This window comes from Urocampus carinirostris, chromosome 13, assembly GCF_059441175.1.
Source record: "Urocampus carinirostris isolate Australia breed hairy pipefish chromosome 13, RoL_Ucar_1.0, whole genome shotgun sequence".
Classification (NCBI taxonomy): Eukaryota; Metazoa; Chordata; class Actinopteri; order Syngnathiformes; family Syngnathidae; genus Urocampus; species Urocampus carinirostris.
Genome location: NC_142361.1, coordinates 32,539,152 through 32,661,827, shown reverse-complemented (window position 1 = coordinate 32,661,827; position 122,676 = coordinate 32,539,152). Strand labels below are relative to the sequence as shown.

Sequence of the window (122,676 nt, the reverse complement as noted above, 5' to 3'; positions counted from 1 at the left end):
GTTTGGAAAAAAATATTTCGAAATTCTGTTTTTAGAAAAGCTAAAAAAAAAAAGGAAAAAAACGACAACCGTATTCTGAACTGTTAAAGCCCGAAAGTGTAATAATTGACTGTTAGATGGCACTGGAATGTGTGGAGAGGTGTTGTGAAAGGATAGTGGGATGTTTGGACGTGTTCTAAGGGATGGGCAGGACACCCGTATGATGCAGCAGGGGTAAACCAGTGAAAGCTGTCGGGCCCTACTGTTGAACAGAAGAGTGTGGTGTGTCACCCTGACCCGAGTGACATGGCCGCTTTCTGGTGTCCCGTTTCATCTGGAGGGACGAAAGTATGACCGACTTGGGTACCGAGGTGCTTATCTTGTTTGGGTGTTTAAGCATTTGGGTTGGCCATGGTCCCCAAAATGTGTGTTTTTTTGCTACTTTTTCCCTTTTTTAATTTTCTTTATTTTTGTGTTTGTCTTGCTGTCGGTCACCCCTCTCGAGTGATATGACCAGGGTATATAGATAGATGGCACTGTGTTTTGGTTCGCCTTTTTACCATTTTTATTTGACGCGCAGGTTCTTGTGAAAATATGCTGCCATTAAAACAGCTTCCAGTTGCTTCACCTTTTCACAGCAATTGTTTCACAGCATTCGTTTCACAGCATTCGTTTTGTGATCAGCATATCTTGTCATTGCATAGCTCCACCCATCCTACCGCTCACCCAATCAAACTGCTCTACTCGCTCTTCTGGTGTTTTGGTGCATTTAAAATTTGTTACCTGGATTTTCACCATAAGGTGCCTCAACAGTGAACATGGATTATTTAATGAGCTTCCATATAAAGGATTCCTTTATTAGTGTGACACCTTGATATGTGCTGCTGTGCCGTTAAAACAGCTTCCAGTTGCTTCACCTTTTCACAGCATTCGTTTTGTGATCAGCATGTATGGTTCTTTAATAAACCATTGTGGGGAACATACATTTACAATAGTTATGTTTGTGCTGTAAAAAAAAAAACTAGGAACAAACGGTCAATATCGTGTGGAAAACATTTACCTCAAATTCCTGTGTCTAGGAAGATTACTAACAATTGATTTATTTATTAATTTTAAAGAGTTTTTGGGTCTTTTTTGTACTGGTACATTCAAAATTGACAGATTTAGAAAATGATTACTTGATGATTTTGAATAAACCATTGAGGAATGATTTAGATTAAACAAATTTGGTGGTTACAGTTTTTTCACATGTGTACATCATTATTTCCCCAATGTAAAAGTAAATTATTTCTTTCAGTTCATATTAGCGCACTTTTAGAATGAAGTATTTTGGAATTAAAAAGTTATATTTGTTTCAGTAAGCCTTTATATAAAAAAGTAATACAGTGGACCCCTGTTTACAGGGGGATTCATTCTCCAAAAATAACCTAATACTTGAAATCCTTAAAGTGGAAACCTTTTAGGTATTTTTTTTTCGAACATGTTTATTTATGTAGTTTAACATGTTGTATTGTACATGTGTTTCCTTATATCATCTCATCTCATCAGCTGCACCGCTTATCCTCAGTAGGGTCGCGGGGGTGCTGGAGCCCATTCCAGCAATCATCGGGCAGTGGGCAGGGGACACCCTGAACTGGTTGCCAGCCAGTCACAGTGCACACAGGGACGGACAAATCACTCGCTCATTCACACCTAGAGACAATTTGGACCAGCCAATTGACCTGACATGCATGTTTTTGGAATGTGGGAGGAAACCGGAGTGCCCGAGGGAAACCCACGCAAGCACAGGGAGAACATACAAACTCCGCACAGTAGGTCCGGTAGCTGGATTTGAACCCACACAGGAGGTTCCCAAGACCAACGTTAAATACAGTACATTCATATATTTAGTTTCTTTGGGAATTAAAGATTTAACTAAAATTTAGAAGTAGTGTGGAATAACTCTTGATATCGCTCTACAGCAAATAACAATGGCGACCAGATGATGAAGGTGGTGTATCAGAGTCAGATTCGGAGAATTCGCCTGATACTGGTAACCATAGAAACCAGAACTGTTTTATGTGGGGTAACCTGGCCTGTAGAGCCCTGCCAGGCTGTAATTGCCCAGAACACACCACTGTAAGTGGGTCCCCAATGACCCACGTGGTTAAGGGACCAATGAACTGTGAACCTACTCTCTTAAAAATTGTTTAGCCAATCAGAATGCAGGTCACAATGCATGATAAAAAAAAAAAAGGTGAACCGCCTTAATTCAATGGAATACTGTACTCCCATGTTTATTTGGTGTAAACATGTTTTTTCAAGGCAGCACGGCAGCGCAGTGGTTAGCGAGATCGAACCTCCTGTGTGGAGTTTGCATTTTCTCCCTGTGCTTGCGTGGGTTTACTCCGGGCACTCCTGTTTCCTCCCACATTCCAAAAACATGCATGTCAGGTTAATTGGCCGGTCTAAATTGTCCCTAGGTGTGAATGAGCGAGCCCCGCGACTAGCTGGCAGGTGAGTCAAAGTCATTTGAACTCGGGGGCCACACAATAGAACAAACATTCTGTCGGGGGCCGGACTAGTAGATTAAAGTAAAAGAAAAAGAGAGATTAAGAAATGAGAGAAAGTGGGAGGGAAAAAGAGAGAGGGAGGGACAAAGAAAGAAAAAGAGAGAGAGGGAGAGAGCGTGAGAAACAAAAGAGATAAAAAGTCACGAGAGAGGGGGAAAAGAAAGGGAGAGGAAGAAAGAAATCCAAAGAGAAATAGAAAGACAGAAGGAGAGAAAAGAGAAAGGAAAGTGCGAAGGGTAGGAAGAGAGAAAGAGAAAAGGAAAAAAGGAAGTTAGAGCAAAAAAAGTTAAAAAGACACAGAGAGAGAAAGAGACAAAGAGCAACAGAGGAAGAGAAAAAGAGAGACACAGAGAGTGAAAGAGACAGAGACAGAGAGTGGGAGAAAAGGGGTGGAAAAGAAAGAGAGAGAAATAAATACAAGTACAGTGTCTTTGTGAGAGGCACCTTTCTTTGGCAACATCAAGTAGACATATTTCAACCTGCAGCTTGTTTTTCTCTTGCGCTTCTCTGAGTGTTGTCTCGCGGGCCGGATTCAATCCCTTAGCGGGCCTGATCTGGCCCGCGGGCTGCCTGTTTGACACCTGTGGTTTAGGGTGTCCCCTACCCACTGCCCGAAGACAGCTGAAATGGGCTCCAGCCCCCCGTGACCCTACTGAGGATAAGCCGAGCAGATAATGGATGGATGTTCTTTCAATGTGATTTAGTTGGTTTTTGGTAACTGTAATAACCATGCCTTCAATACCATACAGCCTCTGCTACTGAGTAGGAAACTGACAGAGATGGGAGTTAGCTCACACCTTGTAGAATGGATTACGGACTACCTGACAGGCAGACCCCAGTATGTGAAACAGGGGGGCTGTACATCGGACACTGTGGTTAGCAGCACAGGATCTCCGCAGGGGACCGTTCTCTCTCCGTTCCTATTCACTCTGTATACATCGGACTTTAAGTACAACTCTGAGTCCTGCCACGTGCAAAAGTTTGCCGACGACACTGCGATCGTGGGATGTATCAGAAAGGGGCAGGAGGAGGAGTACAGGAAACTGATTCAGGACTTTGTCCGATGGAGCGACGCAAACCACCTGCACCTGAACACCACCAAGACCAGGGAGATGGTGGTGGACTTCAGGAGAACCAGAACTCACCCGGTTCCTGTAACCATCAAAGGAGAATGTGTAGAATTTGTCCGGACCTACAAATACCTGGGTGTGCAGCTGGACAACAAACTGGACTGGACTGCCAACACAGAAGCTCTATGTAGGAAAGGGCAAAGCCGACTTTACTTCCTCAGAAGGCTGGCCTCCTTCAACATCTGCAAAAAGCTCCTGAAAATATTCTATGAGACAGTTGTGGCAAGCGCCCTCTTCTATGCGGCAGCGTGTTGGGGAGACAGCGTCATGAAGAAGGATGCCTCTCGTCTCAATAAACTGGCGAGGAAAGCGAGCTCTGTTGTGGGCAAAGAGCTGGACAGACTAACAACAGTAGCTGAGAGACGGGCACTGGAAAAGCTGCGGTCAATCATGGACAATCCATCGCATCCACTACGCAGCATTATATCCAGACAGAAGAGCCGCTTCAGCGACAGACTGCTGTCACTGTCTTGTACCACGGACAGACTGAAGAGATCTTTTCTTCCTCATGCCATGAGGCTCTTGAACTCCACCCGGCGGAGTAAAGGCCCACATTAAACCACACCCCCTACATTGCATATTACCATACTTTTATTGCAGAGTGTATTTTATGTAGCACTATTGAAATACTCTATAGAACACGCTACAGTGGGTATTAGCACGTCACATTGGGTATTTGTATATTGTACTCCTTTTGCTTTATTATTGTATTGTTCTCAGCCAAAAGATGCTGCTGGAAATGTGAATTTCCCTGCGGGGATGAATAAAGTATCTATCTATCTATCTATCTATGCCAGATCAGGCCCGCTGAGGGATTGGATCCGGCCCGCGAGACAACACTCAGAGAAGCGCAAGAGAAAAACAAGCTGCAGGTTGAAATATGTCAACTTGATGTTGCCAAAGCCAGGTGCCTCGAACAAAGACACTGTACTTGTATCTCTCTCTCTCTCTCTCTCTTTCTTTTCCACCCCTTTTCTCCCACTCTGTCTCTTTCACTCTCTGTCTCTTTTTTTCTCTTCCTTTGTTGCTCTTTGTCTCTTTCTCTCTCTGTGTCTTTTAACCGCTTTTGCTCTAACTTCCTTTTTTCCTTTTCTCTCTTTTCTTTTTCTCTCTTCCTACCCTTCACGCTTTCTTTTCTCTTTTCTCTCCTTCTGTCTTTCTATTTCCCTTCGGATTTCTTTCTTCCTCTCCCTTTCTTTTTCCCCTCTCACACGACTTTTTATCTCTTTTGTTTCTCACGCGCTCTCTTTCACTCTCTGTGTCTCTCTTTTTCTCTTCCTTTGCTGCTCTTTGTCTCTTTCTCTCTCTGTGTCTTTTAACCGCTTTTGCTCTAACTTCCTTTTTTCCTTTTCTCTCTTTTCTTTTTCTCTCTTTCTACCCTTCACGCTTTCTTTTTCTCTTTTCTCTCCTTCTGTCTTTCTATTTCCCTTTGGATTTCTTTCTTCCTCTCCCTTTCCTTTCCCCCTCTCACAACTTTTTATCTTCTGTTTCTCACGCTCCCTCCCTTTCTCTCTTTTTCTTTCTTTGTCCCGCCCTCTCTCCTTTTTCTTCCCTCTTTCTTATTTCTTTATCTCTCTCTTTTTCTTTCTCTTGAATCTACTAATCTGGCCCCCGACAGAATGTTTGTTCTATCGTGTGACACCCCTGATCTATGTAGTAACTCACTTAGCAGGACAACTCATGCAACATTAGAAATCCAGTCGTATTTTCTTCTTCCAGGCAACGTGGAAACCCGTGTCAAAACCAAACCTCTTGAGACCTCTCCTATAAAGCAAGACATCTGCAATTCCAAAAGCTGACAAGACAAGGTGAAAGCAATCATCAAGAAATGCAACATCAAAGCGTCTCTGATGTGTTGCCCGGGGCGCTCATTGAGAATTCATGCCGTACTAAAAGTTGAGCTTCAAGGGAAGCTAATCAATATTCTCAAGACGTCGGCGCGCTTCTTCTCGGCTCCAATGACCGTTAACCTTCAGCGCAAAATCAAACGCCGTTGCGGTTGCACCGTGCTTGAAATAAACCACAAAAAAAAACAAAAAGAATAAGAAAAGCCGTTTTAATTGGGAAATACTGCAATGACGTTCGCCCGGCTTTGGGCCTTAATCACCGTAGCGCGTTATGGCCGACATTCTATAGATCACAGGTGTCAAACAGGCGGCCCGCGGGCCAAATCAGGCCCGCTAAGGGATTGAATCCGGCCCGCGAGACAACACTCAGAGAAGCGCAAGAGAAAAACAAGCTGCAGGTTGAAATATGTCAATTTGATGTTGCCAAAGCAGGGTCCTCTCACAAAGACACTGTAATTGTATGTATTTATTTCTCTCTCTCTCTCTCTCTCTCTCTTCCACCCCTTTTCTCCCACTCTGTCTGCGTCTCTCTCTCTCTCTCTCTCTCTCTCTTCCACCCCTTTTCTCCCACTCTGTCTGCGTCTCTCTCTCTCTCTCTTCCACCCCTTTTCTCCCACTCTGTCTGCGTCTCTCTCTCTCTCTCTCTTCCACCCCTTTTCTCCCACTCTGTCTGCGTCTCTCTCTCTCTCTCTCTCTTCCACCACTTTTCTCCCACTCTGTCTGCGTCTCTCTCTCTCTCTCTCTCTTCCACCCCTTTTCTCCCACTCTGTCTGCATCTCTCTCTCTCTCTCTCTTCCACCCCTTTTCTCCCACTCTGTCTGCGTCTCTCTCTCTCTCTCTCTCTCTTCCACCCCTTTTCTCCCACTCTGTCTGCATCTCTCTCTCTCTCTCTCTCTTCCACCCCTTTTCTCCCACTCTGTCTGCGTCTCTCTCTCTCTCTCTCTCTCTTCCACCCCTTTTCTCCCACTCTGTCTGCGTCTCTCTCTCTCTCTCTCTCTTCCACCCCTTTTCTCCCACTCTGTCTGCGTCTCTCTCTCTCTCTCTCTCTCTCTTCCACCCCTTTTCTCCCACTCTGTCTGCGTCTCTCTCTCTCTCTCTGTCTCTCTTCCACCCCTTTTCTCCCACTCTGTCTGCGTCTCTCTTTCTTTCTCTCTCTCTCTCTCTCTTTGTCCCGCCCTCTCTCCTTTTCCCTCCCTCTTTCTTTTAATTCTTTATCTCTCTTTTTCTTTCTCTTTAATCTACTAGTCCGGCCCCCGACAGAATGTTTGTTCTATCTTGTGGCCCCCCAGTTGAAATGAGTTTGACACCCCTGCTATAGATCATTTATGGTGTGTGGGCTGTCGGGAAAACAACGCTTTGCATTCTCCACCTTAAGTCGCGTCGTCTGCACGGAACTCGCCTGGAATACTAAAGTGTTAAAAAGGCTTTTGACATTTAACTGGGACTAGAGGTGACACCTTGCACGCGAGCATGGGCCTGCGCACACACCGTTCCCTGCATGTTAATAGACAGGCGTGGGGAAACAGAAATTGGTCATTATATGGGATCTTTACCATCCTTCACTTGTAACATGCAGGGCTTTATCGGAAACGTTTGAATATTGTTTACAGGTTAAAATGAAATGAAATGATCTGCATTTCTATAGCGCTTTTCAAGTCAATGACTTCCCAAAGCGCTTTACAATGTGCTCCACATTTCCCAATAGCGGCCTTGCAGCCATGTAAGGCGCTAACCTGCTTATTGGGGGTATTAGGGGTTCAGTGTCTTACCCAAGGACACTTCGACATGTAACACGGACGAGTCGGGATTCGAACTGGGATACCTTGATCCCTAGACGAGCGCTCTACCTCCTGAGCTACTGCCGCCCCGGTTATATTTTCTGTAATGAAATTAAAAGACAGAAATTTCTGATAACCTGGATTCATGACAAATGAACTGAAATATTTGAAGTCTAGAATTATGTCAATGTTGCAAATTATGGATGACAGCAGCGGTTGGCAACACAAAATGTTGAGCTATATTGGAGCCACAATGAACTGAAAGCTTTATATAAGCCTTATAAGTCAGACAGGATATAAAGGTTTCTTCATTTTCCTCATGTTGAGGTTTTTGAGTTTTTCCTTGCCCTTATATAGGTTTTAGATCAGGGGATGGTGTCCAGGGTTGGGTAGGGTTACTTTAACTTGATTACTTTTGATTACTCCAATACCAAATTGGCTAATTAAAGACAAAAGAAACTAAATATGGATAAAATGATGACTCACAACACGTGGTAAGCTTTCTCTCCTGGCTTTGATCTCTTTGATCTCCGGCAAAACTAACATAAAATGCGACCAGGGTTGGGTAGGGTTACTTTAACTGGATTACTTCCAATTACTTTTGGATGACTCCAATACCAAATATGCTAATAAAAGACAAAGTCATTTTATTCATATTTAGTTTCTTTTGTCTTTTATTAGCATATTTGGTATTGGAGTCATCCAAAAGTCATTGAAAGTAATCCAGTTAAAGTAACCCTACCCAACCCTGATGGTGTCATAATAGTCCGTAGTTTGTGGTCTGTGCAGCCCTCTGAGACTCCTTGTGATAAGGGCTATACAAATAAACATAACTTGACTTGACTTTCCTTATTCTAAAGTTTTTGAGTTTTTCCTTGCCCTCATGTAGGTTTTAGATCAGGGGAAGGTGTCATAATAGTCTGTGGAGCCCTTTGAGACTCCTTGTGATTAAGGGCGTCACAAAATAGACATGACTGTGTATATATCTGTATACTTCTATATTCAATGGAAAATGTTTAAAATGCATCGGTCATGTTTGTCCACCATTTAATTTTCCATTATCAAGCGTTTTCGAAAAAGTGTAAGGGAGCCACTCGGTAGTGCTAAAAAGCCGCATAGGGCTTCAGAGCCACCGGCCTAGAAGGTATACCCTTTCATAATATTTGAATACCGGTACTATGATATGGGATATTTGCGTTTTTGTTATAAAAAAATGTACACTTTTCTCCCATTTAAAATATCAAGGCAGAGTACAATAACTGTAGAAATTGTAATTCTATTTGGTTTCAGCTGAATATATTTTTAACCTTTACATTTTCAAATCTGGTTGTAAATTAGCATAATTTCATGTTATTGTTTTCCGTTTGTTTTTGTTAATACGAAAAAAATACTTGAACCAAATTCTTGTCCACTATAAACATTTTTGGGAATTAAGACACTTAAAATGAACCTACCTGCACATAATATCTAGCTCTATCTATATATAATAGGTTATCCATATCTACATATATATATATACATATTATATATATTATATATATATATTGGTTACCCATAACGCCTGAATATATATATTTTGACCATTTCATTTTATATTTAACAGTGCAAATGATTTTAGGCAGGCTAAAATGGCAATGCTAATCTACCGAAACCTCAAAAAGAAAATTTGTTCTGCCGTACCCTTCTCTCAGCAATAGTCAATCAGGATAATGGATCATGGCCACAGCCAGACATTTCATTTTAGGCAAGCCAGAATGGTACGCCTCCAGACAGAATTTCTTTCTGCAGGTCCTTGCCTGCAGCCATATGGGATTGGGAAGAATAGATTTCAGTTTTGTGGAAATTTAGAAACTGCAAAAGAAAAAGTTGCCAGGTCCAACAGAAGTAAACAGGGCTACCCCCCACTCGCGATCGTGTATAATAAGGGTTGGGTAGGGTTACTTTAACTGGATTACTTTCAATTACTTTTGGATGACTCCAATACCAAATATGCTAATAAAAGACAAAAGAAACTAAATATGAATAAAATGATGACTCACAACACGTGGTAAGCTTTCTCTCCTGGCTTTGATCTCCGGCAAAACTCACATAAAATGCAGGGTTGGGTAGTGTTACTTTAACTGGATGACTCCAATACCAAATATGCTAATAAAAGACAAAAGAAACTAAATATGAAGAAAATGATGACTCACAACACGTGGTAAGCTTTCTCTCCTGGCTTTGATCTCTTTGATCTCCGGCAAAACGAACATAAAATGCAGGGTTGGGTAGTGTTACTTTAACTGGATTACTTTCAATGGCTTTTGGATTACTCCAATACCAAATATGCTAATAAAAGACAAAAGAAACTAAATATGAATAAAATGATGACTCACAACACGTGGTAAGCTTTCACTCCTGGCTTTGATCTCTTTGATCTCCGGCAAAACTAACATAAAATGCGACCAGGGTTGGGTAGGGTTACTTTAACTTGACTACCTTCAGTTACTTTTGGATTACTCCAATACCAGATATGCTAATAAAAGACAAAAGAAACTAAATATGAATAAAATGATGACTCACAACACGTGGTAAGCTTTCTCTCCTGGCTTTGATCTCCGGCAAAACTCACATAAAATGCAGGGTTGGGTAGTGTTACTTTAACTGGATGACTCCAATACCAAATATGCTAATAAAAGACAAAAGAAACTAAATATGAAGAAAATGATGACTCACAACACGTGGTAAGCTTTCTCTCCTGGCTTTGATCTCTTTGATCTCCGGCAAAACGAACATAAAATGCAGGGTTGGGTAGTGTTACTTTAACTGGATTACTTTCAATGGCTTTTGGATGACTCCAATACCAAATATGCTAATAAAAGACAAAAGAAACTAAATATGAATAAAATGACTAAATTTTGTGCAGGCTCGGGGAGTAACGGAATACATGAAACGGCAAAAATGATGTTGGCAAGCTGTTTGGATTTATTTTCCTTTTGTTTCTGTCGCGTTTTATATTCGTTTTGCCAGAGTTCAAAGAGATCAAAGCCAGGAGAGAAAGCTTACCACGTGTTGTAAGTCATCATTTGATTCATATTTAGTTTCTTTTGTCTTTTATTAGCATATTTGGCATTGGAGTAATCCAAAAGTAATTAAAAGTAATCCAGTTAAAGTAACCCTACCCAACCCTGTGCATAATGGATCGCGGCTGCATGGGTGCAGTTCACTTTTTGAAGGAGATACCGGCGAAAAAGATCCTCCAGGACCAACAAAATCATGTTGGCCCCAGGTCAAAGCAATGGTCAATCGCGGAAGAATTTTCGACCTGCTATGCACTAAAAATGAAGTAGGAAGCGAGGATTACAGTAATGTCATCGGTAATGGGGAAGCAGAGGGGCAGTGGCTCTAGATCACGGGTGTCAAACAGGCGGCCCGCGGGCCAGATCAGGCCCGCTAAGGGATTGAATCTGGCCCGCAAGACAACACTCAGAGAAGCGCAAGAGATAAACAAGCTGCAGGTTGAAATATGTCAACGAGATGTTGCCAAAGCCAGGTGCCTCTCACAAAGACACTGTACTTGTAGTTATTTCTCTCTTTCTCTTTCTTTTCCACCCCTTATCTCCCACTCTCTGTCTGTCTTTTTTACTCTCTGTGTCTCTCTTTTTCTCTTCCTTTGCTGCTCTTTGTCTCTTTTTCTCTCAGTGTTTTTTAACTTCTTTTGCTCTAACTTCCTTTTTTTCCTTTTCTCTTTCTCTCTTCCTACCCTTCACGCTTTCTTTTCTCTCCTTCTGTCTTTTTTTTTGTCTCTTTGGATTTCTTTTTTTCCTCTCCCTTTCTTTCCCCCTCTCTCACGACTTCTCTTTTTATCTTTTGTTTCTCACGCTCTCTTTGTCCCACCCTCTCTCCTTTTCCCTCCCTCTTATTTCTTTATCTCTCTTTTTCTTTCTCTTTAATCTACTAGTCCGGCCCCCGAGAGAATGTTTGTTCTATCGTGTGGCCCCCAAGTTAAAATGAGTATGACACCCCTGCTCTAGCGTCACCACTGCTAGATATATTCACCTTTTTATTTTCACATGACTAGATAAAATAAATTGAATGTACGTCTATACTTCATTTAAAGGTCACCAACAGTGAATGAGTGTGCAGTAAATTAAGTTCATTCTTAGCTTTTCCTAATGCTAAGTCCCAGAATATTAATTTTATCATTATTTAGTTCGATTAATATAAATAAAGATCTGGATTTTGATTTTTCTAGTTATATTTCAGATGTATACGACTTCTTTTGATTCACATTTTTGTAACAGTTGGCAGTTCCCAATAATGTATTTTGCTTTCTTTGGAAGAGCCCAAAAAAAATTAGAATATTGGTGCGCATTGAGAAAAAAGGGATGACAATATATTCATAAATCGTTGCACAATGTGAACAAATATTTCTCACAAAATTCTTTACTTACCAGTGGTGCCATTCGACTCTGTCAACGACATCAGATTTATTGCGTCATCAATATAAGAATAAATAAAACATAAAACATAAATAATAGAAGCTGGCAAATGACAATATCAACACTAAAAGGTAGTGGAGCCGCAGGTAGGTTACCTGTTTTTTTTTAAGTCGCAGGGGAAAGAAATTCTCACCTTTACAACTACCGTAAATTCCGGACTATAAGCCGCTACTTTTTCCCCAAACTTTCAACCCTGCGGCTTATTCAGTGATGCGGCCAATTTATGTCATTTTTCTAAGTACGAAAGGTAAGATTTAGACCGGTGGAATATATGCGCCGAGGAAGACTGCAACTTTTTGGCTTGTGCATTAATTAAATTAGCGTAAACATACCCTCATCATGCAAATTTAAAAAAGAAAGGCACATCAAAAAATCCACCATCACCGGGTTCCAAAAAGCCAGTCTGCTGCGTGGTGGAGAGGAGGGCACAGAATCAGGAGTGGATGAGAGTTCCAGCGACGGTGACAGCGCGAGTGAGGCTGCGGGAGCGTGGGACGACGTCTATATGACAAAGTTTCTTTCCGACACTGAGGAAGACGACTTTGAGGGCTTCAGTTCTAAGGAGGAAGATGAGGACGGTTTACCGTGATTTTTACAAGTACGGTATGTATTTTTAACAGACCCGTTTACTGTGTTGCGAGCGTGTTGCTACCATTAACTGCCCTGTCACAGGCACCATTTGGGATGAAAGTTATATTATTATTATTATTAAAGCTTTGAAAACTCTCTCGGTGTACCGTTTTTCTTTGTAAATATGTGTAACCATGTGTAATATGTATTTGCAACTGTATATTTTTGTAATGTATTTATTTTTGGACACTTATTCTGATATGTTTTGCGCGGGCGAATTAAAAAGAATGGGCGTAACAAACGCGGGGAGACAGGACGTGGGGACCGGTAAAGGTGAGTGTTTGTGGACACGGCGGACAATAGTGGATATGTATTTTTCCCACCCGTACCTTTGGAAATATACACTTTTTTCCTTGGATTACTTTCAACGGGACCCGGACTCTCTAGGTCTGCATCAAACCTTAAGTACCAGTATCATTTTCCGTTCATTTTGCCGACTGGGATTTTTGGACTGTGTACTTTAATGAAGGACATTCAGTTTCAATCGCGGGACTTAAAGTCGGTTTGGGTTAATTTTGTGTTTGTGTTACATTTTTCAATTCGGGTGCATGCGGCTTATATACAGGTGCTTGTGTAAGTAAAAAATTAGTTTTCCTCTTAAAATGTGGTGGGTGCGGCTTATAATCAGGTGCGCTCTATAGTCCGGAATTTACGGTACTGATGTTTTTCTGTTCTCTCCCGAAATCAAGCAATCGTTTATCTTCAGCAGGGCGACAAAATGCTTCAAATGTACCACGGACGAGACAAAACCATTGGCACAATCAACAAATACTTTCAAGCATCATTTAATGTCCTAGCAAAAGGATTAAGCGGCTGTTCTAGGAAGTGATTAAAATAGAAAGTGCATCTTTTTGTTCACTGGAGTTCCAACTTAAAAAAAAAAAGAAAAAGTTCCAAGCAGTTGATTATATGTCAGACGGCGCGTATTCATCGAGTAGAAACAGCAAAAGAAAGTCAGTAAAGGTACACTGTGAACTGGAGTTTTTGGTGGTATAGTGTCTCACTCAAAGGCACATCACAGCTTTTGTATCTCACAGGGGAGGGGGATTGTTGCACACGCACAAAAGACACACATACATGCACAAGCCTTCAAATGACACGCCGGACCAGACTCGTCCGGAAGAGGGAAAACGGAACATTTTAGGACGACGGCTTTTGTAGAAGCGGATATGATCCCAGAGATATTAAACCGAGCGGAGTTTGTTTTCGTCCACCTCCCATCTCCCCTTCCTCTGTAGTGTTTTCCTCATTTCTCGAGATCATCTTAAATATTGTCCGATAAAAGCGACTACGATAGCGTCAGCCGTCACTCTAACAGTCCGAAAGATGTGAGGAATAAAGAGAAATTAAAATTTAGTAAACATTCATCTCTAAAGGTAGTTTCCCTTATATAATTTTCCTCTTCCATTATGTATTCATAAACATGTTTTAATAACATACCAATCAGTGGTTATTTCACAACTGGGGGGGGGGGAGGAAAAAAGAAAGCACAAAAAATGTTTACACGCTTTTTCAAGGTAAATGAAAGTCTTTGCTGACTGTTTTCATGATGAGCATAGAATAGTTCAGAGTTCGTCTCATGGCCTTGTGGTTCCTCGCATCCCCACGCGTTCCGCTATTATACTATTAGATCTTTACATACAAATATGGACAAACGGGAGGCTTGTGCGCCGAAGCCTGGAGTTTATTTTCGGGGTAAGCTTCCGCCAGTGAGAAAGACTCATAGGTGGCCCTCGCCGCCGGCCTCGTCCTGACTGCCGCCGGGTTTCTCCGAATCCTGAGCGGGAATCTCTCGGAGGATAAGGGCGGCGCTCTTCTCCGAGAACTCTTCGCTGTCTGCGTCGAGGTCATCGGGGCAGTGCAACTTCAGTAGTTCCTCACGGAGCTGGGCTGTGTGGCGCTGGATTAGCAAATACAGTTTTTTTTAAATTTTAAACGGAACATAGTCATTTTGCTTCAGAAGCGCTCGACATTGGCTGCATAAGGATTTCCCTCACACACCTGACACTGTTTTCAGCTATAAGTTGTTTAGATAGATAGATAGATAGATAGATAGATACTTTGTTCATCCCCGAAGGGAAATTCACATTTCCAGCAGCATCCCTGAGCTGAGAACAATCGAGAACAATCGAAAATAACACGGGAGCTGCTGGAGTGGCTGCCATTCGTGACGGCGCCGGAAGAAAAGATTCAATTTGAATCATGTACAAACAAACAAACAATTGAATCATGTACAAACAAACAAACAAAATATTCATGTTTCAATAAGTGGAGTGTTAATAAAATGGGGGGAAAATAATTTCTGATACTGATATAACCAGGTAAAACTAATTTTAAGTTACCTGTCCAAATGAATGTTGTGCCATCTCACCTTTCCCACTCTCTCATCTCACCTTTCCCACTCTCTCTCCTCTCACCTTTCCCACTCTCTCTCCTGCTGCTCGCTCCTGAAACTAATACTTACCTCTTTGTGTATTGTGCAGTCCCTTCTCAAGTTTCTAGACAGGTCACATGTTTCCAGATAAGGTGACCACAGAGTCGGATAGCATTTATAAAGACGAGCAAATATTTACAACTGCATTGAAAAAAAAGACTAATGAGGGCCGTGTTGCATAAAATGTGCGGTAAGCACTAGATTTCTTGAGAACCGCATCATAGCACTTTTGACATCCCCCATATAAAACCATATTGCATTGCTGACATGTAAAGTCGTCTTTTTTTATTGATGTCCTTTGTGGTTGCCACAGTACCAGACCTGATCGCATTCGCTTGTCACTATTCCTTGAGGATTAAAGGGAATGCCAGTGACTGGACACAGGGTTTGTACACCTTTTTAAATGGCCAAATTCAAGTAATTTTCAGAGACTTTCAAAGCCAATTTTTCTCAGTTTATCCAGAACCATTAAATAAAGAAATCCAGAGTGACTCATGTAGTTTGCAGAACCACAATTATTTGTGATTTACAAATGCTTTTTTTGAAATCTCGTGCGTACATTTAATAAGACATGATTTTTAGATCGTGGTAAATCAAGAATATATTTGTTTTTGAGAAAAATCTCGCTCTATATCGGTGTATGGTAAAATTACAGTAATACGTATCTTACATTTTTAGCAGCAGGAAGACAATCCCAATACAATTTACTAGAGGTTTAGCGATTATCGGTTGGGCTGATTATTGGCCCCAATATTTGAAGAATAAGGGTATTGGCGTTTTTTTTTTTTTTTTTTTAATTACACTAGCTGCTTATTTAAAGCAGCTGAGCTCTCCGTAGCTCCTACTCCTCCCTTCACCTTTACTCCTACTCGCTATCCACCCCGCGCTTTCTGATTATATAGGCAACCGGGTCGGAACCACTAAAGCAAAAGCTTTTCCGAATTCCCAACATGTCAGAGTGTAAATCAAGCCACTGATAATATTGAGATTTTTAAAAGTCTGTGATAGAGAAAAGTGTGATTGAGAGATAGCGTAAACCGGAAGCATGTTAAGGTGGAGACTGATATTGGGTCTTACATTTGATTGTCAATCTGGCTCTTAAAAAACATTTTTAAAATTTATTTATTTTATTAAAACAATCAGGGGGCTATTTCAGTTTTAAGGCACCTTAATACGGCTTGCTGCAACGTTAGTTTTTGGTTTAAATGAAAGATTAATCATGTTGAAATTCTTATTAATTTACTGAAAAAGCTTTGAGAGCTATTAACGTTTTATTTGAATTCATTAAAAGTCTTCTTTCTTTTTTTTTGCATTATTAAACCTTTCTTTCGCCAATTTTTAAGCTTTTACAGCAAATGAATATCGGCTCCAGATATCGTTATTGGCCTTCCCTTAATACTAATGGTCGGTATCGACAATGAAAAACCCATGAATGTCAATTAATACAAAATCCTAGCACCAATACACATTTCATAGTGCCCTGTTTAGGTGTAGTGCTACCTGTCCTATTGGACATGACCCATAGGAGGCAATGGCGCTTCGTAGAGCAATGCCAGACAAAATAATGCACTCTTCAGGTAATTCTAAGGAATTAAAAATGCAATGGCAAAGTTAATCCACCATAGAGCAGTGTCAGCGTCATTTTTAAGCAGACTTGTTGTGAAACATGGCAAAAATTTCAAGCCTTCACAAGAACTTCACCTAAAATTCAAGCATTTTCAAAACACAAACATCTAAATTATAGCGTTTAACTTTCCATGCTGTTCAATTTGAGTGTATAAATTGGGAACTTTGCTTGATTTTTGTGGGAAACAATTAAAATATCTTAATATAATATGAATATGTGGCTAACTGTCCAAGAATTTCCAGGGTCTTTCAGAATTTTTTTTAACAATGGTTGTAAATTCCTTGTCAGTACCTTAAGCGCTGCAGCATGATGGGACATGGTACGTCCAACCCTCTTGTCACTGCTGTACTGCTGAATGTCAGCGATCCATTCCTCGCACTGAGACATGATCTCTGCTCGCTTCAGGTAAAAATGTTTGTGGATCACCTGCAAACACAATGCGAAAATTAAAAAAAACAGTTTATGCCGAGTGACTGGGGTGAGAGCAAATAATTTAGAGTAATGTAATCCCTTGTTAATTGTGAGTAGTGAGAACCAGAACGCCTCATGATATGGAAAATCAACGAAATATATATATATATATATATATATATATATATATGAAGAATACAGTTCATTTTGGATGGCCCTAATGGCACGCTTCAGTGGCCCCAACAAAAAAAAAATAGAAAACAAGTGCTCTGCTGGCCCCTGCTATCAGCAATAGTCGACCCGGGATAATGGATCATGGCCACAACTATGCATTTCCTTTTAAACAGGCCAGAATGGCACGCCTCCTGACAAGCGCCTTCTGTTGGTCCCTGCTCGCAAGAATATTAGATTGAGGAGACCGGATTGCTGCTGCGTGGCGCACAGTGGATGAGTGTTTAGCTTGCAGCCCTACGGTGCAGATGTCCAGGGTTCAATCCCAGCTACCGGCCCTCCCCGCCCGGATTTTACATGTTCCACTTGAGTAGTTTTTGCTTTACTTTAAATGTTATATAGCATTTTAAATTTTGAGTTGTACTAGATATATATTATGTAACATTAAAAACACCAAAACTTTCAAAAATGGTAAAACTTATTGCATCCTTATTACAATCATGTATTTTGTTTTATTCACAAATAATTAAATGGTATTTGGTTTGTACAGCTGCTGGTTGGTTAGCGTAAAGCCCGGGGTTGGGAAGTTCAGCGTTTAATTGCAGCACTCCGGTGACCTTCCACATTACAATATCTAATGAATGTTTGTTTTTATGACAAAGAACTATCTTTCTAATCACTATCAGAGAAAAATCAGAGTTGTAGAAACAACTGGAAACTCAAGAGAGCCATGACATTATGTTCTTCTCAAGTGTATGTAAACTTTTGACCACAACTGTATGCCAGGTTAATTGGCGGGTCCAGATTGTTTCTAGGTGTGACTGAGCGAGTGAATAGTCTGCCTCTGTGTGCCCTACAACTGAGTGGCAACCAGATCTGGGTGTCACCTGCCCACTACCTGAAGACAGGCTGCAGCACCCCGTAACCCCCGTGAGGATAAATGGTGCAAAAAATGGATGAATTGCTGCCTTCTATGAGTTAATTATATGTCAGGCAAGAATAAACATTTGGACCGGCCAATTATACTGACAATCATGTATTGTGTCAGTCCCGCTAACAGCAATATGTGATTGGGGATAATAGATCACGGCCGCTTACATGCAGTTGGCTTATTGGTGGACAGAACTGGAAAAAAAAAAAAAAAATAAAATTAAAAAAAAAGCCGGCAGGATCAACAAAAATGCACTTTGCCGGCCTCCATATACAGCAATATACACTTTTTTTTTTACCATTTCAAGCGTGCTACATTGAAAAAGAGTAATGTGCCTCTGATGAGTTTAACTTTCAACCCCAGAAACACGATAACTAAAACATCATTCCGACTCCACTTCATAATGCCACAGCATTCTCTAGCCAATCCAGGTCATCTGTCTCCTTAACTTACTGCGTCCTTTCAGTAAAAGAAATAGTCAGTTGTAATAAAGCGGTTTATGAACATTTCTTTTTTTCATACCTCCCCCCTGACCCTTGATGGTGGCGAGGTTTTATTGGAAGTAGTAACATAGCAACAGCTGTGATACGACTTGGAGGCAACGGAGGCTGAAACAAGTCAAATAAGCAGCGGGGACGTAAACAAGAGTGAAGGATTAAACTACAAAGGCTGAGTGTGGCAACAAAACATGCGCCGTTGCAGATACGAGCACAAAACAAACTCACTCTCAAACGGCGACAGGCGGTTTATCAGTAATATTTGCGACGTCTTATGTTCGGCATTCTCTCCCGTGAATATCAATCACGTCGGTTTCATTGTGTCTTCGGTTCTAACACCCAGCCCCCTCCCTATCCTATCTTTCAGTGGCGAGCAGAAAATGGATGTGGAAACCTTCATCTGCTGCAGACCTGCTTAGATTAGTTCTGGTCACTGCTGATTTGCAGCAAAGAAGCCCAAGAGAGGGCTTGTAGACCACTTGAAACCCTTATCTTGGTTCAGCATCCCTTTTCTGCTCTATCCATCACGGTCACAACTTCCCCATCTCATCCTGGTGCCCCCAACTCCCCACTCCCGCTTGCCTTTGCTGCCGATGTTACATCCGCCGAGGTGAGTGATGGAACAAATGCTCCAAGGTCACTGAAGTGAGAGATAAATGGCGAATTTGAGCGCCTGCCGAACCTCTCTCGGGGCCAGGACGGGATTTGTGACAAAAATCGCAAAGACAAGCAAATGGCCGACATTTATGAGCAGACATATAGAGGTTAAAAAGGGATGTTTTCCCCGAGGCTGCGTGTAGCTACGGCAAGCAGCCTCTTGACTTTCGGTATTTGGACATGGTCATCAATCAGAGTATGAAAAGACACAATTTATGCAAACTGGCACACACACACACATGAAGTAAATGTGTGCAGTCACAGTTGAGGTCCGCTGGCAGAGGAAGATCTCTGGCTACCAGATAAAGTCAGTGACCTTTGAAGTAATGCCGTCCACTCATTATTCCACGGGGCAACAAGAGTAAGCAGACAATTCAAAGGATGGATATGCGAAATCTGTGTCAGACGGCAGGTCAAAGACAGGACTAAATCAAATTGCCATTAGAACGTTATTATTCATTGTTTACATATTCTAATTGGTGACAAATCAAAGCTGGCGCTAGTCATGCAAGCCAGTCAGTGTTTTACTAGACGAGACATCTAAGATGTTGAGATCAACAGTCACATATCAATGGTGTTCACCAACCTTTTCAAACCTGACAGCTACTTAATTGTTACTGATTAGCGCAAAGCGCTACCAATTTGATATGCATTTCTAAAATAACTTATTTTATGAGTATATTTCACGTTCATGGATCTCCTAACAGCCAGGGTCATTGGGAGGGACAAAGACCCTTTGAGTCTGTGGTATGTCATAGCAACAAAGTTTTTTTGAAGCCACAAAATGATGCAATGCATATTGTAAAATGTGATGGTCAAAATTAATTTTCTTTAGTGATTTATGATCTAGTATCAGTATTGTAACTGCCGCTGCCAGTCTATGCCAATGTGCGGGTAATCTCTCAAGAGCGGGGATGATGCCTTATGTAAACCGATTTTTAAATTAAGAAAAAATGGGATTCATACATTAAATTTAGTTGTTTCATATTTATTTTAATATTTTCAAAGCACTGGGATATGTTGTAAACATCTTTCTCATGTTTTCCCAACTACGGAAACCATAAAAAAAAAAAAAATCTGATTCCCATCCCCCCATCTTTTTCCATTTTTAAATTCTCAAACATTTATGAATTAGCTCCAGTGAGCCATTAGAGCAGTGCTAAAGAGCCACATGCGGCTTTTAAACCACATATTGCTGACCCCTGACATATCCAAATACACTGTATTTCATTTTCTATTTGTTTATGAATATATTAATTTCATAAAGTTGAAACACTCAGAGTCAAAGCAAAATAATATATAACATCCTTGTTTTTAAGCAGTAAATTTGATAATATGCATTGCAACGCTCAAAATGCAAACACACAAGGGTCTTTTTGCATGAAATTTGGAAAATGCAAGAAGAGAAATTGTTGGCCTTGACTGCAGTAGACATTAATGCTTCGTAAAAAATACATATTAAAAAAAAAAGTGACACTGGAAATACGAGTGGCACCAAAACAACAATATTTCATTAATAATATTGTATATTTTCCATTTTCACTTGGCGGGGCCTGCATGCAGTAATTTGCCAATCTGCACCAAACTATCTCATCTGCCATTTAAAAGGGCACTGATTGATTTATTAAATAAATTATAGGCTAAATTTAAGAGGATTTGATCATGTGTGTGAAGACACTGATGATTTCTCATGCCAGTGAGAACCTTCCGAGAAATTCCCAATTATGTATCACTTGTAAGCTACTTTCAGAACAAGTCCGCTGGCTGCTCAAGTGTTTTCAGGGGGTTACACGTTACAGAAGACGTTTATAAGCATTACCAAGAAAAAGTCAAAAAATACTTCCCATTCAATTACATTCCACAAATTTAAATCTAATCCCTGAGATGCTGTTTATTATATTGAACTATTAGTCGCGTCCGCACACTCCCAGTTTACAAACACATTTAACACACTGTGGTCCAAGTGTATACTTATTCTTTTGCTCTCTCACATGCATATTTTAACACACAACCGATTGTCCCTAATTCCACCTGACAACCTGCTGTTGTGCAATTCACGCTTGCGCACCATCCGTCCAGATCTCCCATTATAGCGCTCGTTAGGCACCCCGTTCCTCTCACACAGTTACTAAAAATAAACTGCCATTTACAAATCCCATTTTGTGTTCAATATACACTTTGCGATAATTAAAATGTAAGTTAAAAAGATTTAAAAAACTGTTTATTTTTCACAATGAAAGGAACCCATTTGTTAACTTAGTCCAATCTTTATTTAATTTGAGTCCGTAGATATATAACTAGGCAACACGGCGGCGGAGCAGTAAGCGCGTGTGCGGCGCAGTTCTGAGGTCATGAGATCGAACCTCCTGTGTGGAGTTTGCATGTTCTCCCCGTGCTTGCGTGTTTCCTCCGGGCACTCCGGTTTCCTCACACATTCCAAAAACATGCATGTTAGGTTAATTGGCCAGTCCAAATTGTCCCTAGGTGTGAATGAGCGAGCGAATTGTCTGTCCCTGTGTGCCCTGCGACTGGCTGGCAACCAGTTCAGGGTGTCCCCAGCCCATTGCTTACTAGGAAGGGCTCCATCAACCCCGTGACCCTACTCAGGATAAGCGGTCCAGATAATGGATGGATATATAACTAATCGTGCTGATACCAACCTTTCGTAAGGTATCAGTACTCACGGCAATGCTCATTGAACAAGAACTACAAATAGGAGGAATAATGCATTGACATTTATTAAATTCAATATCAAGGAACAAATTGTTGGGATTTAAAGGTATATGATAGGTTTGTAGTTTAGTAGACACTCAAAACAAGGAGAGAAGACAGAATGGATTTTGAACAGGAGAGCCAACCCTTAGATAAGAAATTACAACATATTCTAAAAGCCCTCCCCTGAGCTTTAAAAAAAAATTAAATCCCCTAAGTTACAAAAAGCAAATCTGCCCAAACGGGTGTATAAGTCAAGGAACAGCATCCTTATTGGCCGTTAGCGACAATTATGTAAGCAGTGCATATCAGTCAAAATAACGAACAACAGTGAGATACAATAGTCAAAACAACAAACCAGCATTCTACGCTATCTCCTTAGCAGCTGTCCAATATTAAAACAGAATAAGCTTATCAGTATATACTTAAAGTTGTTAGCCATGTTTGGAGAGCAGAGGGCATTTTTTAAAAACGAGTGTTATATGGTTTCAGTATCAGTGACTTTTCAAAAGTATCAGTCTGAAAATATCTCCAGTGTTTATCTGTGCATTCACCAGTGCTGAATAGTTACATCAGCTGGTGCTGGCAATTAAAAATGTAAAGCTACAATGAGTGTTGATGAATGCAGGTATGCTTCATCTCAAACAATGTGAACTTGGCAACTTAAGAAGTGTGATGGGTTTAGAATAGAGTTGTTTGGCATTCATGAAGAAAATTGAGTACAAGCACATTGATTGTCTAAATTTAAGGACAAATCCTTGTGCTTCTAAATGTACGGAAAGAAGCAAGGAACATTTTCAAAGCAAAAACATTGTATAAATGCACATATTTTTGAAATTGTTGGTTCTTTGTCATCCTACCTCCTTAAAGCATGGCGATGGGTTGCGCATCTGTTCCAGCATGGCCCACTTCACGGTGGCCTGACGAATGTTGCCGTCATATTCCCGTGAGCTCTGGGTGCCGCTGGGAGTTCCGCGGGAGCGCTCGTACCCTGGTTCATTGAAGTAGGGCTCAGATACCAGGATGAGGGACTGCACTGATACTAGCACCTACAACATAAATGCAGATTCCATCAGTTGAGGGATTGTTTAGATTCACAGATTCGCCTCAGTCAAAAACACATTACAATCGCTCACCGACTTACGAAAAACGGTAGATACGAACATTTTTTTCGGGACGACGAAAAATATATGTTTATTTTTTAGTACAAAACAATACAGGTTACTTATACAAGCCTTAAACACTTATATAAACCTCAACATACAAAATTTAGCTCTGAAGCAACTTACGAACAAATTCAACTTACGAACAATCGTTCGTAAGTAGGGCAGTGTCTGTACTGAATTCTACAGAGATTGAAAAGATGTAGAGTACAGCCCATCAATTAAGATAGGAAAGTTAACAAAAAATGTCAAAAACCTTTTCTGTACCATGGATCAGATTAATGTTCGACAATGTTCTCTCAACCCAGCCCACTAATGACAGCAGTTGTAATAACAATAGCTAAAATAATTAAACAACGTTGTAATGAAGCATTCCGGGAATTAATTAAGCCAAAACAACGTTGTACTACGATTGACCAATCCGCACGCCTTCAAGATTAAAAAGAAAAAAGAAAGACAACGTGGTACCATGAGTAAAAATAGAGTGATGTGAAAAAAACTAATTCCTTTTCCTATGTCATCAACAGTGCTCTAATTACCGTGATCTGGGCTTGATTTTCGTTGCAGCCAATGTTGAGCCAATGTAATGGGCTGTATGTGTTGACTGACTAACCATTGCCCAAATACTATAATTTACCACCCTAAAACCTCAGAAACTATGACGTTATTATTGGTAAGAAATAAGTTGCATGTATACTGAATAAATATGGTACAAGTAAGAAGCAAGGGTAACCTTCTTTCTGTGGTTGCTGACCAGTGACACACAGTACAAATATAAAAATGCTGTCATACTAACAAAAGACTCATGAAATTCATTCTCTTTCTTTCATGCTTGGTTCATATACTTATTTTTAAAGTTAAACATAATTGTTTATCTTTCACAATGAAATGAATCCATTTGTTAACTTAGTCTAATCTTTATTTAATTTTAGTCCATGCATTAACTGAGGTATTGTAAATCAATAGTAATAGCAATGAAAAAAGGAAACAGTTTTCTATCTATCTATCTATCTATCCCTGGTCATATCCCTCGAGAGGGGTGACCGACAGCAAGACAAACACATACACAAAAACAAATACAACTTGAAAATGTGTGTGATATTTGACCACCAAATGTCTATTCAACCTTTTTGAAGCTGAGAGCAACTTATCATTATTGTTTGGCGCAAGGGGCTACCATTTTGATATACAGCTCTGAAATAACAATTTAGATTATTACCAGGTTGTAATTATTCGTCAACCACTAAAACATCCTGCCGATTGGGAATCAAATTTACTAGAAAATCGCAATGACTCAACACTGGTGAGTTATATTCAGAACCTTTCTGCCAGCTACTTAGGTGATCTTAAGGGGCTGCAAGGTGTCTGCAGGCACCACATTGGAAACTTCTGCACTATATAATACACAATGTCAGGTCAAGTCAAGTTCATTTGTGACGCCCTTAATCACACAGAGTCTCAAAGGGCTGCACAGACCACAGATTATTGCAAAACACAGACTATCGTTACACCATCCCCTAATCTAAAACCTACATAAGGGCAAGGGAGAAACTCAAAAACCTCAACATGAGGACAGTCAAGTCATATTTATTTGTTTGGCCCTTAATCACAATGAGTCTCAAAGGGCTGCACAGACAACAGATTATTGCAAACTAAACTATTATGACACCATCCCCTGATCTAAACCTACATGAGGGCAAGGAAAAACTCCAAAACCTCAACATGAGGAAAATGAAGAAACCTGCCCCCTTAATGGAATTGGGGGAAAAAACAATCCAATAGATTTGTTGACAAATGAAAGCTTTATATATACCACAGCCATATCTCCCTAGTGGGAGGTGGCTAGAGTCATTTCTGACTCTTTTTGGGAGATTGATTCAGAGGAGGGGATTACCAGCCCCCTCGCTCAACCCAACTGAGGTGTTGAGAGTCGTTAGGTGACCAAACCCCCCAATTCCAACCCCTAATGCTGAACGCCAAACAGGGAGGCAACGGGCACCAATATTTAAGTCTTAGGCCGAGGCTTGAACCACAACTTCCCAGTCTCGGGGCGTGCGCCATACCCCCAAGGCCACCGAGCTGGTTTGAATGAAAGCTTACTCAAAATTAACAAAGTAGGAGGTGAAGGTTTATACCTTGAAATTGATACAAAAATAACACATCATCCAGCCTATATATTGTTACTATGTTGACCAGCGCTTAAGTTTTTGTGAAGCGTGTCATTGACAGCCCGCAGGAATTGAATGGTTAATCCTCATTTCAAAAAGGTTTCTCATCAGCCCAACATTTTTGCCTAATTGCGAGGGTCCAAAAAAACCCATAAACACCGCCTCCCTGATTATTCGGTTTGCTTAAAGCCACAATGTTAGCACGGATTATGTGACATAGGCTTGGACCCCTGCCCACTGGAGCAATCTCTAACTGCAAATTGATCTATGCTTAGAAAGCACCCAACAAGGGAAAAATAATGAGCTTGAACTAAAATTTAGGAGCCCGTATGGGCAGCCTTTTGTACCTCATTCATCTTAAATGTCTTTTTTACCCGTTATTGATTTTGGAGCTAACTAATTGGAATCATAAGCGATGGAGATATTTTCATGTGCCTTCAAACACTGCAAAAAGGTGCCTTTGACAGATGCCCAGTCACCTTATACAGAGCGCGTCCACATTTTTGGCCAGAGTGTAATGACACGGTGCCTTGTAAAGATGCACGGACTGAGAAGGACGCCCGGTCCTCGCCCCGTTCGGCAGACATAAACATGCATCAGTAGGGGCTCAGTCTGCGCATTTTTATGGGGCATCACATAAATATGAGAGGGCTAAATTTTATTAGTTACCCAATTATATTGAAAACTAGTAGGAAGCATTGAAGGTCACTATGTTTTGGACCATTTTAACCACCTGGAATGCACTGCACGACTAAAATGTGCACTTGGATTATTACTCGCTTGAGTTCCATAGTAATCTTGTTGTTTTCAACACCTTACTGTCCTTGGGTAATTTGACAGCTTCTCTTTTAATACAATGAATTATCGTTACGGAAGAAAAACAGATCGCTCAAGAGAAAAAACATCAAGTAAGGTGCATGGAGAAGCTGTTAAATTTCACCTTAGTAACCGATATGACATTTTCAGGGCCCATAACAATACTGATTATTAGTATTAGGAGGAGGCCGATAAACCGATATTTGGGGACCATAATAATTTGCTGTAAAAGCCTAAAAATTGGCGTACATTTCTTTTATGACGCAAAACCGCACAAAAAATATTTGATATAGATTCAAACAAAAAAATTTAATAGCGCTCTGAAATCTTTTAAATAAACTAGTATTTCAACATAACTAACATGACTAATACGTGTGGTATTCCTCTGTAGTGTCCCAAATCCACACAAAACGATATGTTTGAAATATGTCTTACTTTGTCAACAGTAGATAGTCAGATTCGAAAATAAATTCCAACATTTGTTTACACGGGGGAATCCAATAAAACCAAGGTCTCATTCACAATGGTTCTCTGGTTACAGCGATCAGTGAACAACTACGTAAAAAAAAAAAAACATGCTTTACAATAAGGCTACGAGAGCACACTTTTTACATGCATTATAGTAAGGCTACTATAGCACGCTATATAAAGCTTACTTGTGTACAACTAGTAGTGGTCATGAAAATTATAGTGTTCAGCTACATTGGATGTTGGCAGTATCTGACACTCATGACAAAAAGTTAGCGGACACCCAGCCATAAAGTTGCCTGCCCCCTTTTTCACAACTTGAAACACAATAAGATGACTAATCACAAAAAAAAAAACATTGTTGCAAAGTATTAAGGATTGATAATCAGAATATATAACAGAACACTTTAAAATCGCTGTTTTCCATCAGGAATCAGTATGCACCTGTATTTACTCATCTTCATTCATGCAATGTTTGCGTTGCGTTGTATCCTACAAGCCACATGAACGCCTCTTTCCACGATGCTTTTAATGTACCTTTACGTTTTGTAGCGTCATCAATTTTGTTAGCTTCTTTTGAATATTTCTTTTGGGGCTGAGGTTCTGGCTCAATTCCTAACCACTTATCCACTATTCTTGTGTTCTCTGTGCGTCTACTTTGGAAAATGCACGACCTTATAACTCTCGAGAAAGTCCGGAAGCAGGAAGTTATTCAATCCAGGCTTCTGACTGGCTGCTGAGTATGCAAATTGCCAAACGAATCGAAATTGCAAAATTTCCTAACCGAACTAAGATTTTGAAATCGTAATGAAGCAAATGTTTGATTTGATATGAAAAAAAAATAAAAATCATAGATGGAGACGTTTTGTAAGTTGCACGCCCGACGTGAAAGATTCACGCCCCGGGCGTACGGGCAGATGTTATTTCAGACACTGATGTTGGTAACGTTCGCAGGAATATGTCTTAATAAACTCATTATATAGACAAAGATCACTTTTTTTGTTTCAATCACGTTAATCAATATTTCTTAATGAACACGTTATACAGACTAATATTGAGTTTCAAGTGTAGGCGAAAGAGACACTGGTTTTGTCTGCTTCTGTGTGTGCGTGTTGCTGCATGCCGGTGACAGTTCAGTCGAGGGAAGTCGCAAAGTGGGTTGGAGGGGGAAAAAAAAGACAGGAAAAGCAAATCTGAAAAATATTCGCGAATATAAAAAATAGTAGCGACAGCCCGAACTCTCGCACCAGTCTGCAGTTTGTGACTGCCGACGGTGCGGAGTGGGCTTCCTGCTTCAGTGGCTCCACCCTGGTCAGTTATCCAATCAGAAGGCACAGGGTGGGTAGCATCGGAAAGAGAAGAAGAAAATAAAAGTTGCGCTTATTAAAGGGTGTTGCTCTTATTAATCAGCTTTATCGGCTTAATACATGCCGACACTGATATCCGTCAAATTCCCCAATATCGTTGCAAATAATCAGTCGACCCCTAGTATAGATGGCAACATTAATTTAAAAGCTAGTTCATCAATCTTTTCAAAGACTACAGGAGATTGTTTTTTAACAGGAAAAATCCATCCTTGTAAAAAACAAATCTCTTTAAGGTCAACCGTCACGACACGAAGCTCTTCAATATATAGCTCCTGGAAGTGTAATTACAGACTAGTGACAGACTCCAGTGACGAAACGACTGGGACAGCAGCACTGATGATAAATGGACAAAGGGGAGTGTCACGATTGATGTTCAACTCACCTGTAAAAAGCTTGAAGTGTGCGGGTTCCATTTCTCCTCTGGTCTACCGTGCCACGTGTTGAGGATACTTAAACAAACCTGATAAAAACACACGTTAAAAAAATACATCACACATCGACTTTGGGAAAAAAATGACATTTTCATTTTATTAGTGTGTTGATACGAATAAATTTCACTGATACCTTTAAATGATCAATTTAACAATCAATCCCTCATCCCCCATAAAAAACATGATAGGTGGTGAGCAATAGAAGGAACACCCATTTAGGCTGTGAATGAAATAGTAACTTTCAAAGGCAGAGGCCAGATTTAAACCCTTGACTTTTGTACTCTGGGTTTATCGCTTTGATGATGGCTTAAAAAAGCATGCATACTGCACTTTAATTTTTACGCTTTATCTTGTACTACAGTAGACAATTTCTTAAAGCAGGTCTGCCAAACACACGGCACTTGGAACGGATCCTGCCTGTTGGATGATTTAATCGAGTCTGTCATAAATTTTAAAAAAATTCTCCAGCTCATTTCTATCAAGAATTATGTTTTTTTTTCCCTTCTAATACATACAAAGCAAATACTCTTTCCTGCTGCTAGAGGGCAGTAAAGTTGGAAAAAAGTTGATTTCCAATCTGGTTTCATGTTAAAGACAATATTGTGCAGTATTTTCTCATTTTCAGTAGGCCCAGCCTCTTAGTTTGATCTGATGTTGTCGATACACTGTTAAAACTCTTATTTTGGATTTCCTTTTTTAAAGTTTATGACAATTGAGGCGAGCATATTTTTATTTGTACCTGTTTATTTTTGTGGTGAGTTGGTTCAAATGTAAAGCTGCATTTACTCAACTGTTAAAATAAACAAATTGTTAACATGCCAAACATAAAAATCTTTTTCCTCATTGTTTGAAAGTAAAGGTGCTGTGCTTAGAAAGGATCCCTTGTTGGCTCGCTACAGTTTAACTGTACGGGTCAGTTGTATCGACATTTTGTTCTGTGTGCATTGTTACAAAGAATGTCAATAAAAGTAAATTCTATTCTATTCTATTATACGTGACTATAATTTTTGGGGGTAGGCTACAAATGATGGTTGAATGATATTAGATGTTGGCATTTTTTCCCCTTGTCCAGCCCTCCTAAGAACATAACGTCTAGATTGGGCCCCTGAGCCAAACTAAAATGGAATGATTTGGTATAGAAAATGTTTTCACTCACTTTGCCGTCATTGTAAAGATTTGGGTTAAAGCGCACACTGTGTCCACCGGTTGTCTCCAGGTTGACCAAGGGTGGTGAATTGGGATAATCTTGGGGAAAATAGACATCAAATTCAAAGCACCCGTTGGCATATGGGGTGTCTGCCGGGCCTGTGATGAGAACCTGCAAATCAAATTGAAAGCGGGGGAAAAAGTTAGTACAATTTTTTAAAATGAAAATACACTGCAAATTTCAGGTACTATTTATTGTTAATATTTTGTTATCAACTTCAGGAAAGTCTGTCCTATAATATGGCATTTATTTGTAAAAGCATGATTATTACTATCATAACAATAATAAATGGATAAGTAACTTACAAACCAAGACCTCAATGAAATGTTTCTTTTTTCCATGGTAACTACATTTTTTTTTCCAGAATCTAAATGCAAAAGATGTAAGCTCCCTGGTGAGAATGCACACGGGGCTAGGTCCAAAAAGAAGCCTATTACTGAATGATATTTCAAATTTGCCATCTAAGCTGTCATTTTCTGCTTTTTCCCCCCCACTTGGTTAAACGCAACGTGATATTTTGTTGGCTTCTGAAATAATTAATATCAGAGGTGCAACAGAAGCAGAATACCGCCAACTGTTACCACCCGGCAATCTGTCAGCACCCATTTTGTTTAAAGTAATCGTAGATGTCATCATGTGTCTAGTTATATGAAAGCGGTATTCCGTCTATGATGTGTGCAAGAGCAAATGGAATATGCTTCCTTTTTGGAAAAAGCATTTAAAAAAAAAAAATGGAACCTTTCACTGTTACACTTAAAGATAAGGAGTTAAATGCCAAACAACCATTTTATATCCGTTTGCATATCCAATAATAAGGATGTTTATGCTTTCGATTCCCTTCCAAAAGGGAATTTAATTTTTTTAAAAGAAGGGACATTTGGAATGGAACCCTGGTCATGCATTGCGTTCGGTGTATTCTGTCTGACATCAAATATACATATAGGCTCGATACAAGATTTCATTTGAAAAATCTAGAGCAGAGGTCTCTGAAGAGAAAAAAAGAATCAACAAGGACAGGAACAGATGCAATAGCTTGAGGGTGAAAAGCAGGAAAAAAAATGACCTGTCAAAGGTCACCTAACTTTTTGCTGATGTTGCTTTGTATGCCACTCAGAAGGCCCCAGGAGGAAAATTGTAGGAAAAGCAATTCTGGTGATTTAGTTTCTTATCTTTAAACTTTTGTCATTTAATCAGCTATGACTTTATATCGGGATTTTTTGGGGGGAGCAAAATAAACTTTCAAGATTTAGAAATTAATATAATAGCATGTCAAATTACGACCTAACAAATCCTCACTACATTTTAGCTGGCCTGGGTAAGGTAATATGTGGAAAACACATAAATCGCTAAGAATGTATACACCAAAGAGACAGAATAATGATATAATAATTCTATCTACCCTGGTCATATCCCTCAAGAGGGGTGACCGACTGCAAGACAAACACTTACAAAAACAAAGAAAATTAAAAAAAAGGGAAAAAATAGATAAAACACACACAAAATCTTTTCAACCATGGCCAACCCAAATGCCCAAACACCCAAACAAGTTAAGCACCTCGGCACCCAAGTTGGTCATACTGTCGTCCATCCAGATGAAACGGGACACAAGCCATGTCACTCCGGTCAGGGTGACACAACACACTCTTCTGTTCAACAGCAGGGCCCTACAGCATTCGCTGGTTTACCCCTGCTGCATCATACAGGTGCCCTGCCCATCTCTTAGAACGCGCCCAAACATCCCAACACCTCTCCACTCATTCCCATCACCAACAAGAGCTATAGCTTCCACTATATTTAGACCTCTTTCCTGCAGTGCACTCATAACACCATGCATCCACGTCAATTGCGGCCTTCCTCTTGGTCATCTTCTATTTACTTCTGCTTTGTAGATCCTCTTCAACATTCGCTCCTCATCCATCCTCTCCATGTGTCCAAACCAACCGAATACTCTCTTATCCACCACACGCTTGCTCAGTCCCAAGACTACTCTAGTTCTGTCTCTCACAATTTCATTTCTCAATCTATCCAATCTTGTCACTCCTAAGATACTCCTCAAACACTTCATCTCAAAAACATTTAATTTCCTTCTCAAATCAGGCTCCAAGTCTCTGCACCATACAACACAGTCGGCACAACCACACTCTCATACAGTCCCCTTTTAACATCCATACTCATACTCTTTTTGCTCATCACTCTCCCCAGACCACCCAAAACCTTGCTTCCTTGATAATAATAATTACACAATACTATATTGGCAAGACTTAACATACCTTCATAATGTCCAGTCTCTCCTCATCACAACGGACAAAAACACTCGATGAAGATGACAAAGGCAGAGAAGTGGAAAGGGTGACGGCCTCCTGGGCAAGACGGCGAGATCGGGCTGCGCTGTTTGTATCACTGGCATTCTTCACCTGAGACATGTAATGGTAGTTGACCTTGAACATCAACTTCCCATCTTCGTCCTCTGATACCATTTCAAAAGTGTCTGAAAAGAGAGGAAATCAAAGTGTTCAATGTTCACGCGCTAAAAAGAAATTGCATGCTCTTTAAAAGGAATCAAAATACTTGTGATTAAAAACAAAATATGGGAATTTAAATGAAAAAAATAATGCACACCATTCTTTAAATAAACTATGATTTCTTTTTTATTTAGAATGTTTGCACTGCTCATACCATACATGCTTTTCTACTTCACACATGCAGCAAAACATGAGCGACATGCGAAATCTACAAACTCATGCATAGATTTATATTTGCATATGTAGGATTGTTTGGTCAACCTGCAGGCTGAAATTGTCAACCTATAAGTTCCATTATTTTCATACCACTGGCTTTAACTTGTGTTTTGCCTAAAATGCTCATGTTTATTCTTGTCGTTTTGAGTGATCAATTAAAAATGAAGCTCCATGTGGATTAATACCTTCCCTAAACAATAATACAAAGGGTATACAAAAATTTTAGAAGTCACAATTAATTATAAATAAAAATTGATTGAGGTGCATGTTTAGAAAGACAATGTGTATTAAATGGTGAAAGGTAGCGGTGAAATTGCAAAAATATTGAAGCTCGCAGGCAGCTTCAGACCGAATCCCAATTTGCTTACCGGTGAAAGCTACCTATCTATCCTCTGAGTGAGCGAGCACAGAACCTGGAATTTACTAAAGTGGCTAACAACAAAGCTGAGCAATATTTAACTGGAAGTTGAAAGGAGTGGCGAGCAAAAACTAGCCAGAGCAGCTAACAATAGAAAAAGCAAGCAAGAACAAAGTATCAACATGTTAGGAGGTTGAATTGAAAAAAAAAAATGTTTTCAAGACTTTGCGAAGGGTTCTAGCTATAGGAAGTCATCAGTAGAAACATTGGGTGCAACAATAGCTGCAAGCACTGCCAGAGGCAAACTACGATCGTTCAGGGTTTTCTCCTTTAGGTATCAAAATCAGGAAGACTGCAGCAACAAAACATCTCAGATTCTTGTGAGAAATGGTGCCATCTATATAATGTAGTTAACAACAGTGATTACTAGACTACTATTTTATAAAACAAAGTGCATGCTGATGTGTTTTTTAGCATTATATTTAAATTAATGACAGACTTTTTCTTTCATTTTACGATGTCTGTTACCAAAAGAATGAATAATATCTCACCAAACTGCAGCTTCTTCATGGCAGCAACATATTTTTCTTCAAGTGATCGCAGGACAGAAAGGGGTTTGGGTCTGCTTGATGCCCTTTTTGAAGACTCAACCAATTTCTTCTCTGTTAAACAAAAAATATAAGGTGAGGATGGATGTGGGGACAAAAAGAATGAGCAAGGATGATCCATTGGCGTATACAATTGCATAGACAATTGTGCAATTGAAAAGAAAATTAATTTGAAATATGGCTATTTTATTGGACAGAATCCAATTTTAATGTAGAGCTCTTGTCAGGGGATCAAGAGGTCGCAGGTTCGATTTCCGGCTCCTCCGTGTTATATGTCGAAGTGTCCTTGGGCAAGACACTGAATCCCTTAATGCCCCCAAAAGCAGGTAGGCGCCTTGCATGGCCGACTCCCTATTGGTGTGTGATTGTGTGTGTGAATGGGTAAGTGTAAAGCACATTGTAAAGCGCTTTGGGAGGTCTTCATTGACTTGAAATAAATGCAGACCATTTACCATTTAATATCCATACGGGCAAATATAAAGCAAGCTTTTTGAGTCTGACAACATTAGACCAAAGCATGGTGAAATTACTTTCATCAGTGACTGGAATATCAAATAGCTCTGGTAATGCATATATATTTATTCATCCCCCAAAATTCACTTTTTAATGAAATACTGTTATTACCTTGAGGGCATTTAGGGTGGATATTTCCAGATTGTGTTTTTTCATGATACATTTCTAAATATGCTTCACTAATGAATTAACGGTTTCTAAAAAGCTTAAAAAAAAATCTGTGAAAAAAATATATTGTTTGATTTGTAAGGCCATTATCGGATGGAATTCGTTATTGGAATGGCGTAGATCTCAACCCTCACACCCCACGTACTTTGACTGTGTTTAATAGTCAGTTCTACACCCCAGTGATCAGTTAAATGGCTATTTATATGGACAGAGGAGAAAAATTATGTACGGCTAAACTAAATGGGCGGAAGGACGATAATTAGGAATACTGTCTGGCAACAAGGAAATGGGGATCGTATAATGTTTCAGGGGAGATTTTATTCATGTTTGAGGTGAATAATTTTGTCAAAGGAGTTTTTTGAGTTCTATATCTGGATTTTCCACTCTGCTCGGGGTCATTTTCATAAACTCGCCGCCATTACTCTTGGATTTAATCAGTCTACTGTCTGTTTGAAAGCTAAAAAAGGTATAAAGGCTTTTTACTACTCTCTTCTGTAATGTTATTACAGTTTCAACTCCATATCTCACCGACTGTTAAACAGGATAAATTGGGAAAATTTGCCAGAATGTACAAATGCACTTGCTAAGCATGTTTTATATCAAGGTTAGCATTTAAAAGTGGGAACTCATTTTTAGTGGAACCGTTTTATTGGATGATTAATTCATGTAACTTATTTTTAATTTATTTTTAAAGGAACCAATTCCTTTTTTTGTATCCATCTAGTTATTTCAGGGTTCCAACAGCTTAAGGCAAGTTAAATGCAAGACTTTATGAGACTTTTTAATTCCTTTTGGAATTAAATTTAAGGCCAGGTCGACAAAAAAAACAAACAAAAAAAAAAAAACACACAATTGAGGGGAAAAAAAAAACCAAAACAATTTCTAGCACACATTTCATTGTGCCTCATACACGTTACCTGGCACAGCTTTTAGCCATGGCGAAATAAGTCGGACAGCCACTTCTCATTTAAATGACAAATTTCCTTGGTCCTAAGTAAATGTCTCGGTCCGAAGTTTCTATGTGTATTGTGGATAGAACTAAGACATGCGTCTGCTATAGAAGGCCTGACCGAAACCACAACCCCGTTTGATAGTTACGTTATTTTGGTCAAGTAATCTTGCCACGAAAGTAAATGAATTATCAAACAATACGATGGATAAAATGTTACTAAATCTTTGTAGTTCAAATATGCATCCTAATAATGTGTTGACATTTTTAGGACTTTTGAAAATTGGATTTAAGACATTTTAAATGCACATATAAATGTACTTTATTTATAAATTCTTTGACAACAATCCTTTCAGTGTGCCTAAGGGCTTTACAGTGATAACAGAGAAACAATAAGTAAAAACCAAACAAAAACAAAAATAAAAACAATACAACCGTATCAAATAAGATGAAACAAAAAACTACTGAATATTAAAATCCATCCTGAAAAGGTGCATTTTTAGCCTGGATTTAAAGGGGCCAAGGTCAGAAATAAGACGCAACGGGCTTTTATAAACTGATATGAATTCTGCAATTTGCTTTAACAATGAACGCGCAGCTTCAATATGTCACACTTGTTTACAAACACGGAAAAGGCTCTATAGTTGTTGGGTAGTAATGAGGTTCAATATGGAAGACAAAAAAGAAAACCAATACTGTATGTATAAAAGGCAGAAAAATGAGCCAAATTTGGACTCATTTTAATGATATTGATTGCTCGAAGCAGAGTGCATTCAATCTTTCAATCTTAGAGACTGCTGATCTTTTGCTTTTTGTTTTACTTATTTTAATTCATATTTTTGCATGTTTTTCAAATGATCGGGGTCTAAATTGGGTAAAATAGAATTATAATGAGTTGTTTTTTTGACATATCATTTATAGCACTGAAGAGTTGATATTTGTAATTTATATTTTATTGGTTTCAGGGATACGGGTTTCCGTGTTATTTGACGTTAAATCTGTTAATTGTGTAAAATCTAGTATTGTTTTGTATTTGACAATTTTTTTGTAGATCTGTGATTAATTTGATCAATATTTCATGTGTTTTACAAAGATCCCCTGCAAAACATATGAAATGAAGAATTACTAAATAATTTAAAGCATGTTTTATCATTATTGATAGTAAATCACAGAAAAAACAAAGAAATCTGAGGAGCCGAGCCGAAAAAGCCGATTCTCAAAAAAGAGCCGGAAGTCCCAAGCACAGTCTGGTCAACCTGTCGTCTTAGATGCGACAGTCGGGGTCAGTAAACCTCACATGAAAACTGGGTAATGGTGACTGGAGCCATCATCGGCATCATTTTTACACACTTTTTAATTTTTCTTCATCTAAAAGCGCGGTCTATCGAGTCAGTCTGCCAGGAAACACGGCATCGGAAATAATTTAGAGCACTTCTACTCCAATTCAAAAAAACATCATCCCGACCTTGAAAGCACATTCAAATTCAGGCAGTCTCAAAGATTTCAAGCACCCGTATGAACACTGAAAAATATAAGTGACACAAAGTCCTTTACCAGACAAAAAGCCCTTGAGTCTTTAATGTGTCAAAAAAAGGAAAGGACGTAATGTCATGCAATGAACAAAAAAGTTTCTACTGAGTGATTTAGGATCTAGTATCCGTATTGTCACAGGCTGCTACCCATCAATGTAGAGGTCCTGCACATCCTCTAAGAACAGGATGACGCATTACACTGAAAAACAACAGCGACCTGATGATGAGGGTGCTGTATCCGAGTCAGACCAGCAGGCTTCTCCTGCTAACGTTAAACAAAACTATCGGTTTTATGTTTGGGACCTAACCCCCTACCCCGAAAAAACAGCCAGGTGAGGGATGGGAGCCACCAGGCTGTACTTGCCCACCACAGGAAGTGGTGCCCCTAGCACCCTAGCAGTTAAGGGATTCCCTAACAAACCTGAATTGATTGGTTAAATCAAATAGCAATTTCTGCCTCCTTACAGAAAGGAATACAAAGACAAACTAAAAAAAAGATAGACTACTGTTGGAATCTAGATTAAGAGAAGGCAAATATGTCAAACTGAAGGTTGTTAATGGGAATTATGTTGCTACAGGAATCTGTATGATACCTTGGTTGGCTTGCCGGAGGCTCGTCGTGGCAGCATAGACTATCTCGGCTGTTCTCTGGATATCTGGCACAAGAAGCGTCAGGCCCTCGGGTTCTGGATCCGAGCTATCGGCCTTCACAACGCCTTTACCTTTGTCTTTTTTCGACCTGGAATACAACATTTGAATCAAAGTGTCACACTGGGTGTAATCAAATGATGTATTGAGGTTTTTCCCACTAGGATAAGAGAGGATAATGTCCCCCCAAAAATTGTTCTATTTATTTGAGTGACGTCTCAAAAAGTTGAGAAGCTTAAGATTGAGCATGTTCAAACACATTTTGTGACTTATTTTCTATAATTCTTCTTCAAAATGTAGATCATTTTCTCTTTTATTTAAATAAATTACATTTTTCAGATTTAGGGACCATTGTAACTTTCTTTCACATTAAAAATAATTAAGGGTTTAATGAATAAAATAATAAGTCTCACCTGAGGCGGTTTGTGTACGTGTCCACACAGGTCTTCATTTTGGCCAGTAGCATCCCAACAGAAGTCTGTCCCTCTGAGTGTTCCTCATCATCCTCTTCCTCATCCTCTTCTCGGTCACCAGACAGCGGCAGCAGCAAAGGGACGAGGGATGTGCAGGTTGAAATGGCCCGGAGAAGCTCCAGTAATGCCCGATAAAGGGGCACATGACGTGCCATATCCAGAACTGTGGGGAAAAATATATTTTTGTAAAGTCAACTTCATAAGGGTCAAGTATTTTCTACTGAATCAGGCAAATACAACAAAAAAGTGCGAGTGTGCCCATTTCCTTGATATTTCTTCGAGCGTATTATACACAAGTTATGAAATAATGGCGAATGATCATGCATGAGGACTTTTAAGACAATTGTTGGTAGATTTTAAAGATGTCTTAGTTTTGCATCAGTAAAACGAAATATAGGACGGATAATGACCACTTAATTCCCAAGCTGAGAACTGTGACCATGCACTTGGCTGCTGAAGGTAAAAACATTCGTATTCTTACCGCTTGCATTGCCTTTTTTTTTTTTTTTACAAAAGAACTCTGCTCGCACCTCATTTTAAAACCATTATTCATGTTAAGGATGAACTTTGAAGATCTTAGCTGTGGGGAGACAAATTTTAAGTGGAATATTACTATTATTTCACACATTTTATGGGATCATCAAACTTCACACATTGAAATTTAGTAGCTGAAAAATTAGCTTTTGTTTGAGTACGTTTGGCAATTTTGTTGAATTTGCTTCAGGGCTCTTTTGAGTCCAAAATGTTCCCTACCCCTGATCTGGGTAAACACCAAACATTCAGTATGGTCCATAAATCTTTGGAATAATCTATCTGGGCCTTGTCCTTCTTTGGCTTTTGTTGAGTAATCTATGGAAGTGCTACATGGAATAACCTACAAGCCACTTGCTTTTCGACTTTGAACTTTAGTAGCCACACAGTAGTTAAAAAGCAGTTGATATAGTCCCCAAGTTTAAGCAGGATTCTCTTCTGCAGTCAGGCTATTACACGTTGGTGTCTAAAATCAAGATTCCTCTCATCTGTCCCAGTACCCTTTTAAACTTTGAACCAAATTTCCTGTGATCATGATTAAAAAATTGACCTATGTTAAAGAAGAAAAGTGTAGAAAAATATTAAGTGTGCAAGACATTTAAAGAATAAGATATACCCCTAATACAATGATACTCTGATTGACATGAGTTGCCGATATTTACCAAGTCTTAGATACTCACTAAAAACTTATTATAACCTAAAATGAATAAAAAGGCCACACTGAAGAATTTAATCATTGTTGTATCACCCTTCATAGTGTAATTGAGTCTCACATATGAAAATGAATAAATAATGAAGTCAAATCTTTAATCAACACAAATTTTGAGGCTTTTACTTTCTAATGCATGCATAATAAACTGAGACATTTCCAGCGTGTTAAGTATCTGGAGTAACTCAGGCAACTTGTCAGATGAGCTCTGCTGACACAGGCCCGATGGTGAATTTTAGTGAAATGAAGATACTTCCAATAAGATGCAGTTTAGCCGTTCAAAATTATGTTATCTTGACTGCGCCTACAAAAACAGGGGCGCCTACAAATACACCCAGAGGTGTGTTGCTAGCTCAAATGTTTTGAATGGAACACTCAAATGGTTTTTAACGACATTATAATCATACTGATTTCCTTTATTGCTAATGAGATATGAGTTTACGGCATTTACCTCTAATTTATAATTATGAAAAATGTATCGTTTTTACACTGCTTTCGCATTTAATATAATAAATATATTCGGTAATCATAATTAAAAAAAACAAAAACGGGAAAACTGAAAACTTTGTGTCCTTGGTATACCCCAACATCTAGTCTAAAGGTGTCATACACAAATTAGCCAAAGAGGAGTAACATTTAAATCTTATTTGTGAACACTTATCTGTGCCAAGTCCAATGTCTCACTGAAAAATCAAATGAATGCGGTTTGATGATAAGTAATTACACTGCGTGATGATTGTCGATTTAGCAGACATAATAGGGAGATAAAATGGATTATTACATAGTAATTAAAATATGTTTTACGGCAACCCAAGACCATAGGCATCTCGGAGAGCACGGTGAGTGTCAGAAAATGTATCCTCCTTAAAGATAAATGATGTGGGCACAGACCCCTTTTCCCTTTTTCATTGCCACTTGCTTTGTTCTCCGCACAGCTTCAACCATTATTTCACCGCAGCTTCATAGTGCCTCACCAGTTCCTTTCTGCATGGCTCATTTCAACAAACAGCATCCAAGAATGAGCTTCACTGATGCAAACAACAGTGTTGATTCCAACTTATTTTAGATTTTCCTCCCCTGTGTTGTTTTGGTGTAAGCTTTGCTTCTGTGCGCACAACCAGCCCCCACAGCGGGAAGAGGGGAGGAGAAAACGGTAAGCGTGAGAAATGTTGATTTCCCCCACCCTCCTCTTTCTCCCATCTCATTCTTATGCTCCTTCATAGCCACAGCCATCAGGATCCATCCTCCCTCTTTTTCCATCCTTCTGCTTGGTTATGCAATGCACAACCCTGCCATGGTGTCTAACTGGTGTTGAGGACCCGCCGTAACACAGCTGTCACTAGCGGTATGTGAGGCTCCCTAACGTTATAGTCATCGTCTGGCTCTGCGGCTGCGATCTAATCAGCGGAATGTTTGGGCTTTTTATCCTCCTCTGGAATAGCAACAACCAGACCTGGCTTCATCAGGGACCTGCGCATTCTTAGCAAGAAGACTGGAGGCTTGGTGGCAGAGAGACTACAGCTGACACGCCTACACAACTACCAGACAATGATACATCGTTCTGGTTTGGATGCATCCGGTTTGAGAAACAGACGTTATTGAAAATAATTAATTGTGCGGCTTCCCAGCGGAATTGGATGCAAGATAGATGGAAGCAACAGAACAAGTGGAGTGGGGCAATTAACCAACACTATGAGGAGCGAGTGTGGGCAATTGTGTAGAGGAGTTTACACAAAACAGGGAACTGCAAGAGAATGTAATGAAAGAAAGGCGGGGAAAGAAAAGTGGGCTCATTTTCATCACCCCACTGAAGATGGTATTATTCTAGCGAAAGAATAATTGTTGAAGACGAGGAAAGGTCGGGGGGAATTCAAATTCCAAGGAACTTTGGACTTGACATTGCTATTAACTGGATGGGACGCAATCTTGGTTTCCCTGGAATTATAGTCGAGGGTCCACCAATTTATCTGCAGATTAGCATGAAAACATGTCCCTTTGAGCGAGGAATTTTCGAAAACACAAAAAGCATGGTGAAAGACAATGTTTCTCACCTAAACCACACTAAGGTAAGACACTATTAATTCCTCTTTAAATCTTTGTACTCTAAATGTTATTACAGGTGGAATATTTGTTTAAAAATATTGCTGAAGCTCTGAGGATACAAATGTCCATCTATTGCGTTAACGCACATCTTAGTAAATGGCAACCCGAAGCTTTTGAATCTTTGCATCTTTTACCACAAGACTTGAATAGTGCTCAATAATTACAGAGTGCATCTGGGGCATTTAATCATTTACAGCACATGAAAAATCAGTAGAAGGACTAGAAAGGCTTTAATGGCAACGTTCAATCACGGTTGTTTTGACTAAAGGACTGATATTAAACATCACCTCTGCAGATTTGACAATTCCATCCTAGATTACCCAAGGTTGACGTTTAATTATCAAATGTCAAATCAGATCAAATATGCATCTGCACTAGTTGTGATGAAAGAAGTTAGCCGTTGGTGTGAAAAAAAAGAAACCAAACTTAACAAATGTATATATACTCTGTTTTGTATGTGAAACTGACAAATATATTTTTTTCCAGCAACCATTCACCTTAAGGGACTAGTGGAGTGGCAAGATCATGGGAACTACAGTTGTCACCCTAGATGATGTGCGTGCACTGGAGCTCAAAGAGGAACAAGAGGAATCCATCTTGGCCATGTTAGGCATCATTGGCACATTCCTCAACCTATTTGTAATTGTGTTTGTGTATATCTATACCACGTTATAGTCAGATTTTTAACTTTCTATTTTCATAAACTGCTACAGGAAGCTAAAAGAACAAAAATAAGTTGAGACAACTTGTTGAAGAAGTTTGACATGATACAAATACCAAGAAAGAGAAGGGATGTGTTGGATGGTTGTTTTGAAGAGACGGAAACAATGTCAAGCCATGAAAGGGAAAGATGATAAAGGGCTGGGAGGGACACAAGATGGACTCAAGCAAAAGCCCAACCAGGACTGAGATGTCTACAGTTCAGGCAAACCACCAACTGGGCTTCAATGTTGTTTTTTATTACTTCTGATAAATTGAAACATTCATGTCATATGTTCACACTTAAATATATATTATTTAAAAACACAGCCATTGAGAAAGTTTGTGAAAGATGCTTTGACATACACAAAGCAGTTGTCTTTAAAAAGTCTCGTCATGTTTTGTTGTATAGCCCTCAAAAGCAAAAAGTCTCAAAGGGATGCAAAGACCACCGTTGCAAAAGACAATACAAGCCGATACATCTCGTAAATGTCCAAAACAAAATTCAGATGAACCTTTTTTAAATGAGTATTGACTGAAAAGCCAATTTACCTTGATCACCTAATACAATTCTACCATTAAACATTTCTGAAGAGGTGACAGTGAGTCACATCAGCCCAAGTGGCCAGTGGCTGCGATCCAACCTGTCGGCGGAGATTTTCACAAGGGGGATAATGAGTCATAGCAGTGTCTTTTGGGAGTGGTTTATTCAGCCTCCGCAGGGCAAACTTGGGAGCTGTGAAGCAGTTGTGCTCTACAAATTATTTGGGTACTGTATGAGAGACCAATGCTTGGCAGAAGGCCAAGACAATGATTCCAGACAAAGCCTTAATCCAAGGTCAGTCAATCTATGTTTTGCAAATAAATGACGGACAATCAAAAATATGTGTTACGTTTAGTCCAATCTCTAAAGGAGAAAATACATCAATTGATTTTTAGCTTGTAGGGAATTTCATTATCTTTCTAAAGGTCCTTTTCCAAGCCCTTTATTTTTATTTAATCTCTTTATGGACAAAAGCAACTCTACAAAGAACAGCATCACGATTGGGCAAAAGTGAAAATGATGTTAATAGTTCATGACAGTCAAAACTACATGAAATGAAATGATCTGCATTTATATAGCGCTTTTCAAGTCAATGACTTCCCAAAGCGCTTTACATTGTGCTTCACATTTCCCAATAGCGGCCGTGATCTGTGCAGCCATGTAAGGCGCTAACCTGCTTATTGTGGGTATTGGGGGTTCAGTGTCTTACCCAAGGACACTTCGGCATGTAACACGGACAAGCCGGGATTCGAACTGGGATCCCTTAATCCTAAAACGATCGCTCTACCTCCTGAGCCACTGCCGCTACAAACAACAGAGAGCAATCAATAATCGTCAAAATAACAGAATTGTATCCTGCGCAATCCCCTTAGCAGGCGTCCAATATGAAAAACAGTATACACTTATCACATTGTTAGAAAATGTTTCCCCAGAGTCAAACCTAGGGAAGCTAAGTGAGGGTTGTCAATAAACAAATGTTTTTTTCCGTAGCAATAGTTTTTTCTCACTCTCAAATTCACACTGTGAATGGCAAAAAACAGGCTCAAAGATATTTGAATTTGAATCAATACAATTCTGATATTCATTTTTTCGCTGCATATTTTCACTCATTCAATGCCAGGTTTATCTCAAATGGGAAGAGCCGGTGCCAGCCAGTTTTTGCCATTTTGACTCATTGTTGAAGGCCTACATAAAATTCAGTTATGTATCATCAGTAAGGCATGGAACATATCAAAAGAAAGCTTCTACCCTCATATTTTATTAAAAAAATTATACATATACGTACGTATGCATATATATGTGTGTGTGTGTGTGTGTGCGTATAAACGTTTCTAGCTTTTACTAATGTTACGTAAAACACTGTTAAAAATTGCTTGAAAAAAGTTTCTTGAAAATACTTTTTTCAGGATAACTCTGAAAAATTGTTTTTTTTAAAAGGATGCATTAGAAGCAAAACTTTCACATTGGGGCTTATTTTTGCATTTGTGATACCTACAATATCTAAATAATGCTTTCCATAAACACAAGGGCACTTTGCTTGCCAAATAATATTTTATTTCAAGAACACTGAATTTATGCATGAACGATGCATTAACTTTGCAGGGAAGTTTTCAGCGCCTGATGTTTCAGGTGACACGCACACAATTTTGGTCACCATAGCGATCTCATACATGCACAATACGTCATCTCTCTCTACCCCAAAAATGTTTAAGGGGCTTATTCATCTTATCTAGAACGAAAGCGGCTTTTGGAGTGTTGTCTGTTCACTTTTCTCACCACATTGCTTGATTTTGCTAAGTGTCCAAATGGGCCGCCTACACACTCATTTGCTGGTTACAGGAAGCAACACAAGGAAGTGGGGGGCTTCCTTCATAAGATTTGATCAAAGCCACTCCTGCGATCTCACAGTGTCTTCTCACAGTGAAAATCATACCAGAGGCTTGATCCTTACTGATGACCTGTGCCAAAGTCTTATCAATATATTTTAAAAAAAGGCACTGAATGAGTGAACAAAAAAAAAAAACTGTCATTCAAACTTTAGACACGCAAGCTTGTAACGAATGTCTGCTACATTATTGCAATTTAAGTCATGTTTGTTTGTATAGCCCTTAATAACAAGAAGTCTCAAAGGGCTGCACAGACGATACACAGACATCATCAACATGAAATATAGGTAACAAAGGAATGTACGGTGAAATTAATAAGGGAGAACAAAAGAATCCACTTCTTTTCAAAAAAGCAAGATTATAAAATATGCATTGCCAGAAAAAAAGAGGGAAGGGAAGCATCAAAGCAACTTATTTTTCGTGTAGTAAAGTATCAATGCGTTGAAAAGCCGATACCTGTATGCTTTTGGAATATATCTATTCTGTTTTAGAATGTAAAAATCAAATGGTTTTTTTTTTCTTTTGCAGACAAATGTGTTCTCTCTTCCTTCTTTTCTTATTATCTTTCATACCGCACCATTTGCACTCATTTAATTGCAGGCATATGCTAATTTACAAATAGTAATTAGGAGGAGAATGCTCTTTCTTACTTCTGTTAAATTGGCAAATGAAAGCTTATTTTGTTCTTTTTCCTGGCTTAAACTGAAGTAAAGGTGGTACCATCCAAACAAGATGAGAGTGTAGACAGGAATTGGCATCGATACTGGCTACATTCTCACTACTGTATCCACCGTTTCTACTTATGTGGTTGTTTCCTTTCTTTGGTACACTGCTTTTAAAATAGTGCCCACATTTTTGAGCGACTGCAGTTAAAATACGGAGCTGCCGTTCATAAACAACGGAGAGCTTGGATCCAAAAGCAATGTAAATTAGTCCAGATTGATAGATATGGCACCAACAAATTTTAAAGCAGGAAAAACACTGCATACCACAGACTTATCACAAACACTGTTACCTTGCAACACTTACTTGACAGTACATCTAATTATTTGAATGTAGTTTTTAATAAAGAAAATAGAAAATCTAGAGTTTTGAACGCAGTCAAACACAATTGATACAGGAAATTCAAACTTCTGATTATTCTAATAAATTAAAAAAAAAAAAATCAAGGTAAAAATCACATGTTAAACATTAATTGGCTTCACTATATATTATGAGAAACTGTAATCACGTAATGTAGTTCAGAAGCCTTTGCCAAGACGAACGATCAATCTGAGGGTGACATGGATAAAGATCGTGTGTGCAAAGGAGGAATATTTAGTTTAGGTAATTATTACTTTTCCAAACAGTAGAGCATAGAACCACCAGGAGTTCACTTTAGCAAAAATGCATAGTTGGTGGTGGTGTATCCCTGGACACAAAGAAAAGATTTCCATCTGCCCCAGGGATGTCGAACTTTTGGACTAGCGTGTGACGTCATCCACTCCGCTACAAGCACCCCTAGGGCATCATGTTAATCTGTTAATAAACAACAGGGTAGACTGCTGGAAGTGTGAATTTCCCTACGGGGATGAATAAAGTATCTATCCATCTATCTAGTTGCATGACTTTGGGGAACAAGTTTTCTCATTTAGCTTAAGAAAGCACATTATCATACATCTGCAATATAAAAAACCATAAGTACATAATAGACGAGAAAATAAATATTTGTAGCTTAACACAGTAACAAGTTGAAGGCACACACACACAATCACACCAAATTTCAAGACCTAAAACAAATTCCAACATATTTCATTATTATTTTATATGCTTTCCACCCAAAAACCATTAATCGAATGCATTTGAACAAGTTCAGAAACCATCTTAATAATGGAGGACCATCTTCAGTCAAACAGAGCCCAGCTTTGACAACAACTATTATCTCTGCTCCACACTTTATTTGGTTTTCATTGTAATTATTGCTTCAGTTTTTTTCTCCACTAAGAGATTCAAGACGTCACTACTCGCTTCTAGTCAATAACAACTCTCCGCTCATTAATCATCCAATTCAAAAATATGGCTAAAACATCCCAAATCATACCCAATTCATTCAGCTGTCCAATACAATCAATGCGCCCATATTCTAGATGATTTTCCCACCTCTTTTAGCAACGTAAAGCTTTACTTCAATACTCATTTATACAACCAAATTATATGAAAATATGGATATTGAAAGCTTAGATACATGTTGTATGTTGATGAAGTCATAGTTGATTTATTCAATATAGGACAAACAAGAATGTAATTCAATCATTTTCCTGTGTAGACAACTATTGAAAATGTCAAGCTTCTGTTATCCTACCACGCAAGTATTAGTAAAACAAAAAGTTCGCAGAGGACTTTTAATATTTGGAAGCCAGCCTAGGACAACTGAAAACTCTTTGAGACAAGATATAAAACCTCGTCTTGGGATGCAGACAAGCTATCAATGTGGCGAGCTCTGCCAGTCAGGTCCAATTCTCAAGTCTAAAAATAGATGTCATAAATTGCGATGCAGTAATTCACAGTGAATAAAAAACATCGACTGTCACTCCTTTGTCCGTGCCAACTTAAAAGCGGAGTTGTAGACTTAAAGACACAATTTACTTTCCAGACATAGGTATCCATTCCTTCAAAAACAGCAGTACCATTACTGCTAAGACCTCATCACAGAAGATGGACAGCTCTCACTTCATTACAGACAGATCTCTTTGACATTTATTGAAGGACCAAAGCTGTGGGGCAATTGGCTCTTTTACAGAAAGTTGTTCAGAAAGCCGATAGCTTTTCCTTAAAATCCTCGTGTTATTAATTTGATACATGCAGTGGCATTTCCCATTTAAAAGAGTCATTACTCAGGCAATGCTTCAAGTGAAGCGGTAATATGTCTAAAAAAGCTACAAACATTTTAATAACCATCTATGACTAATGGCATATAATGAATTGTGAACGAAAGCAAAATACTCATTAAAGGGTGAAGTAAAAGGCAATGCTAAATCAAATAGGAAAACTGGCTTACCTGAGTCGTTTCGTAGGTAGGAGGACATTGCCGGAATGAGACAGGACTGACTGAGCAGCTCCTGCAAAACTCCTGGCAGTGCAGAGCTGTTGTGGTTTCTGCCCTCTGTTGAAGATGTATCCGAACTGTGGTAGCTGCTAGAACCGGCAGCATTGATGTAGCTTGCCAGCACCTAATGCAAGGAACATTATCAGAAGAAAAAACTCAGTCACTTTCAAGGGACATTTTGAATGGTAAACCATGACCACTGAACAAATTGAGAAAATCAGAGAACCTATAGTATAAAGTTGACATTACTTTAATGTAATTACCGTATTTTTCTGACCATAAGGCACACCTAAACCCCCAATTGGCTCGAATTTTGAAAGTGCGCCTTGTAACTCAGGGCAACTTGTATACTGCAGAATACAGTAGTTGTGATTGGAAATAAATACAGTATTTATTAGGTGTGCATTTCTTCACAAGACTTTATAGTGTGCTTCAGTATTTCAGCAATGATTGATCAATCGATAATCATCACTAACCCAAATTGTAATACATTGTATGATGCATTGGGATTCAAACTTGAGTCGTAGCGGTGAGGTGCCACCACTAGACCTCCAGTGGTACAGATGACATACAAAAAGGTTTCAGACCTTATCTTATAGTCGCACTATTTTTACTCGAGGTGACAGAAAAACTGATTTGCATAGTACATTCAGATAGGTTAAACAGTCTTTCAACTTCTTTGATAACGTTGCGAAGCATAGAAACAGAAGACAGAAAATCTTTTAACAAAATACTATACAAGCTTTTTTGCGTACGTATGCATATTGAACCGACAGGTCACTGATGCACAAGTGAAGAAGGGATTGTATAACCTATCAAATTGCACGTGAGTAAAAATAATGTCACGATTAGAAAAGCTCTAATGCCTTTTGGTATGTCATCTGTACCACTGGTGGTCCAATGATAAAGTGCCAGCGCCCTCACCGTCGTGATCTGGGTTTGAATCCCGTTGCAACAATGTTTTGCAAATTTAATCTGCGATACTTACCAACTGATTAATCTTTGCATTATTATTTATATGCGCACGTGTATACGAAGCTGTTATACACGCATAAACACAGTAGCTCTTGCTGTGGTCTTAATTTTTTTGCGCATTATGTATAAAAAATACATGGCAACGACTATTTTTGTGTGGTGCACCTTTTAATCCAGTGCGGAAAATACACTACATAAAAATGATCTATCTTTATCTACAGTATTGAGATACACACATATCCTTATTCCTAATGGAAAGTGTTGTTTTAAAAATATACCAACAGTGTTACTACTTCATATTGACAACAAAAAACTCATAATGTGAAGTTTTGAACCAAATAAGGTGTATTTGCCGCTAAATGCCGAATATCATGCCGGATGTAACTTGAGCAATGTACAAAGTGATTGTATAAACCTACCTGTAGAAGACAAGTAACATGCTCCTCCTCAAGACGCTGTTTTGTGAGAGCCTGCTCGACATCCCACCCTGATGCTGTAGATCCAGTGCCAAAACCAGTTCCTTTGGCCCAGTACAACTGCTGCTCCTCACTGGTCCCGCCACCATGACAACTTGACATCTGTGGCTGTTAAAAAAATGTAAATTTGGAGTGATGTGAAAAGGACAGTTAATACTTTGTGATGCTCAAGAAAGTCAGCTTATTTCAACCTACCTACAGAATGTTAACTGTTCATTAAAATAAGGTTATTTTTATTTATCATAGTTCTTTAGATGTTGTAGAGAAAAAAACTCACCAAATGTGTTTTACCCAGGTTTTATTTTTGGGAAAAAAAATAATATTGTGTATATTATTTTACTCTGGCGCATGTCTTTATGAGAAACAGAAAAACTACAAGACTATGATTTAGTCCCACTCAGACACTGCTTCATCAGATCCATGGTGTCCATCCATTATCTGCACCGCTTATCCTCAGTAGGGTCGCGGGGGTGCTAGAACCCATCCCAGCTATCTTCGGGCAGGGGGCAGGGGACACCCTGAACTGGTTACCAGCTAGAGACAGACAACTCGCTCAGTCACCCCAAGGGACAATTTGGACTGGCCAATAAACCTGACATGCATGTTTTTGGAATGTGGGAGGAAACTGGAGTGCCTGGAGGAAGCCCACGCAAGCACGGGGAGAACATGCAAACTCCAGACAGGAAGGTTTGATCTCATGACCTCAGAACTGTGCTGCACACGCGCTAACCACTGCGCCGCTGTGCTGCCAGATCCATGGTGTATCAATGCAAATTCATATAACTAATTTACTTCGGGACTCCAGTCAAATCCAACAAAGCTAAAACTACCTTGCTGATTTACGCAGATAAGAATTTTGATTTTATATTAAGCAGGTCCTCATACGGCTCTGTTCTTGTCCCAACTGAAGGTCTGCCAAATAAATATGTTTAGCTTTTATTCAAGTCATATATCTGCCTTCTGGGCTGTCCTCATTTACCGGAAACCCAAAAAAGAAAATAAATACGAGGGTTTTTGCAGAAAAGTCACAAGCAGGACTGTGAAATATTTATTTGTGTATAACACTCAGTCGTGTAGAACATGCTCCCTCAATTATTGATTAAAAATCTATGCAATTTTGTTTTAATTTTTTCAGCTCAAACAAAGCATTTTAAGTAAGAAATGTTGAATATGTGCATGCGGCTATGATATTTTTTTTTTTATTAAAGGCGTAAACTATGAACACTAAAATCAAAAAATTTTTTACAATGTAATAATTAAAAATCCTTTAAAGTCCGATTCATCATCAGATACACCAGAGTTGTTTCTCTTTTTGTGATACTTGCCGTTTATTAATATCTTTCAGGACGACTTTGATTTCTCCACTCTCTAACATTTGTCATTGGTACCTTGAATAAAATTGTGTAATAATAAGATAAAATTGAATGCCTTTCATGTATATCATCCTTGCTGGTGGCGTACAGTGGTTAGGATTCAGGGTTCTCACAGCCCGAGTTTGATTCCCGTTGCACTCAATGTTTTGCTACTGTGGTCATTGAAATTTTTCGAGTGATCAATCATTGCATAACTATGCTAATATACTACCGCGGAATCTCGTGTAAAACATGTATAGATACGGCATATGTCTATGGAAATATTTCTGGTTAAGACTTCCACTATTAGACTGTGGTCTACAAAGCGTGGGCAATAGGCCTATGACAAAGATATCTTATTTACAAAGCAGGTAAATGTCCACCATACCTCAGAGACATTGTTGCTGCCATTGGTGTTTCGGGGAGCATGGTGGCTGAGAGCGGATAAGCAGGCCAAGATTAAGTGAATGGCACCGATCTCCAAAGCCATGCGCCTTAGTAGCACACCATCATCAGTGGTAAGTGGCGTGCTTCTGAACAATGCTCGCAGGACATGAAAGGGCAGTGTGGGCAAGACGTTTGCTGATGGAGACTGCAGGATATGACCTGAGGGGAAGTATTCATCATTTAACAGCAGTTCTATAATAAGTGTCCATTTCCAGTTGTATATAGGACATCTCCATTACAAAATGTGGGAAACTTAGAAGAAAAAATTATTTTGACTTACTGCCCTCGCCGTCATCTGTGACGCCAAGCACCAGGCGCAGCAGGCACTGGGCATGTTTTCGCTCCTTAAGCAGAACTTCTGCATAGCCTGGCAAGCGCAGGAACAGGCCAAACGCAGCCAAGGAGTGGGCAGGAATGGGCGACATTGTTTGCACCGAGGTTGAAGATGAAGACGTCGACTGGGACTGCTGCTTGTTGATGGGCGGTGGCTCATTAGCAATGGACTCTTGGGCCTCGTAGACCAATTCACCCGATTGCTCAATAGTGACCCATTCAAACTGATCGGTGTCTTTAGGTTTCTCCTGGGTTGCAGAAGGCACAACGGGGGCACTGACCTGTTTCCAAACATCAGAGGACAAAATTTCGCTTTACCCAATTACAGACCACTATTTGGCTACAATGTTTTATTCTGCCTTTTGTTATTAGCGTTTCAAATGCAAATCTTACCTGCTGGATGACATCTGGATAGAGCATGGGTAGTCTCTCTGCAATGAGAGCCAGCCCTCCCATTCCAGCAAAGACTTGTAATGGCGACTGGATTGGGTGCGTTTCCAGTAAAGACTCGTCAGTTGCGGTGTCAAGACAGTCGTCACCAGGTGTCATTGATTCCTCTTCGGGGCAGCTGTTCAGCATTTCAGTGTGATCTACTACATGAGGAGGAAAAATAAACACATATTAGGAATTTCACTTTCCGAAATAATAAACCCCGTTTTGTTTTTTATGTGTCTGATGACCCCATATTGTATTAAATTTACTTGACTGGGACATGGATTCCTAACACAACATAAAAAATGTGATGAAATTAATTAACCAGGGAGACAGAAGCCTCTAAGCAGAAAACCATTTTAAAGATTGGATACCTTGTGTACTACATATGTTATTTTACTCATAGTTTACTTATTTTAAACATAGAAAGAAGGTAAGGAAAATTATACTTGGAGCGGGAAAACAAATTACTTGGTGTTTCCAGTTCTGTACCTTTCTCGGTGCGCAACCGTTTGAAGGAGTCTGTCTTAGATAGGCCGGGATCAGCGATGATCTTAGAGCCCAGTCTAACAGTAAGGTTAATGGACTGGTAACCCTGTGGCAACTTGCGGTCATACAATAGGGTGAGTAGCTGGGCCAGAGTCATCTCAGGTGGGAGGGGTTGACCTGGGGAAAGGAATAGAACAAAGCATAACAGAAATATATGTTTGCATATGAGCATTGCTTATAATTATGATTTACCTGGAAGCAGCTTATGGTAGAGATGGAAGACAGGAACGCTGATGGTTTTGGCGGAAGGGTCTGCGCCTGATGAGGTCGTCAACTTGTCACTCAACACCCGACCCCTTCTTGATGGAGGTCGAGGAGGAGTTGATAAAGCTCGCTTGGACTGGGACTTCAAACCTTAGAAAACAAATACAAAAATAATGGTTTAGAATACAAAGCAATGAGTCAGATGCTGATCATAAATGCCTGCAGTACCGGAAGCCACAACCACACTGTAGTTGTCCTGGAAGCCATTGTCAGCTTTCATCTTCTCCTTTTCCTCGTGATTCTTCTTTTCTTTGTCCTCCTTCTGCTCACCAATCAGCTTAGCTGTAATGCTGGGTGTGTCTAAATACGAGAAAGAGTAAGATACATAGATTTTCCTAAAGTACTGCAGAATCCAACTTAACTAGATGAAACTTGAAACCCAAAACATTCCGATAAATGTTTGAGTTGGGCCATGTATGAACATGTTCGTTTAGTTTGGCTAGTAAAACATTTAAATTGTAATATTAACCATTTGAAATTCTCTGACTAGTAGCTAAAAAGAAAAGTGGATAACTGCAAAGCATCACGATTCCAAAAAGGACCTCTACGCATATTTATACGAATGCAGCTTCCATGTTTGCCAATAATAATAAAGGAATTATTATAAGGTTTACTCAGAACTGTACTTTTAGAGCTTTGACAAATTTAAATTCCAATTCGCTTGCAAAGGAATAGTTTTCGCAATGACACATACCAGACACCCGGTCCAAGAGTTCAGCCAGAGTGGTGGAGATTGGTAAATGGAGAGTGCGGTACTTGTGGCCTGCACCATACATGGGATGTTGGATCATGTGGCTGGTAGCATTGATGCGTCCTTTGTATAACTAAAAGATAAACGCAGACACGGGTTAGGTATGATTTTTATAATTACATTTAATTCTTACAAGATCATACGATTTTACTTTGGATCAAGTTAAGAGCGCATAGTTTAATGTTTATCAATGCATGTAAAATGGACGATAAGTGTATTTCGAATGTCAATAAAAACGTGAAAATATTAAGTTATACAGTAAGATAAAAAAAACATGTAGTTTATCTCAAAGTAACAATTGAAATAATACTACTATCAAATTAAAATGGTATATTGACAAGCAGCACCCACTGTGGTCATCATTGCTTATTGAACATTTAAAAGTGAGGAATTCAAAATTAAACCCTTGACATACATGATGTAACATGAAACAGGATCCAGGAACTCACCGGGCAGGGAGACTGTAAGAATATTGTGACTTTCTCATCCTCCAACATGAGTTGCAAGAACAGCCTCCGTATGAAGCCAGAGATGCTTCCAGAGATTGGTATGTTGCCTCGCTGGGGTGCTGATTGGAAAAGCTCACAAAGGACCTTTCGCAAAAAGAGACAGAGCAATTATAAGAACAGGTCCAATGTGCTATGTATGCCATTAACTATTTCCTTAATAAAGTGTATAGCCCTGACCAACCTGTGCCATGAGCCGCTGATTGTTAGGGTGACATGAGATGCACTGTAGAAAAAAAGCCACAGTGGCATTCTCCAAAGCTGTTCTCTGCTGTGTGGTGAGCCCTCCCGGCTGTCCAGAAGACGATAGGGAATACCGTGAGCCTGACTGACACGGGTAAGGTGTGGAAGGTCCTCTGGAAGAAGCTTGGCCCATGGGTTGACAAGCTGTGTTGGCACTTGCACTCGAGTGACAAAGCAAGAAGAGCAGTGCGGTCCACAAAGGATTGACCTCTGGTCCCCCTAACCAGTCCTTCATAGCATGGCTGTTGCCTACTTCTGTAAGAAAACGCAAAACTGGAGCAGCAAGCTCTGCGGCAAGCGGTGGACGACTGTGTGAGGAAGTGGAGCACTGCTGGTACTGGTAATGTCGCCTGTCTGCCAGTGCAGCAGGCAGAGGGAGTTCAGCACTAGAGAGCAGACAGACACAGAACTGGGCAAGGTTTCGAACAAGCAATGAAGGGAATCCCGAGTCGAGTAGCTGCTCGATTGCTCCTGGAGACTGTGAGGCGGCTGCTAATGTTGTTAGCTGGGACTCTGATAAACTAACTGGAGGTCTTGCATGCTTCGAGTCATCTGTAAGTCCTGCAGTGCTGGTGGTCTTAGCATTGTGCTGCTTTTTTCCATCATCAGTCATGGCAAGTCTGCGCTGCTGGGCCTGAGAATGAGTTGCATTGGGCAGGGGTACAATGCCCATCCAGGACATGAGCAATGAGAAGTAGTTTGGATGAATGTGACACATGGAACACAGGAGGCTGTCCACAGCCTTCTTTAGCACAATGTCACAAGGTAAAGACATGGACCAATTGTACAGGAGCCTGGGGGAAAACAAGAAAAAAAAAAGTCAGAAATTAATAAAAACTAAAAGCATGGTATTAGAGAATTAATATGGGAAAGACTTGAGCCAAAACAATGTTGTTCAATGTGGCACAGTGAGAAAGAATAGCGTTATTATGAGATAAAATTGAATGCCTTTTGCTGTTACATTGACAATCCTAGTGGGCTTGTGGCTAGCCCGCCATCACCTCCGCCACCCGGATTTGATTCTCACTGAATCCATTGCTGACCTAATGACGTCACCAAAGTGCGGTGGAATGCTAAGGCAAGACATTTGTTTACTTGCACTCAAATTTGATTATATTATTGGCTTCATTAGAGTTAACACAAATTTCAGAGTTCTTTTTTCCCCCCCAGTACCAAACGGCCCGCCAGGTTCCGGCCCGCAGCCTGGTGGTTGCCGACTACTGCATTAAATGACAAATAGAATACACATGACACTACTAATCTTAAACTCTACCAAAAACACATTTGAGAAAAAAAATGTAGGTACCCATCTTTTGAAAGAGAAACATAATAGTAACAGTACTGATAGAAATAAATAGCAATTTCTCAAACTAAGCAAAATAAATTTTGAAATACCTCTTCAATTTTAGTCAAATATCAACATAAACCCGTGAATTGTTGACTGGTGAAGAGGTCTTGTTCATATCTTTATGAATTTTTTGAGTGTAGCAGCTGCCTTAATCAGAAAAAAATGTTTGCGCAGGTTGCTTTACACGATTTTAGTGACCACTGTGTTTTCATGAACAGAGGGGTTCATAAAAGTTTGGCAAAGTGTGTATTTTGATCATGTTTCAGTCAACGCACAATGTTAAACTAAACCAAAAGGTGACAAAAGATGAATGGAAAAAAAAAACTATGTATATGTATCCTTGAAAAAATGGACTCACTCAAATAGCTCTTGGTTAAGTAGTGCTGGAAGGTCATATTCAACAGGCAGCTCATAGCTATGCCACAAGATGGCTGCTACACAATGAAGGTGGGAGGGTGAAGGCATTAGTAGTCCATACTCCCTCAACGAAGAGGAACAACTACTGGTGCTAGAGTAACCCAGGGGAATTTTTAGGGCTGCAACTCTTGAAGAATCATGAACCCATTGGAGGAGAGCCTGGATTCTGGAAAAATAAAAAGTATGATAGCAGTACGATGATTCCAAACAAAATATTCTATTGTCCTTCAAAGTAATCTGGGACAAAGACCTTTGAAATGCTACAAACGACGCACTGCGACAGTAAAGGATGACAAGGATAAACATAAAGACACTTTTTATGATCGGTTTAAGAGCCAGTCTAGGATATCACCTTGATTGGAAACAGTTTCTCATTCATCATTCTAACAGTAATGCTAAACTACAAAATCAAGACAGTAAGGACAGCCTAATTTAAAACATGGGCTTCATTGTACCTGTCCTTGGTTCCAGAGTCCTGTGTGGTACCCAACTGGTAAAGAATGTCAATAGTTGAGTCAGAAGAGAGGCCATTTAGTCGACCAAACAACAGAGGACTGTTTAAATCTGAAAGGGGATAAAACCAAAATGTATTTCAAGGCTAAAAAACATTATTAATGACCAATAAAATGCAACCCATAACTCAGAATACCTCATAAATGACAACAACAACAAAATCACTTACTGCCAGGATCAGTACCGGAGGCAGCACAGTTTCTCAACAGAATATCGATGAGTTTAAGACCAATGCGGGTGGACTGCAGGCCAATCTTGACCAACACTGCTTCAATATTAGGCGAGTGCATTCCACAGTAAGGTGACATGAGTAGTGCAGCACAAGTCTGCAAAAGGTTAGCTGTAGGAGCTGCTGCACTGGCCATCATGGCCTCCAGGTCACTGACATGGGTCAGGCAGTGGTGGAGAAGACGTAACCATCCAATGCTAAAGACAAACAAGAAAAAGGTTACAAGCGATTAACAAAAATGGATGAAGATTCCTTGATTGGAATCAATTTGTTACCTAGTTTTTGAGACTTGGTCCTCAGAGGGTAAAAATGGGTTGTTGACCGTTGCCGAGGAAGTGTTACCAAATGCTGTCAGGCCCAAAAGTTTGATTTGAGAAAGACCAAGTGTGTTGGCATCACGAGGCCGGTGCAACCTTAGACATACAGCTGATGCAACCTCGGCCTTCACCAACTGGATCTTGATGTAGGTGAGGCCGCTTGTGATAACGGGTGTGGAGAGTGGCAGCATGTTTAACCCATCGGCACTGATCTCCACAGAGACCGAGGATGGGCAAGCTAATAGACAAAAAATATATACCCACTTTAAGTGCAGTACATATTTCACTTGAACATAATGTTACAGGCAAAACTATTTATTACACCAGAGGTCCCCTGCCTTCTGTCAAAGAAGTTAATATACACTTTTCTGATGTGGGTGGAATTAGAATGTGGGCATCCAGATGGTATACAAGATGTTTGGAGGTTTGCTTGGTGATTTTTAATTTTCACTTTTGAAAGCATGGCTAATCGTGCAGAATATTTTCTGTATGTTTAGTTACGCAGTGCTAATTTGTTAGTTTGGGGGGATTTTTTGAACTCAAATGTTTAAGAAAACAATATCTATAAGGCATTAAAAAGACAGTATTAAAATCCATGTTAACCTAATCAATTAAATCCCAATTACTAAACTTTAAAAGATGGCTAGTTTAAAAAAATGCCTCCTTCAAAAAGTTCAGTGTCACAATATTTCAACTTATATTTGTAATATACTTTTCAGAAAAGCAGAAACTGTGTTTAATGCAGGTTGTATACCTCAGCAGCAACTTACTGGCTAAAGAAGCAAGGTGTGGCTGAATGTGGAGTTCCTTTAGCAGCACAGCAGCAGGGAGATGAATAGTGAGGTCACACCAAGCCTCTTCTGGAAGAAAAATGTATGACCATGCAGCAGATCGTGCCCTGCGGTGAGGTGGGGTTGCTTGGAGGAGGACTTCTGCTGGCTGTGCTGTAGGGCTACTAGATGTAATCGTACCTGAGGAAAAAAATAGCATTTTCAATTGATTACATGTTGTTTGCATAAAGAATGCCGAGCATTATTAGTATGTAATCACCTAATGGCGCAAAATTGTGGAGTCCCTCCGCGTTGTCTGGCTCAGAGGCCATCCCTCGGGATTTGAGGTTACCATCAGATGCTTTTCCGGGACCTGAATCTAAAAACTTCATAATGGTGGACACCATGCTGCGTGCAGTGTTTACAATGGCTCTAGTGCTGGTCACCATGTTGTTACAAATCAATTGTACACCACCTGGTTGGAGACAAATGCGTTTTATGATTCTGTATGTTAAGAACTTGATTAAGGATGATTGTATGGAAACCAAGTTTGGGGAATACAAATGTTGACATTTATGAACTTACCCATGTCATGGAATGCTTTGAGAGCCTCACTAGTATCCAACACTCGCAGAATAAACCACAAAAGCGGTTCAGATAGCTGACAAGTGGAAAGAGAACCCTAAAAAATAGTCAAAATGAACATTTTCAAAACTATCAATGATATACTAAGGCAAACAGGACTGCTTGCTCACCTGTCGACCCATATATCCACAGGCCATGTATGTGAGAATGGGCTGCAACATGACTTGAACAGAGGTAGCCCTCTTACTGAGAGTTGTGAGGATGGTGAAAAGGCCATCACCTACAGAAATTGCATCCAGACCTCCGTGGAAGTTCTCATGTTTGGTCAGATGGAGTCCACTAGCTCCTGGAAGATTAAACAGGACCGTTCGATCAGTGGAGATTGTGTTCCTGTATAAAAAAAAAAGGTCTAACTTACCGATGATCATGGCCATGGCACTGCTGTTGCATTGGCCCAGGGCAGACAAGATCTGACTCATAATTTGCTGATTGGCCAACACCAAATCTGCCACACCAGCAGACGGCCCCTGGCTAGATGTGGATCCTCCAGCAACACTTTCTTTGCTTCCGCAAACCTTTTCTTCATCCGACACACTGCTATCAGCCGCCCCACCGCCGGACATTGGCAGTCGACCACTGAACTCTCTGTCCCCAGACAGGGGCAGTTGCACCAGTACATTGACCAGTTTAAGTAAATCAAACATAAGCTGGTCACGGGTAGTTTCTCCACAGACGGCCTTTGAATCTCCTGGTCGGATGATGTTGGCAAACAGGCCACCAAAACATGCACGGGCCCCCACAGAGCTATCAGAGCCACTACGTGAGACAACTTTGTCTGCACAGGTAATGTAATGGTGAACCAGGAAGGTGATTGACTCGATGACCGAGGAGATGGTGACCACGGACACAACTTCAAAGTTTTGCTCCAAAGTAAACTCCAACAGTTTCACCTGTGCATCTAGTGGGCCCTGACCTGACTGGAACGGCCCCCTGAAAGTTCAGAATGGCATCTATGTTCCCAATGGCCACTTGGCAAGACAAGCAGTATCCTGTGAAAATGAGCACTTACCTTTCCGTCGACAAGATGTGCAAGAGTTTGAGTAGGAACTCACTGAACATCTGTGGACAGGTGGAGGAAAGGTGCACTTGCAATCGACTTAAAAACTCATGCATAGCTTGAGTGGCAGTGGGTCCAACTTGAGAGCTGTGCTGATTGGTTCCATTAGTATTGGTGCCAGACAAGAAACGCACTAAGACGTGAACCAGCGTGGGATCGGACACTATCTGATGTGCTGTGCTGTCTTGAGTATTCATCCCTGAGCCTGAAAGTTCAGATATGTATTTAGGAAACAGTTTGAACGTTGTAATATTTCTGTTATTCGAATTACTGAGTATGTAATGTATGTAAACGGACACTAAATTTAAAACTATTGCTAACCAAAAATACAAGTGTGACCAAAATTCTTATGGAGTTTCAGGAACTATAACATTGAATTCTGTTGTCAATAAATCTTTTTTATACTTATGTGTTTCACAGTGACCGATTTGATCTCACCACAACAGAGATGTGAAAAGAACAACCTTCATGCTGGAAGTAAGAAAATGTAAAATCCTGTTGTGACTATTATACAGTTAAAAATATGTAGCTACAAAAAAAATCACCTTTAAATTGGTTATTGTAAGTGAATGGTGGTTAGTTTTACAGCAGATAACCAAAGATTTTCCATCCAAATATTTACCAAACATGGTCACTGTGGTTTCTTCCATTTTAATCAGTCACACATTCTGTTCCCAAAAGACAATTTTGCTTTGTGATTTAACCTATCCACTCACCACAATTTATTTTACTGAGCCAAATACACAGGCTTAGCACAAGATTGAGTCTTGGAAGTTTGTAAACTCACAAATGCACAGATAAATTATCTTGCAGAGTAAGGTTATATTAAATACTGACCTTGGTAAGGCATGTTTGTCATTAGGGTCAATGAATGCAGCACCAGACACCATGTTCTCAGGGAGGCGTTTGGGTACCATGCCAGCACATTGAGAAAACTGCTAATGGATGCTACAAACGAAAGAAAAAAAATATATATACACACATTATTATTTCACCAATTTAACAACCACTTTTTGTTTGATAAGCTAAAAATCAGCAGCGATGCAGAAAGGCGATGAGGAGAAGTCCTGACCTTGGTTGAGAGGAATGGCGGGCACTCGGCTGGAATTAAACAAGAAGATGTCTGATCCGCTATCTTCACTGCCACTTGTACTTGTATTAAGACTCAGTGTTATCCACAACTGCAGCAAGGATTCCAACTGAGAGCAGAATTTGTTTTCAATTTGTTAGAAAGTTATAGTGTATCCTTCAAAAATGGTTAGGTTGCATTAAAAATAGACGTGTGACCTCTTCTCTTTTATTTGGGGATTGATTTGAGATGTTTTCACAATTTTATTTACAAACTAAACTGAAGTACAGACACACAGAGAATCGGGCCACACTTAAATTTTATCTATTTTGATAATTTTTAGCAAGTTGAGGCTGATACGGAATACTTACACAAATAGATGTGTAATCCATTAGCCTTGTGTGCCTGTACAACAAATATCTTTTATTTAAAAAAACATGATGGAGAGAAGCTTTCTTAGCCACGATAGAGTTACTTTCTTACCACGACAGGATTTTGAGGTGCACGGTGCAGAGTCTTCAGTGTGTAGGTTAATTTACCATTAATGATCAATGATCCTCATAACAAATCATCTTCATGTGTACTGGTGGTGTTACAGCGCAACATAAAAGGACAAACCTGCACGTGATGGATTTGCAGCATGGAGAAAAGCTTATTGAAACAAGCACTCAGCATGGGAATTGAAGATGGTTGGACTATTAATGTGCTGCCAGGAGGAGAACCTCCTCCATGTAGAGCACTCAACAAAGAGTCATCAGTGCCATTGGTAGGCTGGCAAACTGAAAAACAACAAGTACAGATTATAATAAATAATGGATTCAAGTACAATGGCCATTTTCCAACTGCTGGAAGACCATGACAACAGATTTTTCATTGCCATGGTTTGGTCAATGTGTTCAAGTGGAATTTTAATATTACAAACTAATAACAGATAAATGTGAGTGAAGTTTCTGCACAACAGTTTTAATCCAATAAAATAATTCAGGATGTATGGTCTGAATGAAGGAGTGAGGTTTTCTGTGTGCACTTAGTTTACAATTGGCTCACTAGAAATAACACTTATTCTTTTTACCTGTGGATGAGCTTGATGTGAGTGCTTGCAAAATCGAGTCAGCTTGTAAAGTTGCCATCATTTTTAGCATCAGTTCAGCCTGCTGCTCTAATCCAACCTCTAATCGAGCATCCAGGGCTGAAGGGAAAAATAAATTAATTTTACTCATATCACACCAAACCATATACATTACAATATATAATTATATTAAGATGGATAGATTTATCTATATATCTCACCTTGTGAAACTGAGACTGAAAGCCCTTGCGACCCAGGCTTCTCCACGGCAACTGGTGGTTTGGACACTGGAATTCCAACCCCTCCAATGTATGGTGTGTAACCATATGATCCATAATCCGAACCCCAATAGTCATACCAAGTGCTGCTTATTGGCTGCAAGGAGAAAACGAATGAGGAAATCATAGGTATAAATAAAAAAGGAGGTAGAGGATTAAATGCGGGAAACTATTTCGTTGATAATTTAAAAGTTTTGGAACATCAGGACACTCTCATCTGATTGAAAACTTTAACATCTGGAGCTATTGTTTTCCCTCTAACTAATCATCTATTCTGTAATGGCATTCCAAAAACTGAAGAGAAAGTAAGAGTACTTCATTCATCATTAATTAACAAGTTTTGTTTGAATTTGGGGTAATATTATTTATATCTGCTGGTTTGGGTGATGGTAATTGTTTAAGTATCGGTACACATTTATATTATTTTTTTCATATTTGACATTTGGTAGACAAGCATTCATTTTTAACAATTCCTCAAAAAGTCAGATGTTCAAAGTTTCACCAAGAAACCATTATTTCAAACGAGGAATAACACGAAGATTATTCGGAAAAAAACCTACCTTAAACACTTTTGCAGCAAGTGGATCTTTTTCCAAATCAATGTCTAAAGGGTCAATATCAACATCCATCAAGACTTGCAGCAAGTCGGAGTCCATGTCTTTATCTTTTTCTATATACGAAAAAGGACCTTTAAAATGATTAAAAACAACATAAATATTGCTAAGCCAAAAGACAGTAAATTGTCCTTGAAAAAAACGGACACATTAAGAAAATTGCTCAATTGTCTTGATAATGAATAAGCACTAATCTCAAGATTTTTGGGGGGGTTGTGAGATTTGGGTTGTAGAGAAAAAACATTGCAAACTGCAAACATTGAGGGTTCCAAGTAGTACCTCCAATTATATTGGGAACGAGTGTCTCATCAATGCTCTCCACCAAGGGAATTGGTGTAGGCTGAGGCAAGGGCTCATCCGGCTCTATCCCAATTGCTGAGGATGACGCCCCGGCCTCCTCAGCTACAGTCACTTCTTCCATGACATCCAGAGAACAAGGAGACAACAGTTCACCTAAAAAACACCCAGATTTTTTTTAATTAGTGACTTATCACAAATGGTTTAAGCTCGGAAATAGGATTTACCAGTTTCAGTAATCACAAATGGCAATTGGTACAAAACTTCCCTTGCAACATAACGCGGCTCACAAAGTGCTCACAATTTACCAATGTACTTACTGATGATATATAATCGGAAGCAACTGCTGCTCACTTTTGTTTACAGGTCTAAATTATCGCCTTGGCGCCGTTTGTGGCTTGCCAAACATTTTTCAGAGGCCCACATAAAACATGATTACATTTTTGTCAAAAATATGCAATTATATGCATTTAGAATAAGCAAAGATGTAAGTGAAATTTTTACAATCCTGTATTTATTTTGATAAAAACTAGGATTATAACAAGCATAAATATTTTCTTCCACTTCATTTACCTCTCCCCCTGCACTCGAGGATTACATTTTAAACTTACTGCACGACTAATTACAAATATACATCTTTTAAAACAGAAAAACTCATGACACCTTCTTCAACACATTTTCTGAGAGAGGGATGACATTCAGGTACTGTTCTGTACAGCGGCAGATGCAGGACAAAGACTAGGAACCTTCCCGTGGTGTCATGCGAAGGGCTCTCTCCCGGGGGAGCCTTACAAACCCAACTCAATCCACTCAGACTCGCTCTCTCTTTCTTGGTCCTCTCTCCTTCTTTGTCTCTCCTTTTCTCTCTTCCCCCTTTACACTCTTGTCTCTCATTTTCTCCATCCCTCTCTTTCCTAATCTCTCCCCACCTCTCTCACTCTGTTTTCCCCCTTTTTGCGTTTGACTCTGTCTGTCTTTCTCTCTTTCTATATGTCCCTCTCTTTCTCTCCTACTCTCCTCTCTCTGTTCTTCTTAGGGCGGGCGACTTCGAGAGCAACCCTGGCCCCCAGTCCAAATGCCAGTGGTGCTTTCGAACCATTCGCTGGGACCACACCCCAATCACCTGTACTGCCTGCCCACGGGGCTTCCATAAATCATGCACCGGCCTGTCCGAACGTATTAAGGACTTCAGAAGCTTCGTATGCTTGGTTTGCTTGGGTCACACCCCGTCAGGCCTGGCGGCACAGGACAGTCGCAGCCCCCCCTCCTTTGGAGAACTGGCCTCCCACAAGCGAGTCTAGCGCTACTAAGGATTACCTTAGGCGCCTTGAGTGACTCAACAACAATAACAACAGCTGCAGATATTATTCAGTAGCCTGGAGATCAAACTAATCACTGTACCAGTAAATGAGTCTTGCCAATCTCTGAACCAAGCTGATTTCTGAGACTGATCATTATTAAGTGTTTCGTAAAACAGTGCATGTGGCGCCTGACGAGAAAAGTTTGTATATTTCAACATGCTTCCAATGTATTAAGATTGAATTCACAAGCAATTTGTGGCAATATAGCCCCTACACCACTCATCCATGACGCCCGACAAACGTATTTTGTCCAATAACCCTCTTGCCCGATTTGTGTATGTGCGTGTGCACATTAAAATATGTTGTCATTTGAAAACAAAAAAACACTGCACCACACCTGCCAGAATGTCTTGTAACATACAGGTGAGGGAATACTGAGCCCAGGCACCTCCCCAGGAGATATCCCCTCGATTAAAGTCGGTTCCAACAAGCAAGAGGAGAAGGCGCTCTAACTGGTGTTCGGACACCACTTCAGAGAGGTGGATTGTCGGTCTGGTGACGTTTGCAATTCTGGCCAGGACCTGAAGAGAAGAATTGAATTCAAATTAAAAGTATGAGCTGATTTCAGAAAGAACGAGCCATCTTGTTATCAATCTCACTGAAATCTATTCCTGTTTAAAAGAAACCATAGACCTGTACATTAAAATATTTTGATTTGATACAATACCTTGCAGACAAAAAGAAGCAGGTCAGCATGACAGGTGAAATCCATAGACAGAAGGAAGAGAGCTAGCTTCTGCACCACAGAGATGCAGCGCTCATGGGACAGCGTAAAAGGCAAAGGCTCAATTTCCGGTGCTTCTTTTGCTGTTGCAGAATCTGTGTCTAACGTGGAACGTGGCCATTCAGCAGTCCGCCGAAGACGAATTAGGTCTTTAAAGTGCTTGAAAAGAGGGAGCATAAGTATTTTGGATATACATACTACAATTTACAAAGCATTTCAAAACCAGATTATAGCAAAAGAACATTGACAAAATCCTTTCCACGGCGGATAATAGGACTACCTTTGATGTGGCTTGCTTGAGCTTGGCCTGCTCCACCAAAAGTTTGTAAGAGGAACCCTTGTTGCTTTGGATTTTTTCCTTCTCAATCTGCTCGACTAAAGCTTTATGTTTCGCTTTCAGTAGATTTAACTGCTAGAAAGAAAGGGGTGGAATGAATATCAGTGCTGCAAAATGTTCTCCTACCTTAAAATTGACCAAATGATATAAAATGTTATTAACAGTATTATATAAAAGATGATGACTGCTTTAATTTCTATAAAGGATTATGTATGCATCACATTTAACTATCAGGTCAAAAACGAGTGGATTCAAAACAAGGAAAATGAGACAAAAATGTTGAGGCCAAGGGAAAGACAAAAGTAGACGACGAGATAAAAAAAAATTTTTTTGCTGTACATAACCAAACTTTAACTGGAAGATCATAAGCCTAAAAAAACGAATTGAGCCAATCTGATTCCATTTGTGCTGTTGCTTCCTTTTGAATCCATGAAGGTACTTTTTGTGCCCAAGCAAAAGGGAGTGTTTAAAGTGGAATTCAACGGGGACACGCTTAAAATTCCTCACAAAATGTTAAGGTACGTTATGAACAAATGAGACACGTATACCTGTTTATGATGGACAAGTTGTTTGCGTATCTTTCTGGAGTAAAGTCTGTCCAAGCTGCTGCTGCCTTTTGGTGATCTGTTGGTGTTCTGTGACTGAAAGCTGTTATTGATAAAGCTCCATTGACCACCTGAAAATATATATTTTTAAATGTTTATGAAACAATTTATTAATCAATCATCTATTTCTTTAAAAAAAAAAAAAAAAAGTACCTGGAAATGATCTTTCCCTCTCTTTACCTCCCATATGTTTCTTTCCACCTGTTGCTTCATCCTCTATACTTGTGACATAGTCCAGTAGTCGTGAAACAAGCATTACAACCCAGCTAATCATCGGGATATCCAATACACCTGGAAAAAAAAATTCAGCTTCAGACCAACTAAAACTCAGTATCCCTCAACTTTCAATTTAAAATTAGATCCCTAGTAAGCTCAGGGTCAACCTTCAGTACCTTCAGACCGATGGTGTGAAGCAGCTTGTGGCTTCTGCAGAGGAGACAGCAAGGTGTCCAAGAGGTTCAATAGACCCTCTAACACACCACTGTTGCTCAAAGATCTTTGGCCAAGACAGGACAGTAGCATAAACACCCTGTGAGAATGACATTTTAAGAATTACTATGAACATAGGGAACTGTAAAGTATGGAGACCTACAACAGATGTTAACTCACTTGTGATTACAAGAATGTCACACGAGGACTGCAATATCATGTGCCAAAATTAAAGAATATATATCAATTTGTGTAAAATGATGTAGCAGATGAGTAGTTTTTTTTCTTTTTGGGTATTTGAACTTTTACAGAAGCTAAAAATACATACAAACCATCCTCTTTGAACTGTGATGCCCTCCTTGTATGAATATACCCATTAAACAACCTTTTGTTTGAGAAATAAGCATCCCATCTTGTTTCAAACCATTCATTTTATTTGCTATGTCCGTCAAAAATACATGGAACTTTCTGTAAAAAAGATGAGAATTTCAACAAGCAGCCCTACCTATCCTGGGGGAAGATGAGCAGCTGTTCAGAATTGTAGAGCTCCTGCAATACGTTGGAAAGGAACTGTCCCCACCATCGTTCCCCGCCACACAGCTGGACCAAAAGCAAGCCAGCGTGTAGACGGATTTTCGGTGTTCCACTCAGACAAAGGTGTTTAAAGAGCTCCTCGCAAGCTTGTGCATGGAAGGTACTTTGGAGCACAGATGGCACTGAGTGGCCTGAATGTAAAGATGTGTAAGAAAGAAGAAAAAACATCAAAATCAAATGAGATTATTAAGAATAATCGTGAGCATGCAATCATAGCATTCAAAACAGTATATACTTTGCCTCTTTATTACCATTGTTTGAATGCAGCAGGCTAAGCAATGTGTCCAGAAGATAACGGATAATAGTTCTTAGCTGCTCGGTAGAGGAGTTGTTGACCAGGTCTTGGGAATCATGGGACCTAGCCGTGGGGAGAGACTTTCGGCTGGCTCCGAGTGACACACGTAATCTCTGGACTGCATGGTGAGCCAAATTGAGTTGCAACTGAAGCTGAATACAGTCTTGGTAGGCTGAAAAAACACGTTGGTCCTCTTCTACCACTTTGTCTGGTTTGCGCAAGAAGTATTGTGCATTGTTTGCGCTGTTGAGGGGTGGTAGGTCGATGTTCTGTAGGAGGGTTTCTAACCGATGGCAAGCAAGATTGTACCTAAAAAGGAAAAGGAATACAGTAATTCACGTGTTAAATATTGCAATTTATAGGATTCATACATGAAACAGCCTGGGTATGGCATTTGGGCCGAAAGCAAGTTTTAGTCAAACTTTATTTGGCAGTCATAAAATCATTCAAATCTCATTCTTAGCCCCGTTGACCAACTTACAATAACACACCTTAAATGTAATTCGATATTTACCCACAAGGGGAAGCAGCAGCCCCATGAACACATTCAGCACAATTTTCGTCCGCGAAGATACTGTTGCTTTGTGATCAGGGCATATTATTGACGTAATTTAGCTTGCAGCTTAATTTCTTTTCTTTTTTTTTTTTTTTTAACTCAAAGTTGCCAGTGAAGTCTGACAATTGTCGATGGTGTACCTTTCCCAATACAATAAACAAAGTTGATTGCCCTGGCTGTTTTGAATTCAACGGAACATGTGTTGCAGCCTTCACATTTTTTACCACGGTGTTCATGATTTTATTTTGCTTAAAAGGTTGTGTACAAGTTTAAAATATTCTACTTATTGACACCAATTTCTGGCTGAAAACATGATTGTCGCCTCTTTCATGCTGCATTCTGTGGTGCGTCCACGTACATGTCTCTCTTAGACTGCTCGAATAAACTACTGCCCTCCCCCCATCCTTTCCGCAGGCCTAATGCGCTCAGTGCTTGGAACACCTATAAAAGGTAAAAGGACATGGGACCAATAGGAAAAATATATATATATATAAAGGCTCTTTGAATTCAGTTGGAGATTGTTTACACATACCTAATATAGTATTTTATTTTAAACTTTTTAGGGACACTTCTAACTATGCACGCCACCTTTAGAACATTGATTTTGATTGAAAATAAAATGTAAAGTTGATCAACTGTGGCAGTCTGTTTTTACTTTAAAATACTCACCAAAACAAAATATTGGAGATACATTCTAGAGTTAACACAGTATAAAATTACTCACCGGCACTGGATGTCTTCCTGTAATGCCATCATCATAGTCAAGTGCTGATCCACATCAGGCTGAGTCGCAGGTTCACTTTCTCCTCGCAAAGGATCGTGCATCAGTTTAAGCTCACTCTCCCATGGTAAAATATAAGTATGGCCGTAGTAAAAGCCAAGTGGGATTTTAGCACGAGCATTAGTACTGCCATAGCGGCCAATCACAGTGATCTGAAAAAGTTGTGAAAGGGGAAAAAGGAAATAGAGAAGTTATGGGTCATAAACGGCTACCAATGTTGAAACAGTTAACAAGGATCAAACCAAAAATCAAACAGAATCATACATAACTGACACACTATTAAACTTGTCGAATCATGATCCAGTAAGTAGATTGTTTCATGACTTATGTGAAGGTAAAAATAGAAACAAAACCAACCTTCATAAACCTGCAAACCGGTGGAGGCAGCAAGTCATGTAGAATGAGGGAGTGAGTACTGATGTCCGTGGCCACCACAAGCCTGCGGCCATCCACCTCCTCACCTAGCGTCCAAATGTCTATAGACAGAGAAGCCAGGTCGCTACAGGTTGGGATGAGGGCATCAGTCAGCAGGACAGGCCGACCAAAATCCAGAGTCACAAAACGACGAGCTCCTGGGAGAAGTTAAAGGAGAAATCACTTGTTTGGTTGCTTAATAGAAAGGTTAAGCTTTCTAGGCTGACACAAGTGATGAGAAACAATGATGGCTGCACACCACTTTTAATTATATAATATTCCAATAACTTAAAGCATTTTAATCACAGGCATACTGAAAGCACCAAACTCAAAAGAGAAGGGTGGAATGTTGTAACATCAAGTTAAAAAAGCCTGAAAAATATTGTTCAACAACACAGTAGACTGGTAAAAAAGAAACTGTGCAGATAAAAAAAAGTGACACACATGTTGCATACCAGAGTGCATTCGCTCTATGATGATAGACTGGTGCGGAGGAGGCTGCAAAAAGTGAGATGCCTGAGAAATAGCTAAAGCCAAACCACTGCCGATGGGGCTCTGCAGGGGAATCCAAATGAAAAGACAAATAAATTCTTGCTTCATATACGTTACTAAAACAAGAATAGAGTGCCAAAACAGGTAAAAATCATCATCACTCACCGACTTGGCTTTCTGTGAGTTTTTGTGCGCAGCCAAGTTAACTGGCCCAGGTTCCATCATGGAACCGGGGAATAGGTGGGCCAACTCAACACTGAGGGCTGCAGTCACAGCCTCATTTGGGGGCGTGAGTGGAGGCGTCATGAAGAGGGGTGTGGTCTTAGGTGTTGGGGGGATCACATCGGAAGGATGAATGAAAAAACCCGGAGCACAGGAAGCGTTGGAAGACAGTGCGTGGGAAAATGGGCCCACACCAGAGAGAGCTGCGGCAGCTGCAGATGTAGTCTGATGCAGTTTGGCTTCAAGCTTCCCCTTCTGTTGCAAACACAGTTTTATTTTGAGTTTTACAATACTATTTACTAAGAATTACATGCCAAGATACTGTTTAAATTATGTCTGTTGGGCCACTTGAACCTTTCATTGCATGATGTACTGTGTTAATATAGCCGCTACTATGTTTTCATATGATTGGTTGTATATTGTTTATTTTGTTTTCAACAATAAAATGGGCTAGGCCTTAGATAACTCAATAATTACTCTGGAGGATTTTCACCTGCTGCTGCAGTTTGAGCAGTAGCTGCTGCTTTTCTTGTAGGAGCTGTAAATGCTGCTCAGCTGACACCATGGCATCTGACAAAGATTGCAGGGCCATCTGTGCCGCAGAACTAACAGCTGCAGAAGCTTCGCCAACCGCTCCTGTTGACAGGCCGCCAACCGCAGGGGTAACACCAAATGTACTCACTGAGAATCAAAATGTGGAAACAATCACAGAAGTGTTCCAACGGTAAAGAAAACGAAAATGTTTAATATTACCAGTGAATATGCTGGCATCATCGCGCTCCACTCGAGTACCATCACTTGTGGCGATGCAAGAAAAGTGCAAAGGCTCAACTTCTAAAAGCCCTGTTAATGCTGTGAAGCTTCCTTCGGCTGCAGCACAGTTATTAACCTTGCCATTCCCTGCAGAAAAAAACAAAGGATATCTGTCAACTGTTCATAGTTCAGGTAGACTTTAACAGCCACATTTTAGATTATATATTTTGGTAAAAAATGCTAAAACACATTTGACTTGATATACGATAAAATCAGTACCAATAAAAAACTCAGTATTTCTTGACCCAACCGAGCACAGTGTTATTTTGCAAAGTTACACAACTGGTATCAACTGTTGCAATTAACTATGATGATTTCAGGACTTAAGCGGATTCAGTTTGTACCAGCAGGCATATATCCCTTACCTGAGAGAATATCAGAGAGGTCTATCTCATCTGACTGGACCCCAATGCTGCTATTAAAGGCATTCTTGCACGAGAAACCACTGACCTCCAGGTCAAAGAGCACAGGATCAAAGGGGGAGCTGTACAATCCATACCTGTAAAGTAGCCAACAGTATACTTTACAATTAATCTATTGGGAAAAAAAAACACCTATCAGATCGAAAAAGTATCTTGGCCAACCACGTTTAACTTTCACTAAACTTGATTCAAATTACAAAGTAGAGGTAAGGTTTTAGGCCCAAGCCCAGCCCCAAAAAAATATGTAAATCATTACGTTCGGATTCGGGCTGGGCTTTTCTCTTGCTGACTTTTTTTTTTTTTAATTATCCACCCGTCATTGTTCTTTGTATCTTTTCTTTGTGGAGGTTCCGCCGACCGCACCATGCACTCGTCGGTGCGTGCGCTTGGTGGCATTATCGGACCTACCCACAGAAGAGGGGGGTGGAGTCCAAAATCAACCTTCCTTCTCCCGAGTGCTCACAAATAAAATGAAAAAATCAGGTTTGCTTGAAGCTCGTTACATTAAATGAAGTTCTGGTTTTAGCTTTAATACACGCGAGCCTGGGTCAGGTTGGATTTTTTTAGGCCCAAAATTACCTCTATAACAAAGCAAGGTAAGGAAAATAATTCATCTCAAGAAAAAAATTGATTTAATTTTTATATGAAAGTCTCATTAGCAAAATTTGCAAAACTAAAAAAATAGAACAAGAGCAAATTTGAACAAGAAATCGCATAATCGAATATTTTAGTATTAATAATGAAACATAAATACCTTTTTAATCAAGTTGAGATTTTTAAAAATGATTTAGATAAAAATTGAATGGAAATTACCTAGTCTGCAAAAGTGCCTCCATTGGAGTTAGTCTGTCTTGCAGTTGTCTTGAGATGGCTGTGAGCAGAGTAGCACAAGCAGTACTACAACCTGCCAAGTCCTCTTCCTTTACATAATTCAGCAGCACAAAGTACCAGAACATAGAACCTGGAAGAACAGGATCAAGAAATACAAAAGTACAGTTACAAATAGTTCAGAGGGATGCGCTGTGCTGTATTTCAGCCACATACCGCCTGTTGCTGCAGCAGGCAAGTACGGCATGTTATCAAGCAGAGCCTTCAGAAGACTTGTGACAAATCCCTGTTGATTGGGATCACCTTTTCCGTTGCTTGAGGAAAAGGAGCAAAATATGCTGACATTAACAAACAAGTAAGGGAAAAGACTATAAATAAAAGACATACATGTCTTTTACCTGATACAAAGTGCAAGAAAACGTGCACACTTGTGAGCTACGCTCCGGCCAGCCTCAAAGAAACACACCGAAACAATATCTACTAGCCGTGATCTGGTTTTGGCCAGCAGTCCCTCTTTTCCTTCTCGTATACTAAAAAGAAGCCAGAAGGATAACATGAGTAGATTGCCAATGATGTCATTCATGTACTGATCTGTCTAATCACACCTACTAGCAAAATAAGCATTTGTTGGCAGCTTTAGTGTGAATATGCATATGAGCATGGTGATGACTTAGTCATACCTGCAAGGTCCATTGGAAAATACACCAGCCAGCCAGCACAAGGTATCTAGGATAAGGCCTTGGGCATGTTCTGTGGAGAGGTCATCCTCTGTCCGTTGGCACAGTGCATTCAGCAGCTTCTCATGGAAGTCTGTAAACTGCAGCATTGCACAACGCTGGACCCTTGAACACAAAAACAAGTCACTTAAGCTAGTAAAATGTTCTTTAACAAAGCACTACAATGTGCTATAGCTGCTTGTTGCAGACATTAAGGAATTTGTGAATGGAAAAACAAGAAAATGCTAGCCTGTTGACTTCCATTCTTTTTACCTCTCTTTGGGAATAGATGTCTTTTTGAACCGTCTGATCGTAACTGATACTTCCTGCAGCAGGTCGCAGCCTCTAAGGTTTTCTACTTTCTTTGAAGATGGTTGACCGTCAGGTTTAGATCCAGACACCTTGTCCTGTAAAACAATGAAATCATAGTTTTATCCAAAAGCTTGATTCAATAAATGCAAAATCCATCTTCAGAAAACCATCAATCTATATATTGACTTTAAATTGTACAAAACTAGGAAAAAAAACTGTGTAGGAGGGGTGTGTTCAGTCTCTACCTTGGAGGCCTGAGCCCTCTGCAGTAGAGTGATCAATGAGTTTGATTTAGAGCCCTGGGGTTTGGCACTGGGCATTCTCACGATGGGCCGAGGGCCGTCTTCAATGTTTTTGTCACTCGCTGCTTTGATGTGAACCAGAAAAGAGCGGTATTTTCCACCAGCCATGCCTAAAAGACGAGGCATAACTGCACTTAAGAGCATGCATACACTCAACTGCATGTGCAGTCTCATCAATTCTTAATTTCCGCAAATCATGTTTTCAACAAGGCGTAAACCGTATCATACCTTTGACCAACTTTGGGCTGGTGAGGCTTAGCATTCCAGCATGTCCCGAGAGATCCAGCCCACTGGCAAGCCATACTGGTCCACACAAGATGTCCTCCTTGTGCTCTTCTAGAAATGGACACAGCATGTACCCTAGAACAAATAAAGAAGACATTGTAACATAAATCGATAACACTGGTGTGGTGCAGCACTTCCATTTTGGTCCCAAAATGTACTCGACACTATCTTATTTATATAGCACGTCAAGACAAGCAAAAAGGCTGTAAATAATAATTTTGAGTGTTAAATAACCATAGAAGTTTCTCTGTAAAATATTAATAAAATAATAATTTAATCTTATAGTTACAATATGCATGCCTGCTATGAGCCAGTGACCATTGCAGGGAATACTCCATACAAAGTGTGAAGATACAAAAATGTTTAATCTGATACAAGTTTCATTATGGGGGTGAATTGAATGTTTACCTGTTGCGTCCTCTATGTCCATGAGCTGGATTTCCTCAGCAAAGTCATGCAATGAAGGGCGGCCATTCTTCTCTCCATTTGCATGAAGGACATTAGAGAGTGGGAATGTGATCTGTCTATCAACAGCGGTCTCTGTCAAATAAATACATTTTTAGATCATCGGTAATGTTGATTATAAATCGGTTTATCAATTTGGATGTTAATCAAATAAATTTTAATAAATTATAACATCTACTCTTACCATTAACCTTTCCCAAGCCCGGCGCTTTATTCTTCAATAAAGTTATCTGGATCTGAGGAATGTTGACAATGTTGGCATTCAGGACAAACTTGAAGTCTACGTGGCCGACCATGCAGGCCTTTGGCAGCACCAGTTCAAAGACATGCTCATCCCAGCTGGAACTGCACAGATAACCAAAAACAGCTCCTTTGTCATCTACTCATTCATAACTATTGCAATTTCCAGTTGTAATAGTTACTGACATATCACTCTGAAGTTTCCAGGTGCGAGTGTGCTGAGCTGCATCTCCGTGATGCTGCTGGTGAAGATGCTGTGGATGGCGCCGCTGCTGCTGCTCTTGCTGTACTTCAACCCAGCATGGAGGAACCGTGGCTGAGAAACGGGGAGTTAACGTCTCAAACCGCGTTAGTTCCACGAGCGACATAAGGCTATCAGCAGTCAATGGTTGGTCCACCAGTAAATCTACTCCTGTGAAAAATTTAAACATGTGTGAAAAATCAAATGACATGTGAAAGAGTCTCATTTCATGATGAATCTTCTACCTGAAATTCCAGGACTAGATGGATTAGAAGAAGGCCTGGCCCATTCCAGCATTAGATCAGCCCCTTTGGAAATGGGGCCATCAATAAACATGTCTCCATCATCCATATCATCGCAAGCGCCTCCAATTTGAAGGAAATGAAGCTCTCCACCTGCAGAGAACAGACGTCTTATAATTTAATCCAATTTCATTGATTTGACTTGATGTGTAGTATCTCTCCAGTGCCTCTCTCCATATAGGAATCAAGTGTTGGCTCTTCCATTTCAGTTTTTCGGGGCTTATTGGTTTTGACAAAACCCCATTTTAGAAACATCTTTAACGTGGTTTTGATTATAATTGACCAACAAAAGAGGGTGTTATGTTTATCTCTATGTGCTATTTAATTGGAAGGATGGCCCTTTTTTAGTCAGTGACTATTGCTTTGGCAACATTTTGTGGGACTTTGGACAAGGGAACAATGATCAAGTGAAGGTTGAAATTTCATTTGTCAGGCCATATCGGTTACTTTCCATTCTGTTAATTATATCCAGGTGTCTTGGACCCAAAATTTTCCATGAAAATAAATCTAAACAACAGCAAATGCAAACCTATTTGTTTGGTAACTTGTAAAATTTCAATATTACAAATAGCGGGGATCATTATGTGGCCGCAACACCTGCTTATCAGTTCAGCTTCAACATACACACAAATGGCCATTCTAGCTCTGAGACCGGCAAAGATGCTAATGGTAATAAGACACTTACCTTTAGTACATGCGCAAAGGCGGTCGGTTCCAGAACAATAAGTCACAGAGACAAAGGGATCAATCTCTTCTGCTGCTCCTTCTTTCTTAGGGGGTTCCACTTTGGTTAGAACCTCCAACGTTGAAAGATCCAGTATCATAATATTTCCACCCTGTGTAGTTACCACTAAGTGGCCCAGTCCGACCACTTCTTCCTTCTTGGACTCTTTATGATTGGTGGAGGCACCGGTTGCAGTCTCACTGCTGTTGCATGTGGATTTTCCAAATGCAGGGCGGGTTAAAGATCCAGCAGACCCAGACAAGCCAATTCCAAACCGAGATGTGCCATTTTTTGAACCAGAGGGAGTCTCCTCTGGTGTCTCCTCACAGTCGTCTTCTCTGCTATCAAGCACATCCGGGGGCAGCAGTATGAGGGAAGTAATTGCATCACAAGGCTGACATATCTGCTGCACCTTGATAGGTTCCTCATCTAATGTGACAATAAGGGTAGAGTAGTTGAGTTTATATAGTGCAAGATAGCCACCTCCGCCACTCTGACATGTGTGCTTTTGGTCCCCTGAAGGCATGATAAAGTTTGATTGAGGAAGTGTGGCATCCTGGTGGTTGCTCTCTACTCCATTAGCAACTGGATGTCGTGGGTCACCTTTCTGCTGGCTGCACAAGGCAGAGTGTAGGCGGTTGAGATTATTTAGGGCCTCAACTTGGTTTGCTGCACTCAGAGATTCTGTGTTGCATGGCTGCAGCCCTACTAATAGGTGCACACCATCCCAGCATGGCGTAATTGAATCCACACAAAGATTCTCCTCTTCCAACTGTTTCGGCAACCTCAAACACTGTACTAGCGTTCCAGGTCGAGGTGGGGCAGAAGAAGCAGCAGTAGCTAAAGTGTTCCATTTGTCCATCTGAGCATCAAAACCAGACAGATTTGTTGGTGAGTCCGCAAACTGTTGGATATACGTGATGGGGGGATCCTGAAGGAGAAGCTGCTCGTGTGAGTCAAACTCCATCTCAATAATTTGGGGCACAGTGAAACTCTCGTCGTGGAGACCTTTGCTCATCAGGTTGTTCATCTGTGTAAACACCTGCCCTGAAGTCTTGTCATCTGTCTCTCTGATACTATAGAGACACAGCACAGGTATAGTCCTGTGCACAGATGAAAAAGAGGAGGGACTAGAAGGCTGAGAACCCACTAAATTAGAAAAACACGGTTCCTGGGCAGAAGTCTGGGAATTACATGCATCAATTTCCATTGGACCATGGTCCTGCATAGGTCCAACTTGCAAGGGCTCAGAGCCCTGAGTTCTACAGGAACTACGGGTTGAAAAGGGGATTGTGGTTTGAGGTCCAGTTGAGGAGTTGTTAAATGCTGTGCGGTAACGGAGTAAGCATCCGGCAAGTAAGCAGGGGAAAGGAATGTTGTGTTGTTCGGGTATCTTTTCCTTTGCTTTGGCCTGGTTGTGAGTCTTTGCTTGATTCAGTGAAGGATTTGCACCCAACTCCTCCAAGTCTTTCACTGTGTCCTCTAGCACACTTGCCACGACCTCCCACTGGAGTTTCTCCGGCTGCTGAAGTACACTGAGCGCTGTGACGCCTAGGCTCACATCCATGCTCTCCCACTGGGACGGTTGGCCTGCAACGGAAGTTAAAAAAAATGTAGGTACTCAAGACATCTTCAAATTTAGACTGGCGGTGTTGCAAAGGCTTCCATTTTTTAAGAATGGAACTTAAATGACCAAAGAAAATAGGTGCGGGTGTAGTGTACCTGTTAATGACTCGGACCGGGAATGCTCGTCACTGTCTGAATCCTCCAGTTGGTCATCGCTAAGAGAAAAAAACATTTATAAGAAAAATGGTCAGGGATTTTGCCATGCAACAAATTAAGGTAATCACCTTTAGATACCTTTTTGAAAAATTGATCTAAATGTCAAACATTTTGCCAGGCCTACCTGTCTCCCTCAAGCTTAGGCAAGTCTGAGCACGAAGCCGACTCAACAAGCCAGGCCAAAGTTGGTCTCCGAGACTCAGTCAGCGTCTGCTGGACATGGTCACCACCACATAGGATCAGCTGCCTCAAGATGGCCGGATCATATGGGTTAATGTCAAACTTCAGGTGCACCTGTTGACAAAAGAATGCTTTCAAGTCTGGCCATGCACTCATTTGACTAAAACTCTTCAAAGCACAGCAGGAAAGATACAATGTGTAATCTGACCTTCATCATTTTGGAGACATCCCAAATACAAATCTTGCCTCTCTTTGTTGCAACGGCCAAGAACTGTGGGCAGCTGCCAAAGCCGTAGCAGGCAATTTTGTCTGTGATGTCAGGATTGTTGGGAAACTGAGCAGGACTGGTTGCCAGTGTCACTGACAAGGGAACATTTTGCGTGTGCTCGCCCTTTACAAATGGACAATTAGGGGAGTGTCGCTCATGTTCAGACCTACGGACAACGAAACTTGCTGAATGCCAAACAATCATAGAGAACATACACAACAATATTTTACCAGACTGATGCATAGCACAAATCTTGTTTCTAAAAGCCCAAATTGTCAATTTTCTTACATGTTGTCAAACTCAATGAAGGCTTCGAACTGCCCAAATTTCAATACAAATGAAGGAAGCCTCATACAAACGCCCTTTCTGGCTACACCCATCAATAAACGTAATGATCAAAAATATAACAATTAAAAAAAAAGAATCTCCACCCATGTGACCTGTTGGACTGGATTTTTGCACTATGCTTAAGGCAAGAACAAAAAGATTGCCCCTAATTGCTGTGTAAAGGACACAGAATGACAATGTTTTGTTTCAAACTGTATTTACTCACCATGGCTCATCCGTTGGTTCCCAACATACCAGACATACACTACAGGTAAAACACATGGCTCTGTCATCCCCTGATGAAGCAGGCTGTTGGGAGAAGGGCAGGAGGAGATAAACCAATGTATAATCAGCTTTATGGCTGAACTACCAATTTAATGACAACACACAATTTGATGTGCAGATACAAACTATACAGATCCCTCGGTTTTTGCGGATAATGGGGACCAGAACCACCCGCCAAAAGTAAAATCTGCCAAATAGTGTTGCACCTTTTTATTTTTGTACGATGCAGAAAGAACGCAGAGAAAATGTCCAGTCACAGTACAGTAGGAAAAAAGCTATAATATGAACTGACCAATGGGCATCGGTGACCTCAAGTCAAGGGGTGTTGGCCAATCAGCATGAACTATGGCTTCCCGAACCATTCCTCGGCGTTGAGGGTTTTTTTTGTATTTGTTTTTTTTTTCATTAAATGGCCAATCGCCTGAGACATTTCTCTGCGGTCCTGGAAGCATTTTAGGTTTTTTTTTTGTTTGTTTTTTTAAATTGACTGCCCAATCAGCTTGCATCTTGGCTGCCCAAAACTTTCCTCGGTAGTACCGGGAGCATTTGTTTTTTTAATTAAACATTCTTCTTTTCACCACAAAGGAGTGAACCAGCGATAACTGAAGCGCAAATAGCGAGAGGTCTTTGCATTTGTTAAAAAAACTGCATTGTCTGGCAGCTGTACAATAAAGAGCAATGATGACAGATTGAACAAACAAAGCTTTTTCTGAGGTTACAAGTATACAGGATAGTCTTTGAACCCACCTGGTGGTAAAACCCTGCCTGAGCCATTGGATCAGGTTGAGCCCACCTGTACCCAGCATGTGGCCATGATGTAAAAGTCTCCCTCCTGTTGGCCTCGCTGTACATTAGAGATCTACAAGGGTCATAAACAGTATCAAAATAACATTCCATTCAAGAAAACCTGCTAAATTGACTTAATTCCAAAATTTGTATAAAGCATTTATATTGTATTAATCAATGCCAACATATTCTGTTTGAAACATACTGACTTTCCCTTTCATTGCGGAAAATGTTCTCATTGTTTAACCGAAATCGCGAAATATTTACCAAAGAGAGTAATGTGTTACTTCCTTTGCAGGTTGCTTACCTATCTACAGATCGCCCAGGGCCCACCCCAAGCTCAGGGCGGGCACTTGATAAGAGGTAGGAAAGTCTGTCCATGATGGATGAGGCCACAGACAAGGCAGCAATGTTCTGGTTGATCTTCTTCAGCTCACTGACAATGGCACTGGCAACCAGCTTCAGGATATGGTGAGGAAGCTGGAAGGTTACTGTCGCCCACTGAGAAAGATGAAAAACAGATCAAATAAGGGAATAACAACCATTTCACATGCCTTGTTTCAAACTGCAACACATACAATAACTTGGATATTGCCACCCAAAAACTGCAGATGAGGTAAGCCATACAAGCAATACAGACGCTCCACTACTTACTCAGCATCCACCCGGAAGAAAAAAAATCAGCTTCCTCTTCCTAGTGCGTTTGTAAACATTCTATACTGTCTATACTATGTCTATACTATCTCCAGCGCGCTAAGAACTTTGACACTTTTATTGTTTAATATCTCGTGCATCCATTCAAAATGGTTGGTGTAAAGTGTAAAGAAGAGGCGAGACGTTTCTTTTGAAATGAAAGCGGAAAAAGAAAGCTTGATGCGTTTGATAAAATGGTTGGCTCGCTTTTTTTCGGCCACTTTTTACCACGGAGGAGGAAGTCACCTAACTCTTGAATCTCATCTTTCAAAATAAGTTAAACTTAACTTTATTTATCTTTATAGAGCATATTATTTTATGAAATGTTTATTTTCTAATTACAAAACAATACAGGTTACTTATACAAGGCTTTAACATACTTATATAAACCTTGGGAAGCACTGCGGCGCAGTGGTTAGCGCGTGTGCGGCAGAGTTCTGAGGTCATGAGATCGAACCTCCGGTGTGGAGTTTGCATGTTCTCCACGTGCTTGCGTGGGTTTTCTCAAGGCACTCCAGTTTCCTCCCACAATCATGCATGTTAGGTTAATTGGCCAATCCAAATTGTCCCTAGGAGTGAATGAGCCAGCAAGTGGTCTGTCCCTGTGTGCCCTGCGATTGGCTGGCAACCAGCTCAGGGTGTCCCCTGCCACTGCCCAAAGATAGCTAGGATGGGCTCCAGCACCCCTGCGACCCTACTGAAAATAAGCGGTGCCGATAATAGATGGATGGATATTAACCTTATACATACAAAATATAGCACTGAAGCAACTTACGACTGAATTCAACTCACTGACAATAGTCTCTTGTTCTCAATTAGGGCAGCGTCTGAATGTAACATTTCCAAACAAATGAGTTATGAGTTCTGTTTTATATAAAACTTCCAAAATAATAAAAAATAATTACAACGATCCAAAAATGTTAAGAATAACCTACATTTGTGAGAACTATCCCAATAACCTTGACTAAATTTCAAATTCAGACAGCACAGAAAAAAAACATTATAATGGATCACGAGCCTTCTGTTAGTACAGTAAATGTGCCCCGAGTTACTACATAATTACGCAATTCTGTCGTGACAAGACTATAAGCCTCATGCTGAACACAAATTACGTGATGTAACGGTTGAAACAGGAACTGGAACCCAGCTGTAAAACAAACCTTGGCAACTTTGTGATTGGCTGCCGTCTCATGCGAGGTATTCTTCAGGCCTTCTTTTAACTGTACGATAAAGAGTTCGTAGCCCTTTGTATTAGAAACATCAATCTTTTCCTGGCAGGCTGACAGCAGATGCTGGGCCTGAGCAGAGAGACATATTTTGAGATAAAAACAATTAGTTACGCTTCTTTTTTGATTCCTGGGCAGCTGTTATCATAACATTGCATTAGTTTTGTAAAAAAAAAACATATTAGTTTGAAAAAACAGAAGACGAACAACCCTTCTAATATACGGTCATCATGACGCTTGTATAGCTTTATGAAATGAGATTAGTGAATTTGTGTTTCACTACATCAGTAAGCCTGAATGGGCGCAACGTAATTTTGCGTTACAAATGTTTATTTTTACCAAAATATTGTACCAAAGACAAAACATGTGACCCATTTCTCAATAGTTTTGGATAAAAAAAAAAAGACAAAATACGGGGAGAGCTTAGTCTCAAAGATTTTTATTAAAGTTATGTTCAAGGATTTTACGTTTTTCAGATCCAATCATTCAAGTTTTTCAAATTCGCAAACACACAAAAAACGGTGACCTTACCACTTTTTGGGGATATCCGCAATTACATTTGCCGTACTTGCATGCATTGTTCAAATTCAATATTATCTTTGCAATTTTCAAGTGTGTATTTATATTTTGTGTACCCTTTTTCTCCCATTTCCCTGGATGGGAGAGAAACACTAATTGCAACGAGTATGTAGAGTGTAATAAGCTGTGTCGTCTACTTTATAGTTCGACATATGTTCAAAAACTTTCTTCAGGGGAAAACACATCATTTCATGGAAGAGTTAGACCAAGATACTGATACCTCAGTAACAGGAAGCTCCATTTGAACCAAATCCTCAGGTTTGGTCACTGGAGGTTGGAGGGCTGTGTCCAACAGAAGAATGCCATTTAAGTCCTTCCTGCATCCCACTGCATAGTCGTCAACAAAAAGCACCTTATCCACCGCAGGGAAGTACTGACATCTGACACGACCGCCAGGTTTAACTAAAAGGACAGCAGAGCAAAAGCAAACACATAAACAGTGGTGGCGGCACGGCGGGCAGTGGTTAGCGCGCAGCCCCAGAGTGCAGACGTTCAGGGTTCAATTCCGCAGCCTCCCCGTTTGGAGTTTGCATCTTCTCCCCGTGCCTGCATTGATTTCCTCCGGGCCGTCCGGTTTCCTCCCACATTCCCAAAATCATGCATGTCAGGTTAATTGGCCACATTGTGGGAATAAGCGAATGAGTTGTCTGTCTCTGTGCCCTGCGACTGGCTGGCAACCAGTTCAGGGTGTCCCCAGCCCACTGCCTGAAGATAGCTGGGATGGGCTGCAGCCCCCCTGTGACCCTACTAAGGATAAGGGGTGCAGATAATGGATGGATGGATAATCAGTGGTCATTACATAGAAATCGACAGCACAAAATGTCATCAGTCTTTTTAAGTAACTGTCATCTTGCATGTACAATATTCAATGTCTACAAGTACATATAGGATAAATATTTTTTCCGTATTAAATATAAACTTGTTTCAATACATTAGGTGCAGTAATTGTTTATATTTATTGACTTATGTCTAAACTACAGCCAGTGGACAGGAAACCAAACGCTGACTCTTTTTATATATATATTTTTTTTCTTTAACCACAGTTCATTTTATTTTTAAATTAACCATAATGCTGCACTGTGGTATTCTGTTCAGGGGTCCCAGGTTAAATTTTGTCTCCCAGCCTTTTTGTGTCTTTTGCATGTTCTCCCTGTGCGAGTTTTCTCCAGGCACTCCTGTTTCCTCCCAAATTTAAAAAAACATGCACAGAACGTTATTGGGTTGAAGGGTTATAATCCAGACTTAAGACACGCATCTATTATTCAGCTTATGAGTGATGTTGACCCTATACTCTGTTTTCTTTTTCTGAGCCATCGTACCGACACCCTGACCTGATACACGCCATTATTTAAAACCTGCTGAATCCGTCGAGATTAAGAAACCCGTCGTTGCTGGACTCTGGACTTTTTTGTATGACTTATGTTATTAGCTATATTTCATGTTGATGTTGACTGTGTATTGTCCATTGATGCCCTTAGAACACCCATTAGAGTTTGGTCTTCCTGGAAGGGGGATGACCTTATGTGCGACCTCTTCTCAAGGTTTCTAAATCTTTCTCATCCGAGAAAGCCTTCCTAATCAAAAATACACAAAAAAAGGAAATTTCGGGCTTGCTTTGGGCTCGGTTCCTTCAGGCTTTTATAAGGCGGGCCGGGCCGGGCTTTTAAGTCCATTCTTACCTCTAGTGCGCATACACAATAGATAAGGTAATGACACAAAATAAGGCAATTTTTGTATCTTTCTGTGTGTCCTGGTACCAAGCGATCCATGCCCTGGTGGTTGGGGACCACTAGTTTAGTGTTGAATAGTTTCAGCAATGGCAAAGAAATTATTGCTGGACAGTAATTATAGTGCAAACAGAGGTTTAAAATGCTACAGTTTTAGGAGTGAGCAAGACAAAGTGGTTAACTATGTGAAAATGAAAGATGTGATGATTCTTTTGGGTGTGTTTCTACATGAGACATACATGTGATGTTAGGACGTTTATTGACAAAACACGTTAAGCTTGGACCCGGGACAAATCAAGTGCTAAGCGAAACAAGCTCTTAGTTTTCTCTCATCAATATGTCATGAATATGAACACAGTTGCATTGTCAGAATGGAATAAACCGACCGTACAAAGCTTCAAACATTTCAACCGAGTCAGCGTGTGTACTTAAGTACACGTCGTGTTTTTTTAGTATAATGAGGCCCCAAAACAACTGCTAGCATGGCAAGTGCTAGCAAACTAAGAGACAGCTCTTCAATTATGTCATGTTGACAAATGTCCGCCCAAGTTGAAGAATGAATTAATGTGTTAATATTGTGCAAAAAATTATCAAAACAAAATCAAAATGGTTGAATGTTTAGCAAATTTTGTGGCGTGTCGATCATTTTGACTTGCAAACTTTGTCAGTACCTAAAAAAATAATTGCACTCCTGGTTTACAGTGTCAAATAGTTCCCGCAAAAGCAACAAATTGATCGCGGAATAAGGAAATGACAATGCGCACATAAGTGTAAAGAATAGTCTTTAGCCGTCAGTGCAAGCAAGATATCGTGGTAAACTGTGTAAAACATGAAAGATTTGATAATTCCTTTGGGCGTGTTTCTATATGAGACGTACTGTAAATTCTGGACTACAAGCAGCTACTTTTTTCCAACATTTAAAACCCTACAGCTTTAAATACAGTGTATATTCTGTTTCTGTTTTAGCACGAAGTGGATGGTTGCAAGAGTGTCGGCGGCGACTTCTGGCGGACACCAGGCCTTTCCTGCAGATCTCCCAAGATGCGGTGCCCGTCGGGGGCCCATGTAAACAGAGAGGCACTCGCCGCTAGTTGGCGTTAGCCGGCGCCTAAAAGCTGGCTTTGGACTGGTTTGGACCAGGATATCAGACTTTTAAATTGAAACAAAGCATCCCGATTTTTGCCAAGTTCTCTGAATGTCAATGTGAAGAAATTCAATGACGCCACAAGTTAATCTGACTTTCCTCAGTAGACAAATGCCTTATCATTGAACCGGTGATGCCGATGAATGGGTAGATTCCCACTGTCCCTACGAGTAATTCTGCAGTCTTGGCAGAATCAGTGGGGAAATGTCTAAGAAGAGTAACACATTGTGCCGCGATTAGACACTCCCACAGCTGATATGATGTTACAGTTTTCGCCCAATAGGAAAAGTTATTATGTTAATAATCACATACTGTCCCACGAAAATATACAATAAGCCGACACTACGTGTTCGAAAGATTGTAAGCATTAACGTGTAATGATTTTCGTTGCACTCTTGTGTAACAGAGTTGAAATTTGATTGCTTTGAGTTTTTTGAATTCTCACAAAATCTGTGTTTTTGATGCATTACTGATAAAACTCTGGTACCACATTCATTTGTTAAGCCATGGGCGTGTGCGACTGTCTTTTTCGTTTGGCACTTTATGGGCTTCTGCGCTTGCCGTACCTTCAGCTATATCACCTCGTGCTGAAGGTAAGCTGTGCCCAAAATCAGTTTGGGTAAAAGTTCACAAGCTAAATATAGGAGCTGCTTTCACAAACTATTTTTGTATATAATAGTTGTGCTAAATGATTCATAAAAAAGCACTAATTAAAAGTAAAGTAATGCAGCTTGAAACGATGCTTACTGTGATGCGACATGTTTCAATGGCGTGGCCACGATGTGCGGAATGTTGAGTGATGTCCCGTTTTTGTATTTTTGTCAATGTTTTAGATGTATGCAGTCGTGCACAGACGCCCTGACTTATTTGTATTGTTTATTGAATGCAGGTACGTGGGAAAGCTATGTTCATTGTTATCATTAAGGTTTCACTATCAATGTGCTCACATGTAGTTTGCTTGCCGTAGCTTCAGCTATATCACCTCGTGCTGAAGATGTATGCAGTCGTACACAGACGCCCTGACTAATTTGTATTGTTTATTGAATGCAGGCAATAAACCAAGTGACTGTGAACCCTTGTGTCGCGCATGATTGAGGGTCGTTACACTTGCGTATTTTAATATCAATTTAAATAACATTGACTGCAGCACAAGTTGAACAAGATTGACAGCTGCCAATAAAGTCCGCGAAGGTGCTACTTTTCAGTTTTTTTAAATGTAAGATATAGATTTCAATTAATAAATCCGCTGTGGCTTGTGGGCAGCACGGCGGAGCAGTGGTTAAGGCGTGTGCGGCACAGTTCTGAGGTCATAAGATAGAACCTCCTGTGTGGAGTTTGCATGTTCTCCCCGTGCTTGCGTGGGTTTCCTCCGGGCACTCCGGTTTCCTACCACATTCCAAAAACATGCATGTCAGGTAAATTTTCCAGTCCAAATTGTCCCTAGGTGTGAATGAGCGAGTGAGTTGTCAGTTTCCGTGTGCCCTGCGACTGGCTAGCAACCAGTTCGGGGTATCCCCTGCCAACCGGCCCAAAGATAGCTGGGATGGGCTTACAGCATCTCCGCGACCCTACTGAGGATAAGCAGTGTAGATAACGGATGGGTGGATAACTGCAGCACAAGTTGAATAAGACTAACAGCTACTGATAAAGTCTGCAAAGGAGCAGAACTACTTTTTAGTTGTTTTTTTTAAATGTGAGAAATACAGAGCAGAAGTCAATGGAAGGAGAACAAGAAGAAGGCCGCGATGGACGTTGATGGATGGTGTTATGAGTGCACTGCAGGAAAGAGGTCTAAATATAATGGAAGCTAGAGCTCTTCTTGGTGACAGAAAGGAGTGGAGAGGTGTTGTGAAAGGATAGTGGGATTGTGGACGCGTTCTTAAGGATGGGTTGGGCACCCGTATGATGCGGCAGGGGTAAACCAGTGATAGCTGTCGGGCCCTGCTGTTGAAGAGAAGAGTGTGTTGTGTCACCCTGACCCGAGTGACATGGCCGCTTTCTGGTGTCCAGTTTCATCTGGAGGGACGAAAGCATGACCGACTTGGGTGCCAAGGTGCCTAACTTGTTTGGGTGTTTGGGCATTTGGGTTGGCCATGGTACAAAAAATTGTGTTATTTATTTCCCTTTTATTTTCTTTGTTATTTTATGTGGGTGTCTTGCTGTCAGTCACCCCTCTTCAGGGATATGACCAAGGTAGATAGATAGATAGATATATATAGGGGCAGCAGTGGCTCAGGAGGTAGAGCGCTTGACTTGGGATCAAGAGATCACAGTTTGAATCCCGGCTCCTCCGTGTTACATGTCGAAGTGTCCTTGGGTAAGACACTGAACCCCTAATACCCCCAATAAGCAGGTTAGCGCTTTACATGGCTGCACGGCTGCTATTGGGAAATGTGAAGCACACTGTAAAGCGCTTTGGGAAGTCTTGACTTGATATATAAATGCAAATCATTTCATTTCATATTAAATGTGAGAAATAGATGTGAATTAGATCATCCGATGTGGCTTGTACAAAAGCAAAATGGAATTCCTTCCTTAGATTTGCGCATGCGGCTTTTAACCAGGTGCGCCCTGTAGTCCAGAATTCACAGTACATGAGATGTTGGGACTTTTATTTACTAAACACACGAAGCTTGAACGGCGAACGAGTCAAGTGCTAAGCAAAACTAGCAGTTAGTTTTCCCTTGTCGATATGTCATGAAAATAAACACCCAACTAATGAGTTGGTAAACATTGTCAGTATGGAATTAAACGATCAGACTAAGTGTCATATATTGGAATCGGCTCGGCGTGTGCGTTTAAGAACGGGTAATAGTGTAATTAGGCCCCAAAACAACTGCTAGCATAACTAGCATTAGCATACGGAAAGCTGACTCTCAGTTTACGTCGTGTTGACAATTCGAAGTGTCCGCCCGAGTTTCTTTCCAGCTCCGTCGCTTACCGTGCTGCGCAGAGGCCTGAAGAATGGCCCCCGAAGTGCCGTCAATGACTTTAATAGCCCCTTTGCTAGTGACCGCTAAGATAGCGTTGAGGGCCGGGTGGTACGAAAGGCTTCGCAGGCCCTCCTCGTCGCAACGCAGGCAACCGTCTCGCAGTACAATCCAGTCCGAGGGGGTAGACGTACCGGAGGCCGGCGAGGCCGCGGCCGCCATCTTTCCTTACTTTCCCCTTCCCGTCCCCTTCTTGTTCTTTTAGTTGGGGGGAACCGCTGACACTCAATAGAAGTCGATCTTCCTCCCGCACTGTCACTCCTCGGCCACCGCTGATCCCTTCTGCGGCTTCTTCCCGTTTGCCCGTTAACGTAGCAGCTGCTATTCACGAACAAGGTTGAGTTGGTTCGGTCCGGGTTGGCCGCTGTCAGTTACATGATAAATATTACGACAGTGGCGTAACGTAGTCACGTCACGCGAGGCTTTGTGTGCATACGATAACAACACAGTCGGGTTACGTTACGCTGTAATGGACAGTGTTACCTGCCTTGTCACTGCTAAAGGAGATTATAAAAATATTTTTTTAAAAAACGTCTATAAGTTTAAAGAATAGAGCTATAGTATTGCCCTTTACACATTGGTTAACTGCTGGTCAAACCTCATATTGTTAAAAATGTTGAAAAAAATGTTAAAATGTCATATTGTCAGATATAACGAAATTGTGAATATGCTTAATTGCTGCTAAAATTATCGAGAAAAATTGTTCAAACCTCACATTGTTTATTTGCTGTTAATAGTGTCAATAAAATTGTTCAAACCAAAAAATATTGTTAGAATATGATATAATGAAATTGTGAATGTATGTAATTGCTGTTAAAAGTGTCGTTAAAAACTCATATTTTGGGGACATGATATAATGAAATTGTGTGTTTAATTGCTGTTGAAACGTCATATTGTCAGATATAACGAAAATGTCTCTCATTAGCTGCACCGCTTATCCTCAGTAGGGTCACGGGGGGGGGCTGGAGCCCATCCCAGCTATCTTCGGGCAGTAGGCAGGGGACACAACTCACTCGCTCATTCACACCTAGGGACAATTTGGACCGGCCAATTCACCTGAAATGCATGTTTTTGGAATGTGGGAGGAAACCGGAGTGCCCGGAGGAAACCCACGCAAGCACGGGGAGAACATACAAACTCCGCACAGGAAGTCTGGAGCTGAATTTGAACCCACGCAGGAGGTTCCCATGACATGAACTGTGCCGCACATGCGCTAACTGCGCCACCGTGCTGCCTTTGTTAGAATATGATATAATGAAATTGTGAATGTATGTAATTGCTGTTAAAAGTGTGGATAAAAACTCATATTGTTGGGATATGAAATTGTGATGATATGATGAAATTGTGTGTTTAATTGCTGTTAAAAATGTCGAAAAAATTGTTAAAACGTCATATTGTCAGATATAACGAAATTGTCTCTCATCTCATTAGCTGCACCGCTTATCCTCAGTAGGGTCTCGGGGGTGCTGGAGCCCATCCCAGCAATCATCGGGCAGTGGGCAGGGGACACCCTGAACTGGTTGCCAGCCAATCGCCGGGCACACGGGGACAGACAACTCACTCGCTCAAGTCACACCTAGGGACAATTTGGACCGGCCAATTCACCTGAAATGCATGTCTTTGGAATGTGGGAGAAAACCGGAGTGCCCGGACGCAAGCACGGGGAGAACATACAAACTCCGCACAGGAAGTCTGGCAGCTGGATTTGAACCCACACAGGAGGTTCCCGAGACCTTAGAACTGTGCCGCACACGCGCTAACCACTGCGCCGCCGTGCTGCCTAACGAAATTGTGAATATGCTTAATTGCTGTTAAGATTGTCGAGAAAAATTGTTCAAACCTCACATTGTTTCTTTGCTGTTAATAGTGTCAATAAAATTGTTCAAATGAAATGAAATGATCTGCATTTATGTAGCGCTTTTCAAGTCAATGACTTCCCAAAGCACTTTACAATGTGCTCCACATTTCCCAATAGCGGCCTTGTATTGCAGCCATGTAAGACGCTAACCTGCTTATTGGGGGTGTTAGGGGTTCAGTGTCTTACCCAAGGACACTTTGACATGTAACACAGACAAGCCAGGATTCGAACTGGGATCCCTTGATCCCAAGACGAGCGCTCTACCTCCTGAGCTACTGCCGCCCCAAACTAAAAAATAAGTTTAAAGAATGTTATTTATCCGTCATATTTTTTGTACGGAAATTTTGGAGTGCAGTTGGGGTCAATGGAGTAAAAACATACCTGTCAAGCTCCAGGGCTCCATGCACTTACAAAATGTTGTATTTTCCTTTACAAAATACAAAATAATCTTACACCATATTTTTTTCAAACGTGTTTATTTATGTAGTTTAACATGTTATATTGTACATGTGTTTCGTTGTATCATATATATTGTTAATTAACATTTTGTTGTGAGTTGCTCGACATGAATGAGGTTTATTCTAAAAAAAAGTTCAAAAATGAAGTCGCTTGGATGTTCACTCTAGAAGGAAAAATACAGGCAAATATAATTAAGTAGAATAATACATTTTCTTGTTCAAATTATTAATTCATTTTCTGCATTAAATTATTGTTGGTAATATACTGATTAAAGGGATAACCACAAACCTGTCTTTTTCAGTTTCTCCTTTTATACTTTTTTTTCTTAACTTCTTTATACAACATAATAATCCGTAATATAATGCATCAAAGCAAGTGAGCCGTTTGAGAGCCGGCTCACTTTAATGAGTTGAGCCAAAAAAGCCGGTTCTCTAAAAAGAGACGGACTTCCTTTCACTACACAACTACCACATGAAATTCAATGTTGAATGATGCATGATGGGAAATCCCCAGGTGGCAGACGCATGCTCACAGTAGCATCAAACCCCTCGCTGCGTTTGTAACGGAAAAAAACGATACCGAGATAGAGGCTACCCCTGCGAACTCGTTTGACTTGATTGATTTGCTGTTTCGTGATAGTCGGTGTATACCGGTTGGTACCCATAATTGGGTTCTTCTGTACAGATTTTCTTGTACGTCGTACACGTCCTAAAATGCATAATAAACGTACTTTGTACGTCAAAAACGTACAGGTTGACAGGTATGAGTTAGGGTCTCCAAAAGTTCCAATTATTACGAGATTACGAGAAAAATAATACATGTAAAAAATATAGTTATTTTCTGGAATACAGTTGCAAAAAGAAAACAACTTTGAAAGAGGGACACAAAATAACCAGCAGTCCGACATGGAGGAAGTTTGAATGGAAAGTAAAAATTCTTCTATGCACCCTCTATCACTTCAAAATATAAAAATACCTCCAATCTATGCTGGCGTAACTGTGGTAGGGTCGGAGATTTCACGCATACTTTCTGAAATTGCCCTGTAATATTAAATTTCCGGAGAAATATTCAAGTCAAGTCATTTTTATTTGTATAGCCCTTAATCACAAAGAGTCTCAAAGGGCTGAACAGGTTATTGCACAGACTATTATTACAAACTATTATGGCACCATCCCCTGATCTGAAACCAACATGAGGGCAAGGAAAAACTCAAAAACCTCAACATGAGGAAAATGAAGAAACCTTGAGAAGGGACCGCACATGTGGTGATCCCCCTTTCAGGATGACCAGGCTGCAATAGATGTTACAATAACAAATAATACACAGATATAACAACAAAAAATATAGGTTATTCGTATGCTATAGAATAGTGTGTTTTAAGCTTAGATTTGAACATTTCCACTGAGGTTGCAGATCGGATCTCAGGGGGAAGAGCATTCCAAAGCACCGGGGCCCGGATGAAGAACGCTCTCGAACCTGCGGAACTCTTCTTGGCTCTTGGGATCACCAGTAGACCACCGCTTTCAGAACAAAGGCTCCGGACCGGAACATAGGAGGAAATTAAATATTCAGACAGAGATCAAATTAATATTTGGAGTTGCAGTTGGAGCTTGTGACCTATGTATTAGGAATTTTGCCAGAAGAATTATTGACTGGTCAACATAAATGTGTACTAAGGGTTATGCTTCTGGTAGCAAAGAAAATAATCACACCTTCCTGGGTGAAACCACAACCTTCTGACATAAAACAATGGAGAGAAAAATTAAAGCAAATGTACATTATGGAACAAATCACTGCAAGACTTCAACTGAAACTAGATAAATTCCAGAAAAGATGGAAGCTTATCACACAATTTTTACTTGCTGTCTAAACACCTCACCTTTTTTTAAATTTATTTTATTAACATTTTTTGTTGTTGTTTCTTGTTATTTATGGGTATGTCAATTGTATACATTGTTGTTTGTGTTTCTGTATGACGGATGAATCAACCCTCTGTCAAAATGTGTGTAAGAAATAAAAAGTTATTAAAAAAAACGTTCATGCATTCTGGATTCATTAAAAATTGACTGTAAGATTGAAAGCCTTTTATTATTTGAGTATGTTTCACTTTTATATCAGGTAATGGTGGTCTGAGCAGCCCTTTGAGACTTTTTGTGATTAATTCATATCAAGTCATTGATCAAGACAGTGAATAGCCCTTTATCACAAGGAGTCTCAAAGGGCTACACAGACCACAGATCATTGCAAACCACAGACTATTATGCCACATCCCCTGATCTAAAACCTACATGAGGGCAAGGAAAAACTCAAAAACCTTAGCATAATGGAAGTCAAGTCATCTTAATCTGTGATGCCCTTAATCATAAGGAGTTTCAAAGGGCTGCACAGACCACAGATGATTGCAAACCACAGACTATTATGACACAATCCCCTGATCTAAGACCTAAATGCGGGCAAGGAAAAACTCAAAAACCCCAACAAGAGGAAAGTCAAGTCAAGTTTATTTGTATAGCCCTTAATCACAAAGAGTCTCAAAGAGCTGCACAGACCACAGATAATTGCAAACCACAGACTATTATGACACCATCCCCTGATCTAAAACCTACATGAGGGCAAGGAAAAACTCAAAAACCTCAGTCACACAAAAGTACATAAATGTGTACAATATCCTACCATTAACAAAACAGTATATCCAGAAAGTCATCACAATCCGTTTAATACTTTTAATGATTGTTTAACGCAACAATAAATTGAGGAATTTTCACAGACCATAACACTGTGCTTCTCTAGTGCTTCACAGTGTTTTTGCTGCTTTCATCTTCTCTTTCTCTTTCAAAACAATTATTGTGATGAGCTGTAGAGGGTGCTTAAGACCACTCTATATTATTTACCACAAGGCAGAACAATAATATTGCAATGTTCGTGAATGGAAAAAAAAATTGCATCGTAACCAATGTTCCCTGTAATTTTCCACGGGTCTGAGCGTTCACACAAAGTCGGTGAGCAACGCTTGAAACAACAGTGAGCAACCATAATCCCAAGTGTGGCAAGATGATTAATTATCAAACATGTCCGAAACTTGACATTTTGCTGAATTTCCGGCAATGCAAAATTATTTTTCTCTTTTGAATGAATTGACTCATGTACTATTGCAAAGGTTGTACGGCCTACAAACGTCATTTGTTCTTACAATTCTTTCACAAGATATCCATTTCTTTTTTTTTCCTGATATATTTTGTCGCATAATATTAACATTTTTGGGGGCTTATTTAATCAGTTGTAAGATACAGAACTGTACTTAATCACATTTTTAGTGGAAGTACAATGTTGGCAACAAGATTCACTTGATATCATTGGAAATTTTTTGAATGCAACACAAACTTTTTCTTCTTTTTTCCGTGTTTTTTTTTCTACTTTTTTTTTTACTTCTTTTAAAAAAAGTCTCATTGTGTTTATTTTTCCGGGCTGTTACTTCTTGTCTTTTTGTTCTCTATTTACTTTTTTCCTATGTTTCTTTCTTTTCTTTTTTTCTGGCTTTTTTCTAAAATTTTCCTTTTTTTTTCCTCTTCCTTTTGTTTCTTTTTTTCTCAGCTTTTCACTACTTTTTCATTTTGGTATTTTTTTTTCTTTTTTTTTCTATTTCCCCTTCTTTTAAGTCATTTTGTGCATAGTTTTACATAATATTTGGTCATGTTGGGATTAAAGAAGCAAAAACAACCCGAAGAGCCGTTTAGGACCAGAAAGATTCCTTTTAGTGAGCGGAGCCGAAGAAGCCGGTTCTCGACAAACTCTACTAACTTTACTCAACTTCGTTCTACTTCGACTCGACTTCCAAATACCGCATTTAGGACAAAACGTCGGGGAACCCGTGTATTTTTACCTTCATGCACTGTAACTTTGACTTAAGTCGCTGCGAGCAGTGTGCAATTGCGCACGTGCGCAGCTTAGAGGGAACACTGATCGTAACAATAGTACAATTAGTAAGTGCAATAAAAAGTTGCAAGATTTCGTGCGCTTGTCTAGGCTGATGATGGTCCCGAAGAAGAAGCTGTCTCTGAGGGTTATATAAACATAACATGACTTGATTGTGGTTTAAGTCCGAACAGTATACATTTTCTTATATTCAAATATTTTTAGATGGGATATTTGTGTTTTTGCCACAATCAGCAATATTCAAACAACAAATAATTGCAATATTTCAGTCGATTTGTTATGGATGAATGTAATTAATTGTATTGATGAATGTATGACATTTTTTGTTTTTTCAGTTGCTTGACTGAAAATCGGGAACTTTATCACAATTTTCCATTTTTCTGAGACAGTCCTGTAGAGGGGCAGCACGGCGGATGAGTGGTAAGCACGTCCGCGGCACAGTTCTGACATGAGGTCAAACCTTCCATTGTGGGGTTTGCATGTTCTCCCCGTGCTTGCATGGGTTTCCACCAGGCAATCCGGTTTCCTCCCACATTACAAAAACATGCAGGTGAATTGACCAGTCCAAATTGTCCCTAGGTGTGAATGAGCAAGTGAGTTGTCTGGTCTCCATGTGCAACAAGTTCAAGGTGTCCCCTGCCCACTGCCAGAAGATAAATGGGATGGGCTTCAGTACCCCTGCCACGCTATTGAGGATAAGCAGTATTCATTTTTCTTTTCCCTTTTAGATGTTTTTTAAAAAATTCACAAGGTATTTGGGTGAGGCGAAACGGCAGATGCGTGATTAGCGCGTCCGCGGCACAGGTATGAGGTCATGGGATCAAAACCAGCTACCAGCCTTCCTGTGCGGAATTTGCATGTTCTCCCCATGCTTGCATTGTTTTTCCCCGGGCACTCCAGTTTCCTCCCACATTCCAAAAACATGCATCTCAGGTTGATTGGCCGGTTCAAGTGTCCTTAGGTGTGAATGAGCGAGTGAGTTGTCTGGTCTTTGTGTGCAACCAGTTCAAGGTGTCCTCTGCCCACTGCCAGAAGATAACTGGAATGGACTCCAGCACTCCTGCCACCCTATTGAGGATAAGCAGTGCAGACGATGATGGATGGATGGATATGTGCTTTGAAAAACGGTTACATTTTCAGATTCAAAGCTTGTTCTTCCAATTTCATATGTTAGATGTTGTGATTTTTTTTTTTTAAATAAGTCTTTTGGGCGGGGCGGCACAGCAGATGAGCGGAACAGTTCTGAGTTCATAGGTTCAAATCCAGCGACCAGCCTTCCTGTGTGGAATTTGCATGTTCTCCCTGTGCTTGCGTGGATTTCCTATACGCACCCCAGTTTCCTCCCACATCCCAAAAACATGAATGTCAGGTTGATTGGCCGGTTCAAGTGTCCCTCGGTGTGAATGAGCGACCGAATTGTCTGTCCCTATGTGCCCTGTGACTGGCGACCAGTTTATGGTGTCCCCTGCCCACTGCCTGGAGATGGCTGGGGTGGGCGCCAGCACCCCTGCGACCCTACTGAGGATAAGCGGTGCAGATAATGGATGGATGGATGTCTGAAGTTCTTTGGGCAGAATGTCTGGGTGTGGTCTCGTAAGTAACGACTGACAACTCCCACCGGGACCGTAGACGATGACGTAACAATTTGTCACGTGGATGCGAACTTCTATTCACATTGTTAAACAGACGATGGATAAAGAATGTTGAAAAGAGAAAAATCATCTCATCTATTATAGGTCTAATAAAAAAAAACATCGATGCATGAAGATCTTGCAGATTAAAACCGAAATAATGTCCAATTGACAACAAACAACCATTAAAACACAACAATAATATTGAAGAAAAAAAGAAAAATATTACACGGGACTCTACACACGTATTTTACAAAGAGCACTACGGTATCTTATATTTTCCTTATAATCAGTGGTTCCCCCCAAAAGTTTGAGACTCAGTGATTTCTGGTGTTTAAATCACGTTTCTAGCGTGACAAAAAGAAACGAAGAGAAATTTCCTTTCGGTTTGTTTTGGTTTACTTACTGTATTCCTTTATGTTGACAGTAGATGTTGAACAGATTTTAGCGTCCCCTAGAGCCCACGTGGAGCTTAGCATCTGATGATATCTTGTTTTCATTTTGTTTCTGTCGCATATGTTCGTTTGGGCGGAGATCAAAGCCAGGAGAGAAAGCTTACCACGTGTTGTGAGTCATCATTTTATTCATATTTAGTTTCTTTTGTCTTTTATTAGCATATTTGGTATTGGAGTAATCCAAAAGTAATTGAAAGTAATCCAGTTAAAGTAACCCTTCCCAACCCTGTTCACATCTGTAATAAACCGAAGAATTATCCCGGATTTATGTGGTCCAATGTTGATCATAGAAATTATGTGATTTTATATATATTTCCAATGAATATTCATTGCATATTCAGGTTTACACCTCTCTGAGTGTATCTATTTAGAAGTTTTTTCTTGATACAGGACGTGAAGCAAACACAAAGGATCTTCACAATTTGGTAAAAAACTAGGCCTTAAATTATACATACCGTTTGCTATCCAAGGTTAATATTTTAGAGTGATTTTTAAGAAATGTTCGAATGTCTAATGTCTTGCTGCAAGGTAGATCACTAAATCACTCTAGTCAGAAAAGTATTTTTTTGTTTTTTTCTCCAAATAGTAGAAAACAACCAGAGTTGCTATTTAAAGTTGCGAGAAATTAAAAAGCGTAAAAAAATATTTAACAATCGAACTTCCTGTGTGGAGTTTGCATGTTCTCCCCATGCTTGTGCGGGTTTCCTCCGAGCACTCCGGTTTCCTCCCACAATCTCAAAAACAGGCATGTTCAGTTAATTGGCCGGTCCAAATTGTCCCTAGGTGTGAATGCAAGAGTGAGTTGTCGGTCTCTGTGTGCCCTGCGACTGGCTGGCAACCACTGCCCACTGTCCAAAGATAACTGGAAATGGGCTCCAGCACCCCCGCGACCCTACTGAGGATAAGCGGTGCAGATAATGGATGGATGAAATATTCAACAATAGTGACCAAACATTACAAAAAAAAATGAAAAACAGGTGCGACTGGATATTGTCTGCAACAATCCATATTCAGAAATACTTAAATCTGCATTTACTAAAGTAACGGGACATTCTTATTTGCTCCAAAAAAGCCCAACATAAGAAGCTGTAAAAGCAGATTTCCTTTTAATATTAGAAGACATAAAGGTCAAAAATATATACAAAATGAACATATGATGCCATACCTCAAATTCATTCAGTCAGACACCAGTATAGAGTGATAGAAAGTAAATGTACAGAAGGAAAATGGGATAAATCAGAAGAGGCTTCTTTGTTTTAAATTCATCGCCGACCAGCAGTGACGCAGCGCTATAGGCGGCCCAGAACACCCCAAACAGCTGAAAGCAGACACAAACAATGATAATTTCAGTTTTTAATGAAAAAAGGAAAAAAATATTAGCAGCACTATCGGTACAAGTTTCAAACGTTTTGGGTCCTCTCATCATACTTGCAGAGCTGGGCCAAAAATCCGCCAACTGCATGGCTAGCATTAAAACATAGTATGATCTTGATCTGAACCCAATCATTGCAAGCATTATTTGGCATTTGTAAGAGTATTTGGTTACTTTAGATCTGAAATGCTATCGACTCACCTTGACCAAAGTAGAAACCACCTCAAAACCTCCGATTAACAGAAGCAAAGGGGATATGACGATAAGTGGAAGAAGAGAATATCCAATGACTCCAAGGACTTGCCCATAGGAAACCTATAGAGAATTCACGCATTAGAATTTTTTTCAAAAATAAAGTCTGTTATGAGTGATGAATCAGCTTCGCTCACCTCACCGCCGAGAACACGAGCCAAAAGAAAAATTGTTAGTGATCCAAATATCCAGATGGTGATGATCCAGGATACCACCTGCAGCAGAATTAAAATATAAAGATTAAGCCAGTTCCATCAAAAGAGGTTGTAAAAGAGACTGGGAATGCATAAATGATAAATTATATAGATCCAGTGTATGCATCAAATGTAGATAACTTGGATGCTGAAAATGTGATCTCCAATGGAAGGCATTAACATTAACTTGAGTTGTTAAGAAAAAAACCTCAAAATAAGGCTTGGAAAAATGATTTGCTTACCCTAAACTGCCCATAGATTGAGATCATAGAGAAAAGTAGAACCACAGCAAGAGGGCCCCAGAAGTCCGGGTTATCTCTGACCACCTGTCTGTTGTAGCCCAATGATGGCATCGGCATAAGCACACAGCGAATCTTGTAATAGATGTCCTTCACGTCAATGTCCAGTTCATCACTGATTAAATAAAAACATGACATATGACAAACAGATACCTGGATTAACGGATCTGCAAACAGGGTGTGCAATCAAATTCATAACAAGTAAGTGCACCCATGTGCGAGAAAGCTACAGGTGGAAATTGAATAGAATTCAGCCGGGCCAGGTTTTTCTAAATAGAATAGAACATACCGTATTTTCCGCACTATAAGGCGCACCGGGTTATAGGGCGCACCCCGAAAAAATAGTTTATTATAAGGCGCTACAATGGGAACGTCAACAAAACAGTCAGATGGTTCAGTCCAACTTATTACCCCCTTAACATTCCAAAAGCTTGCAAAGACGCAAATACGTGTCGAGAACACGTGCGGATGCGGTGTCCGTACGATGTCACTCAAATGCATCGTTCCATCATTCGGAAGGTTAAAGTCTTGGGATTCAAGAAATGCCAACCATTCCTTAGTTTCTATTTTCTTTTTCGCTCGCAACTTTACTGTGCATATGACAATAAAAACTTGGAATTGAGTTTAATTTAAAAATAGACACTCCATTCCATCCATTATCTGCACCGCTTATCACAGAAACATCGAGTTCAGTCTGAAACAAGATACAGGGATAATATAAAACCCGGAGTAGCACACCGAAGTCGTTGTGTTCATAATAATGTGCAGCCAATGTCCTCTTATATCCGTGAGTGTAGTAAATCCAAGAGAATAAAATATTTACAAATACAGAATAGTAAAAAATGCTTTCTGCATGCCGTCAACCACGTGCTATACACATTCATCTTTTTCGGCCAATTGCAGGCTTTGTTTCGCCCCTTTAGCCTAAGCGAGCCTGTAAATGATAAAAAGGATCCGCCCCTTGACCTCCGAATAACTTTAGCCAATAGTGATCGATTCAAATGATGATTGACACATTGGTTAGCCAATGAAACGCCGGTAAATAAATCCCAGCATACACCGCGTACTACTTGGCGTTCGGGGGAAAATCTAGTCGGCGGTTGCAAGTTAGTTGGAAGACTTTGCGACTTAATGTTGATCCATAAATAAGGGGCACTGTATTATAAGGCGCATGGTCAGCTTTTGAAAAAAATAAAGGCTTTTGGGTGCGCCTTATAGTGCGGAAAATACGGTTGTTTTATTATCATTGTCACAATATGAGTTGAACATCTTGTGACAAAGAAATTGGACGTGGCACTCCATTAATCATATAAACTAGTGGTTCCCAAAGTGGGCGGTACCGCCCCCCCTGGGGGCTGTGGAAGGGTCTAGGGCTGGCGGTGAGGAAGAAGAAGCCAGTAGGCGGGTTGTAGGGGGGCGGCAGTCCAAAGTCGAAGGCAGAAGTTTGAATGTAGTACAGTTGTGAAACCACAAAGCACTGCGGTTTTTTCAAGGTTTTGTAGTGAGTGATGGAGATTTGGCCAACCACAATTGTTAGTGTTCGAGTTTTAAAAGCGCCGACCAATCAGAGGCAAGTTTTAACAATAGCACAAGCCAATAAACGCGATTCAAAGTTTGCAAGCACCACACTATGCCACACCCACAGTGTGAGCTTATTGAGTGTCATGGTGGACTCCGTAAACATAGTCTCAGAGTCAACGAACGTGAAGGAAACGAAGCTTGCGCCGAAGAAGGGCGGCACATAACTTGTTGGGACCTATTTTGGTTTTGAGGAAGCGGACGTCGAACAAAAGAAAACTAGTAATACTAGTATTACTAACTAGCGCTCGTAATACACTGGGGAGCCAAGGGGGCCCAGCCTGCAAAAGTTTGGGAACCATTGATATAAACTGAATAAGATAAAAGATTAAAAAATATATAAAAGAAAAAAAGAATTTGGATATATATGAGCACAAAATATTTACACAAGAAAGAAGATATTTACACTGGGTGTAAACTGCAATCATGTTAACATTAAAAAGTTATCTGTCAGTATTTTTATGCAACATATGATAGCTGTCTAGTGTTTTTTAGTGAGTTAAAATGTTAAAGTTTGTAAAAATATGCAAGTAGCAAAGCCACCTCAAAAACTACTATTGGTTGAATAAATATTTACCATCAAAATATTTACGGTAATAAGAAAAATAGGTTCATGGGACTCACATACTCTGGGAACGCAGATACAAATTAATGAAGTGATTGTCCAGTTTTCCTTAATGATTATTAAATTGGCCGGTCCAAATTGTCCCTAGGTGTGAATGAGCGAATGAGTTGTCTGTCCCCGTGTGCCCTGCGATTGGCTGGCAACCAGTTCAGGGTGTCCCCTGCCCACTGCCCGAAGATGGCTGGGATGGGCTCCAGCCCCCCCCCGCGACCCAAATGAGGATAAGCGGTACGGCTAATGAGATGAGATGATTAAATTAAAACAATAAGCACAGAAAATGCTATTATTAGGCATTGAAAAAAATGGGCTGCAACAAGATTTTGAATATAGTTTTACAATTAAAATGGAAGCCATTCAAAGCAATATATAGTAAATAAAATAAAGTTAATAGCAGCAGGGCATTAGGTGGCGCAGTAGTTAGCGCGTGTGCGGCACAATTTCGAGGTCATGAGATCGAACCATCTGTGTGGAGTTTGCATGTTCTCCCCGTACTTACAGGCACTCCAGTTTCCTCCCACATTCCAAAAACATGCATGTCAGGTTATTTGGCCGGTCCAAATTTTCCCTAGGTGTGAATAAGCGAGTAAGTTGTCTGTCTGTATGTGCCCTGCGACTGGCTGGCAACCGGTTCAGGGTGTCCCCTGCCCACTTTCCGAAGATAGCTGGGATGGGCTCCAGCACCCTTGCGACCCTACTGAGGATAAGCGATGCAGATAATGGATGGATGGCTAATATCAGCAAGGCCAAAAATAGGAAAGCCAGGTTTTTCTTTGACAATTTGTCCACACATGCAATGACAAATTTCTATTTGTCACAATTTTAAGGCAAAAGATGCTCCGACAGTTTGTGCAGAAATTGAAAATTATCTTTACTTTTGACAACTATGGAAAATGAGTTTGACAGCCTTACTCAAGTGTGTGATATTTGACTTCTGGCAGTAATCAGGATTTTTTTTGCTCAGTGCGTTGGCAGAAAAAAAACATCTTGACTCACAGAAGAGGTTTACTTTCCTCGCCGTCATCTTCTTCCACCTCTAGCAACCAACCGTATCCTCGTTGTCTTAGAAAGGCGCTGGCATAAGGGTCTTTACCGTTGTCACTGTCCAAGTTCAGTTTGATATCAGGGGCAGAGATTGTGCCACTTAGATCTGTGGAGAACAGCAGAATGGAGGATTAGAATAGAATATACCTTTATTGTCATTGCTGGTTTAAGATCAGGTAATTGTGTAATTTTGTAACTGTAATCCTGTGCAGTCCTTTGAGACATTTTTGTGATTAAGGGCTATATAAATAAATTTGACTTGACTTTACAAAAAGGGTTAACATATTGTGACAACAAAATTGGGCATGACACTCCAGGTTCACACATTCACAGTGAGGTAAAGAAACCAAGAAGATAAGGAACAGAGAAGATAGTGTTATAAAACAAGGAGGATAAGGTTATACTTATAATTTACACAATATTTACTCAAAGAAATGACAGCATGTAGGATGTTACATACAGTTGGTATCGTAAGGGTTTGTGCAATATGCATTTGGTGCAACACCCAGAAGATCGTCTATTGGACTTCATCAATTCAGGATTTCTGCATTTGGCTTGAAAAACTGTTTAGTCTCGTATTGATACAAAATGATGCTTGGTCAGAGAGCAAATTGATTTTATATTTCAGAGGTAGCTGTCATTAGCAATAACAATGCCGGCAAAGAACTTTTGATGTAACGTGATTTCATAACTATATCGTAATTAGACAGAGTTTGCAACATATAACCCAGATGCAATAAATTCAGATGTATATAGACTGAAAATCTACGACGACATAGTAAAAACAAGTTATCAGTAATGACGCCTATGCTAGCCCATTTAGCATTAGCTCACCTTGCGCCTCTGTCGAAGAAACGAATGTGAAATCTCCGTTGTTTGGAGAAAACTGCATGTTTGCTTTTTCAACGCAACTATTTTAAAATCATTCAAAGGAAAAAAGTTATCAAATGTCCTCAATGATCGCTGTCATTTGCCGGAGCAGTGTATATTGGACTATCGCATCTTGTTTTCGTTCTGTTGACTCGGTGGTCGAAGGCGGAAGTACAAAGGATGCTGGGAAATGGGACACGTCTTATGAGACGTTCACGTACCTGGAACACTGCTGAATTTGTCACTATTAGATAAACACATTTTAAAATTTTGAATAATCTCATCTCATCTCATCAGCTGCACCGCTTATCCTCAGTAGGGTCGCGGGGATGCTGGAGCCCATCCCAGCAATCATCCGGCAGTGGGCAGGGGACACCTTGGACTGGTTGCCAGCCAATCGCAGGGCACACGGGGACAGACAACTCACTCGCTCAGTCACACCTAGGGACAATTTGGACCGGCCAATTCACCTGAAATGCATGTTTTTTTTGAATGTGGGAGGAAACTGGAGTGCCCGGAGGAAACCCACGCAAGCACGGGGAGAACATGCAAACTCCGCAAAGTAAGGCCGGGAGCTGGATTTGAACCCACTCAGGAGGTTCCCACGACCTCAGAACTGTGCCGCACACGCGCTAACCACTGCGCCGCCGTGCTGCCTAATTTTGAATGATATTGTCTATAAAAAAAATAATCAAAAAAGCGTTTTGAAGATATTATCTGCTCATTTTGTAGCAATGATATAGCAACCAAGACAATATGTTCTTCTCATGTCCAGTTATACAAATGTTCTGGCAAGATATTCTGAGTAAAACAGGTACAAATGTTTTAGCTTTATATTTATTTTATCTGTTTTAAAAATGATCAACTCTGTGTTACTGTTTCACGCCAATTTTGTTTGTAATGATGCAATGTTGATTAAAATACGTTTCAAAATGTATTGATGCTGTCCCTTTTACCGTGATCAGTGGTTTTGATAACGTATTAAAGTAAGATTCTGACATTTAAAAATGTTTTTTAATATTGAAGGATTTTATACATTTTACTATAAAGGATTTTATACGATTAAATACAAGTTACATTTATTGAGTGTAATGAAGATTTAGGCTGAAGTTCAATGACAGGTCACGCTGATCCGAATGCGGAATGTTTTGGCTGGGGAATTTTGATAATAGGACTCTTGACGGGGGACGGCAGGCGATGTTTGGAGAACAAGGCCCTGATGACGTAAAAACGCTCTCCTGTATTGAGTTTCTCCAGACATCGAGGCGAGGAGGTGGACCCCACGTGGGGGGTTTCCTGGCACGCCCATGGGAGGAGCCGGCACACCAGCTTGCGGAAAAAACGTGGTGAGAGGAAAAAAGGCAGAAGATCGAGAGAGGAGACTCGACGGAGACTCGAGCGACACTAATTCGGTTAATTCGATGAAGTTCACTAAGCTTAATTATTTAAGAAATTAAATCTGCCCTCGTGTGGAAATGTCAGTCTCTTGTTCATGTTTCCATCAAGAAACGAGCATGCATTGTTAGGAGAATGTAGGTTGTGTTTGATTAATGGAGTCAGATAACTAATTTGAAAAATTTGGTAAATGATACATTTTTAATATTAAATTCCCAACAATATTATTTTTATTGTGGGCAGCACGGCACAGTTCATGTCATGCGAACCTCCTGCGTGGGTTCAAATCCAGCTCCAGACTTCCTGTGCGGAGTTTGTATGTTCTCCCCGTGCTTGCGTGGGTTTTCTCCAGGCACTCCGGTTTCCTCCCACATTCCAAAAACATGCCTTTCAGGGGAATTGGCCGGTCCAAATTGTCCCTAGGTGTGAATGAGCGAGTGAGTTGTCTGTCCCTGTGTGCCCTGCGATTGGCTGGCAACCAGTTCAGGGTGTCCCCTGCCCACTGCCCGATGAATGCTGGGATGGGCTCCAGCACCCCTGCGACCCTACTGAGGATAAGCGGTGCAGCTAATGAGATGAGATTATTTTTATTTCTCTGTAGTCACATGTTGTTGTCGTTGACATTTGTCCTTTTTCCTCTGAAGAAAGAAAAAAGGGAAATGGAGAAAGGGAAAGAAAAGGGTAAAGAAAGCAAAGAACGAAACCAAAGAGAAAAAGACGAAAACGGAAAAAAATACTATTCCCTCCCTTTTCTTTTCTTTCATTTGTATTTTAATTTTTTCTCGAGTTATACTTTTTGTCCCATTTTAGAAATTCATATCAAACTGGGTGCTTTATGCACTAATTAGCAACAAAAAGTAGCTCTCAGTTGGATAAAGATTTGAGACCCGTGATTTTGAGTGAAACCACTGTTGAAATCCGGACAATAAATCAATTTTTTCGAATAGTCTCACCTTCGTGAATGGCATTGCAAGATGGCCGCCGGTGGCTTCATTTAACTCAACCGGAAGTAGGTAGTGTTCCTTTTTGATGACGTCACACTCGACGCACCCCTTCTCACTTTGCCTACAGTTTGGCGGTAAAACTGAACGTGCTTTTTGTCTTCCTAGTGCGTTAAAACCAGCCACGGACCGAAACAAGAATTAGCTCCAAAAGAGGTGAGGTTTCATCGGTCTTTTAATTCTGGCAAATGAACACCGTAATTTTTCAATTTTGCGTCGAAAACACGCTGTAATGGTACCTAAAGTTGACACCGTTTTTTTTACATCTCAAAACATTGTAACTTTCATTCTATAATTTCTGAAACTATGATGGCTTTTTTGCTTTTAATGGGGTTTGTTGTTAACATTTCCATACAAAGCATGTTTTTTATTCTTCACATCGTTAACTGGTTCCTACAAAACTAGCTGTCATTACTCTCATTACTCCAAGTTTCCAATGGATCACAAAAACACCATAAATTGTCTACCAACTTCAAATCAAACTGCATTGTGCATATCCATAGTGGTGTGATGCACATTTGAATGATTTAGGAAGTAGTCCTGATGTCATCAAGGTTTGATTACTTATCTGAAAGCAGTCTCAACTATAGACCTATTTGAATAAGAATACAGAGGTGCCTCAGGTTTCATACGTAATCCTTTCCACGTTGGCAGTCAACGTCTGAATGTGTTTTTCTCATATGAAATAATGGTAAACTCATTAATCCGTTCTAGGCCAAATGAAAAATCATTTTTTTTCCCAATAAAATATGTATCCAACCTGCAATGTAGTCCTAAACAGTATATAATACTGATGGATACCTGTGTTAAAACAATAAAAAATATGAACGCAATATAACAAATTTTCACCATTGTAACACTGGACTCCACGATGGTCTCCTTGTTTTTTGCGAAAGTCAAAATCAAAGACTCAGTTAAGTGGTACTATTAGCAAAAATAAAAAAATGCAAGCACTATTCTTGTGTGTACTTAATATATCCTTTTTTCAATGCTCGTAAATACTGTCTTTCTTGCTGCCTTCGTTTTCTTCTTGGGAGACACAATGAAGGGTTTGAAACCAAAGGGCAATTACAAGGGTTAATGAAGATAATACTGGAAATAAAAATCCAAACAGATCACAAAATGTAACGTCAATGTAACGTCTGAAAATTCCCAAATTCACAAAATAATAAAAGTTAAGCGAACACTGGTCGTAGGTCCTTTGGATGCTGAATAGGAAAGAAAGCAGTTCCAAAGAATCAACGCATGGGGTTCGGCTTGATTCGACTGCCTAAGCACTCTTTTGGCTCGATGCAAACCATTTAGAACACAGGTGTCAAACAGGCGGCCCGCGGGCCAGATCAGGCCCGCTAAGGGATCGAATCTGGCCCGCGAGACAACACTCAGAGAAGCGCAAGAGGAAAACAGGCTGCAGGTTGAAATATGTCCACTTGATGTTGCCAAAGCCAGGTGCCTCTCACACTGTACTTGTATTTTTCTCTCTTTGTGTCTCTCTCTCTGTCTCTCTTTCTCTCTTCCACACCTTTTCTCCCACTCTCTGTCTTTTTCACTGTCTGTGTCTCTGTTTTTCTCTTCCTTTGTTGCTCCTTGTCTTTCTCTCTCTGTCTTATTAACTTATTTTGCTCTAACTTAATTGTTTCCTTTTCTCTCTGTCTCTCTCTCTCTCTCTGTCTCTCTCTCTGTCTCTCTGTGTCTCTCTGTGTCTCTCTGTGTCTCTATGTCTCTCTTTGTCTCTGTCTCTGTGTCTCTCTCTCTGTCTCTCTCTTTCACTCTCTGTCTCTCTCTCTCTCTCTGTCTCTCTCTTTCACTCTCTCTCTCTCTCTCTCTGTCTCTCTGTCTCTGTCTCTTTCACTCTCTGTGACCCTTTGTTGCTCTTTGTCTCTTTCTCTCTCTGTGTCTTTCTCTCTTCCTACCCTTTGCGCTTTCTTTTCTCTTTTCTCTCCTTTTGTCTTTCTATTTCTCTCTGGATTTCTTTCTTCCTCCTTTTCTTTTCCCCCTCTCTCATGACTTTTTATCTTTTATTTCTCATGTTCTCTCCCTCTCTCTCTTTCTTTCTTTGTCCCGCCCTCTCTTTTTCCCTCCCTCTTTCTCTTATTTCTTTATCTCTCTTTTTCTTTCTCTTTAATCTACTAGTCCGGCCCCCGACAGAATGTTTGTTCTATCGTGTGGCCCCCGAGTTAAAATGAGTTTGACACCCCTGATTTAGAAGCATGATTGGCCCAAAACAAAGGCAATTATTTCTTAAATTTATGTTAAGGGTTAGGTTGGATGAGAGCAAAGGTGTTTGAAAGCTGAGGTTACACTGATTTTGTAATGAAGATGTCTCTGGAATCTACATTATTTTTGTATCGGAAAGTTGGTTCATTTTTACAAAGTTCTACTTTGTGAAATTCCCCTTAAATGCTGTATTGTAAATTATATTCATGCAATAGCGGCAATTACGTGAGTTAAAAAATTAAAATGCCTACAGGAAATTCGGCATCACAATAAATACACTCGGCACCTTTAAACAAAGGCTTGAAGTTTCTATTCTCTAGCTTATGAATGACCTATATTTCCTGTTGACGATATCTGTGTATTATTTGTTATTGCAACGTCCATTGCAGCCTGGTCATCCTGGAAGAGGGATGACCTCATGTGCGGTCCCTTTTCAAGGTTTCTTCATTTTCCTCATGTTGAGGTTTTTGAGTTTTTCCTTGCCCTTGTGTAGGTTTTAGATCAGGGGATGGTGTCATAATAGTCTGTGGTTTGCAATAATCTGTGGTCTGTGCAGCCCTTTCTCCTTGAATGAATGCATGAATGAATGAAAACTTTATTTCGAAAATTATAAAATTAAAACAGTGACTCAACAACAAAAATAATGTTAACATAACATGTTCGAGAAGGGGTAGTAAAAAGCAGACGCTTATTTTCCCTACCCCTTCATCTTCCTTATTAATAACATTTTACAGATAGCTCCTCTTTGTGTCTAAATATAACAAAATTTCACGGATATACATATTACATAGGTCGGATATCTATAATTATAATAATAACAATAGTCACATATTTTATCCACTAATCATCGTCGTATCCATCTATTGATGTTATAATGCTACTAGTCACTAAATATCATTGTGACACCAATGATAATAACAACAGTAGCAATAATAACAGTTATGATATAATAATAGTAACAAGAACAACAAGCTTAACTATAGTTGTAAACGCAGTATTTCCAATCTCTAGTATCACTCATACCCCATTTTCTTCATCGCTGTATTCTGCCAGTAATGTTTTTTTGTATTTAAATTTGAACACGTGAATAGTTGGACGTTGTTTGATCTCTCATCTTGTAAATTGTTCCAAAGTTTGACTCCACACACAGACACACACATACTTTTCCTGGTGGTTCTCACCTTTGGGACTTTGAATTTACTACAGCCCCTTAAGTTATAACTTCCCTCTTTCCGAGTGAATCATTTTTGGATGTTTTCTGGCACTATGTTTTTGTTGAGCTTAAATAGGTCATTGTGTAAGGACTATACAAATAAACATGACTTGACTGAGGTAACCCCAAAAATTCAAGTCATTTGGTCTCACCAATAGGACATTTCTATAGGCGCCACTAAATCCGTTTACAGGGATTTCAGCCAAAAGTAGCTGCTTAGATGTATCGTCCAAAACACCATGTTTAATTAAGCACTTTCTAAAGATGTAATGGAAAATGATACACACTGATTTTCTTATTTGTGTTTCAGCGATTTTTTTGAAAAATGGGCATTCCTGGCCTTCTGCAATTCATCAAAGATGCAGGAGAGCCAATCAATATGAGAAAATACAAAGGCCAGACGGTGGCTGTAGATACGTATTGTTGGCTCCATAAAGGAGCGTTTTCATGTGCAGAGAAGCTTGCTAAAGGAGAACCAACTGATCAGTAAGAGTATTTATAAAAACATCTTTATATGTATTGAGGTTTGCACTTATTTTGTGATTTTGACTTCTAGGTATGTATGGTACTGTATGAAATATTTGGACATGTTGTTCTCTTTTGACGTGAAACCGATACTCGTGTTCGATGGACGAAATCTACCGTCAAAACGAGAAGTGGAAAAGGCTCGGAGAGAGTGAGTTTCAACTTTACACTAGTACAACCATTAGTAGGTTTAACCACTGTTCACTTTACAATACTTAAAAACCAAGCAGCATCTGTTATTCCTGAGGCGTTTTTTTGTGTGGATTGTCTTTTCGGCGTTTAGTTCACTGTTGGGTGTAGATGTTGTTTTCTTGCCCTTCGTTAACAGATAGAAAATAATTAACTTGTAAAAACTGTTAAGTGGTATAAACATTTTTTTGAGAGCTCACATCTATACCTTCACTGTTCAATTATGTATGCCCCAGGCGTCGAGAATCCAATCTTCAAAAAGGCCGGCAACTGCTTCGGGATGGCAAACTTTCCGAGGCCAGAGATTGTTTTAACCGGTGTATCAACATCACTCCATCAATGGCTCATAGTCTCATTAAGGTGAGTACGGTACAGACACTGCCCTACTTACGAGCAAGACGGTCGTTCATAAGTTGAATTTGTTCGTAAGTTGCTTCAGTGCAATATTTTGTATGTTTAAGGTGTATCCAAGTATGTTTAAGGCATGTATAAGTAACCTGTATTGTTTTGTACTAAAGAAAAACGTTTATTAAAATAAAATGCTCGCTAAAGATACATAAAGTTGAAATTAACTTACTTTAGGAAGATGGGCTTCAAGAGGGCCTCCTCCATGGTAGAAAGTGGCCGAAAATAAGCGATCCAACCGTTTTCTCAACCGCATCAAGCTTTCTTATTCCACTTTTATTTAAAAAGAAACAGCTCGCCTCCGCTTTACACTTCACACCAACCGTATTAAATGGATACACAGATATTAAACAATAAATATGTCAAAGTTCTTATTCGCGGTGGAGATATAGTATAGAAGCGAATTTCTTCTTCGGGGTGGATGCTGGGTGACCTCTCACAGCGCCACACGGTGGAAAGAAGCACTACAGTACTGTCCTATGCTCGGAAAAAGGTGCACACAGTACAAAATCAAACTTACAGCAATGTCCAAGTATTTTTCGATATCCCGAAAAAAAATGTTTGTATCTACCGTTTTTCGCAAGTAGGGGAGTGTCTGTATTGTTTTTAATCTGGTATATCTCCCTTGCACTTTTCGGATTATGATTTTTTGCTATAAAAAAAAAAAATCAATCTGTGATAGTGAATAACTTTTCAAATATAATTTATAATAATCTAAGTTCAGAAATGGAGCTTGAATATCAATAAACAATGACAGTGGGAGAGTTTTATCAAAGGGGATTGAAACTTTCCGCCCATCATTCATCTGTTTGGATTTGTTTTCCCAGTATAATTTTCATTAACCCTTGTAATTGACCCTTGGTTTCCAAGTAATACTACCAAACACGCACAATTTGATGCAGTATTATTAATGCCATCAGTCTTTGGTTGTGTTACTGCTGAATATTTAATCACAATTCATATTTTATCCAGCTTATTTATCCTCAAACATTTTCAAATATCCAATGACCTTTTAAAACAAGCTACTCCGACAAATCTATTTGTTTTTTTGACATGTTGCTCCTGAAAGTGCTCTAAAAAGGCTAAAATTACAACAAAAAGACTTGGACAATCATTTTTGTTTTTTTTTAACGGAAAAGTCAGTGTGACTCCCTCTGAACCGGGTTAAAAAGTAGAGAAGATAAACAGCTCCTTAGCGTTTCCCTAATGATCAGTTTAGTTTTGTAGACACTCGAAAATCAGAAGAGAAGACATCAATGAATTTTAAACATGCAGAGAGAATAGGAGAGGACTGTACAAAACCCTTAAGTTGTGGAAATAGAACCTGCTCCACCTGAACAGTTTTTATTATGATTATCCTAGGTTACAAAACATAAAAAAAACCTTAAAAGTGTGGAAATCAAACAAAATATTGTTGGCCAATAGTGATAATGATGTTAACCGTGTCCAAACTCTCGATAATAGTCAATCTAAAGAATAACAGTGAGCAATAGTTGTCAAGAACAACCCAACATGCAATTTTTAAGACCAGGATTTTTATCAGGCTTTTCTTATTATTCAACTTTAAGAAATCACTAAATGTAACGTGACCCTTCTAATTTCATATGTATTTGATTACAGAAAAAACTGACTGGAATCAATACAATGCTGTAATGTGAAGTCATTTGCGTGAGTTGTTTTGTGGTCGTAGTCCGCGAGGGCCAGGGGAGTCGACTGTATCGTGGCCCCGTATGAAGCCGATGCTCAACTGGCCTATCTGACAAAGACTGGTTTGGCTCATGCAGTCATCACGGAAGACTCTGACCTTCTGGCTTTTGGCTGTAAAAAGGTATGGAAATGAAGAACAAATAATGAAGATGGGAATTCTTTTTCTACATCAACTACTTTGATACTGTCACAATCTTTGGTAGATTTGTTAACAAAAACAAAAAAAGAGAGTTCATCCCAGGGATACAGTGACCCCCACCGTACGCCATTTTTGGTCTGTGGTGTGGGATAAGATGTTTTTTTTGGCCCATCTTTATGGCATTTTACCCACTATAAGATATTAACAATTTGTTTTACGTAAACAAAAACATAGAAAATTCTGCCGTGTTGGTACCAATGTAAAGTTGCGTCTCCAGGATGGATATCTGGTATTTGTTGAAATATAAAATACTGGTCTGCTGTTGGTTTGTGTCACGACATCATGAAAATGCTGAAATGCTATTGGCTGAACTACCTCCCTCAATGCCTTTCTCTTCATTCTGATCATGATATTGTGTGGTTCATAAAGATTTTGGGAGTCGGTGATACAATACTGTATTTTTTGCACTGTAAGTATAATGGCTGCACGATTAACCGAAATCTAATTAACATTGCGATGTGACGTGCGATTGTGTAATCGTATGACACCTGTTCTTTTTCGAGCACTTATAGAGAGCAACGCTAAAAAAGCTCCCCAGAAGAGGGCGCTGTTTACTTAAATTGAACCCTTTAACGATCCTGGAGAATTCACATAAAAATGACAGTCCTAGACATTCCCTAAGTAATTTTAATGCCCTTGTTGAACCGTTTGGAGAACCTGGACGGTTTTGGTCTCTTTTGAAAAGAAACACTCAAGTTTTTTCCCTAACTGAAAAAAATCACTGCAACTGCTACTAACATATAATACCGGTAGTCTAAGTTACAACACAAGGAAATAGCAGGCTTTTTATGTTCGGCTGAATTTCTTTTTTTTTTTTTTGTTGCCATTGCAAGCAAGATGAGTGTGGCATAGGCATCTTAGCTGGAAAGCTACTGGGACAATAGCGTGAAGCCCAACCTGGTCCCAGGTCAAAGTTGATCACCATCTGAAAGTCTAAACATTAGTATTTTATCAATTTTTCTAAGGTGTATGTCTAGGAGTGACTGGTGACATCAAACAGTCTGACGGCCCTGTCACTAGTATTAACACTTGAAGTGTGAGTATGTTAGAAGTGACAATATTGGATAAATTGAGAAATGAAATTGTGAGAGACAGAACTGGAGTAGTAGTGGAACTGAGCAAGCGTGTGGATAAGAGAGTACTCGGTTGTTTTGGACACTTGGAGAGGATAGATGAGGAGCGAATGTTGAAGAGGATTTACAAACCAGAAGTAAATGGAAGAAGACCAAGAGGAACGCCGCGATTGACGTGGATGGAAGGTGTTATGAGTGCTCTTAAGGAAAGCGGTCTGAATAGAATGGAAGCTGGAGCTCTTGTTGGTGATAGAAATGAGTGGAGAGGTGTTGTAAAAGAATAGTGGGATGTTTGGACGCATTCTAAGGGATGGGCACACCTGTATGATGTGGCAGGGGTAAACCAGTGAAAGCTGTCGGGCCCTGCTGTTGAACAGAAGAGTGTGTTGTCTCACCCTGACCCGAGTGACATGGCCGCTTTCTTGTGTCCCGTTTCATCTGGAGGGACGACAGCATGACCAACTTGGGTGCCGAGGTGCTTAGTTTGTTTGGGTATTGCGTTTTTTTTTGTGTGTGTTTTTTGCTCCTTATTCCCTTTTTTATTTGTTTTTTGTGTGTGTGTTTGTCTTGCCGTCGGTCACCCCTCTTGAGGGATATGACCTGGGTAGATAGATAGAATTAACGACTCCATTCATTCCACTCTCGAAGGATCCGATGCACTGGTAGCTCGTGCATCCAAAGGTTAAGTACTTACAAAAATCACAAAATTGGCACAGAAAATGCACTTTTCTTGTAAAATCAAAAATCACATCGCCATTCCAATACTTGTCTGAAAAATCGCAGTTTATTTATTTATTTTTTTTTTTTCAAAATCGTGCATCCCTAGTAAATATTTGCCAAGCCTTTCAGTGATATTAAAGGGGAAAGCAACAAACATGATAAGCATGGAATATGAGATTTTGATTATTACATGCGTAGAAGGCACACAAAACCCTATCTAACCAATCACCAACCAGGATTATTATTAAAAAATAGAGGCAATTAAAGAAGAAAATCCTTTAAGGGCAATCCTTGCTAGTAGAAGTTTTCAAGTCCGTTTCATTTTTCGTCCGCTGTCCCCGTCTCCTCCCCCTCTCTGTATTCACCTGCTACTCCACTCCACCAGGTGATCCTGAAAATGGACAAGCAGGGTAATGGCCTAGAGATAGACCAGAGTAACCTGGGTCGATGTCGCTCTCTGGGCAACGTTTTCACGGAAGAGAAGTTCCGTTATATGTGCATCCTCTCCGGCTGTGACTACCTGGCCTCTTTGCATGGAATTGGCCTGGGCAAGGCCTGCAAGCTGCTAAGACTGGCAAAAGATCCCGATATCCTTAAGGTGAGATCCATTTCAGTGAACCTGATCGGCTTTGCACATGTATTAAAAAATTGGTGGTGGTGATGGCATAGAGTGGGAAACAAATAGAATCAGGAATGAAAGCCATTCCATTTGTTTTTTTTTTGCAACTTCTCATTGTGATCATACCCAAATTCTAAACATGAATGGGACAAAGTTTCAATTATTTTTTACATTTTATTTTGGTGTAAGAACGTTTTTCCTTTTACAATCTTTGTACCACAATTCTAAAGTTTGTGATTGTATTTCAGTTACTTGATGCATACTTTAAATCTCAGGGGTCACCAGCCTGGTCCCCGCAGGCACCGGATAGCCACCTAAGAACACTTGTGTAGGCCATAGACCGGCTCTGAAAATAGCTCAACAGTGAGGGTCCATTGTGATTTTTAGGAAAATTGAAATCACTGACATTATCAGTACCTTTAAAGGGGCCGTGTGTATTTTTTTACCGCTAGGTGATTTTTTTTTATGGTGTAATTCAACCGAAAACGAGTTCTAAAAAACACAAGGAAGTACACAAACTACGGAGACTTAGTGACCAAAAAGAACCATTTACTTCTCCTTTTTTGCCCCGACCTTTTCAAAGATTTTGGGTACCCAATGCAGAAAGATGTCAATTATGTCTGCTCCCTTGTTGTGTAAAATAAATGGTAATTCTTCGACCAATGAGTATTTCATAATGCATGTTTGTCTGATAATTTAGTGTATTTCCCTTATTAGTTAATCAATATAGGTTTTTTTTTTTTTTTTTTTTTTTTTTTTTTTTTTTTGCTGTTTTGGTGAATAAAGTTTTTCTAACCACTAGAGGCACTAAATAATACACAATGTATCTTTACCATGACCATTTCTTCTTTTTTTTTCTTCTTTTTTTACTTTGCCTATTATTTATACTAGGTAGAAGTCTTTGTGGTTGACTTAGACCATTTTAACTGTACATCTAATAATTAGACCTGATAATAACATAAACATAGTAATAACTTGATAAGTTATTTTATCAAACCGGTAGCTACCCGTGCTAATCGGTTAAAAAAAAAAAGGTAGGCCACAGCTTCAAGAGGGTAAGTGTCAAGGTTAAAAATTAAGATTGTATTAGAATAAAGGAAAGAACACACTCTGAGTTGGAAATTGAGTTTCCATCGGAGGTGCGTGCTTCCAAGATTGGCTCAGGGAGGAACCACACTCCCCAGATGGCTAGAGACTCATTTATTTGGGAACACCGACATGAAACTTCACATCTGATTGGCTTAACCGAGATCACGAGATTCCATAAAACTAATCTGATTGGTTTAGACAGAAAACACATGTTTAAATGAAGTGAATAATGCTAGTCGCTAGATGGCGTGTGCGCATAATAAATGAGCAGTAAGGAAAGTGAAACTTGATAACACAAAGGTACAATTTGTCACTGTAAGAAGAGAGGAATCTAGGGAGGAAAGCTCTTCCCCGCACTTCCCAGCACCAAAGCGAAAGCCATCTTGATTCATAGTTAGCAGGCCCAAGCAGGATATATTTGTTGCAAGAATACGAACAGCGCCTGGATAATATAGTCTTTGGCTTCTTTAAGGTACTTTTGAGGATAACATCATACAAAGGCACATGAAACTATAATTAAACTATAATTTCCCTGACAGTAAGTGACCCCAGGTATGTTTTTTTTCTTTCTAATATATAATATATAACTATAATTTCCCTTACAGTAAGGATCCTAGGTATGTTTTTTTCTTTCTAATTTTTCATTTAAATCTGTCTGAGTTTAATACTGTGTTTTTAGCAGCACATTCTGATTTGCTGTCAATTTCAGACTTTATTAGTTCGTTTGAAATCCTCCCTGGTTGGAAACGGAACAACTTCTGCACAAGTATTTTGTCTTGATATTTGGTCAAATTTGTGTTTGGTGTCAGGTGATCAAGAAAATGGGCCAGTATTTAAAGATGGATCTGGTTGTCCCTCAAGAGTACATCGACGGATTTGTCAGAGCCAACCAGACCTTCCTTTATCAGTTGGTGTTTGATCCTGTCCAGAGGAAGCTTGTCCCCCTCAACCCGTACGAGGATGGCGTCACCCCAGCCAAGCTCACCTTTGCCGGAGTGTACCCTTTTTATAGGATCTAAGTTTTTAATTTATTTTTGATGCAATTTTGAGAACGCTCAATGTCTCTGTAGTTTTAATCACAAATCCAGCACGTGTACCTTAACATGAATCCATATAGACCGGTAGGAGATGACAATACAGCCTTGCAGATGGCTCTCGGGAACCTTGATATCAACACAATGGAGAAAATTGATGACTTCAACCCTGACAGTCTCATGAAACAGGTACTCAATTTTCTGCACTATATGCTGGAAATGTGAAAGTGCGCCTTATATACCACAAAATACGGTGGATTAGTTTGGAAATACACACAATATAAATACTTTTGTGTTACTACTGGAAATTTTACAGTATACTACTGTATTTTCATTGATTAATCGAAAAACATCGTTAACAATAATCGCTTAGCATTGTATGTAAGAGAGCCAACCTTTTACGACTAGATAACCTATGACACAGATGACTTATAAAAAGGCATTTAATTTGATTTCTGTTTTTACTCATGGTACCGGAAACAAATGTTGGAAAATGGAGAATACAAAGATTTCACCCTGAAAGAAAGAAATAAACCACAAAGTCCAATTAATCCTCTGATACACCGTGGAGTTGTTTTTCTTGTCATGCTTTTTTGCATTTATTGATATTTTTCAAAGCTTTAGGGACTTGGGTTGTGATGTGGCTGCAGTTGGTGGAATGGAGTGCGAGGCATTGCACAGAGTGAATCAGGGAAGCAAGGTTTTGGGTGCCCTGAGGAGAGTGATGAGCAACAAGAGTATGAGTATGGATGTTAAGAGGGCACTGTATGAGAGTCTGATTCATGCTGACTGTGTTGTATGGTGCAGAGACTTGGAGCCTGAACACAGATTTGAGAAGGAAATTAAATGTTTTTGAGATGAAGTGTTTGAGGAGTATGTTAGGCGTGACAAGATTGGATAGATTAAGAAATGAAATTGTGAGAGACAGAACTGGAGTAGTAGTGGAACTGAGCAAGCGTGTGGATAAGAGAGTACTCTGTTGGTTTGGACACATGGAGAGGATGGATGAGGAGCGAATGTTGAAGAGCATCTACAGAGCAGAAGTAAATGGAAGGAGACCAAGAGGAAGGCAGCGGTTGACGTGGATGGATGGTGTTATGAGTGCATTGCAGGAAAGAGGTCTGAATGTAGTGGAAGCTAGAGCTTTTGTTGGTGATAGGTATGAGTGGAGAGGTGTTGTAAAAGGATAGTGGGATGTTTGGACGTGTTCTAAGGGATGGGCAGGGTACCTGTATGATGCGGCAGGGGTAAACCAGTGAAAGCTGTCGGGCCCTGCTGTTGAACAGAAGAGTGTGTTGTGTCACCCTGTACCGTTTCATCTAGAGGGAGGAAAGCATGACCAACTTGGATGCCGAGGTGCTTAACTTGTTTAGGTATTTGGGCATTTGGGTTGGCCATGGTCTAAAGGTTTTTGTGTGTGTTTTTTGCAATGTTTCCCTTTTTATTTTCTTTTTCTTTTCTTTTCCTTGTTATTGTATGTGTTTGTCTTGCTGTCGGTCACCCCTCTTGAGGGATATGACCCAGGTAAATAGATAGATTTTGAGGTCTCAATATAATGGAAGCTAGAGCTCTTGTTGGTGATAGGAAGGAGTGGAGAGGTGTTGTGAAAGGATAGTGGGATTGTGGACTCGTTCTAAAGGATGGGCTGGGCACCCTTATGATCCGGCAGGGGTAAACCAGTGAAAGCTGTCGGGCCCTGCTGTTTTTTGTGTCCCGTTTCATCTGGAGGGACGAAAGCATGACCAACTTAGGTGCCGAGGTGCCTAACTTCTTTGGGTGTTTGGGCATTCAGGTTGGCCATGGTCCAAAAATGTTTGCGTGTTTTTTTACCCTTTATTTTCTCTGTTTTTGAGGGATATGACCAAGGTAGATAGATAGATAGATATTTTTCAGGATGACTTTTATTTTTTCCCATTCTCCCAACATTTGTTTCTGGGACCATAAGTAAAAACAGTGTGATAATGAGATACAATCGAATGCCCTTTCTTACGTCATCTGTATCACTGTTTGTCTAGTGAAGTGTCGACGCTCTCGAGTATGGTCAGCGATGTTTTTCGATGGATAAATAAATTCAGTCTGATTCATTAGCCGATACACCAAAGTGTCCTTTCCTTCGTCTTGCTTTTTTTGCATTTATTTACATTTTTCAGCACGACTTTGTGTTTTCTCTATTCTCTAACATTGGTTTCCAGCACCGTTAGTAAAAAAAGACCTTTTTCTAATGACCAATTATTGCACACACAGTGAGTGTATGAAAATCACAACAGTTAAACCCAAATAAATACGGTTCATTCCATGTGCCTTATACATGAGAAAATACTATTTTGAGGTTTTTGAGTTTTTCCTTGCCCTCATGTTGGTTCCAGATCACGGGATGGTGTAATAATAGTCTGAAATAATAGTCTGTGCAATAACCTGTGCAGCCCTTTGAGACTCTTTGTGATTAAGGGCTATACACATAAAAATGACTTGACTTAAACCAGTTCACCTTTTATAGTGCTGGAAGTACGGTAATTGGGGATGCGAGTTCTGTACATTTACAAAAACTGGAAATTCTTACTCAATGGTGCAAGGACAACATTTCATGATTTCAGCAAGATAGACCACAACCCTGAGCAGGATAAGCAATTTTCTTAACTCCAGTAGTTCTGGGACTCTCCTACCCCAAAGGCATTGAGATGGAAAAAACAGGTTCTTGTGTTGTGTGCTTTGCTTATGTTTGATGCATTCACAAATTTCTCCACAGCCTGCAAAACATCGCACTTCCGGCTGGAACGAGAGTCGCGTTCCAAGCGTCAGTATTTGGAAAGGCGGCCTGAAGGCGATGCCTATTGCATCAGCCCCGCCAGAAAATTCCCCTGACAGGCCTCCAACCACAAGGGGGAAGGAGAGAGTCGTCAGTCTGGCTGGTTTCAGGCTGGCCTGCAAAAGTATACAAGTGAAGAGACCGCGAGAAGGTGAGACAGTCTCGGGAAAAGCAAGAGAAAAATTGTTCTCAAATGGGATACTATAGCCTAAATACAACATTTACCCTATTATTTTACCTGATTTATAGACTCAGATTTAATTAAATTTAAATTTAAAACTTTTATAAAAAATAGGGAAAAAAATAGTCTGTTAGTTTTTGCATTAATTGAGCTGGCATTGTTTTATTTTTTTTCATTAGATTGCATCATTTTTTTTTTTTACATTTTTGCCAGTTACTCTGCTTTTCATGCACTTCGTTATAACTTGCTTCTATTTATGTATGCACTCTAAGGTCAGCCAAAATCAACCACAATCTTGAACAGGATAAGCAATTTTTGTAACTCCTTTCTCCCCGCTACAGACTGCGTGCTATCCGATCAAGATGTTCTGCAGCAATACAACTTCAGTTTAAAGCGATCCAAGTCAAATCAGGAGTCTGAGAAGAAGTCATCACCGGTCGGCCAGCCACGTCCACGTAACTGCTTCGCCACATTGCTGCAGAAGAGGAACCGGGACGTTGATGATGGTGACCAGGCTCTCAGTAGCAGGTGCTTGAGCGATTATAATCTTCCAGTTTATCTTTATCATGCATTAGGACCATTCAAGATAAGTAGTACAGTGGAACCTCAGTTCTCGACCATAATCCGTTCCAGAACCCTGTTTGAAAACCGATTTGTCCGATCACGGAAATCATTTTTCTCATTAAAAAGAATGTAAATCGTTTTAATCCGTTCCAACACCCTGAATGTTTACCATGAATGTTTAACGTAAACATGAAGCTAACCCAGGCTAATCGTATGTTCGCGTTAGCGTAATCTTCCGTACGAAAGATTACGCTAACATGAACGTGTAAAAAAAAAAAAAATCAAGTCGTTTACAGGTCATTTAGCACCACAAGTGGCTAGCGCTTCATTGGAAAGGGGGCTCCGTTCCAACACCCTGAATTTTGGGCTCAGTTCCAACACCCTGAATGTTTACCTCGAATCATAAAGCTAACCCAGGCTAATCGTACGTTCGCGTTATCGTAATCTTCCATACGAAAGATTACGCTAACACGAACGTGTAAAAAAAAAAGATAGAAGAAAAGAATTATGAATAGGATTTCCTACCTTTGTGGTGGTCAGCAGAAGGCGCATGCTGTATTCCCTGGCAAGATCGGAAACTCTCACACCTCTTTCATATTTAGCTATTATGTCTTTCTTAAAGGCAATAGTTGTACGAACAACCTTTCTTTTTTCACCTGTCCTGCTTGCACCGACCTTCTTCGGAGGCATAGTTAGGGGCTAAAACACTCCGTTCACCGATATTCAAAGCGAAAGCAAAAAGAGGCAAGTGCGCACGTGATAACAGTTGGTCACGAGGGGTGGGGGCGATCTACACGATCTACACCCGTACGCCGCTCAGCATCGCACTCTAGCGTACGCACTCAGGCATTACCGGCGTTCGAACTCCGAATTTTTGACCGAACAGCGAAGCAAGAATTTCTCGAAATTTTTGGTCGAACTCCGATTCGTTCGAACCAAGAGGCGTTCGAAAACCGAGGTTCCACTGTAGTTCAAATAGACAAGGCAGCATGCAGCTTAATGTAGTGCGGTCAAACACAACACCCCAAGGTCAGGGGAAGAACTTAAAAACGAATGTAGAGTTGATGGGACATGCTGATATTTTATTACATGGAGACATCACCTCCCAAACAAGCGTCATCGACCAATCAAGATCTTGCACTTTTATAGACCAGGACCCAGTGGGCATGGTCATTGGGTTAGAGATCGTGCCTTCTCTGGTTAAATCCAGTGATCATGGCTCTGATTGGTAGACCATATTAACAGTTTTATTTATTATCTTATTTATCCTACTGTCCGCTTGCAGTTTTTTTGTTATCTTGTTTATGAAAGAGTCATAATTCATGTTATGAGGGATTACTTTTGGCCCCTCTTTTCAGAAGAACCCACATATTTAATATTTGGCAATATCTACCAAAACGATGTTAAGAAATTGTTTAAAATGAAAAACAATACAAAAAAACAAGACTTGGATTTTTTTAGGATTATAATGAAGTAGAGACTAAAACTGAACATGAACACCTTTTTCATAACATGAACTAGAAATACGAACCGCTATAAATATATACAAAAAAACGTTTTGCTCTCTCAGTATCCAATGGATGCATTGGATGCGATGCATATTTCACTGACCCTGAATCCTCCCCAGTATAGGGGAGGATGGGGTTCAGCAATATCCACCCTAAAAGATATATTATTTGTCTTGAAGGAAGGTGATACATTGAAACAATACTGTACAACAAATTGGAAAAATATCAGCCGATAAAAACTTAAAATGTATAATAGAAAAATTATAGATACCTATAAAATAAAAACTTTTGAACATAAAGTCATGTTCAAAAGATTCAAAAAATTGTTTTTTTATTGGTTTAAGATAGCAAAAGATACTTTACTTAGTCTGGTTCAAGATCGATCTGCTCCATACAATCGTGCTCCTTCATTCAACCCTTCCCTACAAATGACTGAGAGATTATTGTGGAAAGTTGCTCCCACCTTGTGGGTGTTTTGGAGAACTATTTTGATATAATTTCATTGAAGTCAAGGGTTTTATCAAAGGCGCGCCTTCTCGTCTATAAGGGACCATTTCAATTTTCTATTTTAGCTCAACGGTTACGGACTTACAGTAATTTAAATGGCACTTGTCAATTGGGGGCGCCGGCGCCCCCATGGTAATTGAAGGCAATGAAACACTCATCTGAAGCAGACTGCCCTTCAAAACAATTTTTTGGGAACTGTTTGGCATGCACTTGAGCAACCTAACTGAACTCTCACTGGAACCAGATGCTCCCTAACTCTACAGACACATTTCAGAACAGACAAATGAATACAATTTCATACATGAATCCTATCGTTACAATTATCAACAATAACCTCACGTGTGTTTCTCATAGATTCTTCAGCAATTCCAGTTCAGCTGTTGGCAGTATTAAGGAAACAACTCGGGTAGATTTTGGACATTGTGTGGTGGCCAAAGCGACAAGCCCGACCGAGCAAACATCAGCCCCCAGCGTTCAGGTCAATAACGAAGACGAAGGCTCAGAAGGCCCAGAAATCCCATCTTTGGAAACACCCAGTCCACCTCCTTCTCCGGGTAGCACTCCGCCCAGCTCTGGAAGTCAGGGTCTCAGGCTTTTTAACTGGTCAAAAAGTTCTCCAGATGAATCGAGGAGCCCCAAGTGTAGCTCAGGCTTGGACACCCTGAAGCAGTTCAAGTACAAGAGGGATAGTTTGCCCATATCGGTTAAATCCTCCATTTGCAGCAATCAAAAAGGGGAGGATATTCTCAAAGACTCTCTTCCTTCCCAGGAAAGCGCATATTTTACTCAATCTCAGCCTTCTTTTGAGTCATTAAACAAAGACATTGAATCCAACCGTGGCCACAACGCTTTCAATCCGGTGCCTGTAAGTTGGAACACATTCACGATTGACAAATTGCACGATTTTGCTTTTGGAATGCCGGAATTTTATGTTCTCCCAGGAAACCGACTTGAAAGGAGATTCAGAGTCAGAGCGTGTGAGCCCCTCAAACAAAGGAAAGGTGAGTTTATTCATTTACTATATTTAAAGAAAAATATATTTCTCATTTTCTCATTACCTCTAGGTCAGCGTTCTCGTAAAGCCTAAATTCAGCAGTCCAAGTCACGCTAAGAAAGTCAAAGGATTGGGCCCAGCAAGAGCCAGCGGACTGAGGAAGAAATCCGCCTCAAACAGTGAGAACAATCCTTCGGTCCAGTCTACCATCAGCAGTCTGTGGAAGAATTACAGCTTTAAAAAGTATGTTTTCTCTTATTTCTGAGTATTTAGTGAGGGTTGATTCACATCTAAAGTGTTCTCCACTTCCCCACTGACTTTTGTTATTGTTTTAAAAATGCTGATGTTTGGATGTGGGTTTTTATTTCAGAGATCCTCAAAAGATGACATCTTGCAAAAAAGGAGAGCCGATGTCTGCGCTGCAAGGCAATCTATTGGCTAGTTGAAGGCAGAAAAACTTGAGGATCCTCTACTGTAGAGTTGACATGGTGCTGCTTGGAACCTTTTTTAATTTTATTATTGTATACTGATGTAGACTAAATGGTCGATTTTGGGTTGAACGGAAGTATTGCTTGTGAGAGTACAGAATGAATATTAAATCGTACTTGACTGAAGGGGTGCTCTGAAATTTGATTCAGTTTTGCTTCTTTGTTTTTATCTTCCGCGACACATTGGTGGAAAAGGACTATGACATGACACTGTGTTTTCATTTTACCAGTGTCTGAAATAATGTCTGCCCGTGCATCTTTTATGTTGGGCGTACAACTTACAAAACGTCTTCGCCCGGGTGGCCGACAACTTTTTCAAGAAAAAAAAATCTTTCGTGTTTTTTGTTGTTGTTTTTTTTTCCAATCCAACGTTTGCTTTATTCCGATTTTTGTAATCTTTGTACGGTTTGGAAATTTCGGAATATCGGTTTGTTAGGCAATTTGCTTTATCGGCATCCAATCAGACGCCTGCATCTAATAACTTAATGCTTCCGGACTTTCCCGAGCCTCATTAGGTCGTGCATTTGCATCTCATTTTCCAAAGTAGACGCACAGAGAACACAAGAAAAATGGAGAAGTGGTTAGGAATCAAAGCCAAAACCTCAACCCCAGACGAAATATTCAAAAGAAGCCAACAAAATTGATGACGCCACAAAACGTAAACATACATTAAAAGCATCGTGGAAAGAGGAGTTCATGTGGCTTGTAGCAAGCATTGCATGAATGAAGATGAGTAGATACGGGTACATACTGATGGCAGATGGAAAACAGCCATGTCATATACATGCAATGAATGTTTTAAGTAGATTTATAATAAACTTAATTTTATTTTTAAGTTTTGTTCTGTTATATATTCTGATTATCAACCCTTAATACTTTGCAACAATGTTTTTTTTTTTTGCGATTAGTCGTCTTATTGTGTTTCAAGTTGTGAAAAATGGGGCAGGCAACTCTGAAAAGTAACTTTTTTGTCTTGAGTTTCAGACACTGAAGCAAAATAAAAGTAAACCGCCAGCCCAGAAAGTAAAATCGAAACATATTAAAAGAACTTAACAACCTGAGGCGCCCACACCTAATACATTTCATCTAATTATATAACCGCTTTTCCGAGCCAACTCAAAACACGTGACTCACTGTTTCCATTCGGGAACACGAACCGTGTTGAACTCTAGAACATCGGTGAGATATTTTGTCCGTTTTTGTGACAGCAGCCTAACCTATAAATGCATTTTCCCCATAGCATTCAGTTTTCTTCTTATTTACAAGGCAAGCTGCT

The 122,676-nt window shown here is 40.0% G+C and overlaps 3 protein-coding genes and 1 long non-coding RNA gene across 5 annotated transcripts; 2 read left to right on the top strand and 2 right to left on the bottom strand.

Annotated features, from left to right (window-relative positions):
- Positions 1 to 13,166: 13,166 nt before the first annotated feature.
- birc6 (baculoviral IAP repeat containing 6) lies at positions 13,167 to 86,694 on the bottom strand. Of its 2 annotated transcripts, none has more exons than XM_088352107.1 (73): positions 86,351 to 86,694; positions 80,759 to 80,940; positions 79,894 to 80,031; positions 78,348 to 78,541; positions 78,002 to 78,113; positions 77,196 to 77,278; positions 76,583 to 76,808; positions 76,319 to 76,488; positions 76,135 to 76,193; positions 74,374 to 76,002; positions 73,632 to 73,781; positions 73,332 to 73,557; positions 73,090 to 73,250; positions 72,849 to 72,980; positions 72,384 to 72,515; positions 72,099 to 72,265; positions 71,815 to 71,948; positions 71,506 to 71,667; positions 71,224 to 71,355; positions 71,042 to 71,139; positions 70,811 to 70,958; positions 69,941 to 70,074; positions 69,516 to 69,662; positions 69,256 to 69,443; positions 68,706 to 69,017; positions 68,504 to 68,603; positions 67,992 to 68,206; positions 67,578 to 67,786; positions 66,254 to 66,606; positions 65,914 to 66,133; positions 65,372 to 65,508; positions 65,133 to 65,270; positions 64,923 to 65,050; positions 64,318 to 64,449; positions 63,981 to 64,196; positions 63,651 to 63,834; positions 61,935 to 62,108; positions 61,602 to 61,729; positions 60,985 to 61,138; positions 60,767 to 60,883; positions 60,313 to 60,473; positions 59,698 to 59,824; positions 59,463 to 59,573; positions 58,578 to 58,830; positions 57,927 to 58,498; positions 57,679 to 57,854; positions 57,509 to 57,605; positions 57,204 to 57,398; positions 56,924 to 57,124; positions 56,112 to 56,391; positions 55,777 to 56,033; positions 55,550 to 55,658; positions 55,036 to 55,260; positions 53,271 to 54,123; positions 53,030 to 53,173; positions 52,524 to 52,653; positions 51,998 to 52,129; positions 51,758 to 51,919; positions 51,509 to 51,682; positions 50,978 to 51,177; positions 50,532 to 50,865; positions 50,193 to 50,410; positions 48,396 to 48,560; positions 46,954 to 47,125; positions 37,385 to 37,607; positions 36,917 to 37,062; positions 33,105 to 33,215; positions 31,728 to 31,945; positions 29,407 to 29,568; positions 28,202 to 28,279; positions 22,698 to 22,886; positions 16,750 to 16,884; positions 13,167 to 14,297 (listed from the first exon to the last, which is right to left on the bottom strand). In XM_088352107.1, the coding sequence occupies exons 1-73, from the start codon at positions 86,559 to 86,561 to the stop codon at positions 14,118 to 14,120; spliced, it is 14,922 nt and encodes a 4,973-aa protein (XP_088208233.1). In that variant the 5' UTR covers positions 86,562 to 86,694; the 3' UTR covers positions 13,167 to 14,117. The 2 variants fall into 2 exon arrangements, with proteins under 2 accessions (XP_088208233.1, XP_088208234.1); XM_088352108.1 differs by having other exon boundaries at positions 61,602 to 61,711.
- On the top strand, positions 39,695 to 43,321 carry LOC148354364 (uncharacterized). The gene is made up of 3 exons (XR_015852566.1): positions 39,695 to 39,837; positions 39,908 to 40,750; positions 41,274 to 43,321. It is a non-coding gene; the product is annotated as an uncharacterized LOC148354364 (long non-coding RNA).
- Positions 86,695 to 95,817: 9,123 nt separating the features above from the next.
- On the bottom strand, positions 95,818 to 101,151 carry yipf4 (Yip1 domain family, member 4). The gene is made up of 6 exons (XM_088351189.1): positions 100,931 to 101,151; positions 100,049 to 100,202; positions 96,796 to 96,967; positions 96,497 to 96,574; positions 96,309 to 96,422; positions 95,818 to 96,053 (listed from the first exon to the last, which is right to left on the bottom strand). Exons 1-6 carry the CDS (start codon positions 100,986 to 100,988, stop codon positions 95,916 to 95,918), a joined length of 714 nt encoding a protein of 237 aa, XP_088207315.1. The 5' UTR covers positions 100,989 to 101,151; the 3' UTR covers positions 95,818 to 95,915.
- Positions 101,152 to 103,395: 2,244 nt separating this feature from the next.
- On the top strand, positions 103,396 to 121,526 carry exo1 (exonuclease 1). The gene is made up of 14 exons (XM_088351259.1): positions 103,396 to 103,518; positions 107,103 to 107,278; positions 107,349 to 107,468; positions 107,743 to 107,866; positions 109,602 to 109,739; positions 111,996 to 112,208; positions 114,128 to 114,315; positions 114,436 to 114,541; positions 117,099 to 117,309; positions 117,681 to 117,867; positions 120,273 to 120,783; positions 120,860 to 120,919; positions 120,983 to 121,155; positions 121,283 to 121,526. Exons 2-14 carry the CDS (start codon positions 107,118 to 107,120, stop codon positions 121,356 to 121,358), a joined length of 2,268 nt encoding a protein of 755 aa, XP_088207385.1. The 5' UTR covers positions 103,396 to 103,518; positions 107,103 to 107,117; the 3' UTR covers positions 121,359 to 121,526.
- Positions 121,527 to 122,676: the final 1,150 nt, after the last annotated feature.

What these genes read in the sequence shown, in the direction of transcription:
- birc6 (XM_088352107.1), bottom strand. Translation starts at nt 86,561, where the DNA reads ATGGCGGCCGCGGCCTCGCCGGCCTCCGGTACGTCTACCCCCTCGGAC. An exon ending in GACAAACATGCCTTACCAAG is followed by an intron (nt 58,831 to 59,462) that starts GTCAGTATTTAA and finishes CTGAACTTTCAG; the next exon opens with GCTCAGGGATGAATACTCAA. An exon ending in ACGGTTGCGCACCGAGAAAG is followed by an intron (nt 51,178 to 51,508) that starts GTACAGAACTGG and finishes CTCCTCATGTAG; the next exon opens with TAGATCACACTGAAATGCTG.
- exo1 (XM_088351259.1), top strand. Translation starts at nt 107,118, where the DNA reads ATGGGCATTCCTGGCCTTCTGCAATTCATCAAAGATGCAGGAGAGCCA. An exon ending in TGGCTCATAGTCTCATTAAG is followed by an intron (nt 107,867 to 109,601) that starts GTGAGTACGGTA and finishes TTGTGGTCGTAG; the next exon opens with TCCGCGAGGGCCAGGGGAGT. An exon ending in GACCAGGCTCTCAGTAGCAG is followed by an intron (nt 117,868 to 120,272) that starts GTGCTTGAGCGA and finishes TGTTTCTCATAG; the next exon opens with ATTCTTCAGCAATTCCAGTT.
- yipf4 (XM_088351189.1), bottom strand. Translation starts at nt 100,988, where the DNA reads ATGCAGTTTTCTCCAAACAACGGAGATTTCACATTCGTTTCTTCGACA. An exon ending in TTCTTCGACAGAGGCGCAAG is followed by an intron (nt 100,203 to 100,930) that starts GTGAGCTAATGC and finishes TGTTCTCCACAG; the next exon opens with ATCTAAGTGGCACAATCTCT. An exon ending in GAGGAAAGTAAACCTCTTCT is followed by an intron (nt 96,968 to 100,048) that starts GTGAGTCAAGAT and finishes TTATTTAATCAG; the next exon opens with TGATGAACTGGACATTGACG.